We start from the raw sequence: 144,179 nt of genomic DNA on the forward strand, positions 1-144,179 counted from the left end.
GCTTAACAGAAATACTAATCGCCTAGGCATTTCCACCGTTGTAACCTTACTTCCTTTAAGCTACTTCTACAGACCACCCGTAAGGCAATTCCATCCAGCCCCCCTTCCCCTCAAAATGCATAATAGGTTTGCACCCCTATCTGAACTGGATATGTTAGATTGACCACCAGTCACCAATTTGGGCACTATATATGTGGATCAATCATTCCAGGCACCCAATCTGGAGTTACTATTGGACATTCCCCTGTCTCCTCTACTCACTATAGCTAGTCAGCAATCTGTTAACCCAAGAACCAACTCACTGGGCTCAGAATTATCTCTTGTAAGTTGGAATATAGCGGGCCTCAGATCGAAATTAAAAATTCAAGAGTGGACAGATTGGGTTTACGAAAATTGCGACATATTAATGCTACAGGAGACCTGGTGTACAACTATGTCCACATTGGAGGGTTACAGTTGCCATAATTTAAAGGCATCTGGCCCATCCAAGGGCCGTCCCTGTGGGGGACTCTCTATTTGGGCTAAAATAAAAACTGGGGTACAAACCAAACTGATCCAGACACATGACAAATGTTTTATGGCTTTCAAATACACTAACAGGTTGAAATTGTGTTTAATTAATTTTTATAATAATGATTTTGTGACCCACCCTAATAACAATTTTATAATTTTGTTTAATTTTATCGATGAAATTTTAATGGGACTGAAATATGGTACCTTTGATGGAATTTGTATCAGGGGGGACTTTAATGCCCATATGCACCGTAACAATCCCCCCTGTAGAAGCGGGGTGGAACCGAGGGACCACCTAGCATCCCGTGATTTAGTGAATGCTATGGAAGCTGCTGGTATTGGAGGGAATAATATGTTAACCCCCACCTATATTGGCCAGGGATGTGCCTCCACAATAGACTACATGTTTTTTTCCCCTTCATTGAGTGATATCATTCTAAAGGCTGAGGTTATTCAATCTGCCTATAGCGACCATTACCCAATCAAAGCATACTTAAACAATCCAGGGATCACTAATGAAGTAACGAGAGTAGATATTGGGTTACAAAACTTGGAAGCATCCACTGACAGGCTAAGAGTGGTATGGAAAGGGGTCGATAATAAAGATATTTTAGCCAGAGTTGTTAATAAACACCCAACACTAATTGAGAACTGTTTGTCTCTTGATAGATCAGGCCCAAGAAGTGGTTGGCTCCTTCAGCAACCTCTGTATGGCTATTAAAAGAGAATCTTCGAAACCAGCCCGGGCTATTAAGGACCGTGTCCCCCGTTGGTTTGACTCTTCCTGCTCCAGGGCCAATAAGGAACTGAGGGAGGCCCTAAAAACTAAACCAAGGAATCTGTTACTCGTTAGAGACCTAAGAGCCAGGTATAAAAACACGCTACGTATACGATCTGAGGCACTAGTGACAGACCATTGGGCATCTCTCAATCGCACTGCGACACTGAAGGATACCACCGGATTCTGGAGAGAGGTTAAGTCCCTAAGATCCCTCGGCTCCACCACTCAAGCTATTAATTGTAACATAACAGGAGATGTTTGGGTCGAGCATTTCTCTAAAATTTATGCCGTACCAGGGTCTCCCATAAGCATTGGTCCTTCTGTCATGACTCCTGGCCCCTTGAACATTGAACTATTCGAGGTAGAAGACGCTATAATTGAAAGTGCGAGTAATAAAGCTCCTGGGCCAGATGGTCTCTCAATAGATCAGATTAAATCAGAAATTAATTTCTGGGCCCCTTTACTTTGTAATCTGTTTAACAACTTGTCTGATAACTCAATTCCAGAATCATGGTCAAACAGTGTTATTGTACCAATATTTAAAAAGGGCGACAGACTGGATCCTGCCTGCTATCGCCCGATATCACTGATTGACAACACACTGAAGGTCCTGGGGAGGGTAATTTTTAACAGGATGAGGAGCTGGGCTGAGGAGAATAATGTTCTACACCAATGTCAACTCGGTTTTAGAAGCCATGTGGGCACAGTCGAACAATGTTTGAATTTAAATCTGATAATGGCGAAGTACACTCTTGTAAAAAAATCCCCTTTGTACCTAGGTTTTATGGATTTAAGTTCAGCGTTTGATTTTGTTAATCGTTCTAGTTTGTGGTCACTTTTGCTTAGTTATGGTTTGGAAGATTCTTTGGTGTATTTCCTTTCTTACCTGCACAGGGATTTAAAGGCCAGAGTACGAATTAATGTTGAGGGAGAAGTCTTGAATGATATTTTAATTGGCAGGGGTGTTAGACAGGGCTGCGTACTCGCCCCACTGCTTTTTATTTTATATATTAATGGGTTGAGTAGCAGCTTATGTGCGATAACTAAAGATGTCCCAATTGTAAATGGTAACCCAATCCCTGCCCTGCTCTACGCGGATGACGCGGTGCTAATGGGCCGCACCCCTAATGCCCTGCGAATTTTAATTTCTGGTTTTGTTAGTTTTATGTCTCAATACTAATTTAAAAAAATCTTTTATTATGAACTGTGGGCCGAAAAAGTACAATATAACTTCAATTGAATCAGGTGAAAATATCTTACAATGCACTAGCACTTTCCCTTATTTGGGACTATTATTTTCCAATACAGGCTCGTGGAATCCATATGGGAGAAACAAAATCGGCAAATCCATTAATTCAATTCTCTCCCTACGGCAACCGAAACAAGCTGATGTTATTACATCCCTGCTAAATATTTACCGTACCCAATGTCAACCTACGGGAACTTACGGAGCAGAAGTGTGGGGATATTCTAACTGTGTGCCTATTCAGATAGAGGAAAACAGGTTCTGCAGAAAGATCTTGGGGGGAGTTTTCTGTGCCCCAACATTCATCTGCCATAATGAGTTAAAGTTATTGTATATAGAGGATTTTATTCGATCAAGGCCCGCCCTTTTTTGGCTAAATATTTGGCTAAATCCAGCTGCCCATTTAACCCGCAGTATAATATCCGACTGCCAACAAAGCGAAAGGCCCAATCTTGTACCATGGCTGAAAGCTGTTGAGAATAGCCTATCTAGTGTGGGCCAGGGCCTCTTGTTTAGCTCCCCGAATACTATTGTTCCCGCACATAAGAAAATGATCAAACAGGCACTGTATGCCTTGTACAGGGAGGAACGGATGAGATCTGAATACCCCAAACAATTAATTACAAAATACATTACTTATGCCGAGCCCGACATTGGTACTTCTGTTATACCGCAGAGTTATTTGTTGATCACACTAGGAAGATGGAACAGGAGTCTCCTGTTCCAAGTACGGGATGGTAGTATTGTAAATTTACTAAGTTTCCCCCTTGGTTACAATAAACACCTGGAGCAGCTGGACTGTCCTTGTTCCAAGGGTGGTAAACAAAGTTTGACACATTATTTTTTCTTCTGTGGTTTTTACAAATTGTATACTTCTCAATATCTAATGCCATATTGTCGTAAACATGAGTTAAGGGATTTTAACCAGGCTATGAGAATGTTCCAAATGATGCTCTCAGATGAGGCTGTATTTGCACTGAGTTGTTTTCTTAAAGCTAGTGTGCGGTCACGGGCAACTATGGAATTTGACCAAACGAACAATTGAACATCTATGATTTGTAACTCTGTATAATTGCTCTTTGCACATCTAACTTTTGCATATTTGCACACAGACATTTAGTCGCTTGGGCTCAATGGATTTGATTTCTGTGGAAACGATAAAGTAAAATATCCATACATTGTGAATTTTTGTAATATTGCTATTTGCACAAACGTCGTTCTGATATATAATCACCCACTTGTAATTATAAAAGGCTATTTTTTAACAAATCAATCTGCTTTTATCTAAATTTTATGTTTAACCTGTGTGTACTTTTATGGATGAATTAATTCCGAATAAAGATCATTTGAATTTGAATTTGTTGTTGATACCTCCATTTGCGGAACTGGGTTTTCTGGTGGAACTGGGTTTTCTGGTGGAATTTGTTGAGGAGGGAATCTTTGTCGGTAATCTGCTAACATGGCTTGTAGATCCTGAATCAGTGACGGTGGTAGATGAGCCATTTCTCTGTTGTGCGGTTCCTGTTGGGGATTAAATTGATAGGTATGACGTCGAGCCATTTATTGCTCCTGATAATAATGTGCCTCATGGTAATCTTCCTCTTCATCATTGTCATCCTGGCATTTTATATGTAGCTCAGATGGACTGTGAGCTACCCCATATAGGCCGTCATTATCCTCATCATCTTCCTCCTCACTATAACCTTCCAAAAGTTCAGATTATAGTAACGATGATACTTTACTATACTCTTGCAAAGGTGGGTTTTAAAAAGTCTTTGTAACTGTCATGCTCTGAGATATTCTCGTTGACGGGGGCGTTGACGGTGCAGAAATTAATATTGAAGGAATTTCCTTTGTCAACGGTGTTGTCGACATAGTCGGTGGAGATGTTGTTGTCGACGGTATCTTCGTCGACGGTGTCATCATAGACAGTGTCATTGTTTATGGTGTTTTCATCAATGGTGTCTTCGGCAACGGTGTCGTCGTCGACGGTTCCTTCGTCAACATTTTGTCCGCTGATCGTTTCTTCGTCGATGGGTTGTCGATGGGTGTCAGCGACGAAGGTCTCGTCACAATAAAAATCTTTGTCGATGAAATAGGGGACTGAATCGGAGTCATGGTGATGGTTGCCGTTGACGATGGCGTCGATGAAGACACGCATATCGTCGACAATGACAGAGAAGTCGTCGGCACTGAATTCTTTATGTGCTTTCTACTCACAGAATCAGTAGAAGAGGATCTTGGTTGCTCTTTTTCTCTCTTGACCGGCGTAGAGGGCACAGACAATGTTGGCTCAGAGGAATGTTTGTAGCTCCTCTCTGTTTTCTTCCCTCACCTGAAGATCTTTCCTGTGATATATTCCTTTTGTGAGGAGTTGAAGCCATTCCTTCTTTCTCATCTGAAGTGTGAGCCTATTCTTTTGTGGATTGAAGCCACAAAAGTAATCTTCCCTCTCTGTCCTTGAGGGTCTTGTTAGAAAAGGTGCAACAGATTTTACAGTCTTTCAACTCATGCCTTGGATAAAGGCAATGCATACAGTCTGTATGTAGATCATCTATCTTGCAAGGGCGAAAGAGTTATATTTCGTTACTACGAATTCCGTTGCAACGCATGCCTTTTCCACGCATGCGTTACCACGGAATTCGTTTTCCCCGCATCACCTTTACCACGTCGCTCTTACGTCGTAAAGAGGAAGCGGAAGTTTATTCCGCTTCCTCTCTAACGACGCTGATTTCTAAGGCACGGCGGGTTCATTTTTTTATGGGGGGGAGACCCCCCCAAACCCCTTTTTAATCCTACGGGGGTTTTTTTATGCGTGGTAAAGACGATCGTTGAAGGCATACGCGTTGAAAAGACGTTTACGTGGTAAGTGCTTCGTTGTAAACGTTACGCGCAGTAATGCCTTCGTTGTTAATGATGTTTCCCAGGCGAAAGAGGCCTTTCTTGTCTGACATATTGTTCAGAATAGCTGAATAGAAGAAAAAAAATTAAGTAGCACTCAGGGAGACTCCCTTCCACGCGACATGCAGTGAAAATCTGAGGAGAACTTGCCTCTGCTGGGAGTGTTCTAGATGGTGCTAACAGCTGATTGGCTGGAGCCAACTTTTGGTCCTTTTTTTAAAAGGACGTAGATAGGCTACTAATATATGGCCTTTGGCCTTTTTTAGCCTATTTATTAATTATGGCACTGCTTTCGTCTTTTACCTTGTGACCCCCATCTCAACGACCGGAAATGATTCAGGCATGTGAATCTATGAAAGGTACTCCAATACTGGATAACTCCTTGACATTATCACTGAGTTGCCTATCAACACAGTGTGCTGTGTTTGTTTAGGTATGTATTTAATGGCAAGTGACCTTATTGATTGGTATAATGTTTGTGAGGCCACAAGCATTGCATTTCGAGTGCAAGTTATAATTTGCAAAACTATTCTATGGGTTCTGGCGTACATTATGGAAGTTGACAATGACAGGTTAATTTCAGGGTTAAATCATAATCACACACTCCACAGCAGTGAAAATAAAGGCGGCCCACTAACGTGTTACTAATAAATATACTAATAACACATTCACCATTACTACACAATTGGGTTACAAGAGTGAAAAGGTCAAATTCGAGTATATTACCACAATACAGCAACATTAGGATGAGAACACTTTTACTGCTACACTGACTGCACGTATCAATTACTCTACACAAGGAAACAACTAAGGGAATCTCTTCAATGTGTGTTAAGCATTCTGCACAAAGTTAACAGCTGGCTTCCTCTTTTCGATTAAAACAAGTACATCAAAAAAAATAATACCATGCCATAAGCCAGATGTGCAGAGCATAATATTCTATTTATTACCATTGTCGAGGAAGGAGAGGGTCATCAAGATTCACTCAGAGACTTCGCCTTGAGTCAGGGCCTTGCCCTACACTAAACAATGTATTTACAATCTGTACATCTGCACATGTTTTTGCATTGACAAAATAACAGGTTTTAGTTATATATTTAGAGCATCTAAACTAACTAATAAACAGAAATTCACATATTTATTACACAAATGCCTAATTCTATGTTATTTCCATAGTGCACTGAAATTGACAAGAAAAAAAACCCTGTTTGCGGCCTCATTGATTGCATGTTAAAAAAATGACTTTACACAAGTAACTCTCCAAGAAGTCATGAGGGATCTTTAATGTAATTTAACCCCATTGCACAAACGTTTTCCCTTGCATTGTTTTTTTATTTTATAAACAGACAGTTGAGAAAATGTTAAGGCATAAACCATGCATGCAGATGAACAGTGTGTAATGTGCTATTTAAAACTCTTATTAAAGTAGTTTATAGACATCACGTTTCTCATGAGACATAGCCCCTCCACGATGACAAATACCTTATTACTCTTTAAAGATCTGAATATATGGTTCATGCCATGTAGGTTTGTCATGTATAATAGTTATAGTTATAAATTGAGGTATTTAACCAGAACCATGATACAACGTGAACATTATAATTGCAATCTAGGCCCATTGTTACCTCTACATTGCAGGCAGCAGCTTTAAAAACTTCTGATTTCGTAAGGCAGAATACGATTTTTAACAAAGCAAAGCCTATTTTCTCTAACCCTTGTGTTCTTAAACAAATAAAACAACGATTTTCTCTTCTTTTTACTGCACGCAATCAGACGCCAAACTCCAGGATTTCATTTGTTTTCAATACATATTTGCCTATTTGAAAAAGTATTGTTTTAACGACGAGTAGAATAAAATTTTGATATTCAAAATACACAATTGGTAGCTAGCAATATGTTCCTGTATCTCAAAGTTTCAACCCCATGGTTTCTGATGTCACCAGAACCCCTTGGTGGCAATACTAGACACTGGTACAAGCTTAAGTTTCTGTATCCTGTATCCTCATATATGTTTATATGTTAAAGAGGCTGCTATCACAACTCTGTAGTGAAGGCTAACAAAACAAACCATCCATAGCAGAGCCAATTTTTGCATTGTTGATAACCCCTCTGCCTCGCCCAGTTTAGTTTGGGATTTGTAATGCGCATGGCTGCCTCAGCGACGAGGCGTCCCAGCACAACCAGAAACCAAAGAGAAAACAGAGAGACCTGCGGTCGCTTAAACATCGGATAATGGGAACAGCCTGGTTTTTATGGTATGGCGAAACATCAAGAGATTGGGTATACCTCGAATGTGCGCTGGTAGGGAGGTCCAGAGTTTAGCCGCCAAGAGACCAAACGAACGGCCCCCAGCCCTCGCTCTCCAAACTCGAGGGACACAGACAAGCCCACGGTTGGCAGATCTCAAAGCGAGCCTCGGCATATAGGGCTTCAGTAAACGAGATAACCCAGCGGGGGCTTGGTGCATCAGGATTTTATAAGAGATTCACAGCACCTTAAACTGAATGCGCTTTTCGATGGGCAGCCAATGCAGCTTGGTGAGCACCTGCGCCACCGAACGATATCTAGGTAGAGCCACTAACAGACGCGCCGCCGCGTTCTGAACCCTCTGCAGGCGTTTAATGCTAGCGTTGTTGGCACCCAGATATAGAGAATTTCTATAATCAAGCCTTGCAAGAATGGAGGCCTGCACGATAGTCTGGCGCACTCTGGGAGGAAAAAAACCAAACAAGGGTCTCAGTCCTCTCAATAGCCCAAAGCAAACAGCGGCAACAGCTTTTGTCTGTTTCTCAAATGTCCATCCATTATCGAACCAGACGCCCAGGTTCTTAACAGCCTTCTTGGGTGGCGGGGTGGGTTTAAGATGGTCAGGCCACCACTGTTCGGACCAGAGATCCTGGTCACTGACCAAAGTGAGCCATCCTTTGGAAATATAAACTACAGGAGACTCATTTTTACATTAGTTAATTTGTTACAGAGTGGTTAAAGAATAGGCAAGGTTAGATCCTAGTGGCGGCTCACATAGGGTGTGCTGCAGGGAGGTAGGTAGACTGTCCACAACACTTGTCTATGTGTGGATAGTGAATGGCACATCATGGGTCAAGCAAGATTTTCTTGATTCTAACTCTGTTAGGCATCATAACCCTTTGTGAGTGACCTTGTTTGTTGGGCATCACTAGGTAAACTGTGTTGTTAAATTGCCAAAAGTTGCATTCAATAAACACAAAGGGGCTATGGTAATATGATCTTAAGTAAATGCTTCTAAATTGCTCTCTGACTTATTCACTTTGCATCCAGCAACATGAAGGACATGCTTGGATGACAATGTAGATCCCAAATTAATTTTGCACACTTTTGACTCTGTGGAACAGAGTCAAAAGTATTTAGTCCTTTTTGACAATGAAGGTAGGGTTTTCGTTTCCTAAACTATTTCGCTAGTTGGACTTGGCCTGCTCTCAATGTTACTCTAACCTCATGTGAGCATTGAAGTCCATTCCGCACATTCCATCTGAGGTGCAGGCCTCCAAAAAAAAGTCATTTGTATAAGCAAGTCTCTAATTAGGAAGGAAGTATGTGAGTCATTGTTAAAGGTGAAGTTCACTAGATAGATGCACTTTTTGGAAAGTTGTCAATTCACATTTTGTTAATCATTAGGCAGCATCTAAAGCTGATGTGAGGATCTCGCCCAGGCTGTTGGGTAAATCATTTCACATTGGTGTATTTGTCACCTGCATCCACCCCCTTACCACTTAAGAATAATAGTGAAATAACCATGACTCAGACCTGACAATAGATGGCCCTGTTCCAGGTAGCAGAAGTCATCTCGGCAATCCAAGCGAGCCGCAGAAGTAAAGCCCCGGGTCAGGATGGTGTAGGAAGTTCCAAATGAGGCAAATAAACACGGAAAAGGATGTAATGAGCGATGAGGTTTATTCATGTGTCCGCTCTCCAAGAAGTCCAGTCAGTTAATGCCAACCCCCCTCACAACAGTACTACAACATAGTTCCACCATATTTCAAAACATAACATTCTCCCCAACATTCCCATTAAACACGAGCCAGTCACGAGCTGTGACCAAACCACCACGCTCGTGACAGCTCGCATCACATAAGCAGTTCCCAAAACACCTTCCCCCCTTGAAATAAAAACATTAAAAAAAAAATTAAAAAAAAACCACAGGAAAGCACAGCCAAAAATAACCACATCATAAAATTAACTCATTACAAAGTCCTTATACCTAGCAGGAAGACGGTGATAACGCGCGATTCTGGTGTTACCAGGATTGCACTCAGCATACGTACAGTTCCCTTGTGCACTCTGTTGCCCAACATCCAAAAACACATTGCTGTCATAGTCATTTTGAACCGGGCTAACCCTAGTAAACACCGAAATTCTGTTTAAGTTCCAAACTGAACCACCATCAACCCTGACTGCATTCCTAAAAACTTCAATTACCTTTTTAGGACTTGACCACACAGGAAAACCCTTACTTACACCTTCCTTCTTCTTAATACGAACTAAATCACCCACCTTTAACAAGTGACTAGAAGTAGAACCAATTCTCTTTTCCATAGAATGTTTCATTCTATTTTTATATAGTTCTACTCTGCGTTGAACCGCCTCAAAATCCACTTAAAAAAAATTATCAGATCCACTTATATTTTTCTTTAACCACCAAGGTGCCAACCTGGTACTAGGTGTACGTCCTCGTAAAAGTTCAAAGGGGCTGACCAAAGTTACAGAATTAGGTGAAGTTCTGTATGCCAAAACCATGGATTTTTTCCAATTCAAATCACCCTTAATGGAAAGTTGAATAGCCTCTTTGATCGCACGGTTGAACCGCTCAACCTGGCCATTGGCCTCAGGATGGAAAACAGCAATTCTTCTATGAACAATACCACATTTAACCATAAAGTCTTCCATTTCCTTGCTAACAAACTGGGAGCCATTATCAGTTACAACCTCTTGGGGAATCCCCTCTCTGCAAAAAATCTCACCCAAGAACTCTATCACTTGGTGGGAAGTAACATCCTTAACCATCTTGACCTCCGGCCATTTAGAATAGTAATCAATAAGAACAATGCCAAAAGCTTCCTGTTTAGGCAAACAACTAAATGGACCAATGATGTCTAAACCAAGTTTACGCCAAGGACCAAGAGGTAAATCAACAGGATGATGTTCAGGACGCAGAGCCACAGCCGTTTTGTCACTATTCGAGCAATGAACACATGAACGCTCAAAATGGTCCACACAAGAATCAATGCCTGGCCACCAAAAAGACTCCTTCAAACGTCTTCTTGTGAAAGATATTCCTAGATGCCCCTCATGAGCAATCCCAAGAACAACATTCCTGACAGAAAAAGGTGGAACAATTTTGTCTCCTCTTAAAACCAAACCATTCTCCACAGCAAGCTCTTCCTGAACTTTAAAGAAACCCATCATATCCCCAGATAATTTCCTTTGTTCGGGCCAACCTTGTACCAGATATTTCTTGACATTGCACAATTCTAAATCCTTACCCATCTCTACTAACCAAACATCTTCCTGCAAACATGACCGTTCACCACACACAAAATCAACATCACGCATAGTGAAAGCAACCTCACACTCATCCTCTAGGACCCCATCATGAGCTTCAATGGGCGAAACTAATCTTGACATGCAATCTGCATGTACATTCGCCTTACCCTGAACATACTCAATCTGACACTGAAAAGATTGTAATCTGGAAGCTAATCTTGCGAGAGGCGCCGACATGGTACTGCCACCACCGGGAGCCAAGAGAAAAACAAGAGGCTTATGGTCAGTTTTTATGGTAAATCTCGTGCCCCACAAAAAAGGTCTAAAGTGTTCAGCTCCCCAAACACATGCCAACAATTCCCTTTCTATAACGGAATAATTTTTTTCAGCGTCTCTCAAAGCTCTTGAGGCATATGCAACTACCCATTCCTTCTCATTGTCTCTCTGCAAAAGAACACCACCCAATCCAGAACTACTAGCATCCACCATGACGATGCATTTCACACCACACACAAAAGGTTTAGGCACGGCTCATTCACAATAAACGTTTTCAATTTCCTAAAAGCTTGAGTCCTATCATCAGTCCAAACAAATTTAGCATTCCTTTTTAACAAACATCTAAAAGGATCAACCTTTGAAGAAAAATTAGGTATGAATTTCGCATAAAACTCAATGAGTCCCAAAAATGCTACAAGTTGTTCTTTGGAAGAAGGTAAAGGAGCGTTTACAATACTTTCAACATGATTCCGTTTCGGTTTAATCCCCATTCCACTAATGGTATGCCCTAGATACTCACCCTCTTTTTGCCTAAACTTGCATTTGTCAAGACGGAGAGTAAGCCCCTTCCTTGACAAAGCGGCAATCACACATTCCAGATTGTTATCATGCTCCTCATAATTTTTGCCTTACACAAGAATGTCATCCTGAAATGCCACAGCGCCACTTAACCCCTCCAAAGTGTCTCTCATGAGTCTCTGAAACACTGAAGCAGCACTTGCCAAGCCAAATGGCATACAACAAAATCTGTAAAGACCCTCAGGAGTAATGAACGTGGTAATGTTTTTAGATTCCTCAGAAAGGACCTTATGATAAGCGCTGGCCAAATCGACACAAGAAAAATCTTGTGCACCCGCTAGAGTGGAAACCATTTCGTGAAGATTAGGTAATGGATGGGAATCCACCCAAATGGCATTATTAACACTGCGAAGGTCCACACACAGTCTAAGCTCGCCAGAAGACTTAATGGAAATCACAATGGGAGAAACCCAAGGGGACGATTCAATCGGTTCTATAATATTCTTCTGACATAAGTCCTTAAGCATATCCTTTAATTTGCTCCTGTAAGTTAAGGGAACATTCCTTACTCTATGTCGAACAGGAACGACATTATCATGCAACTTGATAACATGTTCAAAACCTTGATATCGTCCCAGAGTACCACTAAAAACACTTGGAAATGACTTCCTCAAACTATCTACCAACTGGGAAGTATTCCTGTGAACAGCGGACATACTATGTGGTTCCACAGCAAACACAGGAGGGTTGGCTCTGGAATCAATTTTCATTTCCTAGAAGTGACAGCCCTGATCTTGCTACATACATTTTCCCAAAGGTATGACGGCCAGAAAATTGTAAGTTAGCGTTAAAAAATCCAAGTAGATCAATTTTGTGGTCTGTATAACCACCAGGGATACATCAGGTAAGGACAGAGTTTTGTTAGGCCACTTCTCATGAAAGACATCCAACAAAATGATGGTATACCATGCATATGAGTCTACGAAAAATTCCAAATCAATATCGTCAACAGTTATCACACAAGACGGAAACTTTGGACAATCCCCATCCTCACACACATTGATAACAGTATTGACTTGGAACTCGTTCTCATCATCTAAAGTATAACTATCGCAGCAATCATGTATACAATTCACTTTTCTAGGTAATGATCTACAAAATCTTGTAAAATGGCCTTTCTTGTTGCATTTTGAACACGTTTTTCCTAAAGCTGGACAATTTTTACAATCTGCTAAATGCCCATCGCTTCCACATCTAAAACAAAGTAATTTTGAATTTTTCTTTTCATACTTCTGACTCCTGAAGTTATTGTCCACTTTAGATGAAAAATCACTCCTTGGTGAATAATTTTTCTTTGACCTATCAGAATCCTTAGATACATTGAAAACATCGCCTTTATCATTTCCTCTACTTTCCTTCACAAATTTCCCGGCATGTGTTATAGACTTGGCAATATCTATGGCATTGTTCAAAGACACATCAGATGTAGTCCAAAGTCATTACTGCACTTTTTTGTTATTTGTTCTCATCAAAATTTGGTCCCTTAAAACTTGCTCATAAGAAATATGTTCAAAATCGCACGTAACAGCTAATGATTTTAAAGCTGAAACAAAATCTTCCACAGGTTCATCTGCTCATTGTTTCCGCGAGTAAAAAATAAACCTCTCCATAACAATATTCTTCTTTTTACCATATCGCAAACTTAATTACGAAGAAGCATACTCATACACATTAAGATTTCCTGGATTGACAAGAGCTGGTAAAGTTTTAAAATCTTTCAAGGCAATGCCCCTTAAACAGTGTTTTAATAGCGACAATTTCCTTTCAGGCTCCCATTCTCCCTCCTCCAACACCTCCACATAAGCCAGAAAACCAGGTTCCCATATTTCCCAAGCCATGGGAGGTTCTCCTGGGGATGACAGAAAAGATGGAGGAGGGACAATGCCAGACATGGTAAATCGAGTAAAGAAAAAAAAAAAATAATAATAAGTGGAGGATAAATAAAAATAAAACAGGAAAACAAGGAAACAAAATTCTATTTTATAAATGCAATATAATGAACTATGAGACACGCGGTGTGCGTGTCACCGATGCAATAATTACCCCAAAATCCATAATATGAGACACGCGGTGTGCGTGTCACCGATGTATGTATGCAGACAAAATTTCCACATTGGATCCAATATTGAATGTGAAGAAAACGTCCTGAAAAGCGTGTTGTTGATCGAGAACGTTGCTAGAGAACAGCAGAAAATGGCACCCACGTTGCGTGATGACAAAATGAGTCGTAGCACGTTACGTGATGACAAGGCAAATCATCAATACGTGCGCTTACACGAACGCCGACTCATCCAGGATTCCAGAATGAAATGAAGCCAAACAGCAACGTGATGGAACTCCTGTCCCATCAAAAAATGCCGTCGAAACAGTAGGATTATTTTTGGTAGGATTACTTTTAGTTTAAAAAAAAAAATTTGTAGAAAAGGCAAATTCAAGTAGAATAATCCTTCACAAGTATGAAACAAGATCCTTACAATGATAGATCCGCAATCCTTATGAATACTTCACTGCTTCATCCAAGGGAAAAAAATGTCGAAAAGCAAATAAACTCCTCCTCTTCAAAGGAATATTAGCGGTAAACGAATCCCGCCCGTCGCCAGTGTAGGAAGTTCCAAATGAGGCAAATAAACACGGAAAAGGATGTAATGAGCGACGAGGTTTATTCATGCGTCTGCTCTCCAAGAAGTCCAGTCAGTTAATGCCACCTCCCCTCACAACAGTACTACAACATAGTTCCACCATTATTTTAAAACATAACATTCTCCCCAACATTCCCATTAAACACGAGCCAGTCACGAGCTGTGACCAAACCACCACGCTCGTGACAGCTCGCATCACATAAGCAGTTCCCAACAGATGGGGTGTCAATGGATGTGTATAAAGACCACCCAGATTTATCGACCCCCACCATAACTAATGTGTTTTAGGCAGCTCTAAGGAGCACTATTCCACCATCATGGTCTGAATCTGTAATAATACCGATTTTTAAGAAAGGCGATCATGACAATCCAAGGTGGAAACTCCAATATCATTGCTGAAATCCAGAGTTAAGATTGCAGGCCTGGTTGGAGGAGTGTGCTGAGGGAAATCCCATCCTGGCTGATGTACAATGTGGCTTCAGACAAGACTTGGGCACAGTTCACCCAGTCTTTGAATTTTACTGATCTCCAAATACACAATGGTAAAAAAAAAAGGCTCAATGCATTTGGCATTCGTGGATCTGTCCTGTGCCTTTGACTGCGTCGTCGGTCCAAACTCTGGGCTATAATGCGGGTGGAAGAGCCACTGGTTAGTTTTCTGAGGCTGCTCTTTCTGGAAGTGTTGTCCAGACTCCGTTTTGGAATAAAGGAAGAACATATCGGTTGCTTTAACATTAATGGGAGCATCAGACAAGGATGTGATAATTAGCATTCTTCTTTTAAATCTGTATTGTTACATACAAAATGGGGCACTTTTATTAGCAAGGATGGCTATTGGCCTCCAAAAAGTCCTCAATGAGTTTGTTAACTTTATGGGAAAGTTATACTTGCCGACAGTCATAGTGAAAACACGCACAATGAATTGTAACCCGAGGCTTATGACTATAATATTGGTAACACTAAGGTTGGAGATGTGCACGCTTGTATTTATCGTGGTATACCTTTTGATTAATATTTATATTGGGGGCGTTTATGCACTATTAGGTCACAAAAATTTAATAGAGCAATAGAAGTTCGCTTTAGGTCCCCATCCAAAATGAGTAGTTAGCCAGTCAAGTAATTGATCATGGTATACGAAAGTGTGTCCATCTGTATCACAACTGGTGCTCATATAAGGCACTCTGATACCTTCGGGTCGAGCTCGCGCTATATGAAACTCCAAAAAGAACAAAAAAAAACATATGGTGCAGTGCTTTGGAGGTATTACCAAACGAGCAGCCTCCAGAAGCTGGAAAATCGTGTATATAAATGTGCAGTTGACTCGCGGTTGTGCAGAGTTGTTTGTCTTACATCTGTCATGATGAGCTGGGGATGAAGTATTTAGGAGATAAAATCAAACTACTATCCCTTCTTTTATGGGTTTTTGTATGAGCCAACAAATTAAACAACTTTAATCAAGGACATTTTGAGAGTCTGTCTGGCTTTAGAAAATTCGACAAGAATCCCATGGTTGTCATATACTAAGGAGGCTTCCTCTCAGATTGGTGCTAGTGATATTTTTGATAACTCTGCTTCTTCCAATGCATATACTGAAACCTGGTCACGGGTCTGTTCTTTTTTTTTTAAATATCATGGCATTCTCTGTTTGCTATGGTCAAGGCATTGATCAGGGAGGCAAGCGGGCCAGGTGCAGGAAAGAGGCCCGTCATACTACACTTGGGGCATGAACCTGCCATCCCGGGGTAAATCTTGCTCAAAATGGCAGGTGTCAGGTGAGTGCTGTGTAGAAAGTGAAACTAAGGTATTTTGAACCTCGGTTTTCCTGAGACTAGCCTCGCCTCAGCACAGGCCATGCCTTAATGTCTTACACTTATCTGTTCCCTCACATCAGCTTCCCATACAACCCTTGTTTTTGCAGCTGGTCTGGGATTATCCAGCCTCATAACCCTGCACATCTGTGTTACTCTATGTCGGCCTGAACCCAGCAGCAAAACAGCCCCAAGCATCCTTGTGGTGGAGGGGGCAGTGGGGAAACCAGTCCAGATCTCTATCCCCGGCCACGCCAATTTAGGATATTGCAGGAAATGGCTAGGGCCATGAGCACTTGAAAGGTAAGAAATACCACACATGAGTACAAGTCTTCAAAGATACCACAGCCCCCCTCTCATCATCTGGCCATCTTCATGGTCTCATATAGGCATTTGAACAATTGTAATGACCAGGTGTCCCATTCCCTCACAAAGGGTGGGTACTTAAAATATACACTAGTGACTTTTACCGAGATATTACTAGTGTGATGCACAGTGTAGGGGTACTTCCCTGGGATGCAATTTTCCATCATGAGTAATTCCAATAGAAAATCATTTCCACGTTTCCAGTTCGGCAAACTCTTCTCCCAATGAGCTTCTTAACCCTCCATCTATTGGCATGCTGAATATCTGCATTGTAATAATATAACTCCATATCTGGTAGACAGAGACCTCTCTCCTGCAGGTGCAAGACATCGAGCACCACCATACAGCTCTTCCCTGCCCACACCAGGGCTTGAGGGCTTAAATGTAGTGTGTGGAGGCGGAAGGAGTGAGGATTGGAGAGTTTAAGTCATCTTGGGAGGGAGACCTTCTTTGTGACTGCAATTCCGCCCATGGAAGAAATGGAACGGGAGCTCCAGAATTTCACTGATGACCCACGTCCCTCCAGGACCCTCCCCATGTCACATTTGCACTGTCTCTCAAGGGTGTGTGCCACCATGATACCAAGATACCTGAATGTATCCACCTCCCAACTCAGGCTTAAGTCAGACTGCCCATCCACCAGACACCCAGCGAATAAAATACTTTGGGGCATATTTACAATAACTGGCGCATCCCTGCATATCAGCAGGAATGCGCAAGTTATTGTGCTCCACAGCTCCGCCATCATGGATGCACCGCATTTACAATGCGGCGCACCATGGGTCAAAAACGGCACAGATGCGTGACGCATCTGTGCCGTAAAAGTGGTGCATTGCTTGAGTTGCGTCGAAAGCGCGACACAGCTCCAGCAATGCTCTGGGGGCCCATCTAGTTGATGCTGCGTCAATCCTTACGCCTGCTTCAGGCAGGCGCAGGGTTTTGACGCAGCATGGGCCTAAAAGTGACTGAGTGAAATCTTGTAGATTTCACTCAGCCACTTTTAGGAGGTGTTCCTGCGCCGGAACGCCCCCCCCCCCCCCCTGCGCAGGAACGCCTACATGTGGCGCAGGGCTTTACAACGTGACGCATCTCCCAGGTGCGTCACGTTGTAAGTACCCCGCACCATGGCGCAGGATTTGCACCGCCGCAGCGTCACAATAGTAACGCAACGGCGGCGTAAATGAGGCGCAAGGGGCTTGTAAATCTGCCCCTTTGTGTTAACTAATCTTAAGATCAAAGACCACCCCAAATTCTGCCGGGCACATCAAAGCCTTGCCATGAAGACTTATTTGGCTGGGCCACATAAAAGAGTGCATCATCAGCATCGAATGAGACTATATGCATTCCCTCAGTTCCTGTTGGAGTTAGATCTCTGTTGGTTCAAGAGATTGAGCAAACAGGAGGGGAGTAAGGGGACACCCCTGCTGAGTCACACACCCTATGCTCTATCCTGCATTACAGATCTTGGCCGTGTGTGACGTATATAATAAATTCACCCAACCACAAAAGATTGGGTGGAATCCCAAAGTGCTTAAGGACTTTTGACAATTGAATCTGAGCCATGCAGTAACCCGCCAGCACCATAATGGCTCAAGTCCTAATGCTGGGGCCTGCATCCTCCCCTCCCCCAGAGATCCGAGACCCCAGCCACTGACAAAATGGAGCAAACCAGCTGGCTCTCAGTCCCAACTGTAAGATTCTTGTCAGCATCAAAGGCCGTCCCCAAGACAGGACCATACATCAACCCATTCGCCTTCAACTAGGCAAAAAGCCAGAAGTAGGCACACATGGACAGACCACAAAGGGCGATGCAACCCAGAGTGCAAGGGGCAACAGGCCGGGCAAACAAACTTACAGCTGTGGACAGCCCCAACAGGGGTTACACAACCAGGTTGCCCAACACTGACAAAGCGGCAGGTTTACATAAGAGAATCCACAAGGGAATCTCGAAGCGGGAAGGGAAATGGCGGCCACACATGGGAAAGAGTGGCCACATAGGCAACTAAGAGGCGGCCTTAGTTGACAGCACCCAGATGAACAGCAAGGATCATCCTGAGGAGAATGAAAGGGAGGGCTTAAGAACTGGCACTGGATTGCCAGCAGAGGTAGCAAGAGAGGAAGGAAACCAAGGTGCCGGGGGAGGGTGCCAGTACGGCAATGCCTGGGACCAGCAAGTGTGTCAAAACTGCAAATGGTGAGCAGATAAGCATGATTGTGCAAACTTGCATGAAATTGTTTGCGCCGCTGCTGTTTGTTAACAATGGAGGGCATACATACAGGGAGGGAGTGGGGCCATGGGCTCCAGGGAAAAGGGAAGCAAACCAGGAGGTCAAGCAAGCACGGCGAACGCAGTCCAGCAGGGCCCACTAGCGCTGCTGCCCACACCCACCCCACCAGAAATACTGACCACAAGCAATACGACCCCGGTTCCCACAAAGGTATGGGGAAGCTCACTGGGGAACAGGGTGTCAGGTCAGGCAGCAATGGCAAGGAGAGGATTAACACCCAATGCATACAAAAGTCGCATTTTAGGGCAACCATACATGGTTACCATGACCACGCGGTTAGCCAGCCTGATACACCTGGCGGTGAAAGAACACATTTGGACTAAAGAGTTCATAGATAAAGTCACGTTGCTGCAAATACAGATAGATGGGTTGGACCTGATTACATGCGATGAAAAAGACAAGGACAGGAAAGAGAGGAACTTTGATAACTGGCCGGGCACATTTAGGGGCATGACATGCATAATAGTAGAGAAATGTCCCCACGGTACAAAGGACCTCTGGCTATACAGATTTAAGGTACACGAGGCACACAGGGGAGGCTTGGCTAGGCAACGACAAGAGCTTTAGGCTAAAGACGCAGGCTCACCGTCACATGGAATGAGGCAATGAGTATGTGTCTGGCTACATGCACAAAATTATGCAAGCCAAGGAGGCTAGGAACTGGTCAGGGAGTGCCAAGCAATCCTTTCGCGGGAGCTATTTAAATGGGCAGCATGACAGGCAGAAGCAGTACACAAGCTGGAAGGGAGGACATCAGGGAAGAGCTCCTCAGCGTTCTGCTTCAAATATGATAAAGATGAATGTATCTGGGACTATCATGTAAATTCAGGCACATGGGCTCCACCTGAGGTGGGAGATCTCAGCAGCCGACTGGCAGAAAGGGGGGGACAGAGAAAGGGACTAGAAGAGAAAGAAGTAGTGAAGAAGGAGATGCAACACATGGGTCATGGGGGTAATTCCAGCAAGCTCTCTTCCCCATCTGTACCCACAGGCAGAGGCAGCTAGCCAACCAATACGACAAGAAGGCAGATGCACAAATATTGTGCAACGGGTTTGAGAAAGGTTTTTAAATTCTGTTCACAGGGTCCATAAGGTTGGGTGACACAAAAATCTTTTGCTCAGTCCTCCAACACCCCAAGTTAGTGATGCCCAAGAAAGAACCTGGCCAATTCAGATTGATACACCACATATCATTACTTGGGGGTTTAGCAAATGACAGAATCAACCAAGAAGACTGCGCGGTAGGGTGTGCCTCAATTGATGACACAATCAAGTTACTGCGCACAACAGGGCCTTGATGGCAAAGGCAGACATTGAATTTGCGCTAAGACTCCTACCAGTGCACCCAGAAAGCTATCACCTCCTGGGTTTTAGGTTTGAAGGGAAAACCTATTTTGACATGGGGTGTTCCATATCGTGTGCATATTTTGAACACTTGGATGATTACTTTTTTCATGGGTAGATGGAGTGCAGAAGCTTGTTGGGATCCTTTAAGCAACTGCCAGCCAGGCTAGGTGTCCCACTGGTCGCGGAAAAAGCACTGGGTCCCACGACAAAGCTACTGTTCAAGGGCATAGAGCTAGACTCCAACACTGATACATCCTGCATACCAGAGGAGAAGGTGCACGACATGACAAAAGTGATCAAGGCACTGGTGGCCAAGGGGAAGGCCATGCTGCGGGAGCTACAGGAGCTCAAAGGGAAGTTCAACATTGTGTCAAGGGTGATTCCGGAGGGGAGAGTATTTGCAAGGTGCCTCATCCAGCTGTTTTAGGGGCTGCAAAAGAAGACCCACCAATCAAGATTAGCGACAGGGGTGAAGCAGGACCTCAAAACCTGGATGACCTTCCTAGAGGACTTTAATGGAGTACTGATATGGAGGGAAGGTTGGGAGTCAGACAGGCAAATCACGCTGTATAAGAACGTGCCCAGCAGCCTGTGCTTTGTGACAATCCTAGGAGACAGCTGGTGAGCGAATAAGTGGCCCCAGGAATGGGCCTCAGCAGGACTGGCTATAAACATCACATTTCTAGAGCTAGAGCCCCATAATAGTGGCGCTGCCAGTATGGCAGGGGAGGCTAATATTGTGGTCTGATAAGCGGTAGCACATACAACAACAGTGGGGCAGCCATGTGCCTCTGTGTGCTGAAGCTCCTAAGGTATATGGTAAAGCTACAGCTAACAAGCAACCTTGAGTCAAAAGCAAAGCATTCTGCTGGACTTTCAGGTTTAGCAAGCTAGTAGCCCCATCCAAACACGAGGTGCCAAATGCATGCCTGCAAGTGCAGGACATAAGACTGGGTGGGCCTGTTATATGGCCGTTACGGTCATTGTGGACATTGCAAAGTTAGCATGAGCTTTGCTGCCATGATGCTGCTTTTGCGCACGTTACTACATGACTTTATTTTGCAAGACTCTGTTTATGCCTTTCAGATGAGAACTGTCTGCTTTCAGCGTTCTCGGCTTATTCCTGGAGTTCAGTCTGAACACGATGTGCAAGGTCGATAAACATGCCCCTTGTTGTTCTGTTCTGTTCAGTCCCTAGCACCTAGACAAAACATGCTAAATACAGCTGCATTGCTGGAAACTTGTGCTCTGATATTACAGGGATGCATGTTGATCACACACACTTCAAGAGAGACCTTTCCTTGGAGAAGAACTGTGCTGTTCCTATGATGTAAACCTACCACGTAGGCTCTAAGGTATGGGGTCTGCTGACAAAGCCCAGAGATCTTCCTTTATATAATAAACTTCAACTTACCAAGGGGAGGGTGGTTAGGTCCTATAGTCCTTTTTCCACTGTCTATATATAATGACATCCGCCTTTGTATTCTAAGGTATTGTAACAATGCTAACTGTTTTAGGTTTATGCATTTTGCTGCTGGTATTGGCTCGTATACTGCATTATAGAGCACGATAGTTAAAATAAACATTTTGAACTATACAGTGACTCTGACAATCCTTATTGTGGACGAGTATGAGTGAGTGAGCGAAAGGGTACGTCTTGCTACCATGATTCCTGAGAGAGTCGGGAGTGTTATGTTCTGGGTAGTCTAATCATTTGTAGATTCATGATTATGTAGGAGAACAAATGAGACACTATAGCTAGTCGGTTTTGGGATTTTGGATGCTAAGGTGGTAGGAAGGTATAACCCCCATACACGAGGTCCTGTTTTTTTGTGCATAGTTCTGTGTATGTGCACAACATACACAGGCCAAGTCGAAATACTGCTGAGGAGGTCCAAAACAGACCAATAGGCCATGGGTACTGTGGAAAAAATACAAACTGAGGGGGCACTACCAACCAGAATATAAGATCCTTAATTATTGCCCGGCGATGTCGCCTCTTGAACCCACACAGAAGTTAAACTATTGAAGAGGCAGGCGCTGGAGACTGGAAGGCAGGAAACAAGGGTTTTTATTCTCTCCGGAGGAGAACACAACGAAACGGACAGAAGGTATCGTTCTGAGGTGCTCTAACTGCATCCCGGAGGCCTGGCCTCTTATACATGAGTTTATCTCTTTATTACATGTAACACATTCTCGTTGATACTTTGATGTACGGAAAGACATCCTCAGAATCCCCCCTTCCCAGCCTGTTCCCATGCAAGGCTATAGTGGAAGTCCCCGCCCCGTTCACAACAGGTGGTGATCATTGCGCAGCTGGGTATTCCGCCGATTCACGGAGTGTGCGGGTTTCGATCGGATCTCGTGGGGTGGGGGGGCTTTGATCACCTCGGGGATCCTTTGAGGAGGGAAGCTTCCTATTGTATGGGGAGGGGCAAGAGGTTGGTATCGGCAGAGCTAGGTGTCGGTCTGGGAACGGGGAAGACAAACGGGCACACGGGGAAAAGGGGTTTGCATCAAAAGGGCCGGAGATCATGACGGGGAAACAGGGAGGTGTCGCGCTGGGAACAGGATGAGGGCCTGGGGCAGAGCAGCGCCGAAGAGGGGTTTATGACCCAAGGCAGGTGCAAGCAGGGGGTTGCTAGCGAAGTTTGGAGGGAGAGAGAGAGAGACGCGCTGGCTCTCGGCGAGAGCCGGGAAGCCATGGTGTCCAAAAATGGCGGCTGTTTTACGCGCACAAAAGGTTTAAGGAGAGCAAGAGGGCGCCGATAATGTTGACGGTTTTCAGCCTAACTTTTAACAGTCCTCCCTTTTCAACATATCTAGCCAACTTGCTTATTCAATGTCGATTTTCATCAAATTCCTAACTTCGGTATCATATAATGCCCTCATATGTTCGCTTCCAATGTCCACAGTTTTGGGAAAAATACAACTCGCACATAAAGAACACATAGGTGGCAAACATTGAATTCCTAAGCATAGGCCACATATTATAACTACGGGAATCAGGATAATGGTGAGCAGTCTCCAGCCCCAGCTTTTGACGGTGTCCCAGAACCAACCACCAAGCGACCATTCTTCTTGCTCTTGGTGGACTTCCGAAGAGAGTCTGTGAAGATGTTCGATGGCTTTGTACACTGAGGGTGAGTTGTCCGGTATGTATGTACAACAGCTGGCCCCAATAATGCGGCATGCTCCTCCACGGTCCGCCAGAACTACATCTAAAACGAGGCGGTTCTGAAGGGCCACCAAACGGACCGCTTGGAGCTCGGCAGTGTTGTTGGCAAAGATGCCCGCTGTGATGTTCATGGTTGTCTCGACTGCCTGAGTCAAATGTCGGATGGCACGGCTGTTTGCCATCGGGCCCCAGAGGGGGACGAGTCCTTTCATAGCATCGAGGAACTGTGCTCCTGTTGAGTCGGCTTGCTCAACGTCTTTTGCTCGTTTTTGCCTGTGGTGATTCGCTGGGGCCACATAAGTTGGAGGAAGGACGAAGGAGATGTAGCAAGTGCCCCCCCAGCCTTTGGGGAGCCAGGTGTAGGCCTTCGTGCCACAGATGAAATACATGTTTGGGGAGGACACAAAGGAAGGTGGATCCGTGGAGTCCAAAGTTCTGGTAAAGCGGCAAGCGCTGTGACCCACCAGCTGTGTCCCAAGTCCTTCTACACACATGTGGCCTGTGACGTTGATGACCGTCAGGGCTACAGTCAGAGTGGCAGCCGTTCGTTTCCGCAGATAGGAGAAGGTGGGTCTGGTTGGATTGTTGAATACCTGCATTTCGATTCGTTCTTTGGCCGGAATGTCCATTTGGATTGAGTCGCTGGGGTTCAGCGGGCAGAAGTGTGTCTTTGTCTTGTTTCGCCCGGCCCCATGAGAAGAATGTGCTGCAGCTCTGCTGGAGGTGGCATTTTCCGTATAGCTCTCTTGCAGGAGGATCAGCCAGGCAAGGCAGGAGCCGTGGACGGAGAAGGGTGAAGGGATGAATGGTATTGAATGTCCAGTGGCATGGGGTAGCAACCCACAGATCCAGCAGTTGGTGGCGTTGGTGGCAAGATTGTGCTGGTGAAGTAGCTGTACGAAAGAGTTGTTCCAGAACTCCTTTCGCCTCTCTCTTAGTTGAGGAGAGAGCGAAATTAGATAATGTTCCTTCATGGTGGTAGGCTGAGCAGTGGTTAGGAATGTTTCGTGAGCAGGTGTGTGTTCTTCCATAATCCAGAGCGTAGTCATGAGGAGAAAACAGAGGAGGATTACGATGAAGAGTGCAATTGTCTTCGAGCTATGGAGTCTGTCTGTTCTCGGATTTCTGTAGTGGGTATTTCCTGTTGTCTCAGTCGGCTTCTTGTTTGGCGCTTCCATCATCTTCTTATCTGGCGCTTCCATCATCTTCGTCTTCAAGGTGCTCGGTAGTGGGCAGGACCACAGACTCAGTTTTAGCTTCTCTCCAGGTAACCCTTGGTAGTTTGGGTCACCGTTCTGAGATTCTCTAACCTAGTCCGTGGCCTACTTAGCCGAAGCTCCCTCCTTTCGACGCAGGAAATACCCTTCTCGAGATGGCACAGTGGGGTCAGGATGTTTCGAAAGTTCAAGTGTCTCTGTATCAGGGTAGCAGTTCAACGATGGTCGGTCCCGGTTCAGGAGCTCTTCTTGGGTGTTGACGGTGTCTGTCGTGGCCAGGGCTGGAGAGACCTTTTTGCAGTGATGGGCGTGCAGCCAGTGTTTCTTCCCCTCCACTCGAAGTGCGGTCCGAGTGGTGATCAGCACTTGCCAGGGGCCCGTCCACCGGGGTTCCAAACTCTTTGATCGCTGAAAGTTTCGGATCAGCACGAAGTCCCCCGGCTGGATGGCGTGACCCGGACCCCTGGAAGCATCGGGGATGGCCTGCCGCACCTGCTGATGAAGGACAGACAAAGTTTCAGTCAATTTGTACAGATAATCAGACATTAGGACATCCGGAACGTCATGAATGGACGTTGGTTTCGGGGCAGACCAGACGCTCATGGGTCGGCCGAAGACAACTTCATAAGGGGTTAAGTGATGTCGGGTGGGGGTAGAGCGCATCGATAGCAATGCCAATGGGAGGGCGTCTGGCCATTTCAGGCCCGTCGTAGCCACTATTTTGGCCAGTTTAAGCTTTAGTGTGGCGTTGTGTCGTTCGACCAGCCCAGCAGATTGAGGGTGGAAGACTGCGTGGAATTTCTGTTTGATACCCAGCCCATTTAGGATGAGCTGGATAACGTTGGCTACAAAGTGGGGGCCATTATCACTCCATAAAACACGACAGAGGCCATAACGGGGGAAAAACTCTTTTAACAGGACCTTTGCAGTGGCCATAGCGGTGTTGTCACGGGTCGGATATGCTTCCACCCATTTGCTAAATGCGCACACCACAACAAGTACATATTTCAGGCCTTGGCATCTGTCTAGCTGGATGTAGTCCATCTGCAGGACTTCAAATGGGTGGTTTGGGACCCCAAATCCCCCCCGGGGTACTACAGTTCCCTTCCCGGGGTTGTGTTGCAGGCATATTAAGCATTGTTGGACCAGGCGTTTGGCGGAATCTGGGATCTTGTCATTGTGCCAAACCCTGGAGACAAGTTCGATCATGGGGGCTGATCCTATGTGGGCTGGGGAGTGTGCCATGGATAATATGGGAATCAAGTATGAATCAGGTAGTAACCATCTGTTCGTGTCTTTTGTCCGCCAGCAGCCTTCATCGTCTTTCAATCCCACCCGTGCCCATTCAGTCAATTCGTGTTGTGTGCTAGCCATTTGTATGTCTCTAATTGTGTCCTTGGCGTCAGTCCAGTTTTCTGCTTGTGACCTGGTCACGTACATACGTGTTGTCGTTCTATTTTCTGCTGTCGTTCGGGCGGTGATGTCGGCTAGTGCATTTCCCTGTCCAATAATGTCTGTCACCTTCTTGTGTGCCTGGCATTTGATAACGGCAAGTTTGTTGGGGAGGAGGACAGCTTCGATTAAGGCGGAGACTAAATCCCCGTGCAGGATGGGTGTGCCGTGTGAGGTCAAGTATCCTCTCTCCCTCCAGAGGAGCCCAAAATGGTGAACCACCCCGAAGGCATACTGGCTGTCGGTGTAAATGTTCGCCGTGGTTCCTGTTGCCAGGATGCAGGCTCTCGTCAAAGCAATCAGTTCCGCTGCCTGGGCAGATCGCTGGGTGATGCGGGCTGTTTCTACTACAGTTCGAGCTGTGGTGACTGCATAGGCAGCGGAAGTGGTACCATCGGAGAGCTTGATGCAAGAACCGTCCACCCACAAATCCCCGTCGGGGTCAGGGAAAGCTGTGTCTCTGAGATCGACCCTACTCCTGGTCTGTTCGTCCGTAAGAGTCACGCAGTCATGTACGGGGTGCACATTGGGGTCGTTCTCTGGCAGGGGTAACAGAGTTGCTGGGTTCAGTGTGGTGCATCTTTTCAGGGTGATATGGGGGGCAAGCAAGGTTAGTTCGTATCCAGTCAGTCGTGCACTCGTCAGATGTTGCGTCTTGGTTTGGTTCAGGAGGGTGTCGACTGCATGGGGTACCAGTACCGTGAGGGAATTCGAGAGTACAATCCCCTCACTCTGTCGGATAGAGACTGCAGCAGCAGCTACAGCTCGAAGGCAGGCAGGCAAGGCTCTGGCGACAGGGTCAAGAGTGGCAGAGAAGTAAGCGCACGGTCGTTGCTTAGGACCGATGGCCTGGGTCAGGACAGATAAAGCGCACCCCTCCCTTTCGTGAGTGTAAAGGGAGAAGGGCTTTCTGTAATCAGGGGTACCCAGGACAGGGGCTGAGCAAAGGGCATCTCGTAGTTCTGTGAAGGAGGTTTGACACTCAGGAGTCCAAGGGAGTGGGAAAGGGACGTCTTTGTTCAAGAGAGAGAGCAGTGGTTTTACAACGAGGCTGAAGTTTGGCAACCATTGTCGGCAGAAGGAGGTGAGGCCTAATAGGGAGCGAACCTGCTTCTGGGTTTTAGGGACAGGGGTGTCTAGAATGGTCTGGATTCGATCAGGGGTGAGTTTCCTTCCATCTTTGGACAGAAGGTGGCCTAGGTAAGTGACCTGGGGTAGGCAGAATTGCAACTTCTTCTTGGAGACCTTGTGGCCATTTTCCGCAAGGAAGTGCAAGAGTTGAATGGTGGCGGTAACCGCTAGAGGGGTGGTGTCGGCTGCCAAAAGGATGTCATCGACATATTGTACCAACACCACCCCGTCGGGTAACCGGACTTGGTCTAGTTGCCTTTTGAGGGCCTGGCTGTAGATGCTAGGGCTCTCCGTGTAGCCTTGAGGGGCTCGGCAAAATCTATATGAGCGGGATTTTAGGGTAAAGCCGAAGAGATATCGGCTGTCGGGGTGGATGGGGATGGAGAAGAATGCGTTCTTGAGGTCGATGACGGAAAAGGTGGTTGCAGTGGATGGAATCAAGGTCAGGATGGTGGTGATGTCTGAGACCACAGGGTACTGGGGTACTACCACTTTGTTGATCTCTCGGAGGTCGATGATGAAACGGTATGCTTTCTCATCTCCCTCTCCCTGCTTCTTGATAATGGGCAAGATAGGGCTGTTGCAAACGTTGCTAACCACTTCCTCTACCACTCCTGCGTCTATCAGTGACTGGATAATCATTACCAATGCCTTCTCGCCCTCTGGCGATATCCGATATTGTGGGAGTTTTGGGAGTGTTGCATCTGGTCGGACAGTAATGTGCACTGGGTCAATTAACATACGCCCTACGTCCGAATCCGCTTTGGCCCACAGATACGGAGGCAGGGTGTCAAGTAGGGACGCGTCGACGTCGGTGATGGAAAACATGTGTCGGGGGGAACAATGTTTAAGCAGAACGGGGTTGTCGTAAAGAAACACTCGAACTCCATCTTGAGAACACCTAATCGTCGCTCGGAAGTGTTTCAGTAAGTCAAGTCCCATAATGGCGTCAGGGCTATTGGAGGAGAGCAAGAACGTGGTGTCGGTGGTGTTGTTTTCTACGTCAAAGAGAATCGGGGCAGACAAAGGGTTGGTGGAGGGCGTTCCATCGAAACCTGTCGATGTTATGAGTGAGCCAGACAAGGGTGCCCTTGGAATCAGTCGTTTAGATAACGCACTACGTGTTGCGCCAGTGTCTACCAGAAATGGAGACTTGGTACCCAGGACCTTAGCAGTGACATAAGGGCCCTGCTGGTCAACATAGAGCTCGACTGGATCCCTCCCTCGCCCTTGGCTGTCCTATGCAAAGGTGTGAGTGTCGTCATAGTCAGATTGTTGATATTGGTTCTGTCTGGGTCGATCGAACGTATTCGGTCTGCTTGATCTGTCATTAGTCGCGTCATTTGGGGGCCCTCGTTGTGTTCCCCTAGGTCTCGGTCCGTTTGCTACCTCCCTGGGGTCTCTGTTCCTGATCATTTCCAGGAGAACTGGGCACTGGGATTTCCAATGGCCAGTCCCTTTGCAGAAAGCGCACTGGTCATCTCTAAGGTCTGTGCGTCCACTGTAGGGAGTCAGAGTGCGGTCCTGGGGTAATGCAGTCTTAGGGACGTTTGTCTGGTAGTTTCCCCGGTATTGGTCTCGTCCTATAGTCACCCCTTGCAGTTTGGCAATCATCACCCTCTCCTTTAAGTCTTTCTTCTTTTTCTCTGTCGCCCTATCGTTTTCAATTTTCTGATGCTCATAATATTGGGCCATCTGAAGAATCGCTGTAGGTTTGGAGGCTGCCCAACTACTCTCGCTGGCCTGTAGTTTCTGGGAGATGTCCAATGATAGGCCCTTAACATAATTCTGGACAAACAGATGGTGTCCGGTTGCAGTGGTCATGTCCTGGCCGCTGTAATCAGAGAACACCGTTTCAAACCGGGAGAAGTATTCCGATACATCCTCCTGGGGTTTTTGGCGACAGGCTGTTACTATCGACCAGTCCACTTTCTTTTCTGGGATTAGGGTTTTTAATTTCTCTACAATTTTATCTGGGAGGTCTAGAATGGATTTCAACGGCTTTTGTCCTGGTCCCCGTTGTTTGTCCAAGTCATCGAGTTGTGGCCAGGTATGTCCGAACAGCTCAAGGTGGTCGACTTTCCGGATTTGCTTCCACACATCAGCTGGTAGACATAACCCGAAGAACAAGTCGATGTCAGCCAGGGTCATGATAGTCGAACCCAGGGCTGTACCTAATTCAGTATAGAAGGCAGTGGGGTTTTTTCGTAGGTCGGGTAGAGATTTCCGGAATGTCAGTATCTCTTGCCGGTCCCATGGCTGGTAGACCCAGTTGTATACTACCCTTCCCTTCGCATCTTGGTTGTTTGCATCATCGTGAGTCCCCGTACCCCGAGGAGGAACCCAGTAAGGGGCAGCCTCACGTATCGGCATCATGGTGTTAGATTGCTCGGTTGGCGGTTCGGTCACTACGGGGGCCGCGGATTTAGCTCCCGGCTTTCGTTCAGTGAGGTGGCGGAAAACCTCAAGCGTACGCGTAAAGAGGTCCGACACATCACACTCGCCCTCATCCCCGATATCGACCTTCCGGTACAGGGTCCTTAGGCTCTCGGGACCTTTGTCTCGATATCGGTCCTCGTATGCATTCAAGACATGATAACACAGTCGTACGGTAAAATGTCGTCTGTGACTCCCTGTATACGAGCTGAACATATCTGTGATGTACTCTTCATCATCCTTCCTTTCTACCAGTGTCCTTGCTATTTTGTCGATCCCCGCTCGCTCATCTTTGTCTAGCCTGTTTGTTCTTGCAAGGCCAGCCCCTCGAGTCTCATGCTCGTCTAACGTTGTCGTTGATGTGGGTTTTAATACAAGGGGTTCGGCTGGCACAGAGGCCATTGGGGCCGACGCTGCGGCGGTACCTTCGTTTGTACCTGGGGGTGGCGCGTGCTGCGCCAGGGGCCGAGAAGGGGCATATGGAGGGGGCATGTAGATGATAGGGGGACCTAACAGCAGGTCCTCATTGGCTTGTCGTTTTGAGGGTAAATCAGGGTAGAGCATGGAGGGGGTTCTAACCGGACACTGGCTTGGCGTTTCCCTTTCTAGTTTCTGTTTAGCTTTCTCTCTTTCCTCTATCTCCTTTTTTAGCTTCTGAGCAGCTAGGTGGGCTGCTTTTTGCAGCTCTTTTTCCAACCTACTCTCAGTTTTCTTTTTACGCTGTTCAGTTTCTTTTCGCCACATGCCGAAGCTATCAAGCATAGTGGGTGTTGTCTTGTTTTTACCTAGGGCAGTTTCTAGCATTTTTATTTTATCATCATCGAAGGATCCTGTCAGGGGCCATTGACTTTCTTGACCCTGTTTTGTATATTTATGCCATAGTTTACTATAGGCAATAGCGGTCAATCCATGCTTCATGAACATGTCCTTATTAGGGGTGCCTTCCAGTGGGGCTGGATGGTCCATCTCTAATAAGCGGTCCGGGCTAAACAGGCTACCAATCAGTGGGGAGAAGACAGACATGACGGCTCGTAACGAGGGACTAAAAAGTCAGCACTGCCTATCTTATCACTAGGTGCAAAGACTGGACAGAATATTTCTATTCTACGTTGTTTGCAGGCAGTGAATACCTCATGGATCACAATAACCAAAGACCAACAAATAACAATGGGGAGAATGAGTAGGTCCGCAAAGATCTGCGTTACCTACCTTTTTCGCTATCTGCAAAAAGGGTGGTCTCTTCCCTGTTTGCAGACAGGGAATCTCCAGGAAACAATAATTTTGCGAACAACAGTTCAGTTTCAAGCAATTATAGGGTGAGGGAGAAAAAAATAAGCACGGCTGCTACCCTACCTATCCTCCACTGCTTGCAAAGAGAGAGACCTTTGTTTCTCCGTTTGCAGACAGTGAATCCCTCGTGGATCAAGATAACAAAAGACCGACAAATAACAATGGGGAGAGTGAGTAGGTCCGCAAAGATTTGCGTTACCTACCTTTTTCACTCTCTGCAAAAAGGGTGGTCTCTTCCCTGTTTGCAGACAGGGAATCTCCAGGAAACAATAGTTTGCGAACAACAGCTCAGTTTCAGGTGACTATTGAGTGGGGGAGAAAAATAAGCACGGTTGTCTGCCCTACCTATCCTCCACTGCTCGCAAAGGGAGAGCCTGTTGTCTCTCCGTTTGCAGACAGTGAATCTCCAATTAAACAAAAAAGAGCAATACTAGTATTTTAACAATCAAGCAAATTTTCCGCAATTTGTCGTGGTAACACGACCTTACCCGGACCGCATGGACAGTTTCCTGACTTCCGAATCCAGCGCCCGATCGTCCTCTCTTCTTCGTTATCCTCGCGGCACTCCTGATGGTTCCCAGTCAGGACCGTAGATCACTCGAGAGAGGTCTGTTCGGAACCAGTGAAGTTCGGATGATCGGCTGTCAGACGAGGGTCTATCGGACAGACGCGTTCCCGATCGTTGCAGTCGTTCACTTTGTCGTCAGGACCTCTCCCACTGGATCCATGGGTCGCTGATGGGCCCCACGCTTGGGACGCCAATTGTGGAAAAAATACAAACTGGGGGGGCACTACCAACCAGAATATAAGATCCTTAATTATTGCCCGGCGATGTCGCCTCTTGAACCCACACAGAAGTTAAACTATTGAAGAGGCAGGCGCTGGAGACTGGAAGGCAGGAAACAAGGGTTTTTATTCTCTCCGGAGGAGAACACAACGAAACGGACAGAAGGTATCGTTCTGAGGTGCTCTAACTGCATCCCGGAGGCCTGGCCTCTTATACATGAGTTTATCTCTTTATTACATGTAACACATTCTCGTTGATACTTTGATGTACGGAAAGACATCCTCAGAATCCCCCCTTCCCAGCCTGTTCCCATGCAAGGCTATAGTGGAAGTCCCCGCCCCGTTCACAACAGGTGGTGATCATTGCGCAGCTGGGTATTCCGCCGATTCACGGAGTGTGCGGGTTTCGATCGGATCTCGTGGGGTGGGGGGGCTTTGATCACCTCGGGGATCCTTTGAGGAGGGAAGCTTCCTATTGTATGGGGAGGGGCAAGAGGTTGGTATCGGCAGAGCTAGGTGTCGGTCTGGGAACGGGGAAGACAAACGGGCACACGGGGAAAAGGGGTTTGCATCAAAAGGGCCGGAGATCATGACGGGGAAACAGGGAGGTGTCGCGCTGGGAACAGGATGAGGGCCTGGGGCAGAGCAGCGCCGAAGAGGGGTTTATGACCCAAGGCAGGTGCAAGCAGGGGGTTGCTAGCGAAGTTTGGAGGGAGAGAGAGAGAGACGCGCTGGCTCTCGGCGAGAGCCGGGAAGCCATGGTGTCCAAAAATGGCGGCTGTTTTACGCGCACAAAAGGTTTAAGGAGAGCAAGAGGGCGCCGATAATGTTGACGGTTTTCAGCCTAACTTTTAACAGTACAATAAGGCTGCAGTGCCTGTCTGACCAAAACCTATGCCTAGTGCGCTGGGTGAATGAATATTGGACAATACACCCTGCTGGGGAGGGCCCCTAGTTAGACCCCGTGGCAGGGAATGCCAAGGAGGATTCCACTTCCAGGCAGTGCTGAAGAAGGCGTTGGGCAAGGCTGGACTGCGAGCAGAAAGTTTCCGCATGCATTACTTTTGCATAGGGGGAGTGATGACAGCTGCACAGCTGGGAGTCACGGCAGAGGGCATCAAGGATTTGGGAAGGTGGTGCTCCATGGCATACAAAGGCTATGTTAGGGTCCAACAGGAAGGGGTGGACTTATTATGCTGCCCCTCTTCCCTCCTCCCCTCTCCCCCCTCCTGCTAGCACCCTGACCCGACAAAATGTGCGGGGAGCAGCAAAGCAAGCTGACCTCATTTGTCTTAGCAGGAACCAAGCACACAGCAGTGTGAGTAGTTGGGCATTAATTCATTCGGCGAACCCAGGCAGGGTGGAAACAAGGAGGGAACCAGACTCCCCAGGCACGACATGATGGATATCAGATGGATTGGGTCACCTCGAATACGATGGGACCAGCCTGGGTCTACCTTGGAGAAGCTTCACAAAGAGCGGCCAGCCGAACTAGACCTGTTCATCTTGCAGTTGAGGGGGAATGACCTGGCCATGCTGAGGAGGAAGGAGCTTCTGGTGTGCATCAAGAATGACCTAACAATGGCAGCCAGATTGTTCAGCAGCAGCATTATGATATGGATAGAAACTATTCCCAGGCACAGATGGAGAGGAGCCTGTTCCACCGGGGTCCTAGACAAATCCAGCAAAAAGCTCAATGTAGCGGTCACCAAGTTCTGCAGGGCGAATGGATGGGAAACCATCAGGCACGGACTGATTAAACTAAGGCGCGCCGAATAATTCAGCAGCAATGGGGTACCACTCTCAGACACCAAGAAGGAAGTATTCTGGGTCAATTTATGGGCAGCCCTGGCATTACTGGGGCGCAAATGATAGCGACGGAACCTGTTGGGGTGCTGCCTGAGGATGCAACTCATACCATTCCCCAACTTAGGTTCACAATTTTAGAAAAAAATTCATTCTCAGTCAGGTTTTGATGTAAATATCTCCCTGGCACGGAGAGAAATGCATTGGATCAAAACTTTGGGTACGGTTCACCCATGGGGACTCAATGCTCACTGCAAACTCTTATGTTTTCTATAAAAGGGTATGATGTTAACCACTAGTCAACCATTGTAAGGGATTTGCACTCTTTGTTTCTTCTTTTTCCTTTCATTTGATTACATATAAGAATATTTTCCAAGGGAGATACTTGCATTTTATGTACTAGACAGACAGGCCATATGTTTAAGCAGGAGTCTATGTGGTTACCTATGGGTGTAAAACCAATAGCAAGTATGCTGGTTATTGCAATTGGTATAATACAGGACTATTCATTTCAGTAATGATAACACTGAATACACTCTATATATTTAGTGATTGCATTCTGATACATGCGCGGACAGGACTGATATCGTATCGCATATTTGCTCATGAACATTTGATAGGTTGGTGGCTTTGAGTTTCTCACGTGTCTTACATTGGATACACATAATATGTTGACTGGGACACTGCACTGGCAGTACATTTTGAATGAGGACTGTTTATTGCCTTGCTAATAAAGTTATATTGGTCTTGACGGTGAGCGTTTTGGAAGCCTGCGATAGAGTGCTGAAGGTAATGCACAGTGGAGTGGTATATACGGTGAACTAAATGTGATTTACACCGTTTGTCTTACAGATCCAATTGACAAGGTTGCATGGTTTATTTATTTATTTCTATTTATTTATTTATTTCAAAAGTTTTATATAGCGCTGGCTAGACCTGGAGGTATCAGAGCGCTTTACATGAGCATCAGATCATAATTACAGGGTACATCGTTACAAAGGTTACATAGTTCGTAGAGCATGGCCACATAGTAACTTGTAAGGTCGAGATAAACAATAAGCACAAATACGTAAGGGAAAAAGCAGGCAAGGTGAGAGATTCAGGGGAGGGGGGTCGGAGCAGGGGAAGTAGACAGATAATGAAGGCGGGAAAGAGGAGGGTAGGGTGAGAGACACAGCATGGGAGGAGGAGGAGGGGAAGGGTGATGAAGACACAAACCGGTAGACGAGTCAAGGCAAACGTCCAAAGTCCAGTAAGCTGTGATCCCAGGGGAAGTGGTATCACTTCCCTATCTTTGTTGCGAGAGGCTCCCTTTGCGCAGTGGACTCTCTCAGAGGGGTCTCTGAGACTCCAAGGTCTACATACTGGATCCTTCCCCAGAAAGGGGAGAGGGAGTGCTTTGGCAAGGGGTGCCATACCAAACCTCAAGTGTGAGTGGCTCCCTTGGCGCAGTGGACTCACTCAGCGGGTTCGCTGAGACTCCAGAGCATAAATATTGGATCTTTCCCCAACAAGGGGAGAAGGAGTGCTTAGTCAAAGGGCACAAAGGACAGGGGGTAGGCAGAGTAGCAAGCAAGGGGAGAGATTCGGGGGAGAGGGGATAGGAGCTAGGGACAAGACAATAAGGAGAGACGAAAAGAAGACTCACTAAAGACCGACTGGGTAGGTGACGACCAAGGAGGGAATCCACGGCCCATCTCCCCTATAGCTAAAGCAAGTAGCTCCATCGGGCATTAGACAAAATAGTTCAGTCTCAATACATTGAGAGAGGAAGGAAGGAGAGACATAAATAGAGGGCCGATGCGGTAGGAGACTGCAAGAGAGACGAAAGGAAGTGCAACAATGTGGTTCAACAATATATCAGGAAAAGATCAAACAAGTAAACATTATATCAAACAATCAGCAATACATTAGGGGAGGAGAAAGAGGAAAGAGAAAGTAGGGGGGTAGGGGAGGAGGGAAAGTGAGGATAAGGGAAGAGACAACCGTAGAGACGAAAGCAAGTCTGTCTAAAGACTGACTGGGTAGGTGCAGACCAAGGAGGGAATCCACGGCCCATCTCTCCTATAGCTAAACCAAGTAGCTCCATCGGGCATCAGACAAAATAGTTCAGTCTCAGGTGGCTAGGGAAGAGGTTCACAGAAAAACAGAGTGGGGACAAAGGGCAAGGGCATGTGAGGGCAGAGGGCAGAGGACAAAAGCTGGAAAGAGTAGGAGTGGAGAGGGGGGATTGTTGGGGGAAGGAAGAGGGGGAAGGTAAGGTCAGGAGAGAAGCGGAAGCGTTAGCCCGAAGTCTGGCTGGGTAGGTGAATAGTCAAAGGAGGGAGCCCAAATTCAATCTCCCCCATAGCTAGCGAGGTAGCTCCACCGGGCATCATACAAAAGTAGGTAGGTCTCAGCTTTTCTCCCCGTGGCTGTCATCGTCGCCATCATGGGATGTTTCAGCCTAGATGAGTTTGCAGCATTGAATCTCCCAGCAGGGGTGGTGTACACGCAGGGGCACATCAAAGCTGAAATGCGCAGGAGGGTCTCAGTATGCTAATCTGCCCTCGTAGTACTGTGTTGCTTGGCCAAACCTTGGCTAATCGGCGGCATCTGCCAACAGCTCACAACTCTCCACTTGTGCTGCCCACTCGCTCATGTGGTGTTCTCCAGGGATTACCTGGTACTACGTCGCGTTCTTAACTTTCGTGGGGGAGGGGTTGCGTGACTTCTTTGCCTGTACTGGTAGTCCGCTGCTCACTATTCTGCCCCTGATGTATTGTGTTGTCTCACAGAGCCTTGGCTACTATGCGATGGCTGCAAACATCTTGTGACGCTCTATCGCACTCATGATGTTGACCCTGGGGGAGGAGCTTGTACTTGTGGCCTCCGCTTTATACATCGCTCACTTCCGTATCAGCTCGCTTCTTAGTTGCGAAAACTTCCCACTCAAAAATGGCGGCTGCCCAGTGTTAGGTTTCGGTTTTGTTTTTTTTTTCGTTTTCGGGGGGTGTCTAGGTTCTGGATTTCCCCGCTACTACCTCCTACTGAACCCACCGGGGGATTCATCAGGGCAGAAGGAGGTGGTGGTGGGCCGTAGGAGTCGCCTCACTGACCTTGAAACTGCCGCACTCACAGGGCTCTCGGCTTCGCATTTGGGTGTGGTATGCGGGGGTTTCTCTTCTGTTCCAGGACTGACCCGCCGTGTTCGCAATGCAATCACCGGGCTCGGCGGGTTCGCAGTGCACCCCACGTTGGTTTTGGCTGTGTCGGCTGTCTCAGGAGTGGTTATTGGGTGGGCGCCATCTTGGACCCACGGATCGCCTCACCACCGAGGGTTGACAGTGGATTCTTGATGTTCTTAGCGCAGTGACGAGTCGCTACCCGGTTCTTCGGCTTCCTCGTCCTTTCCGATTTCAGAATCTACAGTTAATTATGAGCATTGGAGACTTTAGGCTACGTACGGGTAAGAGGGCTAATGGCAGCTTGATGTGTATTTAACATTGGCCATGTCTGACCTGGGGTGGTGTGGAGTGCAAAAAACGATGGATTTAGGCCCAGATCTCTGTACTGGGGTGAATGTATGACATTGTTCTGCATTCTGTCCATCAATTGTTGTTTTTGCATTTGTCACCCCGAGTGGGATGGGTATGCTCAGACGTGAGTCCCATACTCTCCACACCACTGGAGTCAAGCTATCCAGGCTGATGACGGCTGATAGCCAGAAACCGGTCCTTGGATGCTTGCTTCTGGTCCAGGAAAGACATGGCTTGGCAGTTCGGGCTGGACTGTTCCCATGTGGCACAGGGTCAAGGCTGATTTGCATATGGCCATGTCTGACCTTGGGTGGTGTGGAGTGCAAAAAAACGATTGATTTAGGCCCAGATCTCTGTACTGGGGTGAATGTATGACATTGTTCTGCATTCTGTCCATCAATTGTTGTTTTTGCATGTGTATTTAACATTCGGCATATACAAAATGTAGTCATCATGCCTTGTGGTTTAATTTCACAGCTTCCGAGTGTTCCTAGTAAACTGCAGCGTCGCTGTGGTAAGATTGTTTTTTAGAATGGTGCAAGTAGAGTTTCTATTATGTAACCTCTCCTTCCGGTGTTGGATACATTGCAAACACTATTTAATTTTTTTTTTTTACATTGCAAACACTATTGAGCCTTGATTTACCGTTGTTACTCTGAGACTGTTACGCATGGGTGAGGGTTATAAGGTGGTTAAGGTATATTTGGCTACTGTTGTTCATTTGGCAACACCTGTTTTTAACAATTTTTAAATATTTGGTTAACTATGCAGTACACAGGTTTCGGGTTTGTTTGGAGTTTCACTACACTCATCTGATACATTCCATTCTGTCTTTTCTCTTGAGTGCAAATCCTAACAGTATTTCATGTATTCCACTGACTGGTAGTAACATCAGTCATCTTCAGTTATGTTTTTTTTGCGTTGCATGTCCACGAAGAGACCATGAAGATTTGAACATCTGTTTTATACAGAAGTACTACAATTCCCCTGAAGAAGGGTACGGATGAACCCGAAATGCATTGGGAGTGTTGTTAACAATTGAATGTGTTTATTTATGTTGGAACATGTATATTTTATGCAGACTGAATTGATTAGGATGATGCTTTATTGAAATGCAAATGAATTGCAATATGGTATTTTGACAGATACCTTGATTCTTAATTTTCTGTGATGTTGATCAAAACAATGATGAAATAATCATAAAGATATGATTTACAAATAGTAAAGAGTGTTGAATTTTACTGGAGACACTAGGTGTCACAAGCAGTGCATCACGCAGGCATTGGTTGCCATTGCCTTTCATTGAGAATGTAAGTCAGCATACAGGGTGGGCGGTAAAGGAGAAATGCCAAACTGTCCACAGCGGGTGGGCTTCGTACCGTGGGATGCCTTATGGCAGGGTAATGCATTCAGAGATAGCGGTTACACGAAACACAGCACTCGCAGTCCAGGCCCGCCAGACGATGAACCACACTGAGCAGGCGAAGGTAGAGAGTTAAACCTAGAAGAGGTTGTAGGATTACCCCAGAAAGTAAACTCCAGCTCAAAGACTCCAATGACAACGCTAACCATCAAGATGACTTATGGAATGATTTCTGATTATATAACAAACCTGCAGTAATCATGTCCACTTGATTTATGATGACCTGCCTAGCTTTATGACTTGATTTATATTGATGATTAACTGTTGATGACAATTACATTGATAGTGATTGATATACGACCGGAATGAATTATGGCCCCAACTAAAGTATATATAGGGGCACATGCTGTAAATCCATTGGAACAAATAAAACTGTGGTCAAACACTACCAAATGCATACAAATGTTGTAGTTCTTCATTACAATGGGAGTGGCCACATGCGAGGTTTACTAGCTCCGAGCTTCCACCATACTGGCTGTTTTAGCCGCTTCCCACATTGCAGCCTATATCTTACCTGTTTGTATGTGTGGCAGGATCTTGTGCCCCCTCCCTCCCCCGCTACTGTCACTTGATTTGTATCAATTCTTTTTGTTGGGGTAGTTTGCGCTGCTGCTAATTATGTTGCACCCGCGTTGAGTTAGTGAAATTTGGGATAATACTTTTTACTATAGTAAAGCCAAAATGATTGGTGTTGCCAGTGATTGTTTTTATGAATTATATTCCTGAAAGAGAGAACCCTCACACAATGAGTGTAGGCTTTCATTTTGTTTTGTATGTGAAACAAGCACAGTTCTTGAAATGGACTGGACCAGTTTTTAAAAATGTAAAACATATCTGCCAAACAACTCTGTGCTCTGAGTGACACATTCAACCAAATCCTTCTTTTTGGAGTTTTAGAGCCCATAATGACAGTTTTAAAAGAAAAAGTGTAAGCCCTAGAGAATGCACATGCTATTGGCTTCAACGCTTCGAATGACTGAAGGTATTAGATGTCATGGAGCTACTCAGCATTGTGAAAAGCAAAATAAAATGTGTTTGTGGTTTTCTGTCTTTTATTGGAGGCAATCAAGGACTAAAGAGTTTTGTGGGAGAGCCTTTCAAGTGCAGATGTGAGGACTCCATTGCTACTGGGCATTAACTCTCCTCTAACTCACATGGGTATGCTAAAATAACCTTTCGCCTGAAACAACCTCAACATGTGTGCACCTGATCAATGCAGGATGTTAGGCACAGTGCAGGCTCAGAGTCAGGCCATTCTTTTTTCATTTCTTTTACCTCTGCAGGTGATTCAGCTACTGCTGCTACAACTTAATCACATAAAGAATGGGGGCTGAAGGTCTTGCACTCTCTCTGTGTACCCACACCATTCATACCTGGGCTTTGGGCACTCGGAAAGGGTGGTGAGAATCACAGATATCGGGACCTGCTTCTTTAATACTCCATTCACCCCATCGTAGAGTAAAGCAGTCCTAGGTTCATTTGATGGACTAAAGGTTCCACTAGTTTGGAAATGGTGTCAGTGATCTGGTCATTCAGGCCAATAAGCAATCAGTCTAGCAAAACACAGAAAATAAAGATAACTGAAAGAAAGATAAGTACTCCAAAAATTTCAAAAGTAATTTGGTCACAGCATGATAATTTAATTTAAGACTTTTGATTGATGGAGATGTCAAGCTTTTAAGGTAACAAATCCTTGCTACTTCTCCATGGGCATATTTTCACAATTTCCAGCATTGTGGTAGTGAGAATTGTAATGGTGTAAAAGTGTTTTTAAGTTGATGTAAGAGAAGTCATTGATATGTTTTAGACAGGCCACATATCTGTGTACAACTTTAATTTGAACAAGCTGGCTGCCTTCTTTGTTACCCACTGGTGTTCCCCCTGTGGGCAACCTCCCTCCTCTAAAGCCGCTGAGCACAGCCAAGTTAATGGCATAATGGTTTATTTCTATGGCAGTAGTTAAGCTGAATCTTCTATAGTATGGATGTAGGTTCGCAACAAGTTTCTATGTTTTTCATTCTTTCACTGGTCTTATTCATTCAGAAAAAGTCCTATTGATAAATGCTTCATATTTGTTTGATCATCTACGGACGACATTAGCATAGAGAGTTTGAATAATTATTTAATAGAATTGGGATGGTGCTTATATGTCAAGGTAATGACGGTTACTAATCTTGTGTTCAGATTTACTAAAGAAATAATTCTTTTGCCCACATCTTGATAAAACTGCTCATATGCTATTCAACAATTGTTTAGAAAAAACCTTAATTTAGGGGATGAGCCAGAGATGTTTTAGACTTTCCTGTCTACTATGGATCCTGTCCAATTGTTTCCTCATTTTGTTGCTCATCCGGGACGTGCTTCTAAGAGCCTTCATGGTATTATTCCGTATCACTTTTTTGGATTTTCAAAGAAAACCTTTGAACTTTTCTAGAACTCAGATTAGTTACCTCAAGCATATCAATATTTTCTCTTCTATGCATCAGAAGAAAATAGTTTGAATTGCAATTATGTTATTTTAGTCTATGTATGTAGAATTGTGTGTGAAAATGAAAAGTATACAATGTTATTGATGCACAAAATATAAACTTGAAAAATACATTTCTACAAATCCCCCGTGATTCTTTTATAATGGTTAAAACAATTAATAAAACATTATTGTTAGAAATGGGGGTTTCTAGTTGGCAGAGGTAGGTACCTCTGTCCAAATAGGGACCCTTGCTTGCCTTCAAGTCAGGGTAAGGGGGACACACTTTAGATAACACCTGCTCACCTCCTTGGTAGCTTGGCACGAGCAGATAGGCTGATCCCCAAGCCAAACAGCCGCAGTGTCGGAAAACAAAGAGATGCAACATTCCTGAGACCTTGAGGAGGCGATGTGACAGTTCCGCTGCACGCAGAGGAAGGGTTGCGTTGAAACCGGACTGTACGGGGAGTGATGCGTCGATTCTTTGTAACAGTTCCAGTCCGCAGGTGATGCGTCGGAAGAATTTGCCCCACAGATACGATGCGTGAAGTCTGGGATGTGTCGGCGATTGATGCAGCGGTGTCGAGCGGCGATGCGTCGGTCCTTTTCAGCCGCGATCCCTCGATGCGTCGATTTCTGTAGTTCTTTGTGTTCGTTCTTGCTTCCAGCTCCCAAAGAGCAGCAACAACCTTCAGAGGCCAAAAACTGGCACAGGCACCCCTTGGCGGGTCAGACTGATGGAGCGAGGATTCGCACGCTACGCGACTTGCTCGTACTCATGAACCTCGAATAACTATAATGAATTAACTCAACCTGTTCGTCTTACTAATTTTCCCTTTATTCTGACATTTTGGGGTGTCCCAGAGACGTTTGCTTATGTGTGTATTAACCTTAACAACGCTTTTCATTAAAATGGCCGCTGCTTAGCGGGGTTTTCTTCTGCGCATGCGTTGGTCACAACCACGTGACGTGACGTGCTCGCAGTTCTGGTGGGAATCTTTTGCACTTGCGCACTAGCATTAAGATGGCCGCTTTGTGTACTCACATGCCGAAGCTTGGGCTGCTGCTTTTGCGCTACTGTTCGTGTGCCTCTAACACTAATGCTATAGTTATTATATAGTGAGGGGTATAGAGTAGCTATTCACGGTATAAAGTGTATTCATCTTTCTTGTATTTCTAATTTGTTTTCGCTTACTTTTCATGTATCGTAACTCTTGGGCCTGGGAGGGAAGCAAACCCCATCTTAGAAGTCCCTACTGCGCATGTCACCCTGGCAGAGGGAAGAAAAACCTTGTAACAGTGGAACTCAGCCAGCTGGCAGCCACAGCCCAGATGCTCCTGAGAAAGTGACCTGCGACCCAGCAGAACGAAGCTGAACTGTCCTGCAAAAGCTACAATTGTATATATTCCATTGTATTCTGTAGAACATCTCATGGGAACCCCAAATTCAATAGGCGGTCCCAGAGTATGCTAATGTAGTCTTGTAAAGGTGAAATGTGGTTGGTGTGTTAACCTGGCCTACTTGTGGTCCAATCGAAATTGGGAATTCTTACACTTGCAACATTTGGGGGGTGGTACACTGACCCGAAAACAGTATAACTAGCCTAGGTTTAGCTAGAGAATTTGTCCGACATGTCCGAATAGCTGACCTGTCACTGACCCAACGCACTCAATAGGTGACTTGATACAGTGGGCTGCCGAGCACTCTGTCCGAAATTTCCATAGACTCAAGGGTTTTGTTGAGAAACCTTAAGTGCTGGCGGAGCACTTTGCTGGGAAGTTCGATAACCCAATCGGGGTTCTGACTGATAGCTGCAGAGAGGGTGGAGCGCAGGCGTTGCTTCCGAACTGCGGGTGCTGGTCGTGCCTTGGTGGTCCTGTCCTGATCCTAATCTGGGTTTCCTGTCCTGTCCTGGGGTGCCCTTTCCGTCCTTGCTGTCCTTCTGGCGACTGTCCTTCCTTGGGTTCCTTCCGTCCTTAACTGACCCGTGGCCAGGGTTGGTCTTCACACCACTTTAGGTAAATATAGTGCTGAAAAGTCTACCCTGCACCTTCTATATTTCCTTTCTTTTTTGCTTTAATAAAGTCATACTCTTGCAAAATTCATTTTCCATGCTTTTCGCATCTCTGAATGAACAAGTCATACATAAAATTGTCGTTATTCTAGCATGTTCCATTTTCTTACCCATCCTTTAAGTTCATTCCTTTTCAGTTCATGATACATAGATGTTCCTTGTCTTTACCCATTATTTAGTCGATTCAAGTAATTGCACCGGTTTATTAGTATGGTCTATTTGCATTTTACCTATAGTTCCTCTTTATGGGGAAATATTTCACTGTGAAATTCTAGTATGCTCTTTATTCTTCCCCGTCCTTTAGTCTCTCCATATTAGGTCTAAATTCTGAAACTGCTGCCTAGCATGTTCCTTGTTCTTACCCTCCTGTAGACTCATAAATGGTTGGCTTCATTTATTTCCTTTATGGATATGTGCTCTTTATGATCTTGGTTATCGACTGTTTGTTCATTGTGAACCATTTGCTTTCTGAGATCGAAGAATTTTAGATAAAGGTTTTCAAAACTTCTTGAGTTTGTGGTTATTATAAAAGTAGAAATAGAATATAAAGTATAAGTATTTTGGTGTCCGCCTTTCTTTTACAGCTAGCTCCCTGATCCATTGTGTTCTTAGGTACCCGTAACGGTGGATTGATAAAAAATAAAATAGGAAGGAACAAGGGTTACTGGTAGTAAAGTGTAAGGTCGCCCAATTAATGAACATGGTAAATTGAAGTTTATGGGCCCGATACGTATGTGGTAAAATTGTTGGTCGGGTGACCTGAGCGCTCTATCAAGACCTCACAGAAGCAGAGTTCAGGGAAGCTGGAGGTGAAGTTTTTGTGTCCCTGAGACTTCAGAACAGGAGGCTAGCTCACTTCAGGCCCTTGGAGATCTCCTTCAAGTAGGGGACACACCACACAGCAAAGTCCTTTCCCATTCCTTGGTAGAAACAGCAACTGCAGGCCAACCCCAGGCACACAGCAAGGGCCTTACTTCTCCTCAGTCTCTCCAGCTCTTCTCCTTGCCAAAGGTTCCTCTTGAATTCCAGGAATGATCTAAAGTTCAGGGGTTTTAGGTCTAATACTTATACCCCAAAATGTCTTTGTTCTCTTTGTGCAAGGGGCTCTGAGGCCAGTTCAAACCAGCTCTGGGGGGGCACTCTGCAAGTGCACAACAACATCCATTGTCAGTGTGAGCCTTGGCTCCAGACACACCACAGGGGGGCAGCGACGGCATTGTGGAAGGCAGGCCCAGCCCTAGTCAGGGACAGGTGCTACACCTCCCACAACTCCAAATGCAGATCAGGCCTATTCATTCTAGTGCTGACTCATCCAGACTCCTGGAGCCACTGCACCTCCCCAGCCCCTGTCACTCCAAAGCCAGACGGTCAATCTACTACCAGGCCGAGGCACACAGGATGGTTGAATAAGAAATTAGCCACTTTCTAAAAAAAGTTGGTATTTTCAAACACACAATTTAAAAACCATCTTTACTAAAAGATGTGTTATTAAATCCTGAGTTCAGGGATACTAAACTCAATTTTTCCATTTTATCCTTATGGGAAGATATGCTTGTAAAATGTTACAAAGCATTCCCCATTCTCTCCTATGGGGCAAGATAGCCTTTCTATAGTGAAAAACGAAATTGGCAGTATTTCCCTATGAGGACATGTTATACACACCAGTACATGTCATATCTTTCACATACACTGCATCCTGCCCTGCCCAGGGGGGCACCTTGGGCGTGTAAGAAAAAGGTAGGGTAGGGCCTGGCAAGTGGGTGCACTTACCAAGTCGCCATGGCAGTTAACAAACTGCACACAGGCATCGCGGTGGCAGTCCTGAGACATCCTTTCAGTGCTACTCATGTGGGTGGCACAATCAGTGCTACAGGGCTACTAGTAGCATTCGATTTACCTGCCCTGGCACACTCAGTGCACTTTACTAGGGACCTATTGGTAAAACAATTATGCCAATCAGGGACCAAACAATGACAATTTACACAGAGAGCATATGCACTTTGGCACTGATTAGCAGTAGTAAAGTGTCCAGAGTCATCTAGCCAACAAACACAGGTCAGGAAAAAATAGGAGGAAGAAGCAAGCAGTTTGGGGATAGCCCTGCAAAAAGGGCCATTTCCAACAATTATTAATCAGGAATTCATTCAAACCCCATCATTTTCTTCATCTTTCTGGAATTGTCTTACACCATTGTTAGCTAGTTTTAAATTTCCTCATCATGCTTCCTCGTTAATTATTAATTTACATTTTTTTACCAACAATTTCTAATCAAATAATGTTTACTTATAATAATTATTATCCTGGGGATAGTATAATAAATGAATTTCCCCCACCCATTCACCAACCTTGCTAAAACCCTTTCCTATCTCACTAACCCAAGAACCTATAGTTTGGCATGTTATGCCCATCTAAAGATTTAAGGTTGCAAGAGATATCAGTCTTATTTGTTATATAAGAGTTAATATTCGGACTATTATCAGGAATGACAATTCAGCATCTTTTAACTTTCAGTACTTTACAAATACATTCTTCCTTCAATTTTAAACACACCAGATTCCATGCCAGGATCCCTGGATGTACCAAAGCAACTGCATTGAGGCTTCCTGTGAAAAATATCCTAGACTCCTTGATATTCCGACAGTGTACCTCAGGGGTTTTAACACTGGTTAGAGCTGGCAGTCGGGCCCTTCCAGTGTCAGAGCAGGCAAAGGGGCCCACCCAGTGTCATAGGTCCGGAGGGGTCCACTGAATATCTGAGCTGGCAGAGGGGCCCACCTAGTGTGTTGGTACCAGACCCTGATGGGATTCTGGTTGATAACAAAAGAATGAAACCTATCCTGCCTTACTGCATATAATGCCTCTTAAATTGAAGTAAACAAGAACCCAACTAGTTGTTATTTTTCACAACTGGCCATATCTATATTTGCATTAAATTATTTTTTTACAATGATTCCCCAAATATTTCCCATCCTCATCACTACTGGGACATGTTTTTAAAAACCGAAGAAGAGTGGGTGAGTTTGTGTGTGTGACACACCAATGGAATGCAAGCGTTGGCACAGCAGCCAGGCTTGCATAGACAGCTGGCTGCTCTTTGAACTGAAAAGTACGTGAATAATCAGGTTTTCAGTGGGCCCCTCAGGCCTCTAGGCACCATTGCTGCTGCACCAATGAAAGTTGCAGCCCTGGGTGGCTAGTATGTGTGGAGCACACATAACCACACTGCAAACCGTTAACAAGCATAACTTTTGCCAGTGTGTTTGTGTGTTTTTGCAATTTGAGTACAGGAGTGTCGTCACCTGTTACCTCACATCACCTGCATTCGTTACTGGCTGTAATCGGATTTAAATCACCATCCAGAATGAAAATATTTTGCATATCTGTACCAATTCACTGAGCCATGCTGTCTTGCACTAACAGCATGTTCTTTTTATCTCGGAGATTATTAGCAGTAACACCTGCTCCGATATATGCTACCAAATGACTTGTTGGTACATATAGAACGTGCTAGCATTTCCCCTTTAATAAAGACAGTTCCCCAAATCACAAACCCAAAGCAAATCTTCAGTTGATGACACAGCTGATTTCCTGTTCTAAGCAAATTGCACACGTGCAGGAGGGAGAAAATAGCACAAGGCCACTGCCCAGCATTGCAACAGATGGATTAAGCAACTCAGTTGTTCTAAAGCATTCTTGTATCAGATAACATTCTGAAGAACACTCCAGCTACGGCTCAGTAGTGCCAAGTAAAAAACACATTTCCTTATCTTCACCTGCATCAGTGTGATGCTGAGCCAGCCAACCAGCACTTACTGGAACTGAACTCTCCTGTTACATGGACTCCCTGAGCTTCTGTGAGCCGGCATTGATGCCCCTCATCTGGCAGCCACCAGAGTCACTGGAATATTAACACCTGGAGAGGCTGTTTGCCTCGTTCAGAAGAATAACGAGGGAAAGGTTCATTTGGCTTTGTGCGCCCATTAACAGTGAACAGAGACAATGCCACTGGGTGTGCTGTTCACAAAGGTTGATGTCCCTTTCTACTGATTAAATTAGGAGGATGCATATTTCGGTATCTTGGACTGGGCAGATTCCCAGAAGTTTTGTTTAGGAACAGACAGCAGGGGGTCCATTATCAGCATTATTCATGAACACATTAGATCACCTCCATGACCTGTTCTCCTTCCTGGTCACTAACATTAGGTCACTGGGAGAAACCATCCCGATATGTACACGGTGCTGTCAACAGTACAACCCATTGCATTTGACTTTATTTTTTCTACCAAAAATTACGAGGTTCGCCATTTTGTATTTCGCCTCAAGGTTTTCTGAGGTCACAGCATGATACGAAGTATAGTTACAGGAAGTTAACCCAGACACAAGATGGTGGTGGAATTCCTGCAACATCTAAACTCCCTATATTTAGCCTATATTTTCTCAAACTGTTACAATCACGAGGTTACTGCACGCTCAGCCTACCAGAACCAGTTGGCTTTTTTTCCGTACCCACATTTTTAGGTGTAGCCTTACAGCGCAAATGTTTGCCATGGCTATTGTCACCATTTCTATAAAATCTACATTAAGTGGTTTTTGACTCCGCCCAGAGAAGCGTTTCTTTTTTGCCTCATACCATTGGCTGTTTTGTGTATCATTCCACCTTATATGGTGTTTGCCACCCTCACTGCAGCAGGCTTCCATTTAATTAGTTCAACCAGGAATCAAAAAGCTAGCCAGGCCTATTTGTTTTGCCAGAGTTTCTTATGCAAGTCGCACTATTTCACAGGCTTCAGCTGAACACTGCGGATTATGCACTTTTACTCAATGTGCATGTAGTTGGTATGCACAGACAAGCATTTCATATTGTGTAGTCACACTGGCATTGTCGGCAGAGTGGTTATTCAAGTGCTGTGTAAATGTAGATCTACTCTTAAAATGTACACTAGAATGTGGCTTGAATGTGTAAAGTGGGGAATGCGGCCTGCCTTGCTACACTGCAAACAAAACCACCATTTTCCAGTTCAACATTTACAAGCCTTGCTTACAGACCCACAACTCACAACTTCCCTGCAATTCTAACGTTCCAAGCAAAATAGTCTATAGGCGGCGCACTCTTGCTGCTGGTGCTACCGTTAAGGGGTTAAAGACCATAAACCCCCAAAACAAATCCACGCTATAGAGACCCCTTAAGATGAACGTAGAAGTTTTCACCCTATAGCAACATGTCTCTCGACCAGCACACACATCTGAACTTCCCTTGAACATGATCACTTGGATTCATCACAATACATGCAAATCTCACACTCTGCTATGGTGACCGTATCCTAATACTTCTTTGACAACTTTGACATTATAAAAACCATCTGCACGAATATTTTCCAACAATACTATTGCTGGTGAAATGTTTGACAAACTCACAATTAGTGGTTACTTTCCAAAAAAGGTCTAATGGTAAATCCTTTGCTATCTGGTGCATTTACGCTTACAACCTTTCTCTAGCTCAGGCAGTATTCGCAGCATGCTCATGCTGTGACAATCTTAGATTTTAAGGCCTGATTCACAAAGGTAACTTTATACTTTTTACTAAGTTTTCTACTTTTTGGTATTCACAAACGACACTTTTACAGTAACTTACTTTTTTGCAGTAACTAACAGTTTTGTAGTAAATCCAGCAATACTGGTACTGCAACACCTTCCCATAGAAAATAATGGAGGTCGGGACTTACTACAAAAGTGTAAGTTACCAAAACGTGCAGTTGAAGACTAGGGAAAAGTTATAAACTTACTCAAAGGTGCAAGTTACTGCAAAAGTGCAGTTGGTGAATAGCATTTTGTAGTCCTACTTTAGGACTGCAAAACTTGCAGTTTGTGAATCAGGCCCACTGTCTCCCAGGCGGTGCAATGCGATACACTCCGTTTTGTCTATACTTTTATATCTATTCGTGTGTTGCTGATTTGACTCATGGCTTGTGGGTGCCACATAAGATGCCTACTGCACTGCTGTTTTCCTCAGCGAGAAGGGTAGCTTGAAAAAGAATGGGTGGATATATTAAAAAACACTATATCTTTGAACTCAAAGCTGGGCCATCTGCATGTCAGAGAGATCCGCTTCGATCTTGCTAAACCCTCTGCAGATTCCCAATATTCTTGACCTCCCAAGGGGAAAGGTCACTTCAATCTCCAGCTGCTCAGACGGTTTTGAGTCCTTATTTTAAGCTGATTGTCCCACCAATGTCTGAAGCAGAGCAACTAGCAGCACTTTGTGGTCGGCTATAACTTTCAATCCATACTTCACTATCCGGATTTAAAGCTGTCCACAATGTCAGAATAATTAATGTCAGTGTTTTTTTAAATCCCAAACTTGCCCACGCCAGCCCTCCCCATCTTCCTTGACCCTTCACGTTTTGTGCTCTGCCCCTCACTGAAACTAATATTGACTGACATCGGCACTTTTGCACAACAATAGACAATTATGCACTAGTGGAGCAGCACAAAAGCACTTAAACCCATGTACTTGTTTTAAAGTTATTGCACAAGTCAGATGGTTAAAATGTAGTTTTTTTTATTGGTTGGTTAGTGCAACTGCAGCTACAAAACCACACTGCACTAGTATCAAGTTTGTTACCTAGCCCGCAATGGACTACTGGCTATATATTTCTTAAGTCGCTTTTAGTTTTTTTCTGTTACCTGGCCCGTGATGGGCTGCTGGCTACACATTTCTTAAGTTACTTTTGGTTCAAATGTGTTTCCTTCTTGCATTGGTCAGCAAGGAATAACCAAACTCAGAGTAGGTTTCTCTCCATTTATCCTCTCATTCCCCTCACCAAATGCCCAACACCAGTCACAGAGTCAAATTATTGAAGAGAGAACCATGGAAGCATCGTACTTTATCGCTTAACATTTTGTAGATATCCAAAATCAGTTTTTGTCATTGTCTTTCGGAAAGCCAGTACTCAACTGTAGTTAGCGGGTTGCATAACTTATGGCTGGACCTGTGTACAATGAAAACGTTGAGTCCAAGGAGGCCATACGATTCTTCTAAGCATCAAAAGGCCTAATGCCATCTGTATCACACAGCTGTCCTAGCCTCTTAGAGTCCTGGGTTGGCCAAACTTCCAAGGAGACTCTTTCAACTGCTGGTTTAAAGACTGACCCATAGATTCATCAAGCATCCATTTTGCGATTCCTTATTAGCGAAAAATAAGGATTCGCTAATAAGGAATAGCAAAATGCTATGCATGAAGAACTCGCTTAAATAATAGTGATTTCTTAAAATTCATTAATTGCGACTTGCAAATTGCGAGTCGCAATTAAGGAATACCTCCCCAATCATTCCTATGGACCTAGAGGCCCATAGGAATGAATGGGAAGACAATCTCAATTAGAGAATCGCAAATTGAGATTGCAATTTCAAGGGTGCCAGGGTGTCAAAAGGACACCCTGTTGCACCCCTGAAATCTGCATATGGGTACATCTTGCACACACACATGCCCTAAGGGCATGTATGTGTGTAAAATGAAACTTTGAAAAATGCACTTTAGTGCATTTTTCAAAGTTTTTGCAAAGTACCATGAAGTTTAACCTTCATGGTAATTTGCTCCCCCTATTAGCGAATTCGCTAATTTTTTAACTTTAATGCATTGCATTTAAGGAATCTCAATTTGAGATTCCTTAGATGCAATAGCAATTTAAGTAATCACAGTTTTGCGATTTCTGTAATTGAGATTTTTGCATTTGGGATGATGCATCCCAAATGCAAAAATACCGGTCGCATAGGGGCAGATTCTGAGAATATGCCCCTTTGCGAGCGGTGTTTAGCTTGATGCATCTATGCCTGGGTTCCGTAGGTGGGGAGTCAATAGCATGGAAATTTAGTTAGGGCTGTCTTAACCGTCGCCCTGTCCTGCACCTCAAGTGTGGCATTAGAAACTGTAGATGGGTACAAGCCCTGTCTCTCTGTTGAAACCATGAGAACCTTCCACTGTGAGTGCCAGTGATCAGCTGATTCAGAAAACACCACTTCTTCTTAGCTTCCTGTCCTCTCCATTCCACAAGGGAACAAAAATGTGTTGCCTGTAGGCCTGGGTGGAGTTTGAGGAGTTGTGCTATGCGAAACTCCGAGGAGTGATACAAAAACTCTGCCACGCAACAGGTAGTTAAGCGGGCAGAGGTTGCCTGGCGCACCTGTTCGCATTGCGTTTTTACATCAAACCCAATGCGGAGTATGTCCTCACTTTCATAACTGCGCATGAATGGCACTACGCGATTCGCACGGGCGCAGCCATCTTGTTTTCTTACTGTGTTCATGGTGTTTTGGAATTCTTTCTTAATCTTTCCAATCCTCTGCCCTCCTAAGCAATCTACCCCTCATTTTTCTTTATTGTATATTTGTGTGTTTTTGTATCTGTGTATTTTTCATTTTTTGTGACTTTTTGTATTTTATTTATTTTTCCCCTTCCTTCCTTCCTTCCTTCCTTCCTTCCTTCCTTCCTTCCTTCCTTCCTTCCTTCCTTCCTTCCTTCCTTCCTTCCTTCCTTCCTTCCTTCCTTCCTTCCTTCCTTCCTTCCTTCCTTCCTTCCTTCCTTCCTTCTCTTGTTTCATTTCTCTACCTCTTCCAATGCCATGGCAGAGCAGGACAATCAGGGAAGTGGCACTGCCAGGCCCACCTGAACAGCCAACAGCAGCCGCCTACCTTGCGGATGGTGGCGCTGCCAAGGGGGGCAGCTCCAGGCAATCTTTTGTGGGATGGAGGTGGCAGCACTCTTTTTTGTGTGCAGCGCCACCTCTCCCTCCATGCTGGCAGCAGGCAGCAGGACTGGCAGCGGGTAGCCCCTGCAAGAGCATTGCTTCCATTGGGGAGGGTGCGCAGGTGTGTGTGGCGCACCAGTCAAGTCCTGTGCACAAAGCAGCAGCTGACGCACTGCTGGGCAGATATCCTACACCTGGAGCACGACCTGCTAGGCGTTGAGATTGTGGGGCTCAGTGAGTATTAATTATTTGTTGTGTTTGTGATCTACAATGCTAACATTTGTTTCCGAAATGCCTGCTGCTCACACTAAGTTATGTTTAGTTTACGTTAAGAATATTATTATGTGATCCAGTTTGAGGTAGGCAGGTGCTCAGCACTACCTAATTGTACTTGTTGGCACTCACTTTGGCTGATTATTTAAGAAGCCATTTAAGAAGCCATAGCAGAGTCCTCTGCTCCCCTGTCTCCGTAGTGAATTAGTGATATCAGTGAGCTAGCATTCTCTGTGACTTTCTTTATGTAGCACATAAAGTTCCAAGCAGTTTCATAGAGATGTGTAGTACTAGTATGCATCTATTCATTGCAAAAAAAGGAGACTGAGTTGGTCCATCAAGGGGGTTGAGAAATTAGAATAGAATCAAAGATCATTCATTGCAATGCATTTATTCCAAGTGTAGTATTTGTTAAGGAAATTTTAGGATTAGTATGGCAATTTAACATGTAGTCGATACTAGTACAATAGACAATCTTATTTCGATAAGTTCAATGTTACTGTGTTTGGCTGTCATAATCATTTTGTAGAGAATAACTGTAGCACTAATCTATTATTTTTAAATGTTCTTTATTTCTAGATTTTTTTACACTAGAGTGGTTGTTATAGTCTCTTTTATCTGCAACTCAGATGGCGGAGTGAAGACGCCACGGAGAGGACGCTCCCGTAGTGAACCCCCGACCCTCGAGCTCTCAGGCGACTGAAATGCCAAGTATGCTCCCGAAATAATTGCAACTACAGCTTGATATCTGATGTCTGGTTCCTGAGGGAAAAACGATCTTCTGAGAGGTGAGAGGTGTGGAGAAGGTGCCCCATTAAGCGCTACCAACTTCTACACGGCACAATCAGCTACAAAGTTACAGGCGCGGCAAAGCTACAAGCTATAAGATCATACGCTACCAATGGTACACAGACATAATATCGACTCCAAAATATCGTTTGGACATAATATCGACTCCAAAATATCGTTTGGAGAAAATATCGACAGGACAGAATATCGACAGCCAAAATATCGTTTTTAAGGTAAGTGAAGTAATATCGTTTTTAAGGTAAGTGAAGTAATATCGTTTTTATTTTTAGGGTTCAGGGTCAGTTTTGGGTTTTTGGGTAAAGGGGTATTTTTAGGGTTCAGGGTCAGTTTTGGGTTTTTGGGTAAAGGGGTATTTTAAGGGTTCAGGGTCAGTTTTCAGTTTTTGGGTAAAGGGGTATTTTTAGGGTTTAGGGTCAGTTTTCAGTTTTTGGGTAAAGGGGTATTTTTAGGGTTTAGGGTCAGTTTTCAGTTTTTGGGTAAAGGGGTAGTTTTAGGGTTCAGGGTCAGTTTTCAGTTTTTGGGTAAAGGGGTATTTTTAGGGTTCAGGGTCAGTTTTCAGTTTTTGGGTAAAGGGGTATTTTTAGGGTTCAGGGTCAGTTTTCAGTTATTGGGTATTATTTTATTATATTTTATTACTATATATATATGTTTAATAAATATGAAATAAAAAAATATTTATTTAACTTTCATTAATTATTTAATTATTATAAGTTAATTTAAGTAATTTTAAGTATATTTTAGTAATTAATTATTAATATTAATTTAATTTAACACTGTTTTTAGTAAATACGATATTTTTTACAACTATATTTTTGTAAACGATATTTTGTACTCGATATTTTTGTACTTACCTGTTTGTACATACAAACTCGATATTTTTGCTGTAGATATTTTTTCCTCGATATTTTGGGTAGTCGATATTTTGGTAGTCGATATTCTTTCAGTGATCCGCTACCAATACGTTACCAATCATAATCACAATTGTCTTTGCGGGGCTATCATAATCACAATTGTCTTTGCGGGGCAATTGACTTTTTGAACGGAAACGTACTTGCTTTGCCGCAGGCTGTCGTGCACTGGAGCTTGGCACCCGAGGCTCGGGAGACGTGGGACTGGAGGCTTGGAGGCTTGGAGGGCTGGAGGAAACCCGGCGGCAGCAGCAATCGCAACAAATTTGCTGAGAGGACGAGGAGCTGGTAAGCGCTTGGAACATCGGCAGGCAGAGGCAGCAGAGGCGGCGGCAGGGAGACGAAGCCGTGAAGCACTTGTTTGGTGTGTCCGTGCTCGGACGGCAATAGGGGGATTGCCTCAATTGACTGCACCGGGTAATGTACGAGGGGATTTTCTGATTCTCCGAAGTGTTTTCCTTCGTTTGCCTGAAAATTTAAAGTGACTGCACCATAGCCAGGAGCTGGCTTTGAGGCTTAAGGCTTGGCTAAGCTTGCTCGGGCGCTCAGAAGAGGAGAAGTACCGGGCTTTTGGCTCCAGTAAGTACGCTGCCGGTAGAAACAGTCTCATTGTACTGATGGCCCCCAAACACGTCAAGAGTAAAGCAACCAGAGGCACCCCCATGAAAGATGGAGTGGACGAGGGGAGCTCACCAATATTTAAACCAATTTCACCAGCAGAGGTAGCAAGGATGCCCCGCCACACGGATAAACAAATGGGTAAGCAACAAGCTATTCAACTTTCTTTAAATACTCCTACTAAAGCTAGCACCATTGCAATAGTTACTAAAAATAAAGACAAAGGAAAAGATAAAAATGAATTAACAGGAACGTCTGCCAATAATTCTGATAAATCTATTGATAATTCTATTGATAATTCAGTTAAAGACTGCAAAGGGGTGCCAGATATGGCGGACATGAGCACTGCACATAAGGTGGACAAGTTGAATAAGGCTGAGCATAATGAGATTATTGTGGTGGAAGCTCATGTCACAGATGCTACTACTAAACCTGCCCTACAGCCTCCTCAGTCCTTACCGGTTTTAGATCTGACTGTAGCTGATGAGAGAAACTATAATCGTTGCGATGGCGCTGATGGAAATGACGTTACCGACAATGAGATATTCCTAGAGACTAATTTTGCCGATGCGGAATATGAGGAGCTAGTGGAAGGAGGAGACACTGAGGGAGGAGAAGATATAGGCGAGGACATAGAACACAGCTCTGCCCAATTAAAGGCTAACAGATCCTCTGCCCTCAAAAAAAGGGGGAAGGCAAAGAATAAAGTTAAGAAAGGGGGAGAAATATGAACCCTGCAGTTTTATTAAACACATTAATACCAACTATAAGCGGAGGGAAACTGTTTACGTACCAGAGTCCGCTGAGTAAGTGGTTTCAAGCTCAAAAAAGAGGGGCTAAACATCTGTCGCTGAGCTTATCAGGAGGTAACTCTACTGCAGGGGAGAGCCCTAGAAACAACTTAAAAAACTCACAAGCTATTCTGCTCAAGAGTGTCGCCTTATCAAATACAGACTCGGACTTGCTGCCACTGCCTCCTACAACTGACCCCTCTGCTCCTGTGAATACACCATCTACTGGTAACACTATTGATGATAATATCGGTACTATTGGGGGTATTCAGAAAGATAAACCTCTTGCATCTACTTCCCCCCATAGCGGGCCAACGGTAACACCTATTACCTCCATCTCCCCTCCACCGGCTTCTGCTAATGCTAATGCTTCATCCTTGGATTTAATCCTAAAAACATTAATGGATCATCGCCAAGAGGTACAAGAACATTTTCGACAACTACGGGAAGATAATACTAAAATCCACAGCTCCCTCCAGGAAGTTACTAATAAATTGAGCGGCGTAAAAAAAGAAATCGAGGAACTACAGCAAAGGGTTGTCGAAGTGGAGGAAACCCTTGCTACTACTACAGCTTCATCAGATCGACATAATGAAGAAATAGGGGTTCTGCAGAATAAAGTTGAGGATTTGGAAAACCGGCATAGGCGGCAGAACCTGAGACTCTTTGGGATACTTGAAGGATCTGAGGGAGCAGATGCAAGGGCTTACATGGTAAAAACTCTACAGAGGGCATTCCCGGATTTGTCTGACTGGGACTGGGATTCTCAGCTTCAGCGGGTACACAGACTCCCCATCATTCCTAGAACCCAGGAAAGTAAATATCCACGGCCCTTCCTAATTTACTTTGGCAACTACTTGCTGCGACAAGCAGTCTCAATGAAAGCCAGACCAAGTACCCCAGTGACAATTGACAATGTAACCTTCTATGTAAAATCCGATCTCAGCAAGGTTACTATGGATAAAAGATGGGGGCTTCGTAAATTGATTGACGCCTTTAAGTCTCATGGAGCAATGGCGTATCTACAGGAACCTGCTCGCCTCAAAGTTATTAAGTCCGGACACAGCCACTTCTTTCATGATGTTAAAGAGGCGGAGCATTTTCTTTTAAAAATGGAACTAAAAACTTAACTAAGAAAATAATGGGATAGAATGAGATGGAAAAAACAAGATACATTAGATTAATTTGCTATGGTTGTTACGGTTGTTTATAACTGACTAGGGCAATTTCCTTCTCTTCTTATTCTCGTTCTTTACTTTTGGGTCATTGGTCTTTCTGTATGAGAGCAATACAGAGGGTTGGGGTTCCTGGGGAATCCTCTCTGGTTGGCTGCCCCTCAAGCGGCAGCAGAAGATAGAGGGAGGCTTCCGGGTAGGTACAGGGGGGAGGGAATTAGTGGGGTTTGGGGTAGGTTGGGGGAGAGTGGAAGGAAGGGGAGGGGAAAGGAGGAGGGGTGGGTGGAGCTTTGGCTTGGGGTGGGGTCAAAAAAGGGGGAACATTTTTTATTGCAGGAAGTAAGGATTGCTTAGGTGTTCGTAAAACATATTTGTTTCTATTATTAAAATTTTGTGCGCAGAGGATAGACAATTGTATGATTATAGGGAATGTCGAAAACTAGACTTTTAGTTTGGAATGTTGCTGGTCTCAATAATAAACAGAAAAGAAAATTAGTACAAGAGGAAATGGATATGTATAAGCCTCACCTAGCACTTATGTCTGAAACACACATTAGCTACCAAGACAGAAAGCTACTGTCTCAAATGGGTTACGACTTGGCTGTTTGCTCGTCTTTAGGAGCTTCGATCCGTGGGGTTGCTATACTCAAACAGAAAAGATTAGTGATGGAAATTATTAAAACGGCTTCTGATGTATGGGGTCGATGGGCGATTGCGCAAATCCAACTGGAAACTAAGAAATTTGTTTTGTGTCTGGTTTATGGGCCTAATATTGATGATCCGAAATTGTATGAGCAGCTAAACATTGAGTTATTGGAGTGGGAGGGGTAAGTTTTGGTAATGGGAGATTTTAACTGCGCTATGGATAATAAAATAGACACTACTGGTTTAGGCAGTGCTAAGAGGATGCGTAAGGTTAGGGCTGCTATTACGGAGTTGCGTAGAAGTCATAATTTGAAAGATATATGGCGCTCAAAACACCCAAAACTAGCTGGTTTCACTTATTATTCTGCGCCTCATCGATCCTGTTCTAGAATTGATATGGTGTGGGCTTCTGATCATATAATAGAAAATTGCACTATAGAACTATGTCAGAGGGTGACCTCGGATCACAACCCGATACTAATGGAACTTAAAATTACTGAGCAAAGTCCAGCTGCACGACTTTTTACATTTCCAAGGTATTTGTTTAGCGACTCACAATTTATTTTACTTTTAGAGGAACATATTAAGGAATATATAGACTTAAACAGTAACACCGCTCGGATAAATACAGTCTGGGATGCTTGGAAGTGCAGCATTAGGGGCTTTGCCCAGCAGTATATTTTTAGGAAAAACGCTGAAAGTCGTAGAGAAACTAAGTTAACTATCTCTAATATTTTGCGGGTTGAGCAACAATTAGTAGAAGATGCTATTAAAAAAACACCAAATATTGAACTACTAAGAATGGAGCTGTTAAAACTACAATCTTCCATTAAAAAATCACTAAGAGAAGGGTACAGTGCTAAAATCCATAAATATAAATTGGCTCAGTATGAGGGGGGGGATAGAATTGGCAACGTACTTGCATACAAAGTTGCCGATAAGAAAGCCAGAACTAGGATTAAACCAATTAAAGGTCCAGATTTATGCAATTATGAACAAACAGATCAGATTCTTGACCAATTTACTAAATACTATCGCAAATTATACACACCCGACAACGCCCCCACTACAGCCAAAATACTTCAGTATCTAGATGAGTATACGTCAAGGTAAGAGAGAAGACCCCTCGTGTTCCAGGGAACAGGGTACTAAATGACCAAGCAAGTCTGAAGGATATCCCTGGAGTAGTTATAGAAACCATAGTATGTATGGAAAAAGTTATTCTGTATCCAAGGTACCCATATGCACGTTGTCAAGGGACAAGCCAAGGACCAAAATGTAACGTTTACAATCTTTTTATTAAAAATAAATACAAATTATTTCAGAATTAAAATTTCAGAAAAAATAATTGTTCTGAAAGCATACAATGTAAACAGACATCTCATGCCTTAAAAATAAAAATACATTAGGAAATTTTTTCAATTAAAAAAGTACATAAAAAACCTTAGTATAGTGCATATACATTACAATACATTGATTTTCAATAACACTAAGTATACAAAAAAACAAAAACACCCCAGTTACTGTACTCGCTCGAATGTTATTTCTACCAATGTATGGGATCCAATAGCCTTGCACAATTCATGTATTTATACCACAATTGTTAGATTTACATATAGTTGGTATCTTCTAGGCTTTATTTGGATTCTCTATTTTTCTGTGCGTCTACTCCAAGGATATCCTTCGGTCTAGATGAGTATACGCCTACACCTATAGATACTGAAGCTGTGCTGCAGCTTAATTCTAGAATAACAATGTCTGAAATAAATGAGGCAACTTTCGCCTTACCCTCTGGTAAAGCGGCAGGAGAGGATAGCTTGCCTATAGAGGTATATAAAGTATGCGCATAAGAACTACTCCCTCTTCTGGAAAAAGTGATGGACTCTATAACGGAGTCTAGAATGGCTCCTATGTCCTGGAAAATTGCCAAAATAGCTTTCTTTTAAAAGAAGAACAAGCCACGGAAGAATGCGGCTCTTATCGGCCAATTTCTTTGATCAACTCCGATGTAAACATTTTTGCCAAAATTTTGGCCAAACGTTTAGCCCCTATAATGCCAGTTTTAGTTAACTTTCAACAGCATGGTTTTGTGACTGGGAGAGATACTACAGCCCATGTAAATATGGCAATCACAGCCTTCGATGTCGCCTCAACTACTCTCACCCCACTCGGGATGGTAATGTTAGATGCGGAAAAGGCATTCGACCGAGTGGGGTGGGAGTATTTGTGGGAGGTTTGAAGAAAATTGGTATCGAGGGCCCCTATCTTGATTGGGTATGCTCGCTTTATGATACACGGGCGAAGATCAGTTATGGGGGAACGGAGTCAGCTACGTTCTTGATAGAGAGGGGAACAAGGCAAGGCTGCCCTCTGTCCCCTCTACTTTTTGCGCTATCTTTGGAGCCTTTTTTAAATGCACTGACAGCTCAGGATAGTATTATACCTGCACAACACGGTGGTAAAAGCCTGAAGATAACTGCTTTTGCAGATGATATAGCGATATACACAACTGACTTGGTTACAGCAATTCCGGCAATAATACAGGAGGCTGGAAATTTCGGAGATGTGTCCGACTATAAACTTAATGTAAGTAAGACACAAGTTATTGCTAACTATAAACCAACGGAACCAATTCTTGTTTTATGTCAAAGCGCGACCTATCTTGGAATCAAGTTGACAGCTAACATAGACAAGGTGATAACTATGAACTACGACTCCATGTTAAAGGAAATTACGTTACTTTTTAAAAAATGGCATATGATACCGCTCAGCCTAGTGGGGCGTATTAATTTAATTAAAATGAAGATTCTGCCCAAACTATTATATTTATTTAGAGCAATCCCCTTGCAAATTAACAAACTTTTTGTTAAGAAACTAGAAGGCATTTGTAGTAGCTTTGTGTGGGGCTATAAAAAAGCGCGTAGATCTATCAAATTACTGGAGTTACCAATTGAAAAGGGAGGCTTGATGTTTCCTGATTTTAGACTATATTATTTTGCTACTTTTTTTCAACGTATACAAAGCTTGCTGAAAAATGAGAGTTCTTTATTTTACCACCACTACATGAAAATCTGGGACCAAATCATGACTCTAGGAAAAATTTCTTATTACAATGCTGAGCTTAGACTTTGGGGTAATCCTGGGCTACCTGGTATTTTTTCAGACGGTTTAGGGAAGATATGGGCTAGGCACACTTTATGGCCCAAATGGTTTTCTAGATTTTGGCATACTTAGACTTATATTTGAATTAAACGACGATATGTATTTTAAATATATCCAAATCAGGGATTTTCTACTCCGCAAGATGAGGATTGTAGAAGTATCACATTCGGACTCTTTAACATGTCTCTACTCAGATAAAGTTAAATCACTTATAAGCCTAAGCTATGGTAATTTGATTGCAAGTAAAAGTGACAATAGTGGGAATCTAGTGGCTAAATGGTCATCCAGACTAGGAGTTAACATTAACCCTAAACAGATCTCAGCCTCATTATGCCAAATAAACCGGGTAGTCCAATCTTCCAATTTGAGGCTTCAGCTATATCGAACAGTTACTCAGTTATATTATACTCCACAAAGAATATTTCGCTGGACACGTGGCAACCAGACTAATGATCGTACCAAGTGTCCGAAATGTGATATGGAAGCAGCCGGTATCGAGCATATGTTGGTTTTATGTCCGAAGTTATCTATATTCTGGAATGGGATAACTGATGTTCTGTCGAGGAAACAAACTAATACTCCGCCGATATCGCCACAGCTGATCCTACTCGACTTTCAAGATGACCTTAGTCAGCATAGGGATCTATTAACTATAGTATATGCATGCGCTAGGCTAGTCATAGCTAGATCTTGGATTTTAAAAGATCCTCCTAGCGTAATGGAATGGTGGAGCTTGATAAATGAAATCAATGTTATGGAACTCTCTTTAGCAAGACTTAGAGGACCCAACGCCTTGAAAAAGAAAGAAAAAATTTGGGGGAACTTTTTTTGAACTGTAAATATGTTTAGAGACCAGTGTTAAATCTGTTGTCGTAACTATGCTTTGCTAAAAAGTACTTTTGGAATTATATAAGTCCATTCTCTGCTTTAGCTGTTAAAGGAGAAATTGTATTTTCTTTCTTTTTGTATGTAAATTTGATGATGATGTTCTTCCTGCAATAATAAAAATTTATAAAAATAGCAACTCAGCAAAAGTTCACATAATGAACGCTAAAATTGATGACGTGATGGAAACTGGAAAAAACGTAAGGTTAAAATCAATTGCCAATTTTGTGACTCAAATTATCTCCTGGGGCAGCCCTTCAAAGTGATGAAAAAGAAGGATCATTTGAGTGGACCGTACAGGGAAATGTTCGCTAAGTAAATTTGTAAAGGCAGATCACCTCAAGTAAAAATGATCACCCACCATTCAGGTCACAAACATTGCAAATCCTCTCAATCAAGTTTACAAATTCCAGTTGCACACCCTCTCTCACTCTCTGCCAACACATGAAACATCAATCATCACTCACAATCACTCACTCACTGTTGCAATAGCTGTAGTTACCTGTTCCATTGCAAGCATGGGTAGGTTAGGTACTAGGTACACAATTGTATCTTTGGCACAAGCAACACATTGAAATTTGGTATTGCACTCTTGTAAATCAACGATCTTTTGGGACAGCACTGCTAAGTGATGCAAAAAAGGATAGGCATTTGAGTGAGGCAGGCATTGTCTCCAATATCATCAAGCAATTGTGGAGACTTCTTCACTGCACACTGATCCAACTGCAATCCAGTAATATATGTGACTTAAATATGGTGGGATAGCATGAATCTGACACAAACATATAGTTCCAATGGCTACTTTTTTTTCTCCAAAAAAAGAAGTTCAACGAGAAATAATAAAAAAAGTTCTATGATGGCACTGGCATACTCAGTTCGGGAAATAAAGTTAGTCCTCAAACTTAGATGGTTCACCCAGAAGATGGTTAGCTAACACACTTGATTCTGACCAATCCTCCAGTCACAATCCAGGTGTGGTGTAGTGGCCAAAGCAGCTGACTTCAGAGCGCAGCGCTCACGGTTCAATACCCTGCAGCAGCTCAGCATCATGTGAATCTGGGCAATAGCTCACTTAATCTCCCCAATTGCCCCCAGCACTTAGATACCCGTAGGGGTGGTAAATCCGTGTTTTACAAATCTGGGATTATTTATTATTCTGACCAATCCTCTTCCTCCTGTGCTGTTCAGTGTTACAATTTATTTTGATCATAGTCAATCTCTCCACTAACTTAGGTGAAAGACTGGTCCTTCTCACTGTAACAACTGCACCAGCTGCACTGAACACACTCTCAGCAGGCACACTGGCTACATGACAAGCCAGATACTTTATAGCCAGCCTGCTGAGCTCCAGCCATCTTCCCGTACCTAAGGGATGTGCTTCTGTGTTTTCATTCATACCTGCAAGGGTGAACTTTTCAGACAACTTCTTTAGTTGGTCCTGTAGCAGATACAACAATGTGATAGCTTGGCCCATCGTGCTGTTCCCCTTGCTAACTTGCTGTGTGAAAACCTCAAATGGGAGAAGCAAAATCAGATGCCGACCCTACCATTTACAAAAATCATAGGCCTATTTACCTGCTACCAGTGCCAGCTAAGATTCTTGACAAAATAGTTCAGGAACAACTCTCCAGCCATTTAGAATCTCGTAATCTTTTCCACGATTCCCAGTCCGGCATCAGATCCGGCTACAGTACCGAGAGTGCCCTTCTCGAAGTCTCTGAGACCATTCGTGAATGTGTGGATTTAGGCAAAGCAGCCATGATTGTGCTACTCATCCTGTCGGCAGCATCCAACACGGTCTCGTACCCTATCCTTCTAGATAGATTATACAACTTAGTGGTTCAAGGCACACCCCTGTCTTGGATCTGGTCCTTTCTGGGCAACCGGACTTAACAAGTGTCTCTCGATCCTTTTGTCTCAGACGAGAAACCCTTGCTCTGTGGGGTAGCCAAGGCTCTGCCTTGAGCCCTCTCCTTTTCAACGTCTACCTTTCCCCCCTTGCGGCTTTAGTTGAATCCTGTGGGGTAAGGGTGGTCTCCTACCCTGACGACACCCAACTGGTGTTTTCCTTTGAAGATCACTCAGAAGCGGCATTCTCCAATTTTAGACACTGCCTGAGCAACATCTCAATGTGGATGTCACTGAATATTCTTAAGCTAAACTCGGACAAAACCGAGCTGCTCTTCTTTAAGCAAAAAATCCTCCCCCTCCGCGCTCTGGTGGCCACCCGAGTTGAACCCTCCTCCCAAGCCTGTTGACTCGGCCAGGAACCTTGGCTTCTGGTTGGATAATAATCTGTCCTGTAAAACCCAAATCAAACAGGTGACCTCCTCCTGCTTTGGGAAACTGCACATGCTTTGCAAATTCCTCCACTTCCTCCCCCTGGAGTCCAGCCGGACCACAATCCATGCTCTAATCACCTCCCATCTAGACTACACCAACAGCCTCTATCTTGGAGCACTAGCCTATCTGATTAGGCGTCTTCAGTTGGTTCAGAACACGGTGGCTAGAGTGATCTGTAAAATTCCTTTTCGTCATTCGATCACCCCCCGCTGAGGAAGCTCTCCTGGCTTCCAGTGACTAAACGTATTGAATTCAAGGTTCTCACCTTGGCTTTCAGGGCTTTCCAAGGACAAGGCCCTGCATACCTGAGAGCTCGACTGAAGCACTATCAACATAGCCAGACCCTCAGATCCAACCATCTCCGTCTCCTTGTTACCCCCTGCTTTCATAGGTCTAGAATGGGTGGCAGAGCCCTTGCTGTGATCACCTCCAAAATCTGGAACGCCCTGCCACTCTCCCTTCGTTCCTCTTAGTCTAAACCAATCATTCGACGTCCCTTAAAGACATGGTTATTCATCAACCTCTAGTATCCCACTCTGCACATTCCATCTGCTATCTGTCTGAGCTCCGGAACACCCCCGTTGGGGGTAGCTGTGTGCTTTATAAACTCCTAAATAAATAAACCTGTGTCAGACATTTGGCTAGGCCCCATTTGTCCGCACCCATGGTCGTAGCTTTTCCACTTTCCCAGCTGCATCCTCTCCTCTTTAAATGACATAGTTATTGATCTGTTTTTACTGCTCAAACAGATGAGCAGGTGGCCAGTATGTTGCTGACTATGTCCATGGCAAACATAGCCACTATTGCATGCTGCTGAATGCTCTTAAAGCTTTTTTTGGGGTCAAGACCTGTAGATATATTTTGCTTTACTCCCTCAAAAGAGATCCAGTGTGTATGATGCACAGGTAATCAGTCACCTGACAAATGGTCCACGTGTCTGTTGTCAGGTTGATAGTGTGAACAACACTTTGCTGCAAAGCTTTTCCAACTAATTGCAGCACATCAAGATGCGGCACTTGAACAGCAACTCAGGCAAAATAGGTCCGACTTGGAACCTTCCATTTCGGGCAGATGGCTGCCACAAATTCTAAGAATCCCACTACTTATACACAAGAAAAAGGGAGAAGGTCCAGCATTAACATTTTTGCTAGCTTCCCATTGTACAAGCGTGCCATTGGGTGTTTGCGGTCAAAGAGCTCCTCCTGCCTAAACATGCCCATAATCATAATGTATATTTTTCTTCTTGTCTGGTGCCACTGACGCAGGTGACTTTTGAGAAGTAGGTGGTGGTTAAATCAGTGGGTGGGGCAGTCATTGTATTCAATGGTGTCTCCACCTGACTCTAAGTCGTGTGACATTGAGAAGTCACTGAGGCAGGTGATTCTGCTGGCGCACTGCTTGGGACAGAGCTGCTTTGCATGAGGATGTCACCCGCTTCTTCCTCATCATCACCTACCAACGTGTTTGGACTTGTAACTGATGTTCCTCGGTTCGCCTCAGCTTTTACACCACTACCATGTTCTTCAATTTGTTAAGGTGCTCCTCTCACTGGATTGGACGATGTTTTCTCAGATCGGTCATTTTGTGAACCAGGCTTACCTCGACGAACACTTTTGAGGCAAATGGTGCATAATGCAATGTTCTCTTCATCTTTGCTAATTGTAAAAAAGTTCCACCTGGGAAAAGGTACTTTTTTTAACTGAAGAAGAAGTGGAGGTTGGTGGGTGTGTCGTAAATTGCCTCTCTGCAGTGTATACATCTACTGAGGTTGTGGTTAGTGTAGGTCTCAGCTGGGGCCGTTTCAAATATGGGAGCTGCTGGTACTAACTGTGCCACATCCATCTGAGCAGGTTGAATAGCAATGTCGGACATACTCTGTGTCACCTTCCACAATGACTAGCTCATCCTAGTCATCCTCCCCATCATCCCTTTCCATAATTTTGAGGCTTTCAGGAACTTTTCTTTTCCCTTGCCTCTCCTGGTGTCTACTGGAGTCTGTCTGGGTCCACGCCATGTCCCTATCATGATCATCAGAAGTGATGCTTGAAGAAGAAGGTGCAGTAGTGCCCTTCCTTTTCCTTGCTGGAGGTCTGGGAGCCAATGATTCTAAAAGAGGAGGTTCTTGCTTGGCAGGAGGCTCGACCTCCAGTTCTGCTCTAACATCGGAAAGATTTAATATTGCTTGCCACTTGGCTCTGTTTCCTGAAACGATTTTGGGTGCTACTTTCTGAAAGAGAGAAGTCAAATTCGATGTCACTGTTCATTGGCGTTGCCACGATGGCAGTGGCTGCCTCACTGACAGGCATGGTCTTTGGCTGAGGTTGGGGTGGTGCTGTTGATGCTAGAGTGCTGCTCCCAGCGTGCTGCCTGAAGGCTGGTGCAGCAGGTACACGACATTGTCCGAAAAAGGTTTCGGCCGACAAGCCACTGGTGGAAAGCTGCTTTTTTTCACCGACCACTTTCTTGGCAGCAACTTTCTTTTGGACCATCTTAAAGCTCTCATTTGGCAGTGGCACCAACCGTGCATAAGTGGAAGGGATTGGAGGACTGATGTGTGATGTCACTGTACACACTTTCTGTTTGTCAGTACTGTGGTTGATGTCTCTTCTTCTCTTGTGCACCTAAAAGCAAACAAGCACAAGCAAGAAAAACAATTAGTGAAACGTAGCATTCTTGCAGTTTTAGTAAAGATAAGCGCAATATTAGTGTGGTTGGTTGCTTAGGTAATAACCACTTTAAAGTCAAACCACACCACAGTAACATATAATGTAACAGCCTATCGGGATAACACACAATATGCAGCTAGAGCTCTTTCCTTTATCTACATATATTATAATGGAGACACTTGTGGCACTCAGGGAACTGTATGGGTAAATGGAATAATAACATTTGAAAGAAATTGAGGTTAGTGTGCACCTATGGCATGCAATGTGGTCCAGGGGAAATGGAATAATCATTAAAGAAAATTAATGATTCTTACGTAGCTGCAGCGCACCGCAGCCAGGGTGTCCAGGAGTAAATGGAATTATACCTAAAGAAGCTGAATGCTGTTGGGTGCCTGTGCACCTATAGTGGATGGATGGATGGATGGAAGGATGGATGGATGGATGGATGGATGGATGATGTATGGATGGATGGATGGATGGATGGATGGATGGATGGACGGACTAAGGCTAAATGAAAAAAATACATTTAAAAAATGAAAATAAAAAAGTCTATTAAAAAAATTCCACAAAAGAGTAAAGAAATAAAAATAAAAAATGCAAATTCAAAAATTGAAAAGATACAATTAAAACTAACAAAAGCAATTAATAATTGCTGAGGTTTGTATGGGAGGATAAGAGGAAACCTATTGTGAGGCAAGGAGGTGCTAAATAAAAAGAATTCAAAAAATGCATGTAATATATAAGCACTGTTCTTCAAATTAAAATTCTTAATATACATACTACAGTGATCCTCAAGCATATTATTAAACTGATATCACATCAATCCATGCAAACCTCTGTCAAAGGCACACTTGCTGAATGCACAAAATGGCTGCCAACTACATGCCCAAACAACAACAGCAAGCAAGGAGGCATGGGGAACAAAGAACACTTGTAAGCCTATTGCAAAGCCACACTGGCTGGATGCAGAAATGGCTGCTAGCCACATGGCTAAACAACAACAGTGAGAAGGAGGCATGGGGAACAAAGTACACATGCAAGCCTTTGGCAAAGGCACACTGGCTAGATGCACAAAATGGCTGCCAGCCAGTGCTAAATGGTCAAACACCAACAATAATCATGCAAGGAGGCATGGGAACAAAGAACACATGCAAGCCTATAGCAAAGGGACACTGGCTGGGTGCACAAAATGGCTGCCAGCCACGTGGCCAGACAACAAAAGCATGCAAGGAGGCATGGGGAACAAAGAGAAGACATTCAGGCCTATGGACACAGACTCCACAAAATGACCCCTGACACATGGCATGGAGAACAAAGACAAATCCATGATGGCCTATGGCAATCACACACACACACGGGACAGATAAAGGAGGAATGGTAACACTGAAGACAACACTTCCATTAACTCAGCAATGCCAGAAATGAAAGTTAACTGAGCTATAAATATTTTACAACAACACATATCCTCCCAAGGCATTAAATATTACCCTACATATACACTTTTTGTACACATAAAAATGTGAAATACAATAATACACCACCCAATTGTTTATTTAATCCAGTGCCACCCATGCCCTAAATGATATTTTAAACCAACATACACCACAGAAATAGTTGTTTCATGCACCCAATACTAGCACTGGCCTGGGCCTACTGGATGGCACCTTGCCAGACTAGGCCACATAATAAAATACATAAATATTACAAATTTCACAAACAAGGAGAAAATGTATGGAACTGTGCAATATTGTTCCTTTACAGAAGCAGACACATTAAATGCAAACATATAACTAGGCCCCTGCTAAAAATGCAGGTCACCCACCATCATAACTTTGAAGAATTGAATAAAAGTACAAATAAATACCAGTGGCTGCCCTCTATCAAACAAACAAAACCCTTAAACAAGAGGTTTTGAACTTACTAGTGAAATCTCAAAAACAAAGTACTTAAATCCAATGGTATATATGCAGCAGATAAGGAGAGTGACCTTTCCAGCTCCAAATCCAAATGAAAAGTGTCCAGGAGATGGACAAAGCACGGGGAGGAGCCTGCTGGACAGGATAGGGAAGTTGGAGTCTCTTGGGCGCTTCCTTCCTGTAGAAAAATGAAATAAAACAAAAATGAAGGCTTCTCACACAAAACAACTCCAACTTGGAGAAGAAAATCCACTCAAAAAACTCTTTAGCTGCTTCCCGAGCACAAAAGCTACTCGAGTGGTGTATTCGTGACTGTGTTTGGCACTACATTGGCACTGTCTTCGGCAGGAAGCAGTACGAGTGCATTAAGTCTCATGCATGCTCGCTAGCGGCCTGAGAATATCGTAGCACTCGCGAGCGAGCACCAAAACAAATCTCGAGTGCGCAAACATAAAAAAACCTCTCCTTCGTGCTTGGAAGGCAGAATTCAGGAACTCCACGCTCCACCGCAGAGCACAGAGTGCCCGAATTCCGCAAACTTCAGGAGCGAAGCAGAGTTTACTGTCCAGGTCTAGTTGCCTGACATCATCTAACAATGTTGGGGATGCTCAGACCCTCCAAAACGTAAGAGTCTTTTATGGCTATGGAGTGATGTTAAATCACTCATCTTTTAACCTATCTACGAAAGGGATAAAAGCCATATATGAATGTCTGAACATGGCAAGCAAAGAAGGACAACATAAAATCAGTGAAAAAGTCCAAATCTCCCAGAGGATAAGAAGTGCAAATGTATCTCTGCTTCAGATGTTGGGCTTTTTCAATGAGGTGTTACTTGAGTCTCTTGGTAAAGCTAGCATAAGATCTTCCACGTCTGTATATTCCCACACCAGTTACAGGACTCAACCAAGACCAATAAACGCTTAATTTATGCTTGAGCACATGATTCTTAACCTGTGAGTCTTCTCACTGCATGAACTCCAGAGACTGACTTCTAGCTCACTGCATGTGGGGCTGCAACCTTCTACCCTGTGAAACTTCTTTGAAGTAGCTTGCTTTTCTTCGCAGAAGGAGTATCCTTAGCAAATTATTCCATGTGGTTACTTGTATATGTGCCTGCTATGTTGATTATGTGTATAGCACTTTATGCCACATTAAGGACACCTTAAATAGTGGAAGGGGGACAGGACAGATGGAAAAGGCGGGACTAAAACAATGAAAAGGAAAAAACATGATGGAGGAAATGATGGAGGAGTCATGTGAATTAAGTGGTTGAACACCAATCAATTTATTTTTATTTATTTATTTTTGCGATTTGTAGAGCGCCTGGTGACCCGTAGGCATCCCCGCGCTGTAAATCTGTGAAGACCAAGAGAGGGGGAGAAAGGAAAACTATTTGGGGAACAGGAAGGTTTTTAGTTTTTTTCGGAAGAGGGCGTGACAAGGTTCCAGACGCAAGCTGCGTGGAAGTGAGTTCCATCCTGCGGAGGCTTTAACCGAGAAGCGACGGCCACCGGTGCGAGCCTTCTTGAACTTAGGAACCGTGGCCAGGTGTTCGCCGTCAGAGCGAAGGAGTCTGGGGGCTTTGTAGGGAATGACCATGTTTTTCAGGGCGGCTGGGCCAACACCGTTGATGAGTTTATGGGAGGTGCACAGGGCCTTAAACTCAACTCTCTGGCGAACAGGAAGCCAGTGCAGAGTCTTAAGTGCAGACCTGGCTGAGGCTCTGGGTGGAAGGTTCAAAATGAGCCTCGCCGCCGCATTTTGGGTGCGTTGGAGTTTAGCCAAGGTGAATTCAGGTGCGCCGAGATAAACGGCGTTGCTATAGTCAAGCCGGGCTAAGATGAGCCCCTGAACCAGTAGTTTCCTGGATAGGGGGGGAAGGAGAGGGAGGATCTTGCGAATAGAACGCAAGAGGCCGAAGCATGTCCCAGCTGTTTTGGCTGCCTGAGTCTTCATAGTGAGGTCCGGTTCCAGCCATACTCCTAGTGTTTTAATTTCTTTTTTTGGTGTGGGGATTTCACCAAAAGCGTCCGGCCAGACTGATGGAGGGATCGAGGTCCATTTATTGCCCAAGAGCATAATTTCGGTTTTAGCACCGTTCAGCTTCAGGGAAGATTCGCACATCCAGGTGTGAATATCCTGGAGACAGTTCAGCAGGCTGTGTGGGTGTTTATCCAGGTGGGAAAGAGAGACGCCGAGTTGAGTGTCGTCAGCATAGTTTACTATTTTTATCCCGTAAGGGGTCACGACATCTTCAAGGGGGGCCATGTAGACATTAAACAGGGTGGGACTAAGCGAAGACCCCTGGGGGACACCACTTGTGAGTGGGAGTGGGTCTGAGCGTGAGTTGCCGTCCCACACCTGAAATGAGCGTCCGGATAAGAAGGAGTCAATCCATGCATGTGCAGTTCCCACAATTCCTGCCCTGGCCAGGCGATGTAGAAGGACACGGTGGTCCACCGTGTCAAAGGCGGCACTGAGATCCAGGAGGATCACTGCCACTGATCCTCCTGAATCCAGGATACACCTGGCCTCCTCGATAACGGAGAGGAGGGCAGTGTCCGTGCCATGGCCGGGCCGGAATCCAGTTTGGGATTGACGTAGAAGTTTGTTTGCCTCAAGGAATTGGGATAATTGCCCATTCACCAATTTCTCAGCCATCTTGCTGATACATGGAAGGAGCGATATGGGTCTGTAGTTGGCCATGTCGTCCGGGTTCAGATGGGGCTTTTTCAACAGAGCCTTGACAACCGCATTCTTCCAGTTGGGAGGCACTGTGCCTTGGGAGAGAGAGGAATTAATGAGATCCCTGATGATGGGGGCTATACAGGGAGACACGGTTTTCAAGAATCTAACCGGGGCCGGGTCAAGGGGGGACCCGCTTTTCATTTTGGCCAGCGTGGAAGTTACCTCGGTGAGGGAAACTGCTCTAAAAGTGGACAGCCGGGGGCTGTTAATGCAGGCCTCTGAATCCATGTGATTATGTGGGCTGGTGGTGGGAAGGGAGTCCAGTATCCGTGAGATTTTGGAATCGAAATAGGCAGCCAGGTCCTTACTTCTATCCGCGGGAGGGGAATGAGAGGACGGTGCCATTGGAACATTAAGTAGTTCTTTGACTATTAGGTAAGATTCTTTTGACGAATTAGTAGCATTTTTTATTCTATTGTCATAGAATGCGGCTTTAGCTGATTTTAGGGCAGATTTGTAGCGTCTTACCGAGCTGTGGTACATGTTCTTATTGCTATGGAGCCAGTCTTCTCTCCACAGTCTCTCAGCCAATCAGTATTTATTTATATAGAACGGCTTATCACCCCAAGGGCTATGAAGGCACTTTGCTGAAGGTATCAGTTGAAAAGCCAGGTCTTGAGTCATTTTCGGAAGTGGTTCAGTGAGGGTGAGGTGTGGAGGGAGTTCCAGGTTTTGGTGGCAAGGTGAGAGAAGGAGCATCCTCTGGTGTTACTGTGGCGGATACGATGAGTCTGAGCGGTGGCCAGGTCTGCGGAGCGGAGGTTTATGGTGGGTTGGTGGGAGGTCAGGCGGTGGTTCATGTAGTCTGGTCCTTGGTTGTGGAGGGCTTTGTAGGGGTGGGTCAGGAGATTGAACTGTACAGGGAGCCAGTGGAGGTCTTTTGGATGCTGGGTGATGTGTGTCCTCTTGAGCAGATTTAGGATCAGTCTGTCTGCTGCGTTCTAGATTGTCTGGAGTCTTTGCATGAGTTCAGTGGAGATGCTGGCATAACATCTCCATTGCCATAGTCGAGCAGGCTGATGCTGTGGGCATGCGTCACTGTCTTACTGGTGTTGGTGGGGAGCCACTTGAAGATATTTTGGAGTGTGTGGATCATGTGGAAACAGCCTGAGGGGATGCACTTGCCTGACGTTTCATGGAGAGTACGCTGTCCAGTATGATGCCGCGTTTGCTGGTGCGTTCTTTTGGCTTCGGGTAAGGTCAGATGTTCCCTGGCCACCAGAAGTCATTCCAAAGAGTGGTGTGTCAGCCGTAGATCAGGACTTCCATTTTGCCCTTGTCGAGTTTTAGGCAGTTGTTTTTAATCCATGTTGCGATGTTCTTCATGTAGTTGTGGAAGTTGAACTTCGTCAAGGTGGGCTTTGCTGAGAGTGAGAGGAATGAGCTGAGTGTCGTCAGGGTAAGTGTTTGGTGGGATGGGGATCGAAGTTTCTGTAAATGGTTGCTATCCAGTATCACAAAACTCAGCAGCAGCTTGTTGTGCCTTCCATGCCTGACATGTCTCGAAGTTATGAAAGCTTCTTCCTCAGAGGCTCAGGCCCTGTAGTGTGCACGCTCTGGTTCCGGCGCCCCTTTTCAATCAAAATTGCCCACCATGAATGGGACTGCCCAGGTGAGTCTATGCAGAGGATTATGGGCAAGGTAGTCCAGAGCGCCTCTCCTTTCGAAGCCAGCACCATTACTTCTTGATTTGGTAACTACTTTTATATATATATATATCACTGAAAAAGCCATATGTTTCAGGGACGTTATAGTTAGTTGGACATTTAACTTATAGATAAGCATAGAAATTCCCCTGTTATAGTTAGTTGATCTAACTATAACTCGCGCCCCCTCAATGCACTGCTAATGACATCACATATTACATCATTCATGACATGGTCAGTGACATCACTGATGACATCTCAAATGACATCACTGCTGCCATCACTGATGACATCATCCAGTGAATGTGTGTTTCTATAAAATTTAAGTATGTTTTATAAATATATATGCCAAAGTGTATTGAAGAATGAATGGGTGTATAAAAGTCAGGACGGATGATTAAGTAGGTGTGTGACTGACTGTATAAGTGAGTGATTAACTATGTCTTTCTTAATGCATGTGTTAGCGACTGATACAGACATTCACACAGTTTAGGTTGTCAGTTGGTTTGGTTAGCAGCTAAATGAGGATCTATATGAGCTATTGATTGCTTGTCTGAGTACCTGTATGGGTGCCTGAGTGTCTGTGTGGGTGGGTGGGGATGTGACTGTGTATAGATGTGTGAGTGGATAATTCACTGGGTATATGTGTTCAAGTCTGTATCTGTGAAGGGCTGTACTGCTGGGTGAGTGAGTGTATGAGTGTTTTGGTGAGTGAATGGATGCCTCAGTGGTACATGTGTGAGTAACTGCATATGTGAAAGACAGTATATATGAGTGTTGGACTGTATAACTAACTATGTGAGAGTGAGTGATTGTGAGAGTGCCTGTATGGATCAGTGTGTGCTTGTATTAGTTATTGTATTAGAGTGTAAGTATGTGTTAGTATATGTTTAAATAAGTGATGTCATTTGTGTATAACTGTACAGGTGAGTAAATAAAAGTGTGATTCATTATTTCCATTACTGACTAGGTGTGTGAATAACTCTATGAATAAGAGGTGATGTGTGATTGTCTGTATAGATATGTGACTGGATATGATAATACTGTATTGATGGCTGACTGTATGTATGAGTGACTGTATGGGTGAATGAATGAATATGTGTGTAGACCTAAGAAGTGGATATGCACTAACTGGTATTGGTGTGTTCATGGTTTCGAAAATTATAGTCTGTATTTTAGAGTGGGTGTATCAAGTGTTATATTAGGGTCTGATGAGGTGCATCAAATTTTCACGTGGATGATATCATCAGTGATGTCGTTTGAGATGTCATCAGTGATGTCATCAGCGATGTCACTGACCATGTCATGAATGATGTAATACGTGACATCATCAGCAGTGCATTACAGGGGCACGAGTTATAGTTACCTTAACTAACTATAACAGGGGAATTTCTATGGTTTTCTCTGAGCAAAATGTTCAACTAACTATAACGTCCCTGAAACCTATGGTTTTTTTCAGTGAATTTCTAAGGTTTTTTAAATGCTAATTTCTAACTATAACGTCCCTGAAACCTACGTTTTTTTCAGCGAATTTCAAAGGTTTTTAAATGCTAATTTCTAACTATAACGTGCCTGAAACCTATATTTTTTTCAGTGAATTTCAAAGGTTTTTTAAATACTAATTTCTAATTATAATGTTCATTAAACCTATCTTTCTTTCTGTGTTTTTTTTTAAAATCATCATCCCATTCTCAACCTGGTGAAAACTGCAGATCTCACCACTCTTCCATCCATACCTTCCGACAACAAAATCGCCACAAACGAGAGCCACAACTAATGCTAATGATATGCAAAGTAGGTGTTCCCGTGCAAAAAAATACGAAAACACCACTTCCCCATATTTTCAACGACCAGCCAAATCTGCAATGCAATCCAAAAAGCAGACGATAAGCCGAGTTAGCAGTAACAAATTAACATCAACCTTTAACTGGTGTAAGGAGGTCAACTATCTAACGACCAACACGTGATAGAGCTACTGATCATGCAGCTCCGACACTCAACAAGGCTACAACACCAAGCGCCACCACCACCAGAACCTTCCCCCGGACCACCCCCCCTACTACCGCTGAGAAAGCGCAAAACAGGACAATGGACCTTCACAAAGCGCCATGCCCCTCAGCCGCAGAATAGCTGAATGTTGGAAGATGTGGCAACCAACTATATATGAAGGAGGAAAGTTACCCATCAATAATAAAGCACACAATGTCAAGTGTAATGCTGATGGGTGTGGTTCACTTGTGGGAAGAACAACGACTCTGCTAGAGCTGCGACCCTCACCCTGCCACGTGACTGCCGCCATGACCGCGGGCCTCCTCGACACAGGCCTCCTGCGAACCCAGCGCCACCGCAGACTTATGTCTGTACCGACTACTGTCTTCGATCTACACTGTGGATAGCAGGGCTCACAATTCAGATGCAGTGGCGATTGCAGATGACGCAGTCCAGTTCGTAAGACACGTTGCTCCCAGTGCGGCCCGCCGGACCACGCATCATCGCAGGGTACTACCAACTCACTGCACCATAAGTCATCGCCACATGGCCTTATCAAGGCAGAATTCATTAGACAAAAGACATCACTCCCAGAGTGACCCATCTGGACCACGCATCATCGCAGGCTGCACACACCCTGTGTGCTTCAGGTGCTACTAACTCACTGCTCCATAAGTCATCACCACGTGGCCTTATCAAGGCAGAATTCATTAGACAAAAGACATTGCTCCCAATGCGGCCCGCCTGGACCACGTATCATCGCAGGGTGCGCACACGCTGAGTGCTCCAGGTGCCACTAACTGTGCAGCTCAACTCAACACCACATGGCTGTGCACCCATCCTGACTGATGCCTCCGCCCTACATTGGGGTCAGCACGGTTCACAATTCAAGAATAGTAGCGACACAAATTGTGTAAGAGACTATAATGGGTTAAGAAGACCAAATGCTCCCAATCTCTGCAGCTCAAGTCAACGTCACGTGCCAGTGGGCCTTTGCTGACCGCTGCCTCCAGCCTACACTGTGGAAGACCGGCGGCATGTGGTGCCAACTAACCCTGTTCAACACAAGCCGATCCCACATGTGTAACTGTGTCCTGAATCCTGAATGGCAGCGACCCCAACTTTGTGGCAGCGACCATAGCACCAGACTCCCTTCAATCAGTGAGGGATATTTGCGTATGGAATGCCGCGACACGTGGTGCCACTGAACCTGAACTACGCAGGCCGGTGGGGCCACCAACGTATGCATGTGGCTATGGGCCCTTGCTCACCGCTGCCTCAGGCCTACACTGTGGAAGACCGGCAACACATGGTGCCACTAACCGTCTTCAACACAAGCCGATCCCACATGTGAACTGTGTCCTGAGTCCTGAATGGCAGTAACCCCAACTCCATGAGACAACCACAGCAGCAGGCTCCCTTCGATCAATGAGGCATGTTTCCATATGGAAGGCCGGCGACCCGTGCTGCCACTAACTCTGTTCAACAAAAGCCAATCTCACATGTGTAACTGTGTTCTGAATGGCAGTGACCCCAAGTCCGTGGCAGTGACCACAGCACCAGACTCCCTCTGATCAGTCAGGCATATTTCCATATGCAACGGCGGTGACACGTGGTGCCACTAACCCTCTTTAAAACAAGCCGATCCCACATGTGTAACTGTGTCCTGAGTCCTAAATGGCAGTCACCCCAAGTCCGTGGCACCGACCACAGCACCACTCCCTTTGACCAGTGAGGGGTATTTCGATATGCAAGGCCGGTGACACGTACTCCCACTAACCCTCTTTAACACAAGCCGATTCCACATGTGTAACTGAGTCCTGAATGGCAGTGACCCCAAGTCTGTGGAAGCGACCACAGCACCAGACACCCTTCGATCAGAGAGGCATATTTCCATATGCAAGGCCGGCGACACATAGTCCCACTAACCCTCTTTAACACAAGCCGATCCCACATGTGTAACTATGTCCTGAGTCCTGAATGTCAGTGACCCCCAACTTCGTGACAGCGACCACAGCACCACACTCCCTTCGATTAGTGAGGGGTATTTGCATAGGGAAGGCTGGCGACACCATGTGCCGCTGAACCTGCACTATGCAGTCCGGTGGGGCCACCAACGTATGCACGTAGCTGTAGGCCCCTTGCTCATCACTACCGCTGGCCTACACTATGGTCAGCACGCCTCACAATTCAGATAGAGTCCTGATTCCACAGTAGGCAAGACACATTGCTCCCAGTGCGGCCTGTCCACACCAAGCATCATCACAGGCTCATACAGTCGCAATGCTTCTGGTGCCACTAACCCTCTTTAACACAATCCGATCCCACATGTGTAACTGTGTCCTGAGTCCTGAATGGCAGTGACCCCAAGTCCGTGGCACTGATCACAGCACCAGACTCCCTTCGATCAGTGAGGCATATTTCCATATGCAAGGCTGGCGACACGTAGTCCCACTAACCCTCTTTAACACAAGCCGATCCCACATGTGTAACTGTGTCCTGAGTCCTGAATGGCAGTGACCCCAAGCCTGTGGCAGCGACCACAGCACCAGACTCCCTCTGATCAGTGAGGCATATTTCCATATGCAAGGCCGGCGACACATAGTCCCACTAACCCTCTTTAACACAAGCTGAACCCACATGTGTAACTGTGTCCTCAGTCCTGAATGGCAGTCACCCCAACTTCGTGGCAGTAATCACAGCACCAGACTCCCTTCAGTCTTATTTGTTGTTCTTTTCTTTAAATAATTTTTTTTATATGTAAATCTATACATGACTAAGATTCATCTTTGTCCAACTGCACATGGTTGTTAGGGGTATGACGGTAATGTGAGAAGAGGGTGTGTTACCTGCTGATGTGGGTAGAGGCAGCATCAAAGGGGTATCTATCACAGAAATAACTCTGATATGTTTTCACAAATGCTTCGGACAGATGCCAGCTGACGGACTGAATCACAAAATGATTTTTCAATACTTATGTAGTGTGAGTTATGAACAGTTCGCACCCAAGCATGCAGATGGACAGCTGCAGCCCGTCCACTCGACTCACAGACGCAGTACTACGAGCCATCCGCATCATCGTAGTTATCCCGGCCCTGTTCTGTCGTACGCCACGCCACTCCGATTATGTTCCGACGTTGGCCCCACATAGCTACCTGTCGCAGGCATACTCGCTGTTGGTGTGCTGGTCAGTGGTCTAGTTCTCAACATCTCACGGGCACTCCCTGAGGGCAGGTTTGCACATACACCACAACCATCCGGCACATGCGTCACAGGCCATGTGACCATGCAAATATAATAGATCGACAACGTCACATCCTTTATTGCCGGTGCTGACTGGATGGCGGATGCTCCAAGGGTCTCAACATAAAGAGTCTTTGAAAAGTTGCGCAGAAGGTTAGTCGCACCCTGATCTGTACGGCCATCAGGGGCCTACCATCCCCTTGGCGCAGACTTCAGATGCACAGGGTTAGTGCCACCCAAAGCTCATATGGCCATCAGAGACCTACCACCACGTGACACGGACTTGAGTTCTACAGGCTTAGCGCACCAAACGCTGATGTGGTCTCCGCCATTGATGACTCAGGACTCAGCGACATGTGTGAGATTTGCCGTGCAGCGGAGAAGCTGATGTGGTCTCCGCCATTGATGACTCGGGACTCAGCGACATGTGTGAGATCTGCCGGGCCTTAGAGAAGATGATGTGGTCTCCGCCATTCAAGACTCAGCGACATCTCTGAGATCCGCAGAGTTTAGATGGGCACGTGGAGTGCCCACTGCTGCACACTCCGGTGGCACCAGGTCATTATTTGCTCATGGATGCGCAAGGGCGGCAGTGTCTCGCTCTCTCTCTCTCGTGCTCTCTCTCACTTCCCTCTCTTCACTCACTCTCTCTCTCTCTTCCTTCTTTTCCTTCTGTCTCTATAACTCTCTCTCTTCCTTCTCCCTTTCTCACTCCCTTTCTTTCCTCCCCTCTCTGGCTTTTTTTTTCCTTCTCTGTTTCTCAGTGTCTCACTCCTTTGATATGCGTATTACACACATCCTTATTTTGTACTTTATTTTCCAGGCTCTGTCGTCGACATCCATGGTCCCCACAAGAGTGTTCCGCCTTGTTTTTTTGTATTATTTTTGTTAAATTTTGTTCATTAGTTTATTATTCATATATATATGTTAATAAAAAAATAAAGTTTGAAAATAGTTTATCGTTTATATATATATATGTTCATAAAAAATAAAGTTTGAATAGAAATTAATAACGTGTTTGGTTGCTTTCGTAATTACTGTGTGACTCTTTCTTGTTCATATTACTGTTATTTGATAGTGTCCACCATGGTGTTAAATTTTGGGGCCCTTATTGCGGGAATACTGGTGATGTCTGCAGTTTGCACCAACTTCTGAATAGTGTGTTAGATTTATCTCAACTTTACTTGCATTAAAGTGCTGATAATGAAATGCAGACTGGCCGTTCCAGTGCAAAAAGACACGAGGTGCACCTTAGCGATTTATTCTAAATACTAAAATCCTGTATTGATTTGCCCTGAAGTAGTGGCTGCACTTACAGTGTACACAAAAAATCAATGAAGAAATCTCATTGTAGTTATATTGATTGGGAATAGTGTGTCACGTACTTGATCTTGACGGGACACACTGTCCAGTTTGTATATTGTTCTGTACATGAAAAAATCACATCACAACTTTCACAACAACTGCAATGCTAAACAAATTCCGGCGATAAGCCACGTTAGCACCAGGGATTTTACACCTGCTTTCTGCTGGTGTTAAGCAGGATGACTACCTGCAGCATGAAAGGGAACACAGCCAAGAGCCACATCAGAACACCCACAGGTGCCATAGAGTCAATGAGCATGAGACAGGGATACCCATGAGGGCCACAAGACTCATTGCAACAACCCCAGGACCGGCAACGCCCCCCAAACCCGCATCTGAGCAAGTGTGTCCCTGTGGTCATTGTGTTAGCATGATAGGCACAGGCCCTGCAACATTGCAGTGTGTTGTCACCTCAGCGTAGGCAGTGACCCTGGACATGTAGCTACACACGCATCCTCCTACATGCACAACCGGTGTGTGCTGTTCCGGCATACACATGTCAGCGCAGGGGTGTGCCTATCCGGCAAGTGAAACTGGATGTCTCGGACATGTCCGTGTACAGGAAGTGCAGTAAGTGTGTCTCTGGGTTCTGGTGTGGCCTGCCACAAGGGCTGCAGCAGTCGATGTTGTAAAGTGGCATGCACCACCTCCAAACGGCATTGTCATGGTGTGGTTGGAATGCAGCAGGACATGTGCGAATAGGCAATAAAATGGTGTGCCGTACGAGTGCACGAGATACAACAGCGCAACGTACATTAGTGTGGGGGCTCGTGGGAGGGAGGAGCTGTTGTTTGGCCATGTAACACACAGTAAACCCGCTCATGTGCCATGTGCTGGGCATCTTATCCATGATGACCATGGTTGCAGACATCCCACAACACCCACAACCGGCCTTTGTACACATCCTGTATGAATACAGAATGGTTTTCACTTCTATGCTCATTCAGTGGTGTGATGTTGGTGGGTTGTGTGACTTGTGCTCCTTGTTGGTGTGTTTCATTTTGGCCATTTTTGTCTATACTTGTGCTGTACTTAATTGTGCATGTGGACCATTGTGTCCATCTCCCTCCACCCCCCCACTCCCTGCTTCTTCCTCTTCCTGGTGCTGTTGTGTCTATAATTTTGTTGCTCCACACATTCATACATGTAAAGAACAAATTAGAATAGGTCCTTGAAAGAGGCCCTAAAGAGATATCATTTACAATGCAAAAGTGCGAGAGCTGCCTACACTGTGAGCATTGTGTCGCAAGCTCAGAACTGCCCTCGCACTCTCTTCTCCGTTGTCAAAAAATTGACAGGAGCTGACGCCATTCCGATACCCCCAGCTCTGGACGAAGCTCAGTGCAACTCCATTGCGGAATTTTTCATCGCCAAGGTTGAGCGCATATACGACTCTATGAGCGCTCCCTTGGCTGCAAATGAGCACCAGTCGGAAGAGGCGGGAGAGATGGGACAACCATTCCCAACGGCGAAGGTTATCAACTGGCAATTGTTTGATGATAATTCGTTCCTCTCCTGTTTGAGCAGTGTAAGATTGGGCTCACCCCGAGATCCTGTTCCTGCTAAAATTTTAAAGTCACTGGATCTCGAACCCCGACGGGTTCTTATGAGACTTCTAAATGCATCTCTGACAGAGTCCCATGTGTTACAGGACTGGAAGCATGCGATGGTTGTTCCTCTCTTAAAAAAGGCTGGAGCCGATATGTCTAACCTTGCAAACTTTAGGCCCATATCCTTGTTGCCTGTTCTCTCCAAAGTGCTGGAAAGGCATGTCAACATCCCGCTAAACCATATTGTGGAAAGCTCGGGATTTTTACATTCTTCCCAGTCTGGCTTTCGTGCGCATTTTTCCACCGAGACTGCCCTGCTGGGGGTGACGGAGAGGTTGCACTCATTTTTTTGGATTTGAGTGCGGCGTTCGATACCGTGTCCCATTCCATTCTTTTGAACTCTCTCCGGTCCCTGGGAGTGGACAGTCCTGCGCTAGCCTGGATTGCCTCCTTCTTAAGTGAGCGCACCTTCCAGTTTTTTTCCACAAAAGCCACATCTGATATATGTCCATCGGCATATGGTGTTCCGCAGGGGTCTATACTCAGCCCCCTGTTGTTTAACATCTACGTCAGACCCCTGGCTACCATCGCGGAGGATGCGGGGCTGACTATTTTTTCATACGCCGATGACACCCAAGTGGTTTTTTCCCTTTCCAGCAGTGAGGGTAACAGTGCATCGGTCCTGAAGTCCGGTTTGTCTCATATGGCTGAGTGGATGCAGAGGCATTTCCTTAAGTTAAACGGTGACAAAACCGAGGTTGTCATCCTGGGAAAACATAAAGATCTTTGGGGCCCGCAACACTGGCCTACCGATATGGGACCCCTTCCCCAACCAACATCTGTGGTCCGTAACCTCGGAATTCTCATAGATGACAAACTCTCTATGAGGCAGCAGGCCACTAAGGTGGCCGCCATCTGCTTCGCTACCTTGCGATGGCTCCAGAAAATTCTATGGATGCTGCCCCAGGCCACCAGGAGAACCGTAGTTCAGGCATTAGTAACCTCTCGCCTGGACTATGGTAATGTCCTCTACATCGGTGCCGACGTAGCAACCATTAACAAACTTCAGGTTGTACAAAATTCGTCGGCCCGACTCCTTCTTAATATCCCGAGGAGATCATCGGCTTCACAAGCTCTCCGAGACTTACACTGGCTCAGGGTGTCTAGCCGTATTAAATTTAAAGCCCTGTTTTATCTCTTCAAAATCAAGCAGGGCACGGCCCCAATATACTTGCAAAATCTTGTTCAACCTTACAAGCCTAGTCGCACCTTAAGATCGTCAGCCAACTGCGACTTTGTTGTTCCTAGATTTAAATTGGCAAGAATGGGGGGAAGAGCCTTCTCTCATTTAGGTCCTAAATACTGGAACACGCTTCCAATTGCCCTGAAATCCGAGACCAATCTACTCTGTTTCCGGAGAAAATTGAAAACTATGCTCTTTTGAAAGATCTATCAGTTGCTGCTCTTTGTTTTATGGCACTTTTACTCTGTCCCTTCTTCTCCAGTCTATCCCTTGCGCCGGGAAACCCACTGCGGGTAGCTGTTGCGCATTATAAATTCAAATAAATAAATAAATAAAATTCTTTTAGGTTTCAAAACGTCTCTCTATTGGTTTCTTTTTAATTTTCCATGTAAACAGTTTTTTAAAATATTCAACGGCACATAGAAGTCAGAAGTGCAACGTATTCTATCAACACACTTTCTAGAACATTCTACAACACGTGCAGGTTAAAAGTTCACCATTTAAAAAAAAATCGAACGATATTTTTTTGCAACATTTTCTCGAACATTTAACGGCACGTGCAGGTTAAAAGTTCACGATTGTTTTAAGTTCGAACAGTGCCTTACAAATGCATGTAGCAGGAGTGGTTGAGTTGAGCACATTTTATCCTATGATATGTGCTCCACATTAAAACTGCTTTTTCTTAACCAATCACAAAGATGCTTTTCCACAAAACGAATGTGCACCCTACTTTTAAAAAGTAATGCTTTTCATCTCCCAATGAGGTATCGTTTTGTATGGCAAAAAAAAGAAGTTCCCATCTTTAAACATATCTCTTATTCTACAAAGGAACTGCATGAGCTACAGACATCTTTCCATACCTTCCAGCCATACCTTCAAAATGCTAGTGTGGATCTTAGGACATAGCTATATTTTCTGGTGCAAGAGGTATGCAGAACACAGACGTATTGACTTAGACCTAGGTTTACAAAATGTGGACGTTAAATGGTTTGCACAGAGAGGATGGAAGTGGCATCAATTGCTACCTGTTAGACCTGACACCTTTTGGCGTGGTTCTTCCCCCATCTTTTTGCCTCTGACTCATGTGTTTTGATGCCGTGCTGGATTTCGTTTTTGCTGATTTAGATGCTTTGGACACTCTGCCACTGCTGATCAGTGCCAGAGTGTAAGTGCTCCCTCTGTGAATTGTGATATTGATTGAATATACCTGATTGGCATATTTGTATCACCACGAAGTCCCTAGTAAAGTGCACTGTGTGTGCCAGGGCTGGTGATGACAGATGCTACTAGTGGGCCTGCAGCGCAGATTGCGCCACCTACATGAGTAGCTTTAAAATAGTGACTCAGGCCTGCCAGCGCAGGGCCTGTGTGCAGTCAGTGGACTGCCCTGTCCCCCTGGCCAGTGTCTCCACTGGCTGGGCCTAACCCTTCCCTGTCTGTGCACATCAGTCACCCCTATGGAAGGCTCAAGGTACCCCCCTGGGCAGGGTGCAGTGTATAACTAAGGTAGAGCATGTACTAGTGCAGGTCACATGCTCTGGTAGTGGGCAGCAGCCTTTTTATGTGCTCACTGCTGTAAGGCTCTCTTGCTCCATAGAGTAACATGGAGGAGACTGGCCCCATGTGATGCCAGCCTATCTTCCCATAGGAACAAGATGGGACATAAATGAAAGATATCCCTGAACTCAGAATTTAATGACACATCTTTTAGTGAAGGGTGTTTTTAAATCCTGTGTTGGAGAATAGCACTTTTAGAAAGTGGCTGTTCTCTTGTCTAAACCTTTCTGTGTGCCTGGGTTTGTGGAATGCTTGGGTGTGACAGGGGGGCTGCAGAGCCCCCGGAGGAGAGGGTCGGAGCCAGCCCGGGGATGAAAGGGCACATCTGCCTGCCTGGGAGGTGGGAGGAAGGAATGCCTGATAAGTACTGGGCTGTGCCGGCCACCTCCCCCATGCTAGCTCCCTCCTGGTGGTCAACTGACACCTCTGGCCCTGAAGCTGACAGGGAGAAGAAAACCAGAGACACCTCAGTGCTCCGCAACCCCCAGAACTGGTTTAGACTGGACCCAGGGCCTCCATGCACAAAGACTTCAAAGGACTTCAAAGACATTGAGGGGTATAAGGAAAGGACCCCTGACTACAGAAGTTTAGATTCTGAAATTCTACAAGCAAGAAGGAACCTCGGCTGGAAGGAGGACGGCTAGAGAACCAAAGGAAGATTGCCTTGCTGTGTGCTCCAAGGGCTGACCTGTTCTACTGTCTACCTGGAAGCTGAGGAGGAGAAAGGGACTTTGCTGTGTGCTGTGACCCTGCCTGCTTGCAACTGCCAAGACTTTGCTGTGTGCTGTGTCTACAATACTGAATCTCCAAGGGCCTGAGAAGAGCTGGCCTCCTGTTGGGAACCCAGGGTTAAAGGTTCCTAAAACTTTGCCAAGGACTGCTGAGAGATCGTGCTGTGGTCCGCTCCAACGTGTGATTATTACTTGCCAGCCGTGAGGATTAATCGCTGTGCTCTTCGGCACAGATTCAGGGGGTGAGGAGGGACCCGGAGTGGTTTTCGGCGTCCTACGCTCCCCCTGTTGATCCACAGGTGGAGAATCCGGCTGACCGTGATCAGCGACCCTGAAAACCCCTTTGCCGCCAAATCACCACCGCGGCCCGGGGCCAGCAAACCCCCCGTAACCTGCTTCGAGGTCTGGGAGTTGCCGCAGCAAAGAACGAAGCCGCCGTGCTCCCATTGGTGGAGGGAGCCGAGCCCCCTCACTAACGCCGCGACGGGATTGGCCCGTGCGGCGCAGCGTCATCAGTGGTGGTGGGCCGTGATTGGTTGACGGCCCCGCATCGTCAGAGCCGAGTCCCGGGAGCCGCTCTGCCATTGGCTGACTCCCGGGTACTGCAGGGGCTCGTCTGAAGGGCCGCGACCTACTTGGTCCGCAGCGTGGAGCAGCCTTCAAGCCGCCGAAGAAGCCGTGATCTGGTGACCCCCCAGCGAGGAGCCGACCGCCGGAGCAGCGGCCTGACCTGTCCTCGCCGAGGGAGTGAGTCCGCGTGTGTTCCCCACCCCGGGCCGGTCGTCCCCCGAGGTGTGCTGCATCCCCCGCCGCTCGTTGGATTGTCGAGAGCGGGCGGGAGAGCACGAGGGGACCGGCCGGGGCAAGGAGCGAGTGTGCTCTACGGGGCGCGAGGCGCCTGAGACCATCCGGCGCACGTAGCCGCCCCGAACACCAGGAAAGGAGCCCCCCTTCCCCCAGCATCCGGGTGAGACGCGCAGGAAGCGCTTAGAGTCCCTGACACCAGGGGCTCGTTGTAGGGGCCTATCTTTCTTTGACGCTGGCATTGTTTACCCTGCTCTTGGGAGAGCGGATTGAATAGAAATCAGGGGCAATATTTTTAGACCCCTGATTGGAGAGACTTGAGACTGTTTTGTTTTGATTCTGAGAACTGCCTATTTACAAGAACCATTAAGAATTAAGTGCAACCCGTAAGATAAAATGCTACGCTTTCTAAAGAAGTAATTATCATGCAACTGCTTCTTTTACATGCTGAAACTAGATAAAGCTATATATTTTTATAAAATATACTTACCTGTGTGGTCTCAGTTTGTGGTGGATTGGGGATTATTGTTGTGTTAAGTGCAAATGTTATCCACATTGCCTCTGTTTAGCCTAGACTGCTCGCGCCATGCTACCTAGAGGGTGAGCAGGGGTTATCTCAGAGGGTTATTCCTTCGCCCTGATTGGAAGCTAGGGTCCCTACTTGGTCTAAGGTACTTACCTCTGCCAACCAGAGACCCCGGGTTCTAACATTGGTGGCAGCGGTGGGATTTTCGAACTAATAATTGCACTTGACCGGCAGTGATCTCTTGTACATCACTAGTCTAGTTTAGCGGCACAGGTCGCACAAGATTTTTTTTCTCTTTGGTGAAACCTTTTTAGTTGAAAAGGTTAGGAAGCATCATGTCTCGGAAAGCGCCAAGCGTGAATGGAGACGGGGAAGTGGAATTTGAAATCCAGGAGTTGTTAAACTATAACAAGGAGCAACTGAGAAAAGTCTGCAGACAGCTTGAATGCCCAGTAAGGGGCGGCGCAAATAAGGAAGAGCTACGGACAGCTCTGAGGGCCTGGTGGGAGGCCAAACATGGTGACCCAGAGGTTACTACTGGAGAGGGAGGCACACAGGAGAATGGGTTTTTGTCCAGTGAATTGCCAGTGAGGAAGCCAGGGTCTAGGACCGGCAGCGACCACTCCAGTAGGGTTATGTCTCCAGAGGAAATAGAGGAGAATCAGCGAGTTAGGGCCCATGAGATTGAGCTTTTGAAGCTCAGAGCGGAAGCCGATGAGAAGAGACTGCGCCTGGAAGTTGAGAAAGAGGCGCAGGAGAGAGCGGCGCAGGAGAGAAGACATACTCTCGCTTTGGAGGAAAAGAAGCTCCAATTGGCTCATGAGAGGAGCATGAAGGAGTTGGACTTCAAATATAAAGAGAGGGTGTCCAGTTCTAATGGTGGCAGCGCACAACCAGTACAGGCGGGTAAGGTATACATACCAAAGGATCTGGTACAGAATTATCAGAGGGGTGAGGATATTTATGCGTGGTTCAGAGCGTATGAACTTGCCTTAAAGATGAATGAGGTGCCTGAGAAGAATTGGGGAGCAGGATTGTGGAAGCATTTTGAGGCCTCTGGCAGGGATGTTTTGGCACCCTTAGAAGCAAAGGATGCTTTGTCCTACTCCGCCATGAAGGAGGCTTTGTGCCTCAGGTATGGGCTCACTGCTGAACAGTACCGCCAGAAGTTTAGGAACTTCAAGAAGCTTGATTCAAGTACTTGGGTGGAGTGTGTGAGTATGTACACGCGTGCACTGGAAGGTTGGATGAAGGGCAGCAAAGTTACTGATTATGTGGGGTTGTGTCACTTGATTAGTAGGGAGCACTTAAGTAGTTTATGTGTCCCAGAGCTGCGCCAGCAGGATAGCAAGTTAACTGATCCCAGTGAGCTTGCTAAAGAGGCGGACCGGTGGACGAGCACCAGGGTCCACAAGGGGGTGGTAAGTACCCCAGCCAAAGGTGGACAGGGTCCCCAGCAGAAGAGTGGGGGGACACGGGTAATCAAAAGGAGTCTTCTAAAGGGCCCCAAAGTAGTTCCCAGGAGAAGGTGTCTCAACCCCCCAAGCCTAAGAAGTCCTGGCCCCATAAGGGCCCGCAGGACAAAAAGACCCTTACTTGCTATTCATGCAGGGAGGTGGGGCACATTGCTCCAAACTGTCCAAAGAAGAAATCAGCACCCACTGGTGCTCCAGCTCCAGCTCCGGCGTTGGCCAGTGTAGCTTTGGGAGGGGATTTGATTTCTAGTGGGGAGGAGGGGTTAGCATTGATGACCCTTCTCTCTCTAGGAGACCAAGAGATGGTCCAGGAAACCTTGCTGCCCCAAAATACTAAGAAATACGGGCAGAGGGTGACCATCAATGGACAGGTGGTGGAGGCTCTGAGAGACACAGGGGCCAGCGTGACATCTGTTAGGTGTCGGTGGGTGTCTGAAGAGCAAATTGTTCCCCAGGTACTCCGGCCTGTGGTGGCAGCTGACAGTTCAGTGCGCTACTGCAAGTTGGCGAAAGTTCCATTCGAATGGGGAGGAGTCTCCGGTATTCTGGAGATTGTTGTAAGTGATGCCTTGCCTGTAGATTGTCTATTAGGTAATGACCTGGAGAGCTCCCCATGGAAAGAGGTGGAGCACAGGACTCACTTGGAGATGTTGGGTTTGCCTGCGTGGATCTGTGTGTCCACCCGTGCAATGACAGCCAGAGAGGGCGGTCTAGCAGAACTGGAGCCTGGAACAATGGCCCAGGGACCTGCCAAGAGAAGGAGGGGTAGAGGTCGCGGGAAACCGGCCCCCACTGTTCCCACGGTCCAGGAGGAAGCAGACCCGGAAGGGGATGCCCTGGAACCTACAGGGGAGCAGGTGGCCGAACTAGGGGAATTGCCTGAGCTGTCCCAGTGGCAGCAAGAGGGTGGTCCCTCCAGGGAGGAATTCTGCCAGGCTCAGAAGGAGTGCCCTTCTCTCATTGGTGTGCGGCAGCAGGCTGCAGACCAGGCCGCAGGCCTGGGGTCCAAGGAGCATTTGATCTACTGGGAGGATGACTTACTTTATAGTGAGCCTAAGTTCGCTGAGCCCGGTGCAGCCCGTGTGCTGGTGGTACCGGAGCGCTTCAGGAACTTCCTACTGGGTCTGGCTCATGACGTGCCTCTCGCAGGACATCTGGGGCAAGACAAGACCTATCACAGGCTTGTCACCCATTTCTACTGGCCCCAGATGAAGACACACGTCTCTGCCTTTTGTAAATCTTGCCAGACTTGTCAGGCCAGTGGCAAGAGTGGAGGGAAGCGCGTGGCCCCCCTCCAACCCTTTCCCGTGGTGAGCACCCCTTTTGAGCGGGTGGGCATTGACATCGTGGGGCCCCTGGATCCCAAGACAGCCCTAGGCAACAGGTTTATCCTGGTCTTGGTGGACCATGCCACTCGGTACCCGGAAGCCATCCCGCTCCGGACAGTCACCGCCCCAGTGGTGGGCCGTGCCCTGATGGGGATCTTTTCCCGTGTGGGATTTCCCCGGGAGGTCGTTTCAGACAGAGGGACAAACTTCATTTCTAAGTATATGAAGTCCCTGTGGAGTGAGTGTGGGGTGACATACAAATTCACCACTCCTTACCACCCTCAAGGAAATGGTTTGGTTGAGAGATTCAACCGCACATTGAAGGGCATGATTATGGGCCTGGAAGAGCCCATGAGGCGGAAATGGGATGTCTTGTTGCCATGCCTGTTGTTTGCCTACAGGGAGGTGCCTCAGAAATCCTTAGGGTTCAGTCCCTTTGAGTTGCTGTATGGCCACCCTGTCAGAGGGTCTCTGACTCTGGTGAAAGAGGGGTGTGAGAAATCCCGTGGGAAAACCCCTCAGGATGTGTTCAGCTGTGTGCTGGCCATTCGCAACCAGACCAAGCGCTTCAGGAAGCTCGCTCAAGAGAACCTGGAGGCTAGCCAGGAGGAAATGAAGAGGTGGTATGACCAGAACACTTCTCTAGTTGAGTTCCAACCTGGTCAGAAAGTGTGGGTGATGGCGCCAGTGGAGCCTTGTGCGCTCCGTGACAAGTGGTCTGGGCCATATGAGGTGGTGGAGCGCAAGAGCGAGGTTACCTATTTGGTTAACCTGAAGACTCCCAGGCAGCCCCTGAGAGTGCTGCATGTGAACCGCCTCAAACCCCACTTTGAGAGGACTGAAGTAACTATGCTCATGGCTACAGATGCTGGAGGGGAGGAGGATAGTGATCCTCTCCCTGACCTCCTGGCAGTCAAGGAGCAAGATGGGTCAGTGGATGGTGTGGTCCTCTCCCCCACCCTGTTCTCCCTGACCCCAGGTGTCACCAAGTGGTGCGTCCACGACGTGGACACTGGAGACATTCTGCCTGTGAAACAGAAATTTTACAGAGTGGCTGACAAGGTCAGAGCCAGCATCAAGGAAGAGGTTTCCAAGATGTTGACGCTAGGGGTTATTGAGCCCTCCAGCAGCCCCTGGGCTAGCCCAGTGGTCTTAGTGCCTAAGAAAGCTGCTACCCCCAGTGGCACCCCAGAACTTCGGTTCTGCGTGGACTACCGTGGGCTCAATGCGGTCACCAAGACTGACGCGCACCCCATCCCCAGAGCTGATGAACTGGTGGATCGGTTGGGAGCTGCCCAGTACCTGAGTACTTTTGATTTGACTTCAGGGTACTGGCAGATTGCCTTAACTGACGGGGCAAAGGAGAGGTCAGCATTTTCGACACCAGAGGGGCACTTCCAGTTCCGTGTCATGCCCTTTGGGTTGAAAAATGCTCCCGCCACATTTCAGAGATTGGTCAACCAGGTACTGGCAGGGCTGGAGCAATTCAGCGCAGCCTACCTGGATGACATTGCTGTGTTCAGCTCCACTTGGGAGGAACACCTGCAACACCTCACTGAAGTGTTGAAGGCTCTGCAGAAGGCAGGCCTCACTATCAAGGCCAGTAAATGCCAGATAGGGCAGGGATCGGTGGTGTACTTGGGACACCAAGTGGGGAGTGGCAAGGTGGCGCCCCTACAGGCAAAAATTGATACCATTCTGGCTTGGGAACCCCCCAAGACCCAGACTGAGGTGAGAGCCTTTTTAGGTCTCACAGGGTATTACAGACGGTTTGTCAAAGGCTATGGCACCATCGTGGCCCCTTTGACAGAGCTGACATCTAGAAATCAGCCCAGGAAAGTGAATTGGACGGAGGCCTGTCAAACTGCTTTTGACACCCTCAAAACTGCCATGTGCACAGCACCGGTGCTTAAGGCACCTGACTTTTCCAGTGAGTTCATTGTGCAAACTGACGCTTCAGAGCAAGGCGTGGGAGCAGTACTCTCACAGATCAATGATGAGGGAGGAGATCAACCAGTGGCTTTCATTAGCCGGAGGCTAATCCCCAGGGAACAAAAATGGAGTGCCATTGAAAGAGAAGCTTTCGCTGTGGTCTGGGCTCTGAAGAAGCTGAGGCCCTACCTGTTTGGGACTCACTTCCGTGTTCAGACCGACCACAGGCCCCTCAGATGGTTAATGCAGATGAGGGGTGAGAATCCAAAATTGTTGAGGTGGTCCATTTCCCTACAGGGGATGGACTTTACGGTGGAGCACCGCCCTAGTACAGAACACGCCAATGCTGACGGTCTGTCCAGATTCTTCCGCCTTAGTGATGAGGACTCCCAAGAGGTTGGGTAGTTCTCCCCACTTTCAGCTGGAGGGGACACGTGTTAGACCTGACACCTTTTGGCGTGGTTCTTCCCCCATCTTTTTGCCTCTGACTCATGTGTTTTGATGCCGTGCTGGATTTCGTTTTTGCTGATTTAGATGCTTTGGACACTCTGCCACTGCTGATCAGTGCCAGAGTGTAAGTGCTCCCTCTGTGAATTGTGATATTGATTGAATATACCTGATTGGCATATTTGTATCACCACGAAGTCCCTAGTAAAGTGCACTGTGTGTGCCAGGGCTGGTGATGACAGATGCTACTAGTGGGCCTGCAGCGCAGATTGCGCCACCCACATGAGTAGCTTTAAAACAGTGACTCAGGCCTGCCAGCGCAGGGCCTGTGTGCAGTCAGTGGACTGCCCTGTCCCCCTGGCCAGTGTCTCCACTGGCTGGGCCTAACCCTTCCCTGTCTGTGCACATCAGTCACCCCTATGGAAGGCTCAAGGTACCCCCCTGGGCAGGGTGCAGTGTATAGGTAAGGTAGAGCATGTACTAGTGCAGGTCACATGCTCTGGTAGTGGGCAGCAGCCATTTTATGTGCTCACTGCTGTAAGGCTCTCTTGCTCCATAGAGTAACATGGAGGAGACTGGCCCCATGTGATGCCAGCCTATCTTCCCATAGGAACAAGATGGGACATAAATGAAAGATATCCCTGAACTCAGAATTTAATGACACATCTTTTAGTGAAGGGTGTTTTTAAATCCTGTGTTGGAGAATAGCACTTTTAGAAAGTGGCTGTTCTCTTGTCTAAACCTTTCTGTGTGCCTGGGTTTGTGGAATGCTTGGGTGTGACAGGGGGGCTGCAGAGCCCCCGGAGGAGAGGGTCGGAGCCAGCCCGGGGATGAAAGGGCACATCTGCCTGCCTGGGAGGTGGGAGGAAGGAATGCCTGATAAGTACTGGGCTGTGCCGGCCACCTCCCCCATGCTAGCTCCCTCCTGGTGGTCAACTGACACCTCTGGCCCTGAAGCTGACAGGGAGAAGAAAACCAGAGACACCTCAGTGCTCCGCAACCCCCAGAACTGGTTTAGACTGGACCCAGGGCCTCCATGCACAAAGACTTCAAAGGACTTCAAAGACATTGAGGGGTATAAGGAAAGGACCCCTGACTACAGAAGTTTAGATTCTGAAATTCTACAAGCAAGAAGGAACCTCGGCTGGAAGGAGGACGGCTAGAGAACCAAAGGAAGATTGCCTTGCTGTGTGCTCCAAGGGCTGACCTGTTCTACTGTCTACCTGGAAGCTGAGGAGGAGAAAGGGACTTTGCTGTGTGCTGTGACCCTGCCTGCTTGCAACTGCCAAGACTTTGCTGTGTGCTGTGTCTACAATACTGAATCTCCAAGGGCCTGAGAAGAGCTGGCCTCCTGCTGGGAACCCAGGGTTAAAGGTTCCTAAAACATTGCCAAGGACTGCTGAGAGATCGTGCTGTGGTCCGCTCCAACGTGTGATTATTACTTGCCAGCCGTGAGGATTAATCGCTGTGCTCTTCGGCACAGATTCAGGGCGTGAGGAGGGACCCGGAGTGGTTTTCGGCGTCCTACGCTCCCCCTGTTGATCCACAGGTGGAGAATCCGGCTGACCGTGATCAGCGGCCCCGAAAACCCCTTTGCCGCCAAATCACCACCGCGGCCCGGGGCCAGCAAACCCCCCGTAACCTGCTTCGAGGTCTGGGAGTTGCCGCGGCGAAGAACGAAGCCGCCGTGCTCCCATTGGTGGAGGGAGCCGAGCCCCCTCACTAACGCCGCGACGGGATTGGCCCGTGCGGCGCAGCATCATCAGTGGTGGTGGGCCGTGATTGGTTGACGGCCCCGCATCGTCAGAGCCGAGTCCCGGGAGCCGCTCTGCCATTGGCTGACTCCCGGGTACTGCAGGGGCTCGTCTGAAGGGCCGCGACCTGATTGGTCCGCAGCGTGGAGCAGCCTTCAAGCCGCCGAAGAAGCCGTGATCTGGTGACCCCCCAGCGAGGAGCCGACCGCCGGAGCAGCGGCCTGACCTGTCCTCGCCGAGGGAGTGAGTCCGCGTGTGTTCCCAACCCCGGGCCGGTCGTCCCCCGAGGTGTGCTGCATCCCCCGCCGCTCGTTGGATTGTCGAGAGCGGGCGGGAGAGCACGAGGGGACCGGCCGGGGCAACGAGCGAGTGTGCTCTACGGGGCGCGAGGTTGCCTGAGACCATCAGGCGCACGTAGCCGCCCCGAACACCAGGAAAGGAGCCCCCCTTCCCCCAGCATCCGGGTGAGACGCGCAGGAAGCGCTTAGAGTCCCTGACACCAGGGGCTCGTTGTAGGGGCCTATCTTTCTTTGACGCTGGCATTGTTTACCCTGCTCTTGGGAGAGCGGATTGAATAGAAATCAGGGGCAATATTTTTAGACCCCTGATTGGAGAGACTTGAGACTGTTTTGTTTTGATTCTGAGAACTGCCTATTTACAAGAAGAAATTAAGAATTAAGTGCAACCCGTAAGATAAAATGCTACGCTTTCTAAAGAAGTAATTATCATGCAACTGCTTCTTTTACATGCTGAAACTAGATAAAGCTATATATTTTTATAAAATATACTTACCTGTGTGGTCTCAGTTTGTGGTGGATTGGGGATTATTGTTGTGTTAAGTGCAAATGTTATCCACATTGCCTCTGTTTAGCCTAGACTGCTCGCGCCATGCTACCTAGAGGGTGAGCAGGGGTTATCTCAGAGGGTTATTCCTTCGCCCTGACTGGAAGCTAGGGTCCCTACTTGGTTTAAGGTACTTACCTCTGCCAACCAGAGACCCCGGGTTCTAACACTACCTTTGATTAAAACCTCTTTGCATCTTCCACACCCTGACCTCATGATTGTACATTGTGGTGGAAATGACCTAGGCACATTGACTGGAGTAGGTTTGGAAATGCTTATGAAGGACACCTTTGGACAATTTATGTTACTTTTGCCTCAAACTGTCTTTGTATATTCCAATATATGCCAAAGACAGAAGTGGAAATGGTCAAAACAATTTTGTCCTAAGATTGAAAAATCTAGGAAGAATGTCAACAAAGCTGTGTCTGCAATACCTCAGAGACCATAGAATGGGATCGATCTATAACAACAATATACGTTTTGATATGCCTGATATCTACAGAAGTGATGGAGTACACTTTACAGATCAAGGAAACAGAGTTTTTCTGAATACCCTGAAGTTGTGCATCCGCACCTGCATGTAGCTCCAACTAATAGACACAAGGGCTCTTTTTAGAGCCACCCTATAACTAACAACTTAGGTCCACTATTTTAGGGGCAGGTAACGGCAACTCCCGGACCCTCGCCAAAATGTATTCTCCACACAGCTGTGGCGCAGCGGCCAGACAATCTGACTTTGCAGCACAGACCTCTCGTTTTGAACACCGGCTCTAGTGACAGCTCAGGATACCACCAGGTGACTCTGGCAATAGCTCATTTAATTTCCACGCCGGCCCCCAGCGCCTGCAGACCCGTACGAGTGAGTAGTTTGCACTTTACAAATACAGGATTGATTAGAAACGGCAGAATTGAACTTCACACTCCCTCTGTAGCACCCCCCAATCACCCTACAGACGTCACACTGTTTAAAGCAAAAGTTCCTCCTACTACATATGCACACATGCTGACACTACTTGGACAGGTGTGCCGCAGTGGCCAGAAAACATGAGTTCAGAGCACAGGGTTAACGGTTTAATCCCCTGCTCCGGCAGCAGTCCAGCTCAGCTCAGCACCATGTGACTCTGGGCAATAGCTCACTTAATAATTCACATATTTTCCACGCCGACCTCGAGGGCCTTCAGACCCATAGGGGTGAGTCGTTTGCGCTTTACAAATACCGTATTGATTTGATACATGCAAATTCGAACTCCCTGTATAACACCCCCTAAGCACCATACACATGTTACAGTGTTCAAAACAAAAGTTCCTCCGAGTAGGTATTACTACATGCTGACACTACTTGGACAGATGTGGCACAGCGGCCAGAGCACATGACTTCACAACATATGACACACAGTTTGGACTCACGCTTTCATCCCCGAGTCCGGGAGCAGCTCAGCTTAGCAGCATGAGACTCTAAACAATCCTTCACTTATTTTCCGTGCCCCGGGACTTTAAGACCAGTAGGGGTCAGTAGTTCATCCTAGTAGCTATAAACACATGCTGACACTACTTCCACAGGTGTGGTGCAGCAGCCAGGGCACATGACTTCACAGCATAAGAAACACAGTTTGGGCTCACGCTTAAATCCCTGAGTCCCGCAGCAGCTCACCTAAGCAGCATCAGACTCTAGGCAATACCTCACTTAATTTCCATAGCCCAGCACTTTCAGACCGGTAGGTATGAGTAGTTTGCTTCGCACCCCCTGTATAGCACACCCTAAACACCCCACAGAGGTTACAGCGCTCCTACCCTCCTCTTTCCTACTTGTTTTGCCCTTTTTTCCCCTTACTTGCTTTAACGGAATCACAAAATGGCTGCCAACACTTCCTAGTTGCAACCGCTTGCACCGCTCGCGGCCAATAAGCAGCAAGCTCGTGCTCGTAACGCCTCAGCCAATCAGATGGCAGAATTCCCAAATATCGATATCTGTAAATTCTGATATTTCTCCAAAACTACTGAACAGATTGACACCAAATAAACAAAATCGTGCTTTCTAGACCCTTCTCCCTGCCAAATGTGGGGTAATTCTGTTCACCCGTTCGACCTGTAGCCTTTTCTAAAGTTTCTGATGGAAATTGCATGGAGAAAACACGTTTTGTGACCCCCCTTTTTTCTCTGCCCCTCCTTGAGGAATCACCCCAAACTTTCAACATAGGAGCTGATATTACCAAAGAATTAGTTTGGAAAGATTCATCAAACAACGGCAAAGTTATAAGCAAAACAAAAAATGGTCTTCCTATGGAAACTTGGTCCTAACTATAACTACCTACTGGCGGCCGCCAATAGGTAATATATACATATATATATATATATATATATATATATATATATATATATATATATATATATATATATAGAGGCCTTATTAAGTTGCCTGGGTACTGATTGGTACGTTTATGGTCATATGCCAGTCAATAGTTGTTCACTAGAATCCCAAGCACATAGACAGCTTTTTGGGAATATGGGAGTAATGACATCAAACACTTGCAAAGACCACCACTACAACTGCACAAAAAATACAACACCAGAGCAGAGCAACTTCACAACATAACAACACAACACAGAATAACATAATATAACACTAAAACAAAACAATAATAAAACATCACAAACACACAACACCACTGAACAACACCGAAACACAACACAATGAAACAACATTTTAAAACCAAACAAAATAGAACACCATAACACCACAACAGCAAAGCAACAATAAAACACCACAACACAAAAATACACAAAAATACAAAACCGAAATAATACAACGTGGAACAGAGCAGAATACAGCAAAACTACAAATTAATACAACACCAGAACACTAATAAAAGCATTATTATTACATTCCCAAAAACACAACATGATAGGATCAACACACTACAAAATCAAAATAACACGAGACACAACATAAGCCAGCACAAAACATCATAACAACAAAACATAAAAGCTCAGAACAGCAAGCTCAACCAGCTTCAATAAAGGCCTGAGTTTTCCAGTTGATCCCCTGAGTTCAGTGTCCACAAACAATAGCCCCAGAGTGCATCAAAAGGCAGCACGCGCGCTGCTCCACAAGCCAGTTGTAGCATAGCATGAGGGGGGTAGGCTGTTCATAGCCGACTTTCACACGCTGTATATGGTGGGCTGCTTCCTCAAGCCCCCAATTAAAAACTACAACAGGGGGATTTTTCTTCCTGAATGCCTGCCCCAGGCACTTGCTTTGTCTTCCCTTCCTAGCCCCCCCAGATCTGGCAGAGAGCTGTTAATGAACTTTGACCTTGGCATTGTTGCCCTCTTGTTTTATTGTTGTCTATGTGTTTGGCCAATAGACAGCCTGGAAAAACTCTAATTAAAAAATGGAAGCGGCGTTATCATTCTGCGCTTCCCAAACCACACAATCCATTTATGAACCAGATGGGGCCACGTGGCGAGCGGATGCGACCTGTGCTCTTGGGCAGGTGGCAGCCTTCACATGGGCTCTTTGGAAACCAGGAGCCTGCTTGGCCATCTAGTTCAGGGCTGCCCTGCCCAGCTTATACTAGACATATGCTCCTCTCTGCTTGATATCTCCCGCTGATTCCGAAATTAGATCATATCGCCATATAAATGTAAGCACAGATTTCTGTGTGTGTACTTTGTCTCAAACACATGGCTACCGGGAACTATTTACATTTCTGCGTGCGGAAAAGAATAATAATTCTACAGATATGGTCAGCTTGCTGAATATTTTATGCCTGTGAGATTCGCACAGCCGTACTGGATGGATGACATTTTTTCGAGGTTCTCCAGACACCACACTTTTTTGTGGGTAAGCTTGAAAAGAAGAATATAATAGCTTTTGAAATGGAAATAGCGCACAGATGCACTCATTTGGCAGCTCTGCGGACAGCGCCTCTTGAAGAGAGGCCTGGCTTGCACTGGTATCAGGGAACAACCGAATACTTCACCGCAAGTTTTTCTTAATAATCCATCTGCAACATTTGACACCGCATGGGTCCCGGGACTTAATTGTGTCTGCTTACATTACAGCAATGGCCATCTGCCCGGGTCAATACATGCAGCCAGCGGATGGCTGTCATGTGAAAAGACCGTGGAACAAAAAGAGACCTCTTTAAAAGCGAGAATGAGCTAATCACATGAGACATTTTGCAGCAGTTCCCCAGGCATGGGGGGTCTGGGACATCCTGGAACTTTGGTAGATTTTCATGTCACAGGAAATGTCTGATCTGTGCCAGTTGATCCCATACATGCTTTATACATGGAACGTGGGTCCCATTGTCAAAGCCCTTTCTACGGGCATGTTTGTGATATTCTAGTTTCAGGTGTGAGTTACAACTGAATGCTCATGCTCGACTCACAAAGCATTCTCGGTAAGGTTTTTGTTCTATTCTAGGCTACTTTCTCCTCAAGATGGAAACTGCCTGCACAAACTGTAGAGCTTTGCCCAGTATGTTTAGCTAGACCAGAGACATTGGCACATTTTATGTTTGAATGTGGAGAGTACAATTTACCTAGGAAAATATGGCTTAAGCATCTATGTCGCCAATTGGGCACTAGGTGCCATTCAGACGCAATTCGTATACTAATGTCTGATAGCCGTACTACCTATGCTTGTGCTCTCGCCAAATTTTTAACATGGGCTTGGTTAATCCGAGCCAAAAGGCTTAAATCAATTGTTTAATTTTTCTTTTAATTAACTCATGATGTGAAAATAATTGTATAAGTGTAGATTCTTTTTGCAATCTGTTTTATTACTGGCTTCTTTTACTGTACCTATGAATTTTATCTGAGCTTTTATGATAATCTTTTATCGAAATAAAGCCTTTTTGACTTGACTTGACTTGACATATTCTAGGCTGACCTGCAATGTGCAGCTGTGGTGCGGCGGCTGGGCACACACATGCACACTCTCCTCCTCAAAATCACACACATACTCACACTCATCCACAGGGACATTCACTCACATCCATTCCCAGGCACACACAAGATGTATTTATTTAAGTGATCGGTCTTTTAAAAACAAAAACCATTACACCAATGATATTTATAATAGTACTAGTGCATACTTATATAAACACATAAAATCATTAGTAGAATTTTTACACGGTTGATCTAAAACATACCACTATACATCAATTATTTAAAATTTTGTTTAAAATGGAGATTTGGGAGTTCTTGTCTTTAGCACACACACATCCACTAACCATTCACAAACACGCACACGCACACACACACACACACACACACACACACACACACACACACCCATTCATAACTCGCACGTGCACACACACACACACACATATATATATATATATATATACATACATGCACACACGCACCCAACCATTATATACAAGTACTTTCCAGGCAGTGTCAGGAGGGGAAGCAAAAAGCACTGGAAGGAGCTGGATGCTATGGGTAGGGTAGGGACAACTGAAAGATCCAGCCGCCTCCTCTTATTGGCTGACCTTGCTATGGGGCCTTCCATACTTCCCCACATAGTGGGATGGGGTCAGTGAGTGTTGTTGATCCCGGTACACTCTGTAACGAGGGATCATGATAGACAGTCAAACCTGGGGACGTCATTGCTTAAACCAGAAGGGTCAGGTCTGACTCTATCAGGGACACTCCCCCTCGCCATGAAGGAGAAGCTCTCAAAAGACTTTGAGGGTTCATCAGGGCACGACCTCAGGGCTGTGAAATCTTCAGCCCGGCAAAGCATGGCTCAGGCTGCCAGGCGCCTGCGCATTTGGCACATGTAAAGACATGGTGAGTCTCTGTCAGGCTGACTTTTGCAGAGTCTGACAGACACTCATAAAGCTTTGCAAAAGGCAAGGGGGAGTCCTCTGACCCCAATGACGGGCTGCAGTTGGGTCCCTTTTGACACTCCACTCTGTTAGAGTTGTGTGGTTTGGTTGTAGGTGGTACTCTGGTGATTGGTTAATTGCTCAGCACCATATACAGTTTGTCAGCCGCCCACTTTATAAAATAAATACATAAATAAACAAACCTACTCGTTTATTTTTGGAGTAAGAGATGCCTGCTCACAGAAAAAAAAAACTTTGAGAAGCATTAATCAATTTTTTCTATGATTGAGACTTGAGTAAGTCAAATATACTCACAGAAAAATCTTTGGGAATCATGACCAGTATGTCATCTGTTTTAGCCTTTGTCTCTCATAAATTAAGTAATAGTTACTTTACCAAATTCCGGTTTGGTGCTGTAAGTTATAACACTCACTGAGATATAAACTGACAGCCGATGCACAACAATTGCACACTTAAGTTCAATTTGCGGTGCAAAATTTGGGATTTGTGTCAGTAAATTGTGTTAAAAGTATGATTCAAGCCCACTCAAGAGCACAAAAAAGAAATAAGCTCTTATATGGCTCTTACTTCGTTTGGCATGATAGTCAATTTTTGTTTTAATTCATAAAGATTTCCAGAAATAGTTTATGAATCGTAGGTTCCCTGGAGTACTCCCGGAAAACGTTGTAAATTCCCCTATATGATAATGCAAGGACATTTCCACTTCTCTGTATATAGTGAACATTTATGCTTTTGAAAATGTCTTGTGTGGGTGCAATTTCATTTTGAAATGTTTTGATTTTTTTTCTCCATGGGTAAATATATTTACCACCAGAGAAGCATTTTCCTCTACAAGCCCACCAGTTTGGGGGTTCTGACAGGAGTAAGGTTGAGACTGTTTACAGGATATAAATGAACCACAGAAAAGCGTGTGGCTATTCACAAATAAGTGTGTTGGTGTTCTGAAACCCTCCAGGGTACTTCTGCCCTGGAACCCCCAGCTCTTCCACTGGGAGCACAGGCAGACAGACCCCCACCCCGACTCCAATTGCATGTTTATGTTCAACCTGATTCGCAAAGCATTTTTTGAAAATAGATGTATCTGACTTTAGGCTTGATGTGACGTAAGCACTAGTTACCAGGAGTAAGACAGGCCTAGTTATCAAAAAAAGTTTTGTGATTTATGTTTTTTTTCCCTGTATGTCTTACTCATGGAAATATATAAGTCACAGCTAACTCTGGAATAACATTCTTTGGGAATTATGCTCATAGTTTCCTACAGAAGCATTCTCGTTTCTCTTTAGGCATTTGAAATATAATTTCCCCTCTCTGGCATAATATGCCAATTTCATTTACTGATAGTCTGTTATGTAAAGTACTTAAACAGCAGAACAGTTTTCTGGTTAACTCGAGTTTAAGTCAGAGGGACATTTTAGCTCACTTCATTCAGCCTTCTTTGAATCTGAATTATCTCTTTTGGGTGAGGTGAGGTCAGTGTGACACTTAGACAAGTTAGGGGATCAACTGTTTGCGAACAGAGGCCTTTGTCTTTCAGAAGGGGTTCTGCTCCTCTTAAACTGTTCCAGGTGTATTCCCTTGAGCGTGGAGACGTGATTTGCGGCCCACAATGAAACTGGGCAAACTCTTTACATTAACTTAATGTGTTTGGACTACGCTGTGATGAAATTCATAGCATATGCAGCCCACCATCACGACAACTTAGCTAACCTGTGAGGGATATCTTAACACAAAATGCTAGACCTATTTTATCCCAGATTATTTGTGATGATGATGTCAAAAGCAAATTGTGGCTTCGTATCACCCCACCAAATGGAAAATTAAGTACTTGGCGAAAAAACGCAGTTTTATGAAGATTTTCATTCCTCACGGTGGCTTCACCGTGATGATGTTCAATTTTGAATAATAAGTTAACTTCAGTTCAAAAATACCTTGCACTACACTGGAGTAATCTTCCGAAATTGGTATTCTGAATTTGCTAGTTGAGTTTATCTTATTCAATACACATAAAGCCTCAAGTGGCCTCCGAATGCCTTAAATAAAGTGTTCCACTGCTGGAACTGCACATGGGCCAACAGTAAATCCATTAGCCCCGCGTTTTTCCAAATTATTTACACTTTTCACCACTTAGTATGACTCTTGAGTGCACAGTACAAAGAAAAATGGGCAACCCAATATACCCTTGAGGGTTTGGGAGAAATTGTATGTTAAAGTAAAAATACCTTCAAGGGATTTTGCTCAACAAAGTGTTTTGGGAATTATTTAGATTCTTAGTTGTTAGACCCAGAGTCAATGATAGTCTTGTTACATCAATAAGCAACTTTGTTAATCTTTTCAAAAGAGTTGTGCTAAATGTCACACAATATGGAGCTGTTAGTCTCAGAACAGAGATGGAGTGTAGAGGCAGGTGTCGATAGAAAAAATAAATTTTATATGTAAATTTTCATAGCATAGGGTACAATACAGTGTATCAAACACAATGTTACATGAAGTACATAATACAGATTTGAATCAACTTCTCTATAACAAGAGTACAGGCTTTTCTTCATAAAAATTAAAATACAGTTGTGGAAGAAAAAGCGTTGGTCGACGTTTCGGTCTTTAGTAATCAATATGCAAGACCATCTTCAGGACTATATGGGACAGATACTCGTTGACCCCTTGATAATGTGTGGCTCAATCGCGTTAATGGTTCCGCGTTGAGAATGGCAGTGTGATGACTTTTTGAGATCTTGTATGAAATGAATCACTGCGGTTGTCTTTTTTGGATCAATTTCTTTTTGAGCGGCAGTATCTGCACAGTGACAGACCTCATTGTTCTATTGGATCAATTTCTTTTTGAGCGGCAGTATCTACACTAGAAAAATCAGTCGCTTGTCTTGTTTTATTCAGACAGCGCGAGAAAAGTCTTCGATTTCAAAGTAATCCGTGAGCGTGATCTCCTTCGTTTTAGCCTAAGCATAGGATGCTGAATAAAACAAGTAAAGTTGTCTTGTTCTGCTTGTTCTTCCCAGTACTAGCTCTGCAGGGCATCTTCCTGTGGAGTTATGGGGTGTGTTTCTATAGTCTCGTAGATCTTGGCACAGAGCTTGACCAGGTGATATTTGCCCAGCCTTGGACTCTGAACGGCCTTTTTGATCTTTCCCATGAATCTCTCTACCATTCCATTTACTTGAGGCCACAGCGGAGTTATCTTCCTGTGGTTTATCACAGGTATGTCATGAATCTGCGGAAATCTTCCCCTGAGAATGAAGGTCCATTGTCTGTTTTTAGTGTTTCTGGTGAACCCCATGCTGCAAATATGTCATCCAATATTGGTAGTGTTGCTGTTTCTGATGTCGATGTGACGTGGCGTACTATTAGAAACCGCGAGTATTCGTCGATGACCACAAGCAGGTAGTTGCCTGTGTCCAGGGGCCCAAAGAAATCAGCTGCTAACGTTGTCCACACCGCTCTTGGAAGTTCCGACATTTGTAAAGGTTCATTTCTGGACGGTGATCATGTCACTTGACAGAGGTGGCAGGTCATTATGGTGTCTTCTACCATGCGATCTAGGCCAGGGAACCAAACTTTTTCCCATATCAGTTTTTTCGTTGCTACTATGCCTCGGTGAGACTCATGAGCCAGGTTTACCAGTTGCTTCCTGAGTGAGCTGGGTATGACTATTCTTGTGCCTCTCATCATGATCCCGGTGTCAGTTTCTGACAGTTCCTCATGGATCTTCTTGAGAGCTAGCACTTCTTCCTTGCATACTCCTGTTCCCCAGGTGCAATTATTGTTGCGTGCCTCCATCTCTGCCTTCTCTTTATCTCAATGGCCGTTTGCATCGTGGCGTCTTTCTTGGTCTCCCTTGCTAGGTCTGATAGTGTTATTGGCGCCGGGGTGTTTTGTTTCAATAGGAAAATGAGGTATTCTTCTGCCATCGATGTCGTCTCCTGTGCCAGCGGTAGTGGGTGTCTCAACATGTAGTCTGCCGGGTTGTGTTCCTTTCCTTTCCTTGATTGTGAGCAATCGTGAAGTCATAATCCATCAGCCTTATGCCCCAGCGTTCAATCCTGGATGGCATTTTGGCTGACGGGCTGCCATAGATTGTCACTAACGTCTGGTGGTCAGTTATGATGGTGAATGACTTCCCGTAGACAAACATGTGGTAGTGTTCACAAGCCCATACCACTGCTAGGCTCTCTTTTTCTGGTTGCGAGTATGCCCCTTCAATGTCTGTTAAGCTTTTACTCGCATATGCAACAATCTTCCTTTGTGAGTCTCTTCCTGGCAGGTGTTGCGCTAGTATGGCTCCTAGCCCTCCCTAGCTGGCGTCAACAGTCAGTTCAGTGCACAGTGGGAAGTCAAAATAGGTTAGATGCTCCACAGTCACAACTGCTCTTCCTATTTCTTCGAATGTCTTGTTGCATTCCTGACACCAGATACATTTTTGTCCATGTTTGGTTATTTCTCTTAGCGGTTTGCTCACTGTGGCGAAGTCCTGTTTGTATTGTGCACAATAGCTGGCGAGGCCTAGAAATGATCGTACTTCTGCAACGTCCATCGGCACATTTGCGTTCTTTAGTGTTTCAACTTTGCTTGTGTCTGGCCTCATCCCTTGCTTGGAGAAGATATGACCGAAGACTACTAGTTCCCCTCTTCCCAGCTCGCATTTCTCTTCGTTTAGCATTAGACCTGCTTGCTCCAGTTGTGTGCACACTTGACGTAGAGCTGCATCATGTTCTTTGTCTGTTTTTCCAAATAACAGAATGTCATCGCTGTAGTTCAGGTTGTTCCGTATTGGTCTTATCACTTTCTTATTGTGTCCTGGAATATCTCCGCTGCCGAAGCGATTCAAAAAGTCATTCGCTTGTATCTGAACAGGCCCAGATGCGTGGAAAACGTTGTGGATTGGTGGTCCAGTTCTAGTTGATGATACCCTTTGCACAGATCCAGCTTCGAGAACCGGCAGGCCCCAGTGAGGCAGCTGATCATGTCGTCCCCTTGCGATCGTGGTATTTGGGATCCTCATGTCCACACAAAATGCTGATCTTTGAGTTGTTCTTCTTGTGGACTGCCACAATCGGAGACACCCAAGGCATTGGTCCTTCAGCAGGTTCAATTATATCCTGTGCTAGCAAGTCTGTTATTTCTTCCTCAACTTGTGACTGTAGGTGAATTGGTACTCTTTTATGATGCTGGGCCACCGGTATGACCGCTTCATTGAAATGTAAAGTTATATGTTTTCCTTTAGCTTCCCAAAACCCTTCAATATCGCTGGGTACTCTTGTAGGATGTTTTCAGTTTCCGACATGTGATATGTCATGGCCAGTAGCCCCATTACCTGGGCTGTCACGTTGCTGAGCAGGCATGGTGCTGGGGATGTCACCCTTAAGCACATGCATTTCTTCTTGGTATATTTTGCCTTTGTACGTCAGAGTTTCCTTGAACTTCCCCATGTTTTCTACCGGCCGTCTGGCGCCCCACGTGAACACTTCCACGGTCGACGGTGATAGCGGTGGTTTCACTCTCATTTTTGGGTATGCTGATATGCACATGATGTTGCAGGTTGCTCCACTGTCAAGCACAAACTTTTCTTGGTGGTTTCCTACCCCAATGTCTACAGTGGATTTTTTCTTTATTTGAAGCTTTTCCACGAGGTGAACGTGCTCTGTGTCTCTGTCTTCTCTTGGTGCGTCTGACATCAGATATAGTCTCTCCTCCCTCACAGGTGCTGCCGTCTCCTCTGACTCATCTGAGGAGCTGCGATTGGCAGTTTCCATGTGTCGTGTGTACCTGTTACTTGTCATCCGTGGTCTCATCATTCTGCCTCTTTCATTTCTGAATTGTCTGGGCATGCACGTGCTCGAGAAATGATTGTCTCTGTTACACTTCCTGCACTTTTAACCCATTGCGGGGCAGGCACCGACGTGCGGGAATTCGAGGCCACATCGATAGCATGTTTGTTCCCCTTTCTTTGGTAGGACCGGCGCCTGGGATTCTTTCTTCTTGAAGTTCCCAGTGACGCGATGTGCTACCGCCACTTTCTTCTCTTTTCCCATCTCGATCTGCTTCGCTTGTTCCTTGGCCCGTGCTTCTGTGTGAGCCATTGTCAATATCTTCTCCAGCGTCGTTGGTTTCTTCAGAACACGTGCTCGGAACTCCACTGATTTACAACCTTCGATGATGCGCAGTCTTATTACTTGCTCATTGTCGAATTTGTCAAACTCACAGTATGCGACCAGCTTCCTTAGTCTCATTGCAAAGTCGTCCAGGCTCTCTTCTCCTTGCTGGCATGCCGTGTTGAATGTGTATATTTTAAAATCGACGTTGCGTTGTGGGTCAAATTTTTTTGTGAGACACTGCATCACTCCCTTATAATCCGCGGTCTGGTCGGCGGGGAATGTTAATAAAAGATCTTCTATTTCATCCCCTGCTAGATTTAGTAGTAGGTGCAGTTGCTTGTTGTCCGGGACGCCCGTGGCGATCATGTATGGCTCAAACTTCCTGAACCATCTATCCCACCTGATGCCTGCTTGCGGCTTCTCATAGGTTGAACTGTAATGGCCTGCGGAAGATGGCTATCGTGCTCTGTTTCTCCTCATTGTCACTCATCTTCTTCCTTAGCACTCTTCCGCTCTTCTTCCTCTTCTTATTTTCTTTATTTCCTACTTTGTTCCTATGTTCCCCTTTTAATATTCTTAATTTCACTTTATTTCCTTTGTTTTCTTCTTCTTTTGACTCTTTTCACACTTTTTCTTGTTTTTCCTATGTTTTTCACTGACCGCCTAACTTTAAAATGACCGCCGCTCATTTCTGTCTTCTTATTGGCTCAACTGCTAGTCCGATCCACCTCTGCCCTATCGATTCCGCCTTGTCGCCAGCAGCCACGGCCGGTAATAGGTGTAACTGCAGGGCGGTGACGTGGGGAGGCGGAGGGGCAGGGTGGGGGGTAGTAATGTATGGATTACGGACTTAAAAAGGTAAGTAAACATATAAATAAATAAAATGAATTTCGTTGTGTGCACTGCATCACCAAATGCGATGCAGTGCACGCAACGAAATTCATTTTATTTATTTATATGTTTACTTACCTTTTTAAGTCCGTAATCCATACATTACTACCCCCCACCCTGCCCCTCCGCCTCCCCATGTCACCGCCCTGCAGTTACACCTTCTACCGGCTGCGGCTGGTTGCCAGTTGTCGTGTTCCTAGGTCACAGACTCACAGAACACAGGTAAGAGTCGTACTACTTTATTCTGTTACAAGATCTTGTTCCCATGCCCTTGCACATCTGCCCACTTCGATATCCCCTTCATGAATTAATCCCCTCCCATACCCTTGACCGGTTGTGGTGTCCAGTTCCCTCAGTGTCCACTTCGTGTCCTGCAGGGTCCTAGTGCCCTGCCATCAGGTCACTACAGAGTCGAGGACGACTCACTAGATGGAAATAATGTGCGACTCCATGCCTGGTGGATAACAGCTCGGAATGAGGAGCACCTCCGTGTGTGTAAATCCTCTCAGCTGAAAAGCTGGCTTTCCAATACCCAGTTGCAGTAGCACATGTAGTTACGGGTATACTTGTAAATACAAAGTGGAAATAAAGTTGGTGGTGACATGATGTTGCTCAAATACAAGGTTGTGTCTCTCAAGAGCTCCCGCCTCTCCTTAACATAAACAGGAAACTGAAGCCCTTCTTCTAGTTTATTCAGTGAGGAAAGACATACTAGTGTTTTTGGGACCCTGTAATATTTACAAGGTAGGCAAAGGAAATTACAAACAAAAGAAGACTGAAAATTTTATGGTTGCAGTCACCTGCACCATCTGGATAGCTCTGCTGTAACATGGTCACTGTCCTGGTGCGATATATCAGGCTTCAACAAATAGCTCAATATCAAACTTCAGTGAAGTCTTGAAGGAAATGGCTGACATGCTGTACAGCATAATTGAGAGAGATGGCTTTAAAATGGACCTTATACATCAAAGAATGGACTCCCTGGCAACAAAAGGCCCAGAGGGAATATTTAGTACAATTGAGGACTTAGCCGTATCACTGAAAGTCACTATAGAAAATTTAGCTACTTGACATCAAAATGTCTGCCATTGGGGCTTTTAGGAACAGAAAGGCAGAGCAGAGAAAAAAACAAATTTGCACACTAGAAGTGTAAGAAACATTAAAACTGGACAACTGAACTTTAAATCGAGAACGGCATACGGAAAGTCATGCCTGAAATAAATATCTCACAGGCATTTTGTGTTAGAGGGCACATAGACTAATGTGCCTTAGGCTGAAGCCGAGAAGGAACCAAAGATATTTTATTGCCAGAAAAATGTAGTTACAGGCTCACAACATGGTTAGAGCTCCAGCCCTGCAAATTAGTTCCAATCATTCGATTCTGGAGACAGGCATGAGGACTCAGTTGTGTGCTAAACAAATGGCCAAGTGGGGTGGAATGTGACATTGCTGTAGAGCAATGGTGCAAAACATGCAAGCACAGTGAAACACCTCTAGCACATTAGCTACACCAACAGAAATTTTTAAAGGTTCCTCTGGGGATGGCACACAGTGAGTTAGTTCTGGTCATCTGCAGGTTTTTTTCCCAAGTTCAAGATCCCTTGAGGATATGTCTAGATCAGACACCTAAACTATAACCAAAGCAGAACACATCTGTGGGACGGGCAGAATTCTCCTTGTTACACCAGGTGGATAAGGGCTTTCATTTTGCATTGAGCAGGTAAATCTTAAATATGCTTAGCAACAGGGATGATGAAATCAGGCATGAAATGACCTAAATAGTCTTTATTGTGCATTATACCATTATTGGTTAGCTGTGTTTGATCCAGTGTTTTCTGGGCACACTTGTTTACCACTGCTCCTTCGATGGATCTTTTTTCTCCGACTGAGAGGTGATGGGAGTTAACATTGACATCAATAAAAATTCAATTAACATTGCAACCCGTTTGGCTACACAATGAGGACCAGGAATCGGTAGCTAGAAGGTTTATTACAAATTCGAAATCAAGCTAAGGTACACGACTCTTTAAACTATGCTGTTGAAATACAAAATAGCAACAGGTAGTCCCAACCTACAGAAGATGTTTGGGCAGACCAAGGAAAGGCAGAAAAGCAATTCAGTCACAAAAATACAAAAGATCAAAAGCAGTATCTGATGCTCAGAGAGCTCCTTCTCTATCTCTAGTATAGCAATGTATCTAGTCTCCATTAACAATGCATGTGAATACCTGCAAGAAATGTCACGTTAGCAGGAAATGGAAAACAGCATTTATTCAGCATGGTGAAACACAGGCTTAGTTAGGACAAATTTATTGCACTAATTCAATGGTGGACATTTCATATACGTGTGCACATTCAAACGCAAATGAATATAATGTTCTGGTGCATTAGATTAACATTACATGTAACATTCAGTACATCTTTAAAATTATCATGTGTAGGTATGGCTAGGAACTACATTTAATCAAAGATATGAAATAATATTGCATTCATTACAAAACTCTTTCATTGTTTTGAGTGAAATCTCATTCTACATATATGAGGATGGTTTCTATTTAGCTTGCTAAACAATAAATGTCATTCAAGGTATTAAAGCATACATTATGAAAGTTGAATTTCACCTTTTTAGTAAGTGCATTGTCTACCAAGTAAGGACGTGTTATTTCATCAAGACTTCAAATAATATCTTAATTAGTCATGGTAGAACACATGAAATGAGTACATTTTCTAATCTTACGGTGAGTGCACTCTTTAATAATAATGGCAAGTGTAACACTTACATTAATCATTAAATCACACAAGAAACATATGTTTAGAGCACTTTCATGTCATGTGTCTGTTAAGTATTAGTGACTTACTTGTGAGGTTTAAAATGTGATCAATGTTTGCTCTGCATCAATTCCCCATCTGATGGCGAATCAAGCCATCATATCATTGCCTTTTCAGATAGACAAATCACAATCTGGTTGTTTTCATCATCTTTCTTCTAGAACCCTCCATAAATGCCATGTGATCTTATTATTTGTTCTGTCTATTCTCTAGTTCCATATCTGGTCTCTTGCTCTTCACTCTGCTTTTCACTTGCACACGTTTGTATCCCTTATAGGTTACAAACAGAAATATTCCACAAAGAGTAATCATCACTAAGGGTTTCAAAATGCTTCCAACAATTCCACTATCTAGGTTTACAAACCATCTGCCTGTAGCAGAAAACCATTACCTATTGCTTCCCAAGCGCACGTTGCTGCTAACCCTTTCACATCTTTCTTCAAATTGGTAATGTTGGTAATGTATTTTTTCAAGTACGTACTCTCATCTGGAATGTAAGTACAACATTGTTGAAGCTTTAACATCCGGCAGACTTCGCTCTCCTCTGCAAGAAGAACGTCTAATGCAAGCAAATTCTGTAAAACCATGGGTCTAATTGCAAGCATTTCTGTATAACTAGCAGACAACTTGTCAACTACAGTAGAAAGCTTTCTAATCTTGTATGAGTTGAATATCACCCCTACAGATGGTATCAAAGCAACAAAAATGTCTTCTACAATTTTACTAGCATCAGCACCTCTCTTTGTTCTCATATGTTTTTCCCTTGTTGAATCACAATTTTTCACATGTGATAAATCTTTTGAAAAACGATCCCATGAAACAAGTTCTATACCCGGTGTCTCCAACCGGTCGATCGCGAGCTACCGGTAGCTCACCGAACCCCCGTGAGTAGCTCGTGCCTTGCTTCTCAATTTTGTATCCTATCATTCTCATTTATTGTTTTTAGGCCATTTGTCATAGCTGTTACCTGCCTTCACCAAAACCAGCTGCTCTGATTGGCCTAACTGAGCCTAGCGTGGGCGGGGCAGGCCAAAGATGATGACGCTGTAGCTAGAATTGCCTCTGCACGTCACTTGTCTTTCAAATTCTGGCACCGAGGTCTTGATCGTGTGCCGGAGCAAGCAGTAGTTGGGCCGGAGTGGAGCAGCAGGTCCCTGAAAGCCTGCTAGCAGGGAGGTGGCACAAGCAGTATTGAACTTCTAGGAACCTGCGCTTCCTGCCTGACACATTATATCGAAGCAGCAGATAATCGGTAAGCACTGGCCTGGCCAGTAAAATCTTAATCCTCTGTTCTCCAGACTAGAATTGAGATGTGCACCTTTCATACTCAGCCGCTTGTATGATATAGGCGCGAAAGACCGGGAATATCTTTTTCTCCCGCTTTACAGCTCTGGACTATAAATCTAGAATCAGGGCGAGTTACAGTTCTCTTTAAGGCACAAAACATACTAAGCTCTCCCCGTCTGCACTCCTAAGATGAATGTAAATTATTCCACTCTTCAGCACAGCTATGAATTTATGGATTCCAGTGTCAACTCTGTCATACCATCTGTAGCCAGGTCACTGACAGAGCCCAGACACACTGGTAATATATTCAGTATTCAGGGAAAGTGATGTGTGTGTACGATATTTAACACAGCAGCAGCTTGCTAACATTACTGTCAATAATATTGCCAATAATATGTGACGCCGTCCTATTTCCATTGTCATATCCTGTTTCGTTCGAAATCTAGAAGAAACTTTTTTATGGATATTGCATGAAATAATAACACAGAATATCTCTGCAAAATGTCTAACACTCTCACGCAGTACTCGCATTCAAAATAAATGAAAGAAAAATTATATTAGAAGCAATCTGTTTACAAATTATTAAAGGTCATTCGGGCAATGATCTCTGCAGAACAGTTCTGGCTCTATCGGGCCCCCCCAAAGGGTGGGGCTCTGGGCCAGAGCCCACTTTGCCCATGCCGTCTCTGTTCCTTGCGCATGTGGTAATAACACCAACACTACAGCAGTTTCTCTAGATTCCAGCTCATGGACAGATCTGGAGTATTTTGGTTAAATCTTCAGTTTGGGGGTTGAGTTTGACTGCTTCTTGAGAACAGAGCTTATTATTATTTTTTTTTAAATCTCTTTATTAGCATCAGATTGGTCCGTGCAAGCATACAATCACATAGTAAACCGGTTACATTGAAAACTTTAGTGGTCGTTATACAAAATAAGTAGTTGGAGGACGTGACCAATAGTATTACAAGTAGTGCAAAACATTCTAGAATTCTTATTTTCCATATTCCAGTTCTTAATGAAAATCGCACGTGTGGAAGGTTAATGTAAAGAGATATAACTGCTTTCAAACATAACGAAAATGAATATGCCTTCGTGATAGAGAGAGCGACAAGCAACACATCAATTATGAGCAATGTGGTAGCATCACTGTCGTAGGCAGACGAGGATTGATGGATTGACAAATGAAAGGACGTGGGTAATGCAATATTTTCAATCAGGGCCAAGTAGGCAAAGAAACAGAAGAGAAAAACACCCCATTCTCAACCAGCATCCATACTGGAATCAGCAGCTCACGCCTTCCCCTTCTCAGTAGTGTTTCAATGCTAAGCCCTTCATACCGCAACAGGCAGCGCTCAACTGTCATACTAGAGACATCTAGCCCACCCCTTCTGGGACAATAGAACTAGCAGCTTGGGATTGTGTAGCCCGCGTTAACTTGCTAACGTACTGTCGATATGGGCCCCAGATGTCGACTGGGCGTGAAGCTGTTGGGACCTGCGTGGAGTATTCCACACTATTGGTATTACATTGGGCAAGGCTGCATAACCAAGCCTTGGAAGTGGGGAGTCGTCTAGACCCCCATAATAAAGCAATTTCCCGTTTTGCGAGCAAGAAACCTATGGCAGCAAGTTTCCGCGTGGCACGGGGGAACTCAACGACATACCCAAGCAGCGCAATCTCTGGTATGGGTTGCAGTTCGCACTCTAAGATGTCGCCCAAGATGTGGTGTACTTGCAGCCAGTAGTTATGTAGTTTCGGACAAGTCCACGTGAGATGTGCAAAATCGGCATGTGGGGCCTTGCATTTAGGGCAGCAGTGAGGTCTGGATGGGTCGATTTTGTGGGCCAGGGCCGGTGTGAAGTACAGTCGCCTCAAAAACTTAAAATGTATCAGCTTATGCCTACTGTTGACGGAGACATCTTTAGTGGCTCGGCAACAGGCAGCCCATTGGTCGTCCGAGATAGAGCCACCCAGATCAGTTTCCCATGCCGCACGGACCCTCGCGTCCGAAGTAGGAAGGGCCGCCACACAGAGTCCGTACAGCCTGGAAACCATATGTGCTCCCGTTTGTGACTGTAGTAGGAATGTCAGGGCAGGCATGTCATCTGGTGGTAGGGGGAACGAGGGAAACTGTGCTCTAAGCATGGATCGCACTCTGGTCAAGACAAACGAATCCATAAACGTCCGGTCCGTGAATCGCGGATCCTCGGACACCGAAAAAAAATGTCCGTCTGGGAACAGGTCTCCTATTGTGGTGAGCTGATATTTGGACAACGTTTTGCGGACCACTGTCTCCGCGGTGATGGGGAACCAGTGTGGGTTCGGTAGTGGAAGAGCCGGAGAGTACAGCACGTCTAACTGGAGTAGCCTAGGTAATTGCATCCAAGCCCACGACGTAGTGGACACCGTTTGTATGTCTAGTGGGTCTCGGGGTAAGCCTTTGGGTAATATCGTGTTGAGAGCAAGCGGTAGTACCAAGTCTGGACAGAGCTTATTTGTTAAGAGTTCTTCGACTCTAAAATAGCCAGCATTCCTCTTTATTCAATAAAAGCAGTTAAAAAACAACAGGTGTTTAGCATACTTTCATGAAGAGTCGGATCCCAAAGTTGATTTACAAATTCATTCATTGTGAGCCTCTGCCCTGGCCTAGTATCTGTATTGGCAAGGCAGTGTTGCAGATTTTATTCGCACATTAAATGCTGTCTAAAAAACAAATGTTGTGAAACTCTGCTTTATTAATGATTACAATTAATCATTGAAATAAAGTAGCCTTTCAAACTCTTTTTTTCTCCAAATAAATAGCCTCTATCGCAGAAGTTATCCTGTTTACAAATTAAGCTGGGGGGGGGGGGTAAGTACCTGCAGAGACAGAATAGCCACATAAAGAACTGCATACCTTCCCATTGTCCCCGAGACTAGAGCATCTGTGACTGTTGAAATTGTATTTTTTTTCACAAACTCAGTGAAACTTGCACTTGATTGGGCAGTGTATTAAGTTGAAAAATATGTATTCTACATACAGAGAGAATAAAGCCCCATAATGAATCAAATGAGTTTAAAATTATTTAAATCTGAACCAGGATGGGACATTTTAAAACTGTAAAAAAAAACAGAGTATGTGTTGAGGGAGAAATAATTGAGGTTATTCATAATAAAATTAGTGTCTTTTTGGAAAACCAGTGACTGCACATCTAAGCTACACTTAAAAAATAACATTTGGTAAGGAATATATGTTGAGGTTTAGCTTTTGCAGTGTGTGAGCAAGTTGATCAAGGATCTCAAAGGAGGTTATAGGCATGTATCCTGCAGCAGCTCATTACACTTTCCAGTAAATCTGCCACGCAAGACAAGCTTTTGCTTCAGGTGGCTCAACCTGTAGCTGTCTGTATTTTCAAAAGAGGGAGTGTGGTCCCTTTTGTTCAAACCACATTATGGGCTCCGAAGAAATTAGGCTTACATTCAATAAAACTGGGAGCGGGCGGTCTCTAAAAAAAAATGCGCAAGGTGCTTGGCCTTTAGTAGCTCACGACGATTTTCACTGATCAGAAGTAGCTCTCACTACAGAAACGGTTGGAGACCCCTGTTCTATACCATCTCTTGGGTAACATGTAAAATGCATTTTTCCCACAAATGTTATAAAATCCAAGAAAATCCAAGAAAATATGATCTGCTCCCCATTTTTCTCGACCATCAAAGGTATGATCACTTTCACTAGTCCCTGCGAAACTTGTGTCAGTTGTGGAATTTCTAATCAATATGCATAATCTCCATTTATGTTGCCAATCTAAAGCGAATGCTGCCATGTTTCTCACTAATCTATGCTCACTTTTATCTTTAACCAATTGTGGCACTTTTGAATGATTTGTTGCTTTAGGCAAAATATCTCTTCTTCTATATTCTACTGAATATATGAATTTATTTCCTCCACCTTTCAAGGAACAGATTAAGTTATGTCTCTCTGCATAAACGGTAAACAGTGTCATGTATGGTCTAAAGGAACGTACCACTATTTTGGTGTTTTTAGCAACGGGCTGTTGATTTAAGTGCTTCAGCACTAGGAGTTCTGAAAAGACCAATTCATGATTTGAGTAATAGTATTGAAAATGACCTTTCTCATAGAATAAACTCAGCAATAAGTTACAGGTAACTCCATAGGTCAAAGGAAGGTGATTATAAGTGATTCCCTTAGCAACAGATGCAACTATTTGAATACAAATGTAGCAATCCTTAGCATCCATTGTGTCAACATATTCATAAAGCAGTATTGAATGAACATTCAATTAATATTCTCTTCTAGAAGCCTATGTCAGGGCAAGGAGGCGAGGATTAGGCATTTCTTTCTTCTTTTAATTCAACACAGCAGCCATTTTCAAGAGACAACCATCAACAAAAGGACTTCATATCCCATGAAGCCTGAGAAAACCATCAAGTTCAAAATAACAATGTCTGTCTAATCAGGAGACTCCAGCCTCAGTAACTGGTGTTGACCCTCGCCGAACTCCCTCTTTCTTTGCTGCTGCAGCCAGTGTCAGTTAAGTGGAGGCAAGTTCTTTCATGGTTTTGTCTCATGGTATTGATTTGTTTGCCTGATACATATAACGGTTTTGCTTTTGTGCTGCAAAGCCTACGCTTCACTTCAGCGGCCATGGAAAAGCTCAGTCGCTTCTACGTGGCCGTGATCTATTCTGTGTGTGAAGCCCAGGGCCAGAGTGCGCGGCGGTCCACCGGCCACCAGAGGGCGTGCCTCCTTCCTCCCTCATGGGCCAATTGTCTTAGATGGGGTGGAGAGCATGTCAGTTACGGCCATTGCTGAGCTCCTCTGCCCACATTATTTGAGTGACCAGAATCTCCACGGCCAGCCTGGAGTTTAGCACCTCTCGTGGTAAGAGTGCACACTGATTTTGCCTGCGTTGTTTCTGCAGACTTACCCAGGCTGTCGATTTTACTTGCCCGTAGGAATAAAGGCACCAATTTAACCCTGTGAGCATACAGGGAACTGGGGCTGCCTCCATAAGGCCTGCACGTCTGCATGGTTATATAATCCCCAATAAATAGTTTTTTCCCCTCCCACAGGGACTCTGACCTTTGGGCCCCAGCCAAGCAATATAAGCCATCTTACTTGGTGGGTGTCCACCCCTATACTTACCTCATACTTACCTCTGGCCCTCAAAGCCTCCTGGGATCCTTACCTCATGGAGGGTTTTGATGGCTATTACAAGGAGAAGGAGGACAGGCAAAATATTTCCTGGTCACAGATTACTTTTGTAATGCAATGGATGCCTCCATAGGCAGGGCAGTCTCAGAAGCGGGGGCCCCGCTGGAGAGGAGACTAATGGGCCTGGCACAGAAGTGTCTCCAACCCCTCATGATGAGGGAAGAACCTCCTGGTCCTCCAGCCCCCAAACCTCCAGCGCAGGCCACCGGACCCCCCTCTGAGAACCAGTGTAAACTCCAGCACCCAGAAGGGGTGGACCTGGATGCTTTTGAAGATTGAAGCAGGCATTCTTGGGGATCAAGCACCCACCTACCACCTCCGGGTGGACAGGGCTCGACTGCCTCCCCTCAGCCCTCGGATGAGTTCCCTATGTGGTCCGATGGCGACCCAGACCACGACTGATCCTGACATCCCTCCCCACTCCAAAAGCCACGCCAAACAGCTAATACCCCATGAGATGCCCAATCGGATCTCTTGGAGCCTGTAGAGCTATTACACCCCCAGTCCTCAGTGTGGGTCCCTTGTGAGAAAGTGGCTAAATATGTGGCTAGCCCGTTGCTTAAACCGCCAGACCATGAGGTCCGTTCCCGCCTTACAGCGAAGTGGCCTCACCCTTCACTAGAGGGTAGAGTACCGGTCACCCCGGAGATCGACGCTCGGATGGCGACTTTCTTACCTAAAAATATCAAAGATCCTAAGCACGGCATTGACAGGTCTTGGCGGGCCTGCCAAGACAAAGTGTTGGACATCACAGGCCCCTTGGTGAAGCCCTTTGATATGGCAGAGGACGCCAAGGCGTCCAGGGCCTTGATCCCTCAAGATGCCCTCTCCAGTTGGGCGCAGAGAGCAATTAAATTCTTGGGCAATCCAACGGTGCGATTTCTACAGAAAGGCACAGATCGCTGCTCATTTTACTAGACCCCAATTTGGTGAGCTGGCCATGTCGTGAGCAGACAAGGTGGCTCAGGGCAGTCTCTTTGGCGACCCATTCGTGAAAGAGCTCAGCAACTTTGTCTCTAATTTCAACACCCTGGATAAGGCCCAGTCGACAGTGAAGTGCATTTTCAATACGCAGGTTTTCAGGGGGGCTGGCCATGGTAAGGGGCGCTCGGCTGGCGGTTCCTCTCAGTCTGCCTCCGGCAGAGGAAAGACGTCACAGAGGGGACAGTGACAGGATTCGTCACACTTTAGATGATTTTACTCCACCAGAGACAGGGGTCAACAGAACGGCTCTCAAGGCGGGAGAACCCACTCAACCCACGGTGAGTTCTTTGTATATCTCATGTAGTTGCTTGTGAGGCAGGTTGAAGCAATTGCTGGTCAACTGGTGGGCCCTTACTGCCGACACTTGCGTGCTCCAAACAGAACAAGGATTTCACGCAGAGGTCTACGGCTCCCCTTCCAAGTTTCCGTGCTGGCTCTGCTCCATTTTTCAGCAGGGAGTCCACCCTCATCCAGCAGAAGGTGCAGGAACACTTGAAGAAACTGGCTATTCACCACTCCTCCCCTCATCCCTGGGGAGTTTTAAGCAATCTGTTCTTCTTACAAAAACAAGACAGAGTCAGCGGCTGGTGATGAACCTCTGAGAATTCAATGAGTGGTTGGTGTATCACCACTTCAAGATGTAGGGCATTCACCTGCTCCGCAACCTCTTGCGTCCCAATGACTGGATGGTCTGGCTGGACTTCAATGACGCATATCTCACATTCCCTATTTTTCTGCACACCGTTGCTTCCTCCAGTTCCAGTGGCAAGGTCAGACCTTCAAATTTACCTCTCTTCCTATCGGCCTGTCACCAGCACTGTGGTGTACACCAAGGTCTTACACATGGTAGTGGAGAGATTGAGAACTCAAGGCATTCAAATGATTGTATATCTGGACAACATGCGGTTCATAAACCAGTGTCCCCGGGCATTGTCTCATCAACAGCAGTGCGCAGTGGAGCTCCTTCAGTCTCTGGGAGTCATAATCAATCAAGCAAAACCCAGGCTCCTGCCTGCATGTTTGATCACTTTCCCAGGATTTGTGATCGATTCTGTGGAGGTCATGCTAAGTCTCCCTTCCAGGAAGATGGCGAAGATCTGTCACAAGGTACAGCAGATTTTACTGAAACCTCAGCCTTCACTGCTCAGCATTACCAGAGTGGTCGACCTCTTGTCGGCTTCAATCCTGGCTATCTTCCCAGGCTCCTCCATTTTCCAGCCCTTCAGAGACTCAAAGCGTCTCACCTGCGTCGGGGGCAAACATATGCCTAGCAGGTACCTCTCTCCGAGGAGGCAAAGGACGAGCTTCATTGGAGGCTCTTACACATGGAGGCGTGGAACGGAATATTTGGCTCCCAACCAGATGTGGTGATCGAATCGGGCACCACTGGTTCAGGCTGGGAAGTCAGCTGTGGAGAGTTTACCACAGGTAGTGGCTGGTCGGCAGTGGAACGGTGTCTTCACATCAACTGTCTGGAATTGATGGTGGGTTCCTTCGCAGTCCGGGTTGGACCAAAGACAGAACCCAGTCCTGTGTCCTATTGAAGATGGACAATGTAGCGGTGGTCCACTACATCAATCACCTGGGGAAAAACTCGCTCCAAGGCCTTGGTGTATCTCGACAAGGGTTTCTGGAAGTACTGCTTGGAACATCAGGTTTCAGTGACGGTGGAGCATCTCCCGGAAGTTTCCAGCCATGTAGTAGATTGCCAATTGTGCTACCTGCGGGACTCATTCCTATTGAAATTGTTTCCCCTGATGTTCCAGTCCCTGCAAACACTTTGGGGTCCTTTCACAACCGATCCGTTTGCATCTCGCCTCGATCACAAGCTTTCCCAGTACTTCAGCTGGAGACTGGATCAGGGAGCAGTGGCCAAGGATGCATCCTACAGGATTGGGAGGTGGAACGGGGCTATGCCTTTCCCCCCCTTTGCCATGATAATGAGGTTGACGACGCAGGTGCGACAGCAGGAAGCAGATTTGGTGGTGATCACCGCAGTTTGGAGAATGCAAGTATGGTTTCCAGTTCTGATGGAACTTTCTTGGGTTTCTCCAATCCGTCTACACCATTACCTCATCTCCCTAGCGACCTGGCTGGCAATTCTCACCCTCTAATGGCAATTTGCTTTCTTTGCTCACAGCGTGGAGGATTACTGGTCTCGATAGAAAGTCCTGGGCCTTTCGAGAAGTGTTGGTGTCCTCCTCTCCCCAGCCTGGGCGGATGGTTAAGCAATACCGATCAGCTTGGTCTCGTTGGATGGGTTGGTGTCTGCGACGGAGTCTGGATCCTGTGGGGGCAGATGGCCACATCTTGAATCTGGCATCAGAGGGCCTGGCATACAGGAAGGTCAATACCTTTTGGTCCGCAATCTCAGTTGGCCATGCAACCGTGGCAAATCTCCCGGTTGGGGTACATCCATTTGTCGAGAAGTTGTTGTGTGCCATCTGCTTATATATCCCCCTGGAACCGAGGTATTCGGTCCTCTGGGATGTCAACAAGGTCTTGAATTTGCTGTCTGGATTTATTTATAAAGTTTTATATAGCGCAAACAAGATCCAGAAGGATATCAGAGCGATTTACAAAAATGATGAAGGAAGGACATAAGAGCAATGACGACATTGAGTAAGAATACATAAAAAAAAGGCATAATCACATAATTACAGGGTTACAAGGCAGATAAGACAGGATGAGTAATACAATAAACAGGTGTATAGCAGGCTATGCAGGAAGCCACATTATGTGGTAAGGAATAACAGCATATTGGCCGAGCAATAAGTGCCTGTCTCTTAAACAGCTGTCATCTAAACTGAGCATGTTATCCTCCTAAGCCGCAAGACGGAAGAACCAGATTTATTAATTGCATGTCTCATATATCAAAATGGATGCATATAAATTATCTATAACTCAATGCCTGCAAGACTGAAGTGATTCTATTTGGCAAATCACAATCATTCAGATCAACGGCATGGTTGCCCACCAGCATAGTTCCCTGCCTCATACCAAAATATACGGTGTGATACCTTGGGATTATAATAGATGATAAGCTTTCCATGAAAGACCACGTAAACCAGACATTGGCCACATGCTATTGCACCTTGAGAATACTACAAAAGATCTTCCAATGGATCCTGCTGGAATCCAGGAAAAAGCTGGTGTGGGGTTTAATAATTAGCCGACTAGACTATGGCAATTCCCTAATGGCCTCCATTAATGATGACCTATATACTAGGCTCCAGGTAATGCAGAACACCACCACCAGACTAGTCTTGAATCTTCCTTCCTGATCCACTTTGGTACCCACCCTTAGAGCACTGCACTGGCTCCCAATCAGGAAGCCTACATGCTTCAAGCTTATGTGCATTGCACAAAAGGCCCTGCATGGAGCAGGGCCAAGCTATTTATCCAAGAAACTCAGGTGGTACTCACCAAGGAGAAACCTTAGATCTGAGGGAAAACATCTTCTCACTCCTCTAAAAGTGTGCACCGCTAGAAATGGAGGTAGGTCTTTCACTCACCTAGTCCCTCAACAATGGAATAAGTTCCCAATACATATTCGTGCCATCTCAGATCATAAACTGTTTAGAAAGCAGCTAAAATATGGCTATTTTAAATCCATCTATTCCATGTTATAGGACTCCTCCTTTATGGCCTGCTACAGCACCATGAGACCCAGCAGGGTGATATATGTGTTTTACAAATGGTCATAACATAACATGTTATTGTGTCTGGTGTCCTGCAGACCAGTTTCGGATGTCAGGGCACTGGATATTTTTGGGCGTTCTTTCACTCTGGATGGAGTCACCTTCCATATGACTCGAGGCACCAAATGCCAGTTCCGGGTGATCTTGTATCCAGCCTTTCTGGAGGTACTCAAACTCTGTGTAGTAAGATGTATCAAGGCCTATGAAGCCATGACAGCGGAGCCACAACCTCATGGGGAAAGGCAGTTGCTTATTGCATTAAGGAGACACTTCAGGGCAGTCTCATCCCCAACAATTGCGAGATGGGTCCGATGGGTGATGCTGGAAGCTGTAATTGATACGAGGATTTTTGGAGTGCACTGAACAAGAGGCGCAATGGCTTGAAAGGCTTTTGTGTTTGGAGCTTGCTTGGAGGATATCCCAGATGCAGTGGACTGGACATCAGATTCAACCTTCAAGAGATTTTTTTTTTTAAACATGTCTCCTCCATTGTGGTCTAGTGGTAGATAAGCTTTGAACTAGCCTAATCCTTGCCTCCGTGCCCTGACAAATCAATACCAGTTAAGTGCCTACACTTAACTGACATCGGCTGCAGCAGCAAAGAAAGAGGGAGTCCGGCACGGGTCAACACCCGTTAATGAGGTGGGAGTCTCCTGATTGAACAGACATTGTTATTTTGAACTTGATGGTTTTCTCAGGCTTCATTGAATATAACTTCCTTTTGTTGATTGTTGTCTCTTGAAAATGGGCTGCTGTGTTGAATTAAAAGAAGAAAGAAATGTCTAATCCTCGCTTCGGTGTCCTTAATAGAATTGAAACATTCTGTTACGAAAGCTAGGGCATTTTTTATTCTTTCTCATCTATTGCAGGTAAACTATTGTCTGTAGAAAGTGGTGTTTGAGGGGCACGAGTAGGTCTAAGCTCTTCCACTTGTGAAGCATAGGGTAAACTCAAAATTACAAGCAAAGCAATTAGCAATAAAGGCACAAAAACAAATGGGAGAGGAGTCGGCCTAAGGGCTAGGGCGGTTGACCTAAAATCTGGGGAACCGAGTCCGAGTCTCGGCAAGGACGTGCAACATCCTTTGATTCTGGCCAAATCATTTCATCTCCCCGTGCTTAGCAAAAAAATAATAATAATGTGTCCTCATGTAACGCAACGGGTGGTAATGTAAAGCGCTCTGATACCTGATACCTTCGGATCAAGTTTGCGCAATATAAAACTCTGTGTTTGCGGTAGGTTCCATTAGTTCTTTGGTGACAGACCGTTTAACTAGAAGATTGCAGTACAGTACTTTCTGTTAGTTTCCACTTGAGCAAATAGAAAATCAGAGTTCAAAAATATTTTCGAGCATTTAGTATTGTATTGTCACATAGTCAGTGGCATGTTAATGTGTGGCAAAGCTGAGCTGAGTTTTGAAATTTCATTGCCACTAAAAAGACTGAATCAATGTATTCTGGAGGTGATCATTAGTGAGTTTGAACTGCACATATATTAGAGACAGAAGTTCATCGATTTGCCCAAACTACAAAGAAGAGTACCAAGGCCTGAGTTGGTCAAGGAGCATAAGATTGTCCCTTAGAAGAACACAGAGTAGGGCTAAGGACGTCTCATGAGCATCATTGTGCAAACTTAACCATGGCAATCTGTAAAGCCTGCAAAAGATTTCTTACACTTTTGCCTTTTTTGATGGGTGAACCTAAGGATGTCATGAACCTATGCTGTGACAATATCTCTTCAAAGTCATGAGCGACACCAAAGTCGTACTGACTATCAGTGAACAATGTCACTTTCACCTGGTCTGAAACACAGCATGCTCTAGTGAGAGCAATCAATTCTGCCATTTGTGCTAAATGTAAATCCATATTTGTAAAGCGCAAGCTACTTACCCTTATGGGTCTCAAGGCGCTGGGGGCCGTTGTGGAAATTAAGTGAGCTATTGCCCAGAGTTACATGGTGCTGAGCTGAGTTGCCGCTGGAGCCGGGGATCGAACCGTGAACCCTGTGCTCCGAAGGCATCAAAGCAGCCTGGCTAATCCACTTAACTTTGACCCATCAGGACAGATCAGTGGAAGGCTGAATTTTGGCTTACAGACAAGAAAGTCTTATAACTTCTTGTCTGTGCATGTTAGGATAAATTCAATAATAGCATATTGTTTAGATGTATCAATACCATTCTAGTATGTACTTGAATACATCCATTACTCTGTGCATCGCCCTGATTTCCCTTTTTTTTAAAACAATACAGCCACAGGATTCAATAAAATGTAGGTTCCAAGTGGCCAAGTATTTTTTAATTTTCACAATTTTCTTCTGACACCTTCCAAAAAGTACTACGATGTCTCCCTTGGTCGCAGCACTCCCCGTTGCCGCAGTGGGGTGGGAAGAACCCAATGATTAAGCATGCCACCAAGGGACCTTTTGGTGGGCGAGGGTTATTTTAAGAAAACTCATTGTTTTCCTTAAGGAATGCAAATATGCATCTGTCACTGGCAATAAGGCAACAAACACAGTCTAGGGCTCAGAATAGGTCTCCGAAAATTATTACCATTCTCAGACCTTGGTAGCTTGCCTGCGAGCAGGCAGGCTTAATTTTAGAGAAAGGTATGTAAAACATTTAAAAACACCAATTCAGTCAATAATTAATACACAACACACAATAAAAATCCAACACCAATTTATAAAAATAGGAAATGTTTTTATCTTTAAGATGACACAAAAATTAATACAAATCTACTGTGGGGATCCAGAAATATACATGTTTTAATATTACATACTTTCTAGTGCTTAGAAACCAATATTGGCACTTCTGGATATTTGGTTGCCTCTGACAAGGACAAAGTCAAAGTTTGAGGCCAACCGCGATGGAGCCCTGGTCGTATACACTAAATTGGAGGCATCGGTCAAGATTTTACATTCACACTTAGAAACTTTTCTGTAGGATTCCTCACCAGGCATCATGCAGCCTCCGCCAGCAGGGCAGATTCGGTGAGGGTTCGCCGGATTGCCTTTCTCTGAGAGTCCAGTCACCTTCTGGAGGTTTTTCACAAAAGTTCATAGAACTTTCACAGACTTATGGAACTTCTTGCTGAAGCTCCCAGTGAGGGTCCAACGTGTCCAAAATACAATCCAAGGGTCTGGAATCTCCAAGATGCCCCTTGAAAGGTTGGGACCACAATTCCCACAATGCACATGGTCAACACCCTTAAAAGTCCACTTGATGCACTCCAGGCAGGGGCCTCCTGGTGGAGTTTATGCAGGTGAGCTTGTTAACCTATAGCTTGAAGGGTTCTTGTTCTTTATTCCTCTTGAAACAAGGTACTTTCAAAGGGCTGTAGTTCCAGATAATGCGGCAGGTGCAGCTAGTCAGAATGCAGAGCCTGATGGTGCAAATCAAGTTCCAGCTCGGCATCCACTCTTTATTCCTTTTGAAGCAAGGTACATCCAAGTGCTGTAGTTCCAGATAATGCAGCAGGCGTAGTCAGTCAGAACGCAAGGCCTGATGGTGCAAATCAAGTTTCTAGCTTGGTATTCCTCCTTCTCTCAGTTTCAAGAAGCAGAGCTGAGAGACACTGCCCCTCTCAGATACTCATTCAGTTTTCTCTGGGGTCACATCGGAGGGCACTCCTGTCCAATTAGGTGCAGGGCAACACCCCTGAGCATGACCATTTCCTCCAAAGTGGGGCTCAATGACCTCACAGAAAGCACTATTTCTCCACAGAATAATCTCGCATAGGAGCCTTCCGGCATCTCTAAACAATTGATATGCAATTTGGACTCCTTGAGATACCACATACCTCCAGTCGAGATTGGACCACAGTGGGCACCCCAGCCTGTCGGACTTGCATCTGATTCTAAAACAAGATCGGGCTGACGCAAAGATAGTCCTGCCGTTCCAGGCATCTAAATGGTCAATCCACCACTGAAGCTCTAGAAAGGATTCTAAATGGATGCTGATTGGATTGGAATAAGCAAGACCGTTTTGCAAATGAGCAATCTTGAGACATGAAGGGCCCGGTAATTAAGAGGACCCAGAAAGATGGTTTTGATGGAAGAGGGCAGAAGGCCCACCACACTCACTAATAATTTGAGGAAAATGTGGGAACTGTGAAGCATCTGAAGAATTTCGCTTTTGATAGCTTTCACCTTTTGTTGAGTGCAGAGTAGCACTTGAAGAGTTTACTAGAAAACCTAGAAACAATCTGTTAAGTGGGAATCATGATCAATGTTTCTGTGTTTACCAGGAAGCCCAATCTTAGAGCAGAGAACAAGTGAGAGTAAGATGGGAACAAAGAATCTGAATATTTTGATTAATGAGCAGTAAGTCGGGAGAGTACATTATCAGTCTGAACCCCAGATGCGTGAGGCACGCAACTTGAATTCATTACTTTTGTAAAACATCATGGTGCCGAAGAAAGACCGAAGGAAAGGGAAGAAAAGTGGTAAGTCTTTCCCTGCCATTGAAATGGAAGACATTTTCGATGAGACAGATGATTGGGACTTGTGGTCTTGTAAATCTAACCTTACCATCCAGTCATGTTGAAGGAGAGAGTCTTTGAGGTGAATGATAGTTCCCATTTTGAAGTGACTGTAAACTACAAACTGGTGGAAGAGTTTGAGGTTGATAACCAGTCTCATCTTTTTATTTTTATTTTGGATTAAAAACAGGGAACTGAAAAACCCAGAAGAATCTGGATTGAAAACCTGAATTACCTGTTTGCATGGTAGCAACTGAATCACTATGGCGATTATGTTGGACTTGTCTGAAGAGAACTTTGGAGGAGGAGGGAAAATGTTTTGAAAAGGTGTTACATAAAACTCTACATGATAACCATGTATTGTATTTAACACCCAAGGATCTGCAGTTATTGGTTGCCATTTTGAGAGAAAATACTGAAGACGGACTCCTACAGGAGGAGTGTCAGAAGAAAGACTCACCTTGTTGAATGTTGGCTCTGATGTTTCTTTGTCGATGACCTCAATAGCCCCTCCCTCTTTGGGGGTAGAACTGTGGTTTGAAATCTTGGTAGCCATAAGATGAGTTAAAGGAGCCTCTGGTTCCCTGGTTGTGGAAGGAACCGTCGGTAAAGCAGCTTTTGCTTCTACCGTCCCGTGCAAAAACACGATTGGAAAATACTTTTTTCAGAGATTGTTAAGCCTTATATATAGATGAAAAGGTGGCAACTTAACAGCTAAGGTCTTTTATAAAAGAGTCCCCAAACGGAAGTACATCCGCCATGATGCCTCTATAAAGAGTCGCCAGATTTGCCAATTTTGTGTCAGTTTTAATAGACACCTTTCCTCTGTTTATGAGTTATAGCTGAGTTGGCATTGCAGAGCAAACAAAAATCTCTCTGTACCTACATAGATAAATCAAAAGGATTGATGTCTAGGTTGTCCAATCTGGCTGCCTCCATCATATAAAAACTGTGAGCCAAAGGCCCACCAAGTCTAGTAACAGGCCTTATCGACCCCGGGGTCTTTTCCAAATTTTGAAAAGAAAGTAAGTAAAGACTGGTCAAAAGATGGTGTGGCAGTAATATTGGAGGGAAGAGAAGGTCTAAGGCATTCTGATCTCAACGTAGCCCTAGTTTGCTTGTGCCAGAATAAGAAGCAGTCTAGAGGATATATAGTCCCCAATGCGGGCGGCGGTAAACCATTGCATGGAATTAAGATGGTGAATGAGGGTTGTATCAAACATAGGAGTGCTCTCTGTATCCAGGATCATTTTGGCTTGAAAATAATCAGACGTGGAAGGAGTACGTTTGGATTTTTGCAGTAAAGGAGGAATAGAATCATTAAACCCCAAATTATCAGTACTGTCATCTGCATTTCCCAAGTCATCATCTGTATCCAAAATATTGGAAATCACTATTTGTTGGGCAACCTCTTGAACATGTTTTAATTTACTTTGGCACTTAGAATGGGTTTTGGAATTCCCTCCTTTGTAGGATGCTTGGGAAGAAAGATGTCCTCAGTCTGGTGTGAGGAAACCTCACTGCCCAAAAATGCGACTTCAGGAATGAGGATAGATGCATGTTCTTTTTTATATATAAAGACAGCATTTTATGTTTTCTGCTTTGCCCCGCAGAATGGGCCACTAAGGTCTTTGACATCATGCTCTGAGAGAGTTCTCAATATTTTATGCCATCTTATCCATCATGGCTGCAACGACCTGTTTAACTGAGGAATGAATAAAGTAATTTAATTCATTTTTAAAAGCTTCCCCATCATCATTTTCCTCTTTTATTAAAGGACAGCTGTCTAACTCCATAGTGAATTATTAAAGTAACCAAATGTAGGGCAAAAAGCAGTTAAAATCAAGGAAAAAAGCCAGGGTTGGGGAGAAAACCCTAAGACACTACCCCAGGGCATGTACAATTCGAGAAAGACAACAATAGTGATGAAGGCGGAACTGGAAGCCTCTCCTCTTTCAATGGCACTACGGGTGGAAGCGGTAAAGAAATAGAAGCCCCGCTGGAAGAAGAAGCCAAGGAAAAGCAACACTTGCCCCAATAGAACTAGCAAGGAAGCCACGACTGTAAAAGCATACAGCGTGGAGAGCGGTATGAAGAAAAAAAATGATGGATGTAGGAGCCGCCGTGAGGCGGAGCGCACACTTGGAGCAACGGTCGTCTAGAGCGCGCAACGGACTGCAATTAAGGTAGCAAATCACAAAGGGGGTGATGTAGAATTACAACCATGTACCATAAGTTAAACCTTAACACACCATAATAAATGTCGTAAAGAGAATAAATATGGTACTTAACGTGGCTGCGAGCAAAAAGAAAAGAAGGCTGTTTGCAGTCAAGTATGGAGTTATACATATTACTGATACACTATTGGTTACTGAGATGATTACGTTTTTCATGCCATTGACTTGTCTGTTACTAAGCCTCTTGGGATTTGTAGTTCCACTGTTCTTGACTGCTGCAATAGAAATAAAAGCAAGATTAGAAGGCATAAAAGGAGCCTCCGGTCTTGACATAAAATTGTATACATAGTTCAATTCCATATTGTGGAAACCCAGCACCTCTTTTTTTCCACATCCACACAAAGTTTGGGATGGGGTGCTCTCTTCCCCTTGGTGATCTGTAATATCGGAAATTTGTTCCGATATTACAGAAGGACAATCCTTGCTGCTACAATAATTACAGAGCAGAACCTGTGGATAATTGAATAAATCCCATAGAAAGAAAAGAAAGGCGCTCTATCCATGTGCGGCTACACATGACAAAGAGAAAAGGGAGAAGTCACAATTAATGGAAGAAAAGATTATTTTGAAGGACTTTATATAAAAGAAAATCAAGGCGGAAAGTAATAAAAAGAGGGGAGCTCCTTTATAATAAACCTGATATCATCAAAAAAGGTTGCCAAAATGTAACACTTGGTGAAGCTAACTGCAGTTTTCCTTATATGATACATCAGGAATACTCATACAAGGTTTTAAAAGATTATTGTGTTGTTTTTATCTGTCCTGAGGAAGGTGGTGTGAATAGCCGAATCCACCGAAACGCTTCGACAATAAACCTCTGTGGTTTTAAGGATTTATGGTTGTTGAAATGTTTTTAATGTCATGTTGAACATTGGCACTATGTATTGTACAATATACGAATATATGTGTCAACCAATTGATATATGACGAAATCAAGAGCAAAATATCAAGCGGATAAACTCCAAAGATAATATGTTTTAATTGTTTTAATAAAATGGAATGCATGATTGAGGCAAGATGGCTGCCGTGAGGAAGGCTGTGTAAGCAGCCAGCTCCCTGGTTCCAGGCGTCCGGGAGAGAGGGAGAAAGGAAAACCCCGTTTTTTTTCATGGAAAATTGCCGTGATAGTCTGCATCTAATCTATGGTGTATGAGCATATCTCTGCTCTATGTGCCCTACCCGGTTGAATAACGCCGTACGGCTGCCTATGGTTGTTCTCCTGCCTGTGTCTGCCTCGTCGTCGGACGGAGCCGTTTGAGGCGTTGACCATTTCCGGGCTGGACACCAGTGTGAGCGCTGTACGAATCAAGTACTTTCAGAGCGGAGCAGTGCTAACGCGACGATACCGCAACGTGGTGAATACTGATACAAACTATCCCTGTGACGGAGTTCACGAATGTTGCTAAATTTCCTCGTGCTGAGTCGGCGGTCCCCGCTGTGGCGAGCTACACTCTGTCTGTTTTGGTCGCAGAGCAGTGTTTTTCCCGGCAGAGGTGGAGGCGGAGGCGGCTCACGGAAGAAAAAGAAGATACCGCTACCTTCATCTGTTAGCACCCGCAGCAATAAGAGAGACGGCGTAGGAAGAGACCAGAGAAGAGAGGAGCCGGGCAACGAGGAGTCTGAGATGGCAGAAGCTGCACCACCAACCCCTGGTAAAACCGCTGCAAAACAGGGTAAGAACATTAACAAGTCTGCCTTGAAATCTAATGAAGCCTCGTGCGCCAAGAATATTGTATCACAAACATTGCCCGACTTGTTTGGGAAACAAGCTACCAAAAAAAAAATAATCGATGGCAATATTCAAAGTGCTGATTTGACTGTTTTACAGCCGCCTAAACAATGTTCCACCACAGTTGAAACCCATAATAATTCTCTAATCCCCATGCTGACTAATCCTTTGAGAAAGGGTATTATGGGAGATGTAGTCTCTGGCGGAGCTGTAATTAGTCGAGCATGCTCTCTTCCCTCGCTACCAGTATCGTCTGTAACTGACCAACAGATTGAAAAAGAAACTTTTACACAGCAAACCAATCTGGAGTTTTCTGAAAAATTCTACTCTCTGTCTGAACTCTCATCGGATGAAGCAACTGGCTTAAATAAAGATTGGGCAGAGTTTAGCTGTGAGAGTCTATCTTCAGATGGTGAAGTTAGTATGAGTCCTGATAATACTAACGCGGCTACTATCATAAAGAAAAAGCTATGGAAAAAGAGATCATTACGTGCGGCGAGTAAAGAAGCTGCCCCTAACTCACCCAGAGGGGAAAACACTCTATCTCCTAATTTAGTATCTGCTACTACCACTGATACCTTCGGATCTAATCACAATTCTATCTTAGATTCGGCCCTGCCACAGGAAAATAATGAAAATAATGAAGAGATCACTTTGAAAACGATCTTCGACACTATGATGAGCCACAGGGCTGAAAGCAAAGCCGAAAACCAACGCACTCAGATGACCTGCGCTAAGGTTAAAAATGCAGTTCGCCGTGCAATTAAGATGTGCTCTGAGACCACTGACAGAGTTGTTGAAGCAGAGGCCAGAATCTCTGTTTTAGAAGAAGAAAGCATGACACAGAGACAGGAAGTTGGTGACTTTAAAGCCCTAAAAGAAGATCTGTCCGACAAGATAGCTAATTTGGAGAATCAGGCCCGTAGAAGCAATCTACGTTTTTTGGGAATTCCTGAAAACAAAGAAGGGTCTATCCGCGGAGGTTCATTATTAATTTACTAAAAGACGCCTTTCCTGAGATGACTGATTGGGATTGGGCACGAGAAATACAGCGTGCACATAGGTTTCCCTTCACCGTGAGGAATTCACGACAAGGCCAAGAAAACTATCCCAGGGCTATTCTGGTCTCATTTAATAACTTTCTCGCCCGTGAAGCGATTTTTGTAACTGCGAGACCAGAGAAGAAAGCGGATGGACTGGGCTGTCAGTTTTTTGTACGACCGGACTATTGTCAAGCCACTGTGGCCCAACGGTGGCGATTGAGACAACTGATCCCTGATTTTCAAAAGAAAGAGGTTGCAGTTTTTCTCCAAGGCCCAGCAAAGCTAAAGACTGTATTCAAGGGCACAGTAAAATACTTTATTTCTGAAACTAAAGCCAAAGAATATTTGGATTCCATTTGAATAATAATAATTAGGAGGAAAGACCGTAAGACTATAAGACTATAAGATTGTAGGACTATAAGGACTATAAGTTTAGCAATTTATGTTGTTGCTCTCAATTTTTTTTTCTATAAGTAGGATTGCTATGCTCTTTCTATAGTATCTATTTCTTTTTCCTCCACCTTTCTTCTCCTTTTCTTTTTTTTTTTTTTTTTTCTCTCCTTTTTTCTTCGTCAGGACGCTATGGGCCAGGGACGCGGCACCCATACGTTTTAGGAACTGGTAGTTCCTATGCCTCCTATAATGGGGAGGGTGGGGGGAGGGGTTCTGGGACAAAGGGTGGGGGTGGGTAGGGGTAAGGGTTGGTGGTGGGGGTGTAAGGCAGAGGTATTCATTGCAAGGATGTTTATAAGGCACTCAAGTTGTAGTATTGAGGAGTATATATTGTCGATGTTTGCTAAAAAAAATTCTTTTATTATTATTCCAACATGGATAAAAAGGTGAAAATATATACAATTAATATCAATGGTCTCAATGATTTAAAAAAGATTGGGATGTTTCGTTCAATGCTCCAGACTCTATCTATTGATTTATTATGCATTCAGGAAACTCATATTGCATGGGATAAGAGCTCTCTTTTGGATAACCTGGGATTGGATGTTTTGCTTACATCTAAGCAAAAGGGTATAAAAAGAGGCATTGCAATCTGTATGCGAAAGGGAGTCGGGAAGTGTTTGAAAACCTCAGCTGATAAATGGGGCAGATGGGGGCTTGCTGAATTAATAATTGGGAGCTGCAAATTCACTATATGTTGTATGTATGGCCCCAATCTAGATGACGCCGAAGTTTTCAATACTATAAATACAGAATTAGCTACTTGGACACAACCAATCATACTATGTGGGGACTTAAATATTCACCTGCCAGCCGATTGGAATATTAAATCAGGAAGGAGATATATGGGTCGTAAAGTCAGAACTTATAGAGCCCTCAGAGATTTGGTTTTAAATAATGGGCTAACTGATGTGTGGCACAAATTGTATCATAAAGATTCTGGATATACCTTCTATTCTATTCCCCATCGGAAATTTGCCCGACTAGATTATTTTTTTGTATCTTCTCTGTTTTGGAGACAATCAGTATCGAAATACTACCTCAAGTTATATCAGACCACAATCCTATAATTGCTGAGATTCAGGTTCCCACAGAATGTCAAAATTCAATTAGATCTTGGTCATTCCAGAGAAATTTGTTACTAGATGAAGATTACCTTCAATTTATGGCGACTGTTATTAATGATTATTTTCTAACAAACAATGACACGGCCTCCCCACAAGTTGTGTGGGATTCTTTTAAATCAATCGTACGTGGAGAGACAATTAGTTTTGCAAACTATAAGAGGAAAAAAATCCAAACAGACTTTAAGGAGAGGTTAAATAAGATCAGGTTAATAGAGATGGACTTATCAACCGCATGTAAAAATAACATAGGTATAGAAGATGCTCAACTACGTCTAGTAATTGAACGCTCTGGCTTACGGATTCATATTGCCGATGAAGTAGCATCAAAATTTAAGCTATATAAAACTGAACGTTATGAATATAGTGAGCGCACCGGCAAAATTCTAGCACAACGCCTCCGTCAAAAATCTTCTATAAACGAAATACAAGGTGTTAAAGATATGAATGGTGTTTATCATGAACGCAGGGAAGGAATTTTAGAGTCATTCTATGATTTTTATAAGACATTGTATAATGACCTTAATAATGAAGTTGATAAGACTCTCAATCCCGTAAATTATCTCCATAGTACTAATCAACTATCATTGTGTTCTGAGGAGACTGATTTATTTATACGCTCAATAAGCTGGGATGAGATTGAAAATGCCATTTTGAGTCTTGCGGCAGGTAAAGCTATGGGACCCGACCAGATACCCCTTGAATTTTATCGGACATTTAGACACATGCTGAAACCAGAGCTGTTAAAGATTTTTAATGTGGCATTTCAAGGTAAACCCCCTGATTCCTGGTCTACCGCCATCATAGTTGTTTTCTTAAAAAAGAATAAAGACTCAAAATAATTAGGCTCCTATCGCCCCATCTCTCTTATCACCGCAGACAGCAAGATTTATTCCAAAATTCTTGCAAATAGATTAAACCACGTAATGTCTAGCTTAGTCTCACACATTCAACATGGTTTTATTAGACATAGAGATACCACTGATCATGTTAAACGCGTCATTACACTATTAGACTGGGCTCAAGCAAAGGAATCGCCAGTTGGGGTGATCTTACTCGACGCTGAAAAAGCGTTTGACAGAGTAGACTGGGGATTCCTTTGGACTGTGTTAGAATGGAAAGGGTTTCCATTACAATTTATTCAAGCGGTACGATCACTTTATTCTAATCCTAAGGGTGTAATAAGACTAGGTACTGACAACTCGAGACCTTTTTCAATTACCAGGGGGACTAGACAAGGCTGCCCATGCTCCCCGCTTCTATTTGCTTTATATTTAGAACCCTACTTGAACAGACTAACCTTGGAACCTGATATCCCCCCAGTCCGACTGTTTGAAGTTGACCACAAAGTCTTAGCGTACGCAGACGACGTGGCTATTGTAACTTCTGATGTCTCCTCTGCGCTACCTATAATCATTGATGTTGCTAGAGAGTTTGGGAAAGTCTCCGGTTATAAGCTTAATATCACAAAAACTCAGATTATACATTCTGAAGCGGGTAAACCCACTGATATCCCACTAAATGCTACTGGTACATACCTCGGTGTAATTCTATCTTTTAAGGTTGATGACATTGTCGCATTAAATATAGACCCTTTACTTATATCCACTAATAGAACGTTAGAAAGACTTAATAATTTACACTTATCTTTATACGGACGAACCAATGTCATTAAGATGATGATTTTTCCGAAATTTTTGTATTTTTTTCTCACTATTCCTTTATTTTTCTCAATGTCCCTTTTCAATAAAATAGACAGGATGTTGTCCAGGTTTCTGTGGGGGTTCCGTCGCTCTAGAAGATCTTTAAAATGGTGTACTCTTCCGCAAGAATGTGCTGGGCTGGGATTTCCGAATTTCAGAATGTACTATTGGGCTATTACTCTTAAAACAATCAGGGTTCTACTATTTCATGATTATGTTACAGAACCGTCCATGGCACCTTCTATTTTTGAAATGCTTTTAGGGGCCCATGCTCGGCAGTGCCTACTGAAAGTTATTGAACCCAGCTACTATAAAAAAACAAAATTTAAGGTGGTTCTTGCCGCTTTTTTAGTTTGGAGGCAAATGAATAAAACTTTACGTATAACGTCAAAACTGAATTTTTATACACCTCTGTTTGGTAATAAGTCACTATCTGAAATTTTTCAAGATATTGCAATTTACCGATGGCATATGAGACAGATTCACTTAATGGGGCAATTGTACCAAAATGGGATTTTTATGTCCTTTTCTGAACTTCAAAAGACATTTGGTCTTTCTAGGAACGAATTTTTTAAATATTTACAGATCCGTAGTTTTCTAGAAAAAAAAATCTGCTATATACTGATACTATGGAGACTATTGATATTCTAGAGAGCTGTAGGAAGAATAATCGTATTGGCACAATCTATCAGCTAATGAGTAATAGGTTGCAGAACGACCTCGATCATCAAACCCAGAAATGGCAGAGAAATCTATGTATAGAAGGGATAGATTTGGTAAAAGCTTTTGAGATGAGTAATAAGACACTAATCAACAGCTCTCTTAAAAGTCAACATTATATGTCCACTCTAGATCTTTATTATACACCTGCTAAGTTGGCAAAATGGAAAGCTTTAAGAGGTATTAATTGTAGCCGTTGCGGAACTCTAGCAGCAGACTCAAGTCACATGTTTTACAGCTGCTCTAAATTGGTCGTATACATAGATAAGATTGAAAAGTTTCTGACTAATTTGCTGCATGTTCAGATCACGCTCCATCCTTCTGTTATTATTTTCGGTGTCTATTTTCCCTCTCGGAATTTATCTCTGGATCAAGAATACTTTTTGTTTATTGGAATGTCTATATACCGATCTTGCATCACCTCCAGATGGTTGGATATAGACCCACCAACATTTGAACTATGGCTGGGAAAGTTGTTAAATGTTTATAGAATGGACAAAGCAGTCTACAAACTGAAAGGACTTAAAAAGAAGACTTTTGGCCGGAAGTTATGGTCCCCCATTGATAACTGGATTTAAATTGTATAATGACTGTATTTGTAAAGATTTATTTTGTATTCTATGCCTCGTTTTGTCCTTGTATGTTTTTACCTCTGCCAAAAACAATAAAAAAAAAAATTAAAAAAAAATGAAATGGAATGTACATTTGGATTTATAGATTTGTTTTGAATTTGACGCCTTTGTTGTGAATTGAGCGCCTTTGTGGTTCTACTAATATCTGTGGGGTGAGTGAAAACTATAGTACTGATGTGTGGATTGTAAATGATTAGGTTGAACAACTTATCGTGCGAATAGATAAATACTAAATCACCAAGGGAACACTTTTGTTTGAATATTGTGATGTACCCAGTTCCCTTTTGGTTCAAGGGTTACTCTCTATTTCTTATACGTGCTCTCTTCCCCTTCCAATCCTGGAAAGGGAATTACTCTAGCTGTTGACTAAAGTAAATCTTCAACCATCTCCAAGGTGTATAAAAGCTCAAAACAGAGTGTATGAATGACTCCATTACTTACCGATAGCATTCATTACTCCGAATATGGTCTCTCTCGTCCCAGTCAGAGCCCCTCCCTCCCTCCCTGGCGAGGGGTTCTGCACCTCCTTTCTCTGGTGTCTTGTTACTAACAGAACAGGATGTGGCGGGGTGGAGCCTTAAGTTCAGGGCCAGCTCTAGGGCGGTGTGATTGGTGCCACCGCACCGGGCATTGACTTGGGGTGGGGGTGCCCTGTTTGCAAATATATTATGGCTTGAAAACCACCTGCTGCTGCATTCCTCACCTCCAACAATTTTCAGACATCAATAAAAATGACAAGATAATTCCGGTGATTAATGTTCTTCCTGAGAGACGGGTTTTTGTCTAGTAGAAGTTTGACTCCTTGTCAGTAGCTCAGAGTGTTAATATGCCTGCTGCTAAGAATGTGTGCCATGCAGATCATAAAGTGCATATAATGTTAATAGGTCAATATGTTACTACTCTTGTCAGAGAGATCTTTTTGTTACTTACAGTTTATAAATCCCAAAATCCTAATATGGAACAATGAGCTATTCACTATCATCAAAGAGCTGAATGCAAACTGCAAGGTGTATATTAGACCCACACGTTTTTTTGCCTGGTCTATCCTTAACCAAATCTTGCAGGAAGGGTTCATTTGGGTAGAAATGTATTATCATTATTAAAGAGAACCCTTAACAATTAGTGTTATGTTTTAAATTCTGAATTTATGCTTTTCCAGACCAAGGACTCAAACTATACTGCCTACCAGTATGGGTGACATGTGACTCCTACATCTTCTAATCCTCTGTCTTATTTAACTTATGTCTGATTTACACGTGTGATTGTCTCTGTTAAACGTGTGTAGGATGTAAAGTGCTCTGACACCTCACATTGGTATGAGTGGCACTATAAAACTAAATTAATCTGAGAGACTGGTTATGGAGACTTGAGGGGCGCTGGTAAAGGGTGGCACTGAGGGAATCTGTGGCAGCGGTAGTCATTGGGGGGGGGGTGCCAACAAACATTGTCGCACAGGGCTTCACAAGTGCTAAACCCTCCCTGCTTAAGTTGATGTAGGTCATGGACATAAAGGTAGGAATTTATTTTTCAAGCGTGATAATGGACCTGTGGTGGGCGTACCGCCTCGCGCTGCGACAACTGGAACCAAGGGGACCAATGAGGGGGTGATGGCACAGATTCAGGGCTCGAGTCGGGGTACCACGCGGGTGGACGGCGTCCCCCCACTTATTTTCCGGGAGCTCGATAACTATAAACTGCAACTGAGTGCAAGCCACCTTTCGTGATGTCACTTCCTGTCGTGACGTCAGCGTCCCCCCACTTCTTTTTATAGGACTTGTGCCTGTTATGTTCTGGGCCCATGATCCGCCCCTGGCGTAAGGGGCGTGAAGTGTTGAAGTCATGTGACCGCCTATAATAAAGAAAGGCTCCGCACGCACGTACGCTATTCTGAGACGGGCGCACGGAGAGCCAGCAAGTTATTTCCAGTGTCTGACTCCTTTATTCCTAGGGCCACGTGTCAGGCCTAGTGCCGACACTCTAGGTGGGTCCAACCCCTCTGAAAGACACAACAATTGGCGACGAGGGTGGCTGCCGAATCCTCGCTGGGTGAGAGTACCTGCCTCCTGCCCCGTGTGGCGGCCGCGAGCCTGTCCCTCGGCTCGTGGTGCTCGTGCCGCGCGGCGTACCCCACCTCCGCGCAGACCGCCGGGAGGAGCGGCCTGGTGCATCGACATCGAGCAGGTGACTCCGACCCTACTGCCACGCAGCCCCCATCTGCGCGGTGCCTCGGGCGGTGCCCCATTTCAGCACACGCATCGGGTGGTCGTGCGAAGTGCCTGATCCGGCGCGCCTGGGAGGATGGCGACGATTCCGCCCATTGAACCCTTTGTGGTGGAGGGTGCGCCCTCAGCGCTCGCTCCCAAATGGAAGGAGTGGGTGGATAGACTCCTAGTATTCTTCGAAGCTACGAAGACGCACAAGGAACAGAAACGGGCCATGGTGTTACATCTCGGTGGCAAGGACATACATTCCATTGCTCGGACCCTCCCGGAGGCGACCCCCAGAACTCATCACACGTTGATTAATGCCCTTAATGCCCATTTTGAGCCCATGGCCAATCAAGATTATGAACAGTTTGTGTTTAGACAAGCGCGCCAGCTGCCCGAGGAATCGCTGGACACATATCATACCAGGCTCAAAAGGTTGGCGCTCACGTGTGGGTTTCAAGACACCACTGAGGAAATTCGGGGGCAAATTATACAGGGATGTGCGTCGGCCAAATTGAGGGAACGGATTCTGGAGGAGTCTGGCAAGCCGCTGACGGACATCCTAACTCTTGGCCGCACGAAAGAACTCTCAAAAGCCAGGGCTGCGCACATGGAAGCTGCTTTGCAGGCATCGGTCAAAGTGGAACCGGTCAACAAGATACAGACACACACGCCCACCAAGTGGCCCAAGAGACCGCCCACTCAGGGTGGAGCGTCGGGACAGTCATGTGGTTATTGTGGAGGTCCGCGACACCAGATGGCAGAATGCCCAGCACGGGGCAAGCGGTGCTCGGGATGTGGCAGGCAGAATCACTTTGAAAAGGTGTGCCGGTCGAAGAACTTCCGTAAACCACGCCCCGCTGTGCGGGCCATAATGGAGGGGGAACAGAGTCACAGTGATATGGATGACGACGAAGAAGAAGAACGGTCGGTGCACAAGGTGCACATGATCGGCACCGCTGCCCGCCGCACCAGGCCCCTGCCTCAATGCGCCATACAGGTAGCGGACCAAGATCTAATAGCCGTGGTAGATACGGGCGCATCCATAAACCTGATGAGTGTTTCCCTCTACAGGACCATGACCACGCCTCCGGCGCTGCGTCCCACCCCCATCACCGTCTTCGCGTATGGGCAAGACACCCCTCTCGAGATTCGAGGAAAGTTCAAAGCGGTAATCCGCCATGGGAACAAGACAATCAAAACCAACGTCTTCGTGTCAGAAGAAGGCCAAGGTATGCTGCTGAGCTGCAGAGCGGCTGAAGACCTGGGTGTGGTGACATTCGCCTTTGGGGTCCATGAGGAATCCGTTCAACATCTCCTCATGGAATACCCGGACCTTTTTGAGGGCATTGGCAAGTTCAAAGGCCGAGAAATTCATCTGCACATCGATCCAACGGTACAGCCGGTGGCTCTGCGACACCGCCGCATTGCGTTCCATCTACGACCGCTGGTGGAAGAGGAACTCCACAAACTGGAAGAGGCGGGCATAATCGAAAAGGTTTCGGGTCCCACCCCATGGGTCTCGCCCATCGTGGTCACCCGGAAACCGAAGCAACCCGGAGCGGTCAGGATCTGCGTGGACATGCGCCTCCCGAATGCTGCCATAAAACGAGAGCGCCACATCACGCCCACCATAGATGACCTCATCGGAGAGATGGCAGGTGCCCGTTGGTTTTCTAAGCTGGACTTGCGATCAGGGTATCACCAGTTGGTGTTGGACATGGAGTCGCGCAACATCACTACTTTCTCCACCCACATCGGCCTTCGAAGATACACTGGCCTCAGTTTCGGAATTTCCAGCGCAGCGGAGGTATTCCAGAATGTCATCCAGGAGCTAATCGCTGGAATACCTGGAGTGATAAATGTCAGTGATGACATAATGATACATGCCCGCACCATCCCGGAGCACAATCAAAGGCTGGCCCAAGTGTTTCGAAGACTCAAAGACGCAGGACTAACGCTCCACCGAGAAAAGTGCGAATTCCTGCGGGACCGGATAGGGTTTTTTGGATACGTCTTCTCAGCCGAGGGTGTCAACCCGGATCCGGATAAAGTGAAAGACATTAAAGATGCGCCACCCCCGCAGACCGTTACTGAAGTCCGGAGCTTCCTGGGCATGGTCAACTATTGTGGCCGGTTCATCAGAGACTTGGCTAATCTCACGCTCCCCCTGAGGGACCTCACCAAAGACTCCACTCCCTGGCACTGGGGACCTGAGCAAGAAAAAGCTTTCAGAGACATCAAAGATTCTCTGTCCAACAATACCACTCTCGCCTTCTTTGACCCCCGCAACTTCACGCTCATTGCTGTGGATGCGGGGCCTGCTGGACTGGGAGCGGTTCTCATGCAAAGGAAGAGAGACGACATCGACTGGACGCCTGTTGCTTTTGCGAGCAGATCTCTCACGGACACGGAACAACGGTACTCGCAGATTGAGAAAGAAGCAATTGCCATTCATTGGGGGTGCCGACATTTTCACCTCTACATCTATGGCAAGCCATTCACTGTGGTGACCGATCACAAACCCCTGCTGTCCCTGTTTGCGGGAACCTCATCTAAACCCCCGCCTCGCATAGAAAAGTGGCTGCTTCAACTGCAGGAGTACAACTGTACAATCGAGTATCAGCCCGGAGCTAAGAACCCGGCGGACTATCTGTCACGACATCCCAGACCAGCCACGGCTGAGGAGATGGAGGAAGCTGAAGAAACGGAGGCCTATGTCAGGTGGGTGGTGGCGCGATCTTGCCCTCGTCCCATCTCTCTCAGCGACATTGTGAGTGCCACAGCGCAGGACGCATGCCTCCAGAGGGCCAAAGAACTTGTTCACACGACTAGCTGGAATCGAGCCAAGGAGGGGTGGCAGATGCTCACGTCCGAAGCTCAGAAAATAATGGAAAGCCTGTATCATGTCCGAGAGGAGCTCAATGAGGATGAGGCCGGATGCTTTCTGCGGGGGCATTGCCTGGTGATACCTTCAGCCCTCACTGATCAAGTAATACAGTTAGCGCACGTAGGTCACCAAGGTATAGTCAAAACCAAGGCACGATTACGGACAAAGGTGTGGTTTCCCCTGATGGATGACATGGTGGAGCAGGTGGTAAGGGCATGTGCGGCGTGTCAGGTGACTGGGGAAGCTCCTCGTGAAGCCCCGATCGCCGTGGAACCTCGTCCACAACAGCCATGGGAGAAGGTCAGTATGGACTTTGGCAGTCTCCCGGATGGAAACTACACGCTGGTCATGATTGATGACCATTCCAAGTATCCGGAAGTAGAAATAATAGCCAGCACCAGTGCCGAGTGTGTAATCCCGAAAGTAGAGAAGATTATTGCCACACATGGGGCTATGTGTGAAATCCGCACAGACAATGGACCCCCATTTCAAGGACAGGAATTGGCCACCTATCTATCATCTCTGGGCATTCGGCATCGACGCATCACTCCCCGATGGCCACAAGCGAATGGGGAAGCGGAACGCTTCATGAGGACCCTCAATAAAGTGATTCGCATTGCTCATGATAAAGGACAGTCCGTGGAAATGGCCATTTTCACCTTTCTTCGCAGCTACCGACAAACCCCACATTCAACTACAGGGATAGCCCCGGCGCATCTCCTGATGGGACGGATTATACCTGATTCCATTCCTCACCATCCCCAATGGGCCCCAGCACCCGTGAATGAAGAAATAATTGCCCGAAAACGACAGACTGCCTTTGCTAAAATTAGCCAAAAGAGAAGAGCCATGGTGACACAATTCAGCAGAGGAGATGTGGTACTTCTCCGTAACAGGGTGACTAGTGGAAAATTCCGTTTGAACTATGAAAGAAGACCTTGGCGAGTGGTTGGTGTTAAAGGAACCCGCATCACTGTGGTCCGAGGAAGAGAGACTGTAACCAGGAATGTGTCGCACTTTAAACATTTCCATGGGGGTTTGAGAGCCTCGGATTCACCAACTCTGGCAACAGAAACCGAAACTGCCCAGGACTTGCCAGGAAGGGAGCCGACGCCTAGTCTCGAGGTCACTCCGAGTAGCACTCAGAGGGCGGTGATCAAGGAGACGGAAGGCAGCGCGGAGGCCCAGGAGGGGGTGTCAGATCCGGAGGAGCCCGACATGGAGGCGCCTGAGACCAGCTCCGCCCCAGAGACAGACTGTTCAAGCCAGAGGGGCGTGGATCAAAGGCTGAGACGTAACCCGACGCCTTCCTGTCGACTACGCGATTACCTCACGTAAGACTGTTCTATGTATCAGAGTTAAATATCATGTCCAGTAATGTGTCCTGTTTGTTGGTAGCAGTTTTGAAAGTGAACTCGAAGTCTATGAAGATTAGTACAATAGACTATCCATCGAGACTGCAGGGTTGCAGCTGTTTGTGAATTTAGTTTTGAGTTTTTCTTGTTTTAGGAGGAATGTTATGTTCTGGGCCCATGATCCGCCCCTGGCGTAAGGGGCGTGAAGTGTTGAAGTCATGTGACCGCCTATAATAAAGAAAGGCTCCGCACGCACGTACGCTATTCTGAGACGGGCGCACTGAGAGCCAGCAAGTTATTTCCAGTGTCTGACTCCTTTATTCCTAGGGCCACGTGTCAGGCCTAGTGCCGACACTCTAGGTGGGTCCAACCCCTCTGAAAGACACAACAGTGCCCTGCACAGACTCATGTTATTGTGGAGATTCACAAATTATCAAGACCAATTATATTTGAAAACCCACTCCCCCTACATGCACGGGTTTTACTCTTTCATAATATTACGTGATAATGGGGTAATAATACACCAGAGTAAAAGAAGTTACTACTGCAAGGTCTCCTTTTCATCAACTCCTTGCTGTAGTGACCTGACAGATGGGCGACTGGACAGGAGGGGACACTAGGACCCTGTGGGTCATGAGGGAGGTGACCAGGTCACCGGACACCACATCCTGTTAGGGGACAGGAAGGACACACAGAAAGGAGGACGGAGCAAGGGGACGGACGTGCCGAGGCTGGCTGCTGCAAATCCAATAAAGAATGTTGCATACACTAACCTGAGTCCTTTGTCTGGTGTATCGGCGGTCCGGCCACAAAGACACGACATCTGGCGACGAGGGTACCTGAAGACTCCACGCGTGTCCTTCGTGAAAATAACCGAAGGAACAAGGAGCCCACCCTGGATGCTGCATCGCCGAGAAGGAAGGAAGAGTGGCCCCTCGATCGAGCGCAGCGACGCGGGAGCCCACCCCGATTGGCAGACGACTGAGAGCAAGATCGCCATCTGATTACACATCTGGTCCGGTAAGCGCTGGGAAAAAGCGCGCGCAAAAGAAGAAATCGGCGCGAGCTCTCGCAAGAGTCTCGGCGGCCATTTTGAGGTCAGGCAGAAGAGGTTTGGGCTTGAAACGTCGCGGGATTCTCGGCGGCCATCTTAAGGTCAGGCGAATCGACCAATAGGAAGAGCAGAAAAACGGGCGGCCATTTTGGAAGCAGGCGAAATTTAAGAAAGACATAGACAAGGAACAAAAGCACCGAAAAGAGTGGAAAAAAGGCAAATAAGAAGGAAACAAACAAGGGCAACAGCAACAAAAGTGTCCCACAAAGGAAACTACAAAAGGAAACAAAAGGCAGCCAGTAGAAAGAAGAAGAAGAAAAAAGATAGACAAATAAATAAATAAAAATAAAAAGGAAAGAAAGGACAAAGAAAGAAAGGAGACACAAGAGAAAAGAAAGGACATAAGAGAAACACCAGAAGAAAAGGGGCAAAAAAAAAAAAAAAAAAAAAAAAAAAAAGGACAAAAGAAAGGAAAGAAAGGAAATTAAGAAAAAGGCACAAACAAGCACATGCAAAGGCAAAAAGAGGCAAACTAGGAAAATAAGGGCTGAACAAGCAGCAATAGAACAAAGAATAGAAAACAAGGTGTCAGCACAACGAACAGGTGCAAATAAAGAAGATACAAGAGAACAAAGCACAGACAAAGAAGAAAATAAAGAAAGAACAAAGGGTGACAAGGACGAATAAGAGAATAGAACTAAAGGAATTGAGCACAAGCAAAGAAGAAAAAAAAAAAAAAAAAAAAAACAGTGAATAAGAGAAAAGACAACAAGCAAAAAAAAAAAGAAAGAAAGGAAAATAAAGACACTTAAGAGAAAATAAAGACGACAAAGTGCAGAGCGCGGAGAATAGAAGAGTGCCAGGAAGAGCACAGAAAACAGACGAGTGCCAGAAAGAGCACGGGAAATAACAAAAGAGTGCCGGGAAGAGCACACAAAAGTGCCAGGAGGAGCACAGAAAAGAAGAGATAGCACATGAAACAGACAAAGAGTGCCAGGAAGAGCACAGCAAAACAGAAGACAAAGTGCCAGGAAGAGCACGGAGAAGAGAAGAGTGCCGGAAGAGCGCGGAGAATAGAAGAGTGCCAGGAAGAGCACAGAAAACAGACGAGTGCCAGAAAGAGCACGGGAAATAACAAAAGAGTGCCAGGAAGAGCACACAAAAGTGCCAGGAGGAGCACGGAAGAGAAGAGACAGCACAGGAAACAGACAAAGAGTGCCAGGACGAGCACAGCAAAACAGAAGAGCCACAAGTAGGAATTATAGAACCAACGTCACTAGAGAATATCATGTCGCTAGCAAGAGCGGAGGCAAGAGCGACAGTACACACTAAGGAAATGGAGCGAGGAAAAGACAAAGGAGTGGACCAAGATCGCGCGGGCAGCCGGAAAAAAGACAGGAATGAACAGGCCACGAGGAAACACCACGAAGGAACATGCCACAGGGGTGGACGTGACCTTTCGCAGCGAGGCCCACGCCTAACATTTGGCCAGATGTGCAAGAGATGGAAAGGGAGAAATGACTATGCCAGCGCACGCCAAGGAGTGCAGGTCAGGAACGACAGAGGAAGACTATGGAGACCGCAAGTGTCAACAAGTAGACATGTTGAAAAAGGAACAAGGAGCTCATCGCTAGCACCGGGCGAGGAAGAAGAAGAAGAGGAAGAAGAAGAAAAAGAAAGGACTAAAGGACTGTATCCTATGACGAACGTCACCATAGAGTCAACAGATGAAGAGGAAAAAGGAACAAGAAGGCGCCTAGCGGGCACAAGCAAAATGAAAAAGACAGAGTACGTGACCATAGGAGGAGGATCACACAAAAGAAAGTTCGTTTCAGACAGCGGTGCAACATGTAACGTCATGTGTGTATCGGAACACGAAAAGACGAAGAAAAAGCAGACCTCGAGACTGTCCCGAATTGAGGTTTTCACTTGGGGGTCACGGAAAGAAGTGACAAACATGGGGACATTTACAGAAGAGCTGACACACAAAGACCAAAGGCTCAAAGAGGACATTCATCTGCTGAAGGGCGACATCGCGGTGCCATGTTTGCTGAGCATCATCACAACTCTGACAATGGGTCTCATGGCCATGACTTACAACATGTCAGAGAAAAGAAGCATCCTAGAAGAATACCACAAGCAGCGAACTGAACTGACTCTAAATGCCAGCCCAGTGGGACTGGGACCAATATTGGCACAACACAAACAAGGAAAAGAGTCCCCGAGAAACATGGTGGCATATGGAAGCAATATTCTATCAAACGCAGAAAAAGGATACTGCCAGCCGGAAAAAGAGAGCCTGGCGGCAGTGTGGGCGTGTGAACGCGACCACATGGTCATCCACAGAAAGTTGCTCAAAATAATAACAGATCACAAAGCACTGGTAACAACATGCGGACACCAAAAAAGAATGAGACCACCCAGGATAGAGAAGTGGGAGACAATACTGATGGATCAAAACTTCACAAGGATACACAAGACGGGGAAGGAACACAATGAAGCAGGCGATACATCA

This window comes from Lissotriton helveticus, chromosome 2_2, assembly GCF_964261635.1.
Source record: "Lissotriton helveticus chromosome 2_2, aLisHel1.1, whole genome shotgun sequence".
Taxonomy (NCBI): Eukaryota; Metazoa; Chordata; class Amphibia; order Caudata; family Salamandridae; genus Lissotriton; species Lissotriton helveticus.